The 144,179-nt window shown below is 38.5% G+C and overlaps 1 protein-coding gene and 1 long non-coding RNA gene across 7 annotated transcripts; one reads left to right on the top strand and one right to left on the bottom strand.

Moving 5' to 3' along the window:
- Window positions 1-40,149: 40,149 nt before the first annotated feature.
- WAPL (WAPL cohesin release factor) lies at window positions 40,150-129,676 on the bottom strand. Of its 6 annotated transcripts, XR_459882.3 has the most exons (21): window positions 129,116-129,247; window positions 128,665-128,740; window positions 126,379-126,899; window positions 103,947-104,990; window positions 97,939-98,057; window positions 71,029-71,124; window positions 69,701-69,853; window positions 69,230-69,366; window positions 66,416-66,527; window positions 59,921-60,148; window positions 54,408-54,519; window positions 53,975-54,072; window positions 53,055-53,131; window positions 51,939-52,114; window positions 51,250-51,365; window positions 50,807-50,968; window positions 46,703-46,910; window positions 45,627-45,715; window positions 42,878-42,973; window positions 42,376-42,582; window positions 40,150-40,295 (listed from the first exon to the last, which is right to left on the bottom strand). XR_459882.3 is itself a non-coding variant. In XM_007478038.3 (20 exons), exons 2-20 carry the CDS (start codon window positions 128,670-128,672, stop codon window positions 42,517-42,519), a joined length of 3,618 nt encoding a protein of 1,205 aa, XP_007478100.1. In that variant the 5' UTR covers window positions 128,673-128,735; window positions 129,116-129,676; the 3' UTR covers window positions 40,150-42,516. The 6 variants fall into 6 exon arrangements, 5 of the variants coding, with proteins under 5 accessions (XP_007478100.1, XP_016282253.1, XP_007478101.1 ...); XM_007478038.3 differs by having other exon boundaries at window positions 40,150-42,582; window positions 128,665-128,735; window positions 129,116-129,676; XM_016426767.2 differs by having other exon boundaries at window positions 40,150-42,582.
- Window positions 129,677-129,723: 47 nt separating this feature from the next.
- On the top strand, window positions 129,724-135,137 carry LOC103101889 (uncharacterized). The gene is made up of 2 exons (XR_008911917.1): window positions 129,724-130,606; window positions 134,697-135,137. It is a non-coding gene; the product is annotated as an uncharacterized LOC103101889 (long non-coding RNA).
- Window positions 135,138-144,179: the final 9,042 nt, after the last annotated feature.

Below are 144,179 nucleotides of genomic sequence, written 5' to 3'. Positions count from 1 at the left end.
GCCAGATTCAACATTACCTTCCAAATTAATAAATTTCTCTTTTTGAGTCTTGCATTCTTGCAAAAGGTACCCTTTCCTAACCCCAGGGGTTCACCTCTGCACCCCACAACAAACATCACAAGCCATTCTGTCCCAAAGTCCTATTGATCTATCTTCTCATCATTTGTTACCTGGGTCTCCTCTCCACTCACACATTAGCCACTCATCATCTCCCACCTAGACTATTGGCCTTGGATTCTGTTTGGTCTTCCTACTTCAGCTCAACGCATTAGTCCATACTCTTGTTGCCACCATGGTCTTCCAGGTAAGCACAAGTTTGAGCATATCATCCCCACACACACTCTCAATCCACTCAACTAATTCCAGTCATATCATATTAACTCCAGGATCAAATAGGAAATCCTCAGTCTGCCATTTAAAGGCCCCTTTAAAGGCCCCATCTTACCTTTCCAATTTTACACTTGACTCCCTTCTACACTGCCTCTAAAGAGGAACTCATCTCCATTCCAGCCATGCTTTTGCACTGGCTGACTGTCCCTCATGACTGGCATGCCCTCCCTCCCAACATCTGCTTCTTGGCCTCCCTGGTTTTCTTCCAGACAGTTCAAATCCCATCTTTGCAAAAGCCCTTTCCAGATCCCTACAATTTTTAGTACCTTCCCTCGGATTACCTTCCATTTATACTGTAATTATTGGAATATTGCATCATCCATTAAAATATGAGCTCCATAAGGAAGGGACCTAATTTTACCCTTTTGTTGTACCCCAGCCCTTAGTACAGTTCCTAGCATGTGGTAAGGGCTTTATAAATGCTTGTTGACTAACTACTCTCTGTAGATATTCTAATGGAGGCAGCTAAGTGGCTAAATGGAATCTGGAACACCTGAGTTCAAATTTGACCTCAGATACCTATTAGCTATGTGACACCGAACAAGTTACACCCTCTGTTTGTCTTAATCCATTGGAGACTGAAATGGCAAACCACTTCAGAATCTTTGCCAAGAAGACCCCATGGACGGTATTGACCTGCTATTATCCATGGGGTCGCAAAAATTGGACACATTGAGCAACAACAGATGTTCTAAATTTACCTCCCCCTCTCTCACTCTCTTTATGCCTCTAAAGCCCTTTCATCATCATTCCTCTTGTCTTTTATTGAAGTGTTTGAGGAAGAGATGGCCCTTCTCCCAATGGCCAACTCATCTAGTCATGGCCTTGGTCTCATTAATTCAATTTAATTCAAAAAACATTTATTAAGTACCTACTGAATGCACTATGTTTGGTACTGAAAATACAAAGACAAACATTAAAGAGCTTACATTCTCCTTGGAGGGATATAACAGCACACAGATGAGGAACTACAAAGTAAGGTCAAGAGGAAGAGATTACCAATATAACTCAGGAAAGGGTTTTCAGGTACCAGAAAGTGGTACCTGAACTGTCTTGGAAAAAGCTAGACATTCATTCTCTGAGGCTGAGCTGGGGAAACAAAAGTATGGTTGTGGGAGCAGCTGTCTGGAATGGAAAATGTAGAAAAGGGAGCCATATGGAATTCCTGGAAAGGTGGGTGGAAGTCAAATTGTAGAGGGTTTTAAATGCCAGGCCAAAGATTGTTTCTAGATACTTTGCTTACTTAAGGCAGCCTTATCCTTTTTTGGCAGTCAATTCACAGGGGTGATTCCTATTAAGCCAGTTAAAACCCCCAGGGAATACTGGAAGTTCACTCCACCCTAGGACTGCTCCTATAGGAAATACCCTCTGCCCCTGCAGCATCTCCCTGTCCTTGGCTGGTTCTACAACTAAAGGACCTCTGTGACCAGCTATATCTTCATTATTCTCTACTGGTTGTTAAACTTTTACTACACTTCTGCTTGGATTTAATGACAACTAAGTACTCTCCTACTAATTCTTTCTGTATCTTGGCAGAGATGTCAAAGAATTATGAAATTAATACAGCCAGGTGGGAAATGAAAAGACGTCTGTCCTGTCCCCTCTCCTTAAATGAAGAAGCTTGTGGTTCTACTCTCCAGTAAAAGGAGCAGAGAGTACTAATGAGGTGTGGTGCCAAAACTGATTGGATCTCCAAAGATTATGATATTTCCCAATAATGAGTTGGGTAGTGAAGTCAAAAAAGTCCAAAATGTTTGAAACCAGAATCCTAGAGAGTCAAGTAAAAAACTAGTTGGAATAATTCACAACTTTCACAATTGCATGATATAAAATAAGCCCACATAAATCATCGGCATTTCTATATATTACCATAGAAGTCCAACAGCAAGAAATAGAGAAATTCTACTTAAAATAACTGTAGACAATATAAAATACTTGGAATCTCCCTGCCAAGATAAACTCAAAAACTATATGAACACAATTACAAAACGCTTTTCATGCAAATAAAGTCACCTCTAAGCAATTGGAAAAATATTGATTGCTAGAGGGGAAGCTGAGTTAATATAATAAAAATGATGATTCTACCTAAATTTATTTACATATTCAAAGCCATGCCAATCAAACTATGAAAAATTCTTTTATAGAGCTAGAAAAAATAAAATTCATCTGGAAGAACAAAAAGTTTAAAATATCAGAGCAATCAATGAAAAAAAATGTGAAAGAAGGTGACAGCCATATTAGATCTCATACTGTTTTACAAATCTTCAATCATCAAAACAACCTGGTACTGACTAAGTAATAAAATGATAAATCAATAAAAGAGATTTTAATATTTTATATATAACATAATAAGAGATTTTAATATTTAATATTCAGTAGTAAATGATCAAGGTAATCTAGTCCTGATAAACACAAAAATCAAAATTTGGTAGGCAAGAACATTATTTGACAAAAACTATAAGGAAAACTGGAAAGCAATTTGGCAGAAATGGATAATTAAAAATCTGTTACCCTAAAAAAGAACTACATTTCCCAGGAGCCCACTGACTTCCTGTTCTTACTTACTTCCTGTAGAAAGGGGATATTACGCTGGGACTTGGAGGGTCCCACCCTCTTTTTGGTCCTGCCAGCTATCATGGATTTTGAGTGAGTGGGGATTTTGAAATGGACATGTGGTCTTTATTTTGTATCCCTCTCATTCCTTTATTTCTAATGATCATTAATAAATCACCTAAAGCATAACGTTTTATTATTAAGACTTAATTTTAATTTTTACAGAAACTAGGTCTAGACCACATCTCACACTGTTTGTACCAAGATAAGGTAAAAAGGGGTACATGATTTAAACATAAAGAATGAAATTGTAACCAAATGAGAAGAGCATGGAATAGTTTACCTGTAATATCTATAGTTAAGGGACAATTTATGATCAAATAAGAGATAGAAACCATTATAGAATATTAAATGGATCATTTTGATTACATCAACTTAAAAAGGTTTTGCACAAACAAAGCCAATGCAGCCAAGATTAGAAGGGAAGAAGAAAATGGAGGGGGGCCCTTAAGGGAGGGGGAGATTTTACAAGTTTCTCTGATAAAGGTCTCATTTCTCAAATATATTGAGAACACAGTCAAATGTATAAGAATATAAGTCAATCTTTCCCCAATGGAAAAATGGTCAAAGGATATGAACAGTCATTTTCAGACAAAGAAATCAAAGCTATCTATAGTCATAGGAAAAAAATGCTTTAAATCACTGTTGATGAGAGAAATGTAAATTAAAACAACTCTGAGGTGCCACCTCAAACCTTAAAGAATGGCTAACATAACAGAAAAGGCAAATAACAAATGTTGTAGGGAATGTGGGAAAATGTTGGCACTAATGCACCATTGATGTAGTGGTGAACTGATCAAATCATTCTGGAGAGCACTTTGGAATAAGCCCAAATGAGCTATAAAAACTGTGCATACCCTTTGATTCAGGAATAGCATTACTAGATCCATATCCCAAAGATATTTTTTAGACGGGTGGTAGAGGGTGGGAACCTATATGTACAAAAATATTTATAGCAGTTTTCTTTGTAATGGCAAGGAATTAGAAACTGAGAAGATGCTCATCAATTGGGGAATGACTGAACAAGTTATGGATTATACTTGTGATGGAATACTATTGTGCCATATGAAATAAACAGGATGCTTTCAGAAAAGCCTGAAAAAACTTACATGAACTGATACAAAGTAAAGTGAGCAGAACCAGGAGAACAGTGTACACAGTAACAGCAATATTGAAGATGACCAACTGTGAATGGCTTAGCTATTCTCAGCAATAGTTATACAAAGGACTTTTGACAAAATGTACTATTTACCTTCAGAGGAAAAAAACTGTTAAAATGTCAAAATGCAGATCAAAGCATATTTTAGGGGTTTTTTCTTCATTTTTCTTAGTGTTTTTTTTGGGGGGGGGACTCTGTGTTTTCTTTTGCAAATGGCGAATATGGATATATGTTTTGTATGATTGCAGATGTATAATCTTTATCAAAATGCCATCTCACATTAATGCATTACTGGTGGAGTTGTGAATTGATCCTACCATTCTGGAGGGCAATTTGGAACTATGCCCAAAGGTGCTAAAAGACTGTCTGCCCTTTGATCCAGCCATAGCACTGCTGGGTCTGTATCCCAAAGAGATCATAAGGAAAAAGACTTGTACAAGAATATTCATAGCTGCACTCTTTGTGGTGGCCCAAAATTGGAAAAAGAGGAGATGCCCTTCAATTGGGGAATGGCTGAACAAATTGTGGTATCTGTTGGTCAATTGACATCTCATTGAGAGAGGTGAGGGAGGAAGAAGGAGAAAGAATTTTGAACTCAAATTTTTAAAAATGTCAAAGATTTTTTACATGTAAATGGAAAAAAAATTTAAGATTTTTTTTTAAATGCATGGAACCATCCATTATCCCCTTTCAGCAGAATATAAACTCCTTGAGGCCCAATATAGAACCCTCCACATAGTAGATGCTTAGTAAATGTTGCTCAAAGCCACAAAGTTACTGCCATTCTTCAGGTTTCTGGTCCTGGCCCTCATTCACTCTCTTTGTTGTTATTTCCATAGTGTCTGACTCTTAGTGGCCCCATGGACCATAGCGTTCCAGGCTGTTCTATTCCCCCCCCCCCCCCACTCCCCCCATCAAACTCTGTCCAAGCTCATGTTTGTTGATTCCCTGACACTATCCATCTCATCCTCTACCATCCCTTTCTCTTTTTGGCCTTCAATTTTTCCCATATCAGGATCTTTTCCAAAAAAGTCCTATCTTCTCATTATGTAGTCAAAGTATTTAAGCTTCAGCTTCAGTATTTGATCTTTCAATGAACAGATTGAATTAATTTCTCTGAGGATTGACTGATTTGATCTCTGCTTTCCAAGTAACTCTCGAAAGCCTTCTCCAGTACAATTCCAAAGCATTGATTCTACAGTGCTCAGCTTTCCTTATAGTCCAACTCTCATAGCCATACATTGCTACTGGAAAAACCCATAGCTTTGACTACATGGACCTTTGTCACCAAGGTGAAATCTCTGCTTTTTACTAAGCTAATCAGATTTGCCATAGTATTCCTTCCAAGGGGCAAACTTTCTTTTAATTTCATGGCTGCAGTCAGCATCTATAATGGTCTTTGAGCCTAAGAATATATTATCTGAAACCGCTTCTATTTCTTCTCCTTCTATTTACCCAGAAGTGACGGGATCAGTTGTCAAGATTTCAAGTTTTTTTGTTGTTTCAAGTCTCTTTTTTTTAACCCTCCTTTTAACTCTCATCAAGAGGCTTCTTACCTGCCATCAGAGTGATATCATCTGCACATGTGACATTGTTGATATTTCTCCTACCAACCTTAATTCTGACATTTGATTTGTCCAGCCTAACATTCCCCATAATGTACTCTGCACAAAAGTGAAATGAATAAGACGACAATATATTGCCTCGTTGTGCTCCTTTCCCAATGTTAAACCAATCGATTGCCCCATGTTCAATTCTAACTGGTGCTTCTTGACCTTCATACAACTTCCTCAGGAGACAAGTAAGATGACGTGGTGCTCCCATCTCTTTGAGGACTTGCCACATTTTGTTGTGGTCCACACGTAGTCCATGAAGCAGAAGTAGATGGTTTTCTGGAACTCTCTTGCTTTCTCCATAATGCCATAAATGTTGACAGGTTGCTATGTAGGTTCTCTGCTTTTTTGAAAACCATCCTGCTCTTCTGGTAATTCTTGACCAGATTAATTTATGTACCCATTTTCTCTACCATGAAGAGAACATTGTTCAAACACCCAGGTTTGAACCTTATATTACAGCATCTTTGATGATGGTATTAGTAAGGAACAAGTGATTTTTGATGATGGAACACATCTTTGCTATTTCACAACTGACTGAAAGATATAGAAAATACAGATTCCATTATGATTATTGGGTGTTGATTTTGAAAAATAATTGTGGTTCACCTTACAGCCTCTCAGTAAGGCATCTCCCAGTTGAACATCAAAATTATTTAAGACTTTTCCATAAGATATAACAACAGAGATATATCCCTCTTCAATGTCCCTCTGATCATAAACATCTGGCAAGTACATTAAACAGGGAGATACATGCACGATGTCATCAAACCCATAACCAATAAAGATCTTCAAAGGAGACCAAGAAGAAAAGATGTCATTAGAGAAATGTATACTAGGGCAAGAGAGGCTTATAAAGTCATGAGGGGGAGGAATGGCACATGGGCAATCTGAGTGCTACAGAGATATTTTCAGGATGTCAGAAGAAAAGGAAAAAGGTTCCTAGCACCCTGGTTGGATCCCCTAGGATGAACTTATGGAAGAAGACTGGAAAGAGTCATTCAGTTTGACTGTGATCTGCCACAAACTGAGAGCAATAATCCAAATGATAAACTACTAAGTGCTTAAGGTTTGCAAAATGCTTTACAAATATTATCTCGTTTGTATCCCCACAACCCCACTATGAGATAGGTCTTATAATTATCCCCAAGTTTACAGATGAGGAAACTGAGTCAGGAGGCAAGTGACTTGACCAGGGTCACCCAAGCTAGTAGTAATGTTTGAGGCAGGATTTTAACTCATTTCTTCCTGACTCTGTATTCTAAAGGCTGCCAACTTAGATGCTCTAATCATCAAGATCATAAATTCATTAATGATAGAAGTATTTCAATTAATAAAATGACTAGATCATTTAAGAATGAATGGAGGTAAAAAAACGGTAATTTGACTAAGGAGAGCAGAAAGCTATTCATTGTGTTTTTACAAGTGTAAGTTCTTGTGAGTAGTCAGTATTCAGAAAAAATATTTTTTATTAATCAGCCTGATAATCTTTTTATGTGATGATTCCTTTTATGGATAACACATGACTACAATTTCATTTTTGTTATTAAAAATAAAATCAGAATGTATTCTTCAGGTGACTAAGTCAGTTGATCAGTTAAGTATCTATCTAAGACTCCTTGATGTTTTCAGGAGGTCTCAAATGATCATTTCAGATCACGTTTTCTAAAATAATGAAGCAAGGCTCAACTGAGGGACAGGCAGCATAACACTCAGCCCAGAAAGGGGAGGAAGACTTCAAATCCTAGATATGACATCTACTGCATAATGACAACCTTGTTTTATGAAATCCTCAAATGCTCCTTGCATCATCCGAGATAGGATTAGTAGGTTTGTCCCAAGACTGAACAATAAACCCTGAACTACCCATTGGGGTCTCTCTAGATAGGATGAGCAGATATGATCAAATCTTAAGTACCCTTTGGTGGGAAAATTTCTCACAGTGTACCTAGACTGCTTCCCAGGCATTCTGGCTATATCCTAGCCTCTCTGTAAGTCAATCAGATGGCCTTCCTTTCATGTACTCCCTAAAGTAAATATAAGACCCTGAGTTCTACATTCAGTAGAAATTCCCATTATTGGTGTCTTTCCTGCCTCAACTCTATGTAGTGGCAATGAGAACATTGCCTCCCTTGTCCTGATTAAAGACATTCTTTTGCAACTGCTTTGGTACTTTTTGGTGTTTTTTTGGGTTGACAGTGCCTAACCTTGAGCAAGTCACTATTTTGCTGGGCCTCCGTTTCCCCTCATCTTTTAATTATGATTGGACTAGGTGACCCCAAGGGTCTCTTCTACCTCTAAACTCCGTTCTCTTGTGGATTTTCCTGTTCCCCCTTAAGAGGATCTCTAATTTATCCTGTGGGGTGTATGGGGTGCTCAGGGAGGGGTAGTATCTCTGGTATGGAGGGCTTGTCGTGCCCTCCTAGGGCAGCTCTCCAGCCTCTGACCCCCACCTGACACCCAGCTCTCACTTGTGGCTCCCAGTAGCTGCTAGCATGTGGCAGCGGCCACACCCTGGGCAACAGCTTCGACAGGCCGGCTAAACCTTGTGAGGGTAGCCATCGGGTTGTCGTGGACCCCTGGTGAACTAAGGCTTTGCTCACCCAGCATGTGAAGACTGCTTCAGCTGAACAGATGGAAGAAACCAATAAGAAGGTTCAACGGCTGAGATGGCGACGCAGCAAAGCACTGTGGAGTGCTTAGGGCGTGTTGGAACACAAAGGACAACACGGCCATCCAATGCAGCTGAGGAAGTCTCCAGGTGTAACGACTTTTTGTGCCAATGGGTCCAGGCTTCCAAAGCCGAGAGAGTGGGACTGTCTCTGTGCATCAGCTTTTCCACTTAAATCTCCTTCACGCACAAGCATCTTTGTGCACACTCATCTATCCTAACCCCGTCCACCCTCTTCAAGACTTGCGGCGATGGGGGAGTGACGATGCAACAGGTGGAGGTGACCACTGGCAGTTGTAGTCAAGATCCTGCACGTAGGCGGCCCACGGACCAGTGGTCGCTCGACCCTGTGGGCAGCAGGGAGGTTCGGCAGCATCCTGGGTGACTGAGAAGGCCTCTCTAGGACAGCACTGCTCACCCTAATCAAGGGAGGGAACTAGAAAAGGTGTCCCAAACATTGCCTGCCCTACAAACACCCGGTCAGCACACCATGGCTGGCGGGTCATCCCCTTTAAGCGGTCGAAATCAAAGAAAAAATACAAAGAAACTCCTACTAGGAGCATGGAACATCAGGACATTACTTGATAGAGAGAATACCCCAAGACCTGAGAGAAGAACAGCTCTAATCGGTAAAGAACTGGCGCTATATAACATCGACTTCGCAGCCTTAAGCGAAACACGCTTACCAGAAGAGGGATCACTCAGCGAACCCACCACTGGATACACCTTCTTCTGGAAAGGCAGAGCCTCAAATGAAGACAGAATCCATGGTGTTGGCCTGGCCATCAAGACCAGTTTGCTCAAACAGCTGCCAGACTTGCCTGTGGGCATCAGCGAGAGGCTCATGAAGATCCGTTTGCCTCTCAGCAAAGACCAGTATGCCACAATCATCAGCGCATATGCCCCAACACTGACCAGCACAGAGGAGACCATCGAGCAGTTCTACTCTGACCTGAGTGCTGTCCTGCACTCAGTGCCCACAAATGACAAGTTGATACTACTGGGAGACTTCAACGCCCACGTTGGCCAGGACCATGAAAGATGGAAAGGAGTGCTCGGCAAACACTGTGTGGGCAAAATGAACAACAACGGCCTACTGCTACTCGGCAAATGCTCAGAGTTCGAAGTCACCATCACGAACGCTGTGTTCAGAATGGTGAACAAATATAAAACAACGTGGATGCACCCATGATCAAAACAGTGGCATCTCATTGACTACATCATTGTACGCCGGCGAGACAACCAGATGTAAAGATCACCAGAGCCATGAGAGGAGCTGAATGCTGGACAGACCACTGATTAATTAGAGTGACTCTTCAAATGCGCATTGAGCCTCGCCATCCAAAACACGCCCAGACAGTTTGCGCATTTTACAACATGAGTCGTCTTAGAGATCCATCTTATTTGCAAACATTCCAGTCCTGCCTGGACAACAAGCTGTCTGCCAAGGGACCACTCACTGGAAGCTCAACCTAGAAATGGAACCAGTTCAGAGACGCAGTGAAGGAAACATCAAAGGCAGTCCTAGGCCCCAAACAACACAACCACCAGGACTGGTTTGAGGAGAACAACACTGCTATTGAAGACCTATTGAGCAAGAAGAACAAAGCCTTTATGGAGTGGCAAAATAACCCAAACTCTGCTCCTAAAAAGGACAGATTCAAGTCTCTCCAAGCCACGGCGCAGTGTGAAATCAGGAAGATGCAAGACCGATGGTGGGAAAGAAAAGGGAGAAAAAAATCCAGCGGTTTGATGATATGAAAAACTACAAACAATTTTTCAGTGCCCTCAAGACTGTCTATGGGCCATTAAAACCCACTACCACTCTCTTGCTATCCTCTGACGGTGACACTCTCATAAAAGATAAAAAAGGCATCAGCAACAGGTGGAAAGAACACTTCAGTCAGCTTCTCAACCGACCCTCTTCAGTCAACCAAAGCACCCTTGACCAGATCCCCCAAAACCGCACCATTGAACAACTTGGCGTCCCTCCTTCAATAGAGGAAGTCCAAAAAGCTATTAAACAAATGATTGCAGGCAAGGCACCAGGTAAAGACGGGATCCCAACCGAGGTGTACAAGGCCTTAAATGGAAAGGCGCTCCAGGCATTCCACATGGTACTGACCAGCATATGGGAAGAGGAAGACATGTCCCCAGAACTCAGAGATGCCTCCATCGTAGCCCTATACAAGAACAAAGGCTCACGAGCAGCCTGTGACAACTACAGAGGCATCTCACTACTCTCCACTGCTGGAAAGATCCTTGCCCGTGTTATACTCAACAGACTCCTGTCATCTATTTCAGAGCAGAACCTGCCTGAATCACAATGTGGCTTCCGACCAGATTGCAGCACCATCGACATGGTCTTCACAGTGAGGGAAATGCAGGAAAAATGCCTTGAGCAGAACCTGAGTCTCTACATTGTCTTCATAGACCTGACAAAGGCGTTTGACACAGTGAACAGAGACGCATTGTGGGTGATCCTCAGCAAGTTCGGTTGCCCAGCAAAATTCGTCAAACTGATTCAGCTCTTTTCATGTCAACATGACAGGGGAAGTCCTATCTGGTAGAGCGACTTCCAATCGCTTCAATATCTCCAATGGCGTGAAACAAGGCTGTGTCCTCGCTCCGGTATATTCAACCTATTTTTCACCCAAGTATTAAGACATGCTGTGATGGATCTAGACCTGGGAATCTACATCAAATACCGGCTGGATGGCTCACTATTCAACCTTCGCCACCTGACTGCACAAACAAAGACAACAGAGAGACTCATCCTGGAAGCTCTCTTTGCAGATGACTGTGCTCTCATGGCCCACCAAGAAAATCATCTTCAAACCATTGTGGACAGGTTCTCTACCACAACAAAACTGTTTGGCCTGACTATCAGCCTCAGCAAAACAGAGGTGCTGTTCCAACCTGCCCCAGGGAGGCCAACGAACCAGCCGTGCATTACAATCGACGGCACGCAGCTTTCTAACGTCAACACCTTCAAGTACCTGGGCAGCACCATCGCCAACGACGGGTCCCTAGACCATGAGATCAATGCCAGGATCCAAAAGGCCAGCCAGGTACTCGGACAGCTGTGCTCCAAAGTCCTCCAACACAGCAGTGTAAGCACTGCGACGAAGCTCAAAGTGTACAATGCAGTGGTCCTCAGCTCGCTCCTGTACGGCTGTGAGACATGAACACTGTACCGGAAGCACATGAAACAGCTGGAGCAATTCCACCAAGGCTCCCTCCGGTCAATCATGAGGATCCGATGGCAGGACCGAATCACCAACCAGAAAGTCCTCGGCAGAGCCAACTCCACCAGCATCGAAGTCCTGGTCCTCAAAGCCCAGCTACGATGGTCTGGACACGTCATCCGCATGGACCCACAGCGAATACCAAGACAGGTATTCTATGGTGAACGGTCAGTGGGACTCAGGAAACAAGGCCGACCAAAGAGAAGATTCAAGGATCAGCTAAAGTCCAACTTGAAGTGGGCTGGCATCACACCAAAGCCACTAGAACTCGCTGCCTCTGACAGAAGCAGCTGGCGAGCCCACATTCACCATGCCGCCGCCACTTTTGAAGATGAGCGACGTTGACGTCTTGCCGCTGCGCGTGAAGCCGACACCAGGCCACAGCCGCACCTCCCGTAACAACTGGCGTCCCATGCCCCATGTGCCACAAACTCTGTGCCTCAGCCTTTGGACACCAAAGCCACATGAGGGTACACCGTAGATGAAACTGCACAAAGACAATAGTCATTCTCGATCACCGAGAGACTACCACTCTACTATACTAATTTATCCTGTATACCGCTTCTTGGCGGCTGACTTACAAGCCTCAGAACATCCTTCCTAGAAGAGATCTCTAATCACTCAAAGGAATTTAGCCTCTCCATCCACACCCAAGAGGGTGAAGAATATCTTGTTGGCATGTTGTTTCCCTCTTGAGCTTCTTGAGGACAGGGACTATATTTGTCTTTCTGTGTAGCCCCAGCCCTTAGCATCATGCGTGGCACACACAGTAGGGGCTTAATCAATGTTTCTTGACTTGACTTGGCAGGCAAGATGGAAAGACTTGATCTGTGATCTGAGTGCCAGGAAAGAGATTCCCTCCCCCAAAGGGTAGCCAGCGCAGAGTGGGCTTTTTTCAGAGACAATCTATCCCAAAGACCATCTGCTGAGCCCTTTAGAAGGAAGATGTGTGTTGGGACCTGTCCTGACAAAAATCATGTTTTTGTGTTTTGTTTTGTTTTTTCAAGGAAATTTTACTGACAAGTTTGTTAGACTCATGGGGTGGAGCCTCGAGTGGATCTAAGGGAAAGACCCCTAGGGCCCTGCCTCTGCTCTAGATGGGTAATTAAAGGGGTTTTTTGGTTCCCTAGTTGGCAGGGCTGGGGGCTAGCAGAGTTTAGCAAGTCAGCACCTACCCCACCCTCATTTATTATCACACCTGCATGGGGCAGATTCCAGAGGGCGGAGTAGGGGAACAAGGCAAAGTCTGATTTGGAAAGAAGCCCAGCCCTGCCTGGTTTGAGGAGTCCAGAGAGAGGGGGTGGGGTAGGGGATTTGGAGAGGGTACCCAGACCCTAACAGATCTCAGCCTCCCAGGACCAGAAAGGGTTTCCTTCCAGCCCCACTGGTTCTGGGATGGCACACCCAAATCTCATGCTGAGCCTGCTCCCTGCCCTGGGGTCAGGGAGGAAAGGCTAGGGCAGAATGAGTGATTTCATGAACCATAACAATATGAAGAATAAGAATAAAGCCTTAAGAACTTGTAATCCTTTATAATTCACTTTGAGGTTAATACTGTACCCTAGGTAGGTCGATTGAGTGAAAGGACAGTATTATCAGCCCCATTTTGGGAATGAAAAAATCTTAAAGCCTTAAAGGAGTTGTGACTTCTCCAAGGTTATTCATGTTAGCTTTTAAATCCCTTCACATCTTGGCCTAACCTACCTGTCCAACCTTATTACACACATCCCTCCCTTTCTCTCACCCTTCCCAGTCAACCTTACTTGACCCCTAACTCCTGGTCTTCTCCTTCCACTGATTGTCTCCCATTCCTGGAATCTGCTTCTCATCTTGCCTCTTAGAATTGCAAACAAATCTGCCATAAGAGAGTTTTCTTTATCTCTTAGTATCTGCCCTCCAAAAAAAAGCACTTGATTTTTTTGGTGGATATTTTACATATATTTATGTATGTATATGTTTCCTGGTTACCTTTGCTGGCCTATAATTTCAGGAAATCCCCAGCCATACTTCACTTTGCTCCCTGCTTTCCAGCTATCTTCACCATCTCTACATCCCCTCCTATAAGAGTATTGACACCTCCCTCCATTCTCCACCCATCCTGGAACCACAGGTTTCCCTTGTTCCATGAAAGGATGTATCTATCTGTCTCCTGCCCAATGAACCCATTTATCATCCCTCTAACTTTTCTGTCCCAACTGCCCCAACCTACATTAATCTCTCTCTCTTAGAATTTGACAGCGATATTGGATGATGATTATCTATGAAAACTTGGCTACTCTCAGCAATGCAACGATCTGGGACAATCCTGAAAGAATTTTGACAGGGAATGCTCTCCACCTCCAAAGAAAGAACTGTTGGGGTTCTTTCACATCAGTGTATTTATGGTTTTATTTTGGAGTTTTGGTGATGGATAAGTGTGCTTTTCCAACAGCGACCAATACGGAACTGTGTGTTGCATGACAATAAAAGATAAAATTTGAATAAAAAAAAGAATATGAGCTAATTGAGGGCAGAGACAATCTTTGGGAAGGAAAGTGAAGAGCAAGAGAAGAGAGAGAAGGGACCACCAAGTTGAGGCTGAGGTAGAGAAGGATGGAAAGAAGAACCCTTTGGATCAGGTGTTTAGGTCTCTCTCATCACTCCTTCCTCTTGTCACTGCTTGAGTAATTCTCATGCCATAGGGTCCTAACATATGAATTCTTGGGTCAAAAGTAGTTTTCTTGTATTATTTTAAATTGTTTTCCAAAATAGCTGCATAAGCCCTGTTAATTTCTCCCTGGCACTTCTTTGGCAAAGCCTCCCAAAGATATTGTAATTTCCCTGGTAGCCACCAGAGGCTCCTCTCATCCTACAAACATCTAGACACCTTTCACCACCAAAATGACTGTGGTAAAGGTGCTGTACAGGTGGGATTAATCCTGACTCAATGGGTCTGAAATCAGTAAAAGGGATTAAATGGAACATTACACCAAATGCTAAAATGTGAAATTTGTGGTCCACATCTAGTTCCTGAGCCCCTCCCAGGGTCAGGGGTTCTTTCCCTAAGGTCAGTGAGCTTGTTTATATTCACACACACATATAAAACTCTATTTTCAATACAACTGGTTGCCTTTGTAAGTATATGTATTTTTTTGGTCTACATTTAAAAACATTATTCTAAGAAGGGGATTCATAGACTTCACCAGATTGCTAAAGTGGGGGTCCATGACACAAAGAAAGTAAAATATTGGTGTCTTTTCTACTCTTCTCTCTCAGTTCACTACCCACCCCATTAGCAGACGCAGAGACTTAGTATGTTGTAATTACAATTTATTGTAGATAGAGTTAATCAGAGAGGAGCTAGACCAAGCACTCTTATATGAAGGCATATGTCTCTAGTCATCTCTTAATGTGTTATATATGCGTGTGCCAATTTCTTGTTTATCTTCTAACAGTTATCCTCCAAGATCTTTGGGTGAGTCTAGGGGAAACCCAGCCACATTTGTCAACAGTTCATGGAAAAGGAATAAGGAAAAGAGATGATGCTCCTTCATCTGAGGATCCTAGACTATAAACAAAGGAAAATGGGAGAGATTGTAAAGGAGAAACTGAGCCACATTTGTCAACAGTTCATGGAAAAGGAATAAGAGAAAGAGATGATGCTCCCTCATCTGAGGATCCTAGACTAGAAACAAAGGAAAATGGGAGAGATTGTGAAGGGGAAACTGAGCCACATTTGTCAACAGTTCATGGAAAAGGAATAAGGGAAAGAGATGATGCTCCCTCATGTGAAAATCCTAGACTAGAAACAAAGGAAAATGGGAGAGATCCTGAAGGGTGGCTTCTTAATTCATCTGCCCAGTGGAAGTCATACTAGCTAGCTTCCTTGGGAACTCTGGATCTTCCTTTCTTGTACTTCCTGGACTTCATCTCTTCTCCTAGATGAAAGAGCTCTTCAGTTTTGGCTAACTGGCCCCCATGCCTCATTGTCATGGAATCATGGCTTCTGGTCATGCTCTTCATGACTCACTATTTTTTTCAGTAACTGGCTTCTCCATTCTGTCTCCCCTATGGAAACCCCTAAAAGCCAGGTCAGTAAGAAAAAGACAGAAAGTAAACAGTGGATGTCAGAAGTATACGGATCACATTCCTTATCAAGTGACTGGATCATAAAGTTGGGAGATGAAAAATGAATTTCTGTGCCAGCACCATCAGCAATTGCATTTCTAGTCCCTTTGCTCCATAAATCTTCTCCCCATGTCCAAGGGAAAACAATAATTCAAAAAGATGAAAGGGAAATCAAGGATATAGGTTACAGATGATATATCAGAGTTGTTTTAGGTATCGGGGATCTGGGGCACTTTTAAAAAATAGCTGTGGATAACTCATATTTCTTATTTCAAGAACTATTTGTCCATATACCTTCATCACGTATCTATTCTTTAATTACTTATTTACCTAATGGCTCTTTGTTGTTGTTGTTTTTTTGGTTGTTGTTTTTAAGGTATATCACTTCCCTGGAGATGCTAAATGTCAGACTTTTTATCAGTTTTTTTTACACAATTTTTTCCCTTTACCTGTATCTTTTCTTCTCATTCTCACTGAATTTATTTTATTTCACAATAGTTTTCTATAATTTCAGGAGTTATTTTGTGTTCTGTAATAATCTATGTCACAGATAGTTGCAAATTCATTGCCATCCATAGTTGTGAGAGTTATAACCTTCCATTCTTAAATTTCTCTGAGATGGAGCATTAGGTGCTTGTCCTTTATACAAAGGAGGACCAAAATGACATCACTATGTAGGGGTCAATGGACAGTGTGTCCTGTTGTGGCTGATTAGGAGCTTGGAAGGCTCTGCCACAGGTTGGGCACAAATGGCGGCATGTGAACATTGTGATGGAGGTGTCTCTCAATTGACACATTTCACATTTCCTTTGAGCCACTACAATTCTGCTTTACTTATAGTCTTTTTTTCAGGCAGGTATGCCATGACGGACAGTTCTATGCCAGTGACTCCCATGACTCACAATCAATACTAAAGTTCTTCAGAGAGACCTTGACATAGTCCTTGTACCTCTTCTGAGGGTTAGCTAGAGAGCACAGTATATAGAATCAAGAAGACTCTGGGTCAAATCTGGCCTTAGATACTTACTGGCTGTGTGATCTTAGGCAACACACTCTGTCTCAGGTGCCTCATCTATAAAATTGGGGTAATAACAGCACCAATTCTTGGGATTGTTATAAGGATAAAATGAGATAATATTTGAAAAGTGCTCTGCAAATCTTAAAACATTATATAAATGCTAGCTATCATTCCATATTTATTGCCATCTGTAGTTTTGCAAAGTGTTGCATACATATTATTCTGTATCTCTCTGCATTTAACATTATGGCTTTATATTTTGCTTCCTTAACCATTTGACTTTATAGATTATGATGTAAAATGCTGACTTAAATTTATTTTCCATCAGTCTGCTGTGATTATCTTTTGAAATTTTATTTTATTTTGAAAAACCCTTTTCTGTCTTGGGGTTGAGAGTAGGTATTGGTTCCAAAGCACAAGAGAAGTAAGGGCTAGGCAAATGGTGTTAAGTGACTTGCTCAGGGTCACACAATTAGGAAGTATCATGTCTGAGGCCAGATTTAAAACCTAAGAACTCCCATCTTCAGGGCTGGCTCTCTATTCACTGAGCCAACTAGCTGCCCTTTTTGTTTGTTTGTTTGTTTGTTTGTTTTTTAATTTAAAAAAGTAAAACAAAAAATTTTGAGTGCCTTTTGTTTCTTATATTACAGATATTGTTTAGTAAAAGCAACCAATCCTGTTATTGACCCTGAAAGTAATTCCCATAGTTCCCCACCTTTCTATTGAGCAAAGGAAAATGTATTTCAACATCGCTCCTCTAAAGCCAATATTGGTCATTGCCTAATCTGAAGTTAGTTATTTTGGTGTTGTTTTCATTTGCATAGTTGGAATCATTGTTTATATTTTTCCCCAGCTCTATTTGCTTTATTCCATATCTGTGCACAGTTTTTTCTATATTTCTCTACATGCTTTATATTTATTTCTCTTTAGAACGATAACATTGTGCTAATATTCTTTGTGCCACAATTTGTCATTTGCTCAGCTATTCGCCAATTATTTGATGTTTTTTCTTTCTCCATCTTTTGCTACAACAAAAAGTACTACTCAGACTATTTTGTCCTATTTGGAACTTTTCTTTCAGTCTCTGACCTTGTTGGTGTAGAAGCCCACTAGTGAAAGGCTACCCAAAATTCAGTAACCTTTCTTGTGTAATTCTAAATTATTTTCCAGAAGGGATTTATCAGTTCACAGCTCTCCCCACAGAGCTTTAATAAAGCTGTCTTCACAAGCTCCTCCAACACTACCTATTTTTGTCTTTAATCATCTTTGACAACTTTATGAGTGTGAAGTGAAACCTCAGAGTTGTTTTAATATATTCTTCTCTTATCAGTGATTTTGCAAATGTTTTCAGATTTTGGTGGCTGGTTTGCAATTTTTCTTTTGAATTATTTATGTACATTGATAACCGTTGAGGAATGCCTCTTGGTGTTATTATGTATATGTGTCAACTCATTGAACATCTTGGGCATCATACTTTTGTCTGAGTTATTTAATGAAAATATTTTTTTCTCATTCAATTTCTCTTTTTCTTTTATTGGAATTGACTTTGTTTATACAAAAGATTTATATATATATATATATATATATATATATATATATATATTTTGTAGAGCCAATGGTCTATTTGTGCTTGTATGTGTGTGTTATGCATGCATGATTAGGAATTTCTGAAACCCAGAGCAAATTCAAGTAGGTCATTTTTATTCTTTTGGACCAGCCAAGAATAAAGAGTGTTGTCTCAATCACTCCTTTGCTTTTATTTCCACAAACTATATCTTGTTCATACAGTCTGTTGAATAGAGAATTCTTTCCCCAGAATTTTGTGTTTTAGAATTTATCAAAGATGAAATTGACTGGGTTCAGATCTGGCCTCAGACACTTCCCAGCTGGGTGACCCTGGGCAAGTCACTTGACCCCCATTGCCTAGCTCTTACCACTCTTCTGCCTTGTAACCAATACACAGTATTGATTCCAAGACAGAAGGCGAGGGTTTAAAAAAATTTCTTTTAATAAAAAAAGATAAAATTGAGATCTCCTTTAGTGTGTTACTTATTTAATCTATTTCTCTGATTTTTTTTTTACCAGGTACAAGATAGCTTAAATTATTATTGCTTTTTAACATTAGTTGGAAGCTGACAATGTCAAACCTCCTTCACTCCAATTTTTATTTTAATTTCCCCAAGTTTCTTGTCTTGTTCTTCTACATATGAATTTTGTTATTTTGTATAATTTTAGGAAGAATTGCCTGGCTAATTTCATTGTCAGAAAGTTAACTCTGTCGACTAATTTGGGTAGAATATTATTTTTACTTTATTGACATACCCTCGCCATGAATATTGGATATCTCTCTACTTAATCAGTCTTTATTTCTATGAAAATCATTTTATCATTTTCTTTACATAGGTTCTGTGTACATTGTTAGGCCAGTTACCAGATATTCAATAAGTTTTATTTGCTTTTAAAAAAAAATTCTTACTTCCTGACTTAGAATCAGTAGTAAATAGCTATTCTAAGGCAGAAGAGTGGGAAGGGCTAGGCAATGGGGGTTAAGTGACTTGCCCAGGGCCACACAGCTAGGACGTATCTGGGGCCAAATTTGTATCCAGGTTCGTCCAATTCCAGGCTTGGAGCTCTATGCACTGTGCTACTGAACTACCTCTTTTATTTACAGTTTGAAATGGTACTTCTCTGGGTAGATTCCTTCTAAGTGGTTTCCTTCTTTCTAATTTCCACCCTCTTTAACCTGATTTCCACACAGTCACCAAAGTAGGGTCAGACCATTTGAGTGTCTCCATGTAAGCTCTTTGATAAAATACAGATTGTTCAATTGACCATTTAAAGCCCTTCACTATTTAGCTCTAATTTGATCTATTGCTCATCACAGTGTTCACACCTAGTAGGTGCTCAATAAACCAGCATTGATTTTGGACAGGAACTCTTAATGGCTCACCACTGCTCTTCCTGTTGCCATCTCAGTCAATGAGCAGGAAAACTTTGGGAGTAATCTTCAGCCACCTTTTCACTCTTGTCTCATTGGATACTCGTAGACTCCAGGGAATGAAGGATTCATTTTGGTCTCCAGTTTTGGAATCAAGGATCTTACAACATGAATAAAAGAATAAAGGGATCTTGCTGGCAGAAATAGGGATTAGATCTCTGATTTCAGTAGCAGTGAGAGTTCCCAGGTAAGGCAATTCCTTTCTTCAATGCAAGATGGCACCTTCTTTGAAACATCATCTCCTTGAATTGCTTAGAGCACGAAGAGGTAAAATTACTTGCCTAGGACCACACAACCACTATCTAAGATGATGAGGGTGTTAAAACTGGGAAAATGAGTTCAAATTTTACTTCAGACATTTATTATTAGCTGTGCGACCTTGGGCAAGTCACATAACCTGCCTCAGTTTCCTCATATGTAAAATGAAGACTATAATAGCATCTCTCTTAAAGGATTCTTGTGAAGATAAATGAGACAATATTTGTAAAGTGCTTTGCAAACTTTAAAGGTCTCTGTAAATCCTAGTCATTATTTTTATCTCAGACTTGAAGAAAAAGTCATTTATAAGGTTTAGATGTGATTCATTTTCTTTCCCTCCCCTCTTCCCTTCCTCTTTCCAGAGCCAATAAGCCCTTCTACTGGGTTATACAAATTAAATGGAGACTCTTCAAAGCTAAGAGAGTTGCCCAAAGTCAAATGGTTCATAAGTATTTCAAGAGGGATTTGAACTCAGGTCTCCTGACTCCAAGTCCAATTTCTAGTCTGAACTAGGAGACAGAGTCAAGAAGACCTGGATTGCAATTCCAATTCCCTTGGAAACTTTATTGGTTATATGACCCTCAATATGTTTAAATTCTCTGAGTCTCAGTGTTACAGAAACGTGAGTTACTAATATTGTTGTTATTATTCCTTCCAGCCCCTGTTCTAAATGGGTTTATGAGTTACTGTGGGCAAAAACAACCACCACTTACTAGCCAAAACACAGATGACAAACCTCTCTGCCCTTAGCTAGGCTGATCCTTGAATATGGGATCCACAGTCCATCCTGGGGGCCCATTGGCTAAGCTTTTCAGTTAACCTCTGAAAACTCAGGATCACCTTGAGGCCACAATGAGGCATTTGAGGTTGCCAGGAAAAGTCAAGATAATATCTTGTCATTTTTCTCTCTAGTAACCCCCCACACCTCTGGGGCCCCTAATCCAGCCAGGGTCATTCTGCCTGAAATTAGTATACTATTTGGTTCTCCAATTGTTCTTTGCTGGGAAGAAGGCTTTGGATGGTGAAAGCACAGGACTGCAAACAGAATTTACATCCATTTCCCATGGAAAAGGCCTTCCAAATCTAATTACATTTTAGATTATAGGATTAATGTCTCTTTGATTCTCTGTATCCTACTTCAAGGAGTCACTGGAGAGAATCTAATCCAAATTGAATGAAGTGAATAGACTTTGTTTCTTCTGTAAATGTTAATTATTTATAACAGTGATGTCTGTCTTTTGGGGGGGTAGATTTGAAGGTTTTCACCACTTCTGTTCCTAGGGAAGGCAATTTTTTCTCTCTCTCTTCATGTGTCCTTGGATCACATAAAGAAATCCCTAATAGATTATTTTCCTTGTGACCTCAAGGTTGAGAAGAGGCAGCAGCATCTCTTTGACAAGCTAGGCAAGGCTGCGTCAGGGGCTCGGATCCTTTTGGAGATATTCCTATTGCCAGAGAAGGCTTCTTGGCTACCATTACCACCAGCAGAGGAAAATCTGAATTGATGCTAACAGGGAAAATAAACCATCATGCTTAAGCTCCACTGCTTTCTGTCAAAAAGAAGACCTCTTCAATTTGAATGAGGAGCTGTGTTACAGTTAAAAGAGTGGTTGCCATAAACTGTGACTGCGAAAATATGGTTTCAAGACTTTGAATTGCCAAAACTGTAAAGATAATTTTTAGTGTCTTGATTTTGTATCAAAAATAAGTGGTCGCCATGGGGAAAATTCCCAAATATGAAATACCCAAGTCAGCTGGGTTTTCTGGAGATTTTAATTAATACAAATTAAGGAATTAAGAAAAGGGAGAGAGAGAATAAGAGGAAATAATGGGGAAAAGGGCCTAAGCCATTGGCCTAGGCCTGAGCTTTAAGAGAGACCAGTCAGTCCTTAATCCACTCACCACAAGATTTGTCCCAAGCAAGATTCTAGTGTTCAGAGAGACCCCTCCAGTTTAGCTCAGGAAGCTGAACTAAGTTCAGCCACTGAGAGAGAGACCAGCCTCCAATTCAGCTTCAAAGCTGAATTACTTTTAGAGGCCTTTCTGACCTCCTTTTAAAGAGAATTTTCTCCTATGTCACCTCCCCTAAGTTTTCACATCTACCAATCACAGTAGACCTTTTCACAGGACTGACCATTCTTAATTCACACCTTGTTATCACCTTCTCTGGGTAGACTAAAACCTCATACCTCTTGCTAAGCTTGCTTGAACTTTTAGTGATTAATTTGACCTTCATAGGTACTTAGCACCTTTTTGTATTAGATCTAAAAGTAGACCCAGCTTAAGGGTTTTAACTTTACTTTAACTATGGGTTAAGTACTTTTCATTGTTCAGTAAGGAGTTTACAACTTTATATTCCCCTAAAGTATGCTTCAGTATGGGTGGAGTAATGTAAAGTTCTCATATACATTCCTGACTAAGTACCTCCATTGTTTAAAATGGGGGATAGTCTTAACCAAATGTTCCAAGGTAGAGTCTGAGAAGTTTTAAGATTCACAATCTGAGAAATTTTAAGATTCACAATTCCCCCTGATGATCATTGGGAGACTAGTCTCCCCATTGATCATTTAACATAATCATCTTGTAGTCCTAAATGCACTTCTAACTACAGATATATACAATATTCAATTTTCTAAGAGGAAATTAGAGTAGTGAGGGAGGAAATAGAAAAGAAAGAAAGCAAAACCAATGTTTTGCTAGGCGCATTGACAGAAAGCCAAATTAGGGGCAGTCCCTTTTGGCATAAAAGTTTACATTTACAATAAATATTCAATCAAACTTTAGTTCAATCAACCATACCCAAAGTTCATTCTTGATTTTCTTGATGTAGTGTGGATTTTCCAGCATCTTTCTGCAACAATTCATTCTCTGGATTTAGGAAGCTTCTTCCTTGAAGATCTTTTCTTGAACAAAAATAAAATTCTTGGATTTTTATAAAAATACAATCTCAAACAAAAAAATCAAAAATCTTGGATTTTAAATTAAAATACAGCTGGAAGATCATTCTAAGGAGAGTTGGGAACAGAAGTTCCCCAATGGAGAGGTGGCCATTCTGTGATCCATCTCCCTGTTGTTATAAATAAAAATTAGACTAGAACCTTATTGTTTAATTTAAAATTTATAAGTATTAGTAAAGGGAGAGAAAGAGAGAAAAGCATTTATTTATTTATTTATAATTATTTATTAGTGTTAGTTTTATGGTTGTACTGAATATTTAGTTGGTCATCAGGGATTTAATTTCTAAATCCCAAAAATGAATTACTAAAGTAAAATGGAATTTATGGTAGTTTATTTTTACAATAGAGGGAAGATATTAAAGAAGAGAGAAAAGAGGAGAGAGAGAGTGTCAAGAGAGAGAGAGCTCTGCCTTCCTCTGAGCCAGATAGAAATTCTAAGGCTCCAGCCAGGGGAAAGGAGTCCCAAGACAATGGGCCTTTCCCAGAGGCTCACGCCTCCAGAAAGGACAAGGAAGGAAGTCAGCCTTTCCACTCATCATGTTGTCAGTTCAATCTTATCAGCCTCAACTCCAGCAGGCTCCACTCCAAGTGTGTCTCTTTCAAACTCCAAGTGACTCTCTTCACTACAAGTGTTTTCACTCCAAGTTACTCCCTTCATGTCCAAATCTGAGTGTCTGTCCTCTGTGTGTCTCTGTTTCCACTTTTTTCCCCCCACAAAAGATACTATACTTTTCATGGAGGGAATCACTACAGTTGGGGAATAAAAAGAAGAGGAGAAGAAGAAAAATGTTTGATAGGCACATTGATGAAGAACTATTAGGGGACATTCCCCTTTTGGCATAAGAATCCACCATCAAGATAAATGGAGGACTCAATCCCCATTCAGTTCAGTTCATTATATCCAAAGGTTTACTCTGAACCTCATGATATAGTTTAATTTCTGCAAGCCTCGTTACAATATCTTCTCCAGAAGATCTGCTTTCCTGTCCAGGGTATTAGCAGTTATCTTTCCCTAAAATTTCTTTTAAAAAATCTTAGAGAGGGCAGCTGGGTAGCTCAGTGGATTGAGTCAGACCCAGAGATGGGAGGTCCTGGGCTCAAATCTGGTCTCAGACACTTCCCAGCTGTGTGACCCTGGTCACGTCACTTAATCCCCATTGCTTAGCCCTTACTACTCTTCTGCCTTGGAACCAATATGTATTGATTTCAAGACAGAAGGTAAGAGTTTAAAAAAAAATCTTAAAATTTGGACTTTTATTATTATTACACAATATCCCCCTCAGGAAGATAGTATTCACCAACAATAGATTTGACACAGATGCATGGCTAAGTTATAACGTAGGTTATTGATTGTTTAAAAAAAATTTTTTTAAACATTAAATACTATGTGTATCAATTCTCCCTAAAATAAGAAGAGAGAGAAAATTAAGTTTAAAAAATAGGTAAATCACATATGTATATAAGTATAAATTACAGTGATAGGAAGTTCTTGATTCATCATTAAGGTCCAATCAAGGTAGCTTATATCCTATAAGCTTGTAAGACAGGTGCAGTAATAATATTGAAATTACACAACATCAGCCACAACTACAGAAATTTGACATATTAAAGAAGAAAGAGGAGGAAGGGACAAAAGGCTGACAAAAAGGGAAATATGATCCCCCGGTCTGATTTCTACTTCAATTATAGAGATGACAAGGCAGAGCTAAAGCCAAACATGCATTTTAGTCTCATATCTTAAAGGCAGAAAACAGGGAAGTTCCACTGCAGGATTTGCTGAACAGCTCCTTCCCCACGTGCCCCTGAGATAGGTCTCCTCTGCCTTGGCATTGATATTGACCACACCACCAGGAGCTGTTGGTCTTCTCCATCCTGTCCTTCACACTGATCAGTGGCTCATTGACAGTCTCTTCTTCTAAAATTAGACAAAAATATCAGTAAAAGTCTCATATTTAACAACCAATGACAGGTTTTAATAGTCTAAAGCTCTTGGTCATGTTGTCAGGACTAATAAGCATTGTAAACTCAATGCTGATTCCATAAATTCAAGTTTTTAAAAAATTAAATTTAAATTACCAAGAAAGAAAGAAGGGGAAAAAACATAAAGAAAATCATATTGCACAACCCATTAAACAATGGGCCAGGCAAACATAGACATAATAGAAAGATTTATTACTCAAAAATGAAAACTATTGTCTCTCTAGTTTGGCCATGATCCACAGTTCTAGTATACATGATTTTTCTCTTAGTTGGTATGAGCTTTGTTACTGCAACTGAGGAAGATTCTAAAAAATACAATAATTCCAAGGAATTAAAATATATATATTTTTTTTGCTATAGAAGGTACGAAACCAGTTCCCTGTAGTCATGACAGTTTCTACCATTAGATGTCACATGGGTCTCTAAAGCAATTTCCTGAGTGTCATCCAAAATCCCGTGAAGCTCAAGGACATTTGTAATAGTTTCACCAGCTCTTTTTACACAGGAACAAGAACACTCATTTTTGAGTGATAAATCTTTTTGTTTTGCCTATGTTTGGCTAGCTCATTGTTTAATGGGGTTGTGCAATATGATTTTCTTTGTTGTTTCCCCCTTCTTTCTTTCTTCCTAATTTAAATTTAATTTTTTAAAAACTTGAATTTATGGAATCAGTTAATGATTGGTTAATGAGAGCACACCTCCCCACATGGCTGTAAGCAGGTCAAGAGCTAGCTGCTTTTGTATCACTGTCTTTGCCAATATTAGTCAATATTATTCTGTAGAAGGAGATAGCCTTAGAAGTTTGAGAAATGGCTTGAATCAATCGTTCAACCTCAGCAGAGATATTTCTAATAGAATCTATTACTGCCATCATTCTAAAATTGAGCAGAGCACCCCAGAAATACCGCTGTACTGCCAAGGAGAAGACTACTGAATTAGGTCTTGATCTCTTGTTCTTGGATGCCACCAAGTATCCAGATTCCTAGCCATGGATTTGTCCACCGACCAATAAAATGGTCCTGCACTAACTCGGGGGATGCCATAGGCCAAACCGCAAGTACCATACCATCCTTGGGGAAGAATCGAGTAAGCCAAAGAATTACCATCATAGAATTGCCCAGGGGTCACCAAGCCCCATCGGAAATCTACCTTCAGCTGGAATGAGGCAGTAACAGTTGAAAAAGACATGAATCTGTGTCCCATCATTTATATTATCTAGCCCTGCCTTAGCACAAATAAATGTCATGGTAGGCAACAGAATGGTGAGAATACACTTTACACTCGGACTCATAAATCATAAATCAATTTTTTTCTGCCCAAATTCTCTTTATTTTTTAAATTAAGCATCCAATAAGAAAACAAAGTATGTACCTACCAAAAAAAAATTCTCCTCTATCCCACAACATTTTTCCCTTTTTAAGGCAAGGACATCTAAATGAAAAATCTAAGTCCTAAGGCTTATTCCTCATTCATAATTGTTTCATCTTCAATTTGCTCTTTCAAACTGGGTCAACAGACCCTTCCCTCTCTTCACACACAAGTCCAGGGTAGGCACATGATCAGTCAGAGGTGGTAGGGCTCCCAAATGTCTGAAAATCACTTTAAAAATCACCTGTTAAGATCACCTGAGATTTTCAACTTTCAATTTCTCAAAAACCAGTGCTAGAGGTTGTGACCAGTTAGGTGGAGTCCATCTGCCATTATTTATGTGACAAATTTCAGTGGCAATTTCAAACTAAAGGAGCAAAAGGATTTTTTGGGTAACCTATGACCTTCCTGGGTGCAAGTTGTGGCAAAGTCTCATTCACAGGGACTGGAATTGTTGGCCATGACAAAAAAGAGTTCCAATGGAGCTGGCGATAGACCCAATAGCCATTAGGTCCAATGACTTTGCCTTGGAAAGAGCGCTCCCCTTGACTGTGGACTTCTAGGATAACATTATTTCCAGTCCAGGCATGGGAAAAGGGTACAAATGAAGAAATTGTAACAGGGCTTAGAGCTAACAATCAAAACATAGTAACCCAAGGTAACATTTTGTAACAGAATAACCTAGATAAGATTAATTTTTAAACTTAAAGCAAAACCAAATCCCCCCCCAAACCAAACAAGCAATAAAATGCAACGTGTGTGATAGTAACACGGTTACTCAGTGTCTGTAAGTGGAACCCATTTTACATGAGAACAATGAATCCAATGTGTGTGTATATGAAACCTGAGAGGAGGGCTGGTTTCATTCTTCCTATGTAACCCCAGTGCCCAGCTCAAGTGCCTGGCATTAAGTAAGTACTTAATAAATGTCTGATTGATTAAATGAAATGCCATCTATGAAGTACCCATAATGTGCCAGGCTCAAGATACAAATACCCAAAAAAAGTGGGTGTGAAGGAAATTTATCCTCCCCCCCTTTTTTCAGGTGACCTCATCTTCTGTCCATTACTTGACCAAAGGAGAGGATTGTGTGTGACAGAAATCATTGAGTGAATTGAGTCACGAGGATAGAATGGTAGCTGGGGAAAAACTGCAATAGGGTTAAGAGGTCACAAGACAGGGGTCCCCTGCACTGCCCTCCCTGGGCAGCCCAGGTGAAATAGAAAGCCACAGTTGGCTCCCAAGATGTGATGTGTGAGAGTTAGTGGGCAGAGAAAAGGTTTGATAAACTGAGGCAAGAGAGGATTTTGTGGACTTCCCTGTGAACATGGCTAGGGGGTCCTAATGGAGGCCACAGAATAACAAGCTAAGTGGAGAAATAAGGAAAGAAATGTATATATCTCTCTCCTTTCTATCTTTTCCCCCTGCTACTGCCTTCAATCATTTTACTTTCTAATAACAGAAGACATGCATACACACATTTACACACATGTATGTATAATTACACATATTTTGCATGTGTATGAATATATATGTGTGTGTGTGTGTAGACACGTAGAGTGGAGTGGTTGGTGGCCAGGGAGAAACTGGTCTCAGGAGCCATAAGAATGATGAGTGGAACTATAGGATAATCAGTTGGCATTTTGATTACTATTCCTGGGGTAAGAGATCTTTTTTTTAATTTGAAAATTGTTATTTAATGAATTAATTTAGAATATTTTCCCATGGTTCCATGATTCATGTTCTTTCCCTGCCCTCCTCCCACCGCTCTCCCATGGCCAATGAGCAGTTCCCTGGGTTTTACATGTGTCATTGATCAAGACCTATTGCCATAGTATTGATATTTGCACCAGGGTGATCACTTGAGTCTACATCCCCAATCATATCCCCATCGACCCACGTGACCAAGAAGTTGTTTTTCTTCTGTGTTTCTACTTTGGGGTAAGAAATCTGAAGAGGAATGGAAATATGCACAGGGTAGAGGAGATAGCAGATATTTAGGGCTGGCTAGATAGAATGCAGGTGGTGAGTTTGCTCTTGCCAGTCAGGATGGCTAATAGCTGTAAAGGTTAAAATTAATATTCAATACTCCAAGTATTATTTTAATACTGTTAATTAAAATCCACTTAGAGCTAAGAGGAATTAAAAAGAACTCCAGCAAGCACCCAAAAAACTCCCTCCTTCCCGCTAGTCCAAGACAGAGAGCATGCCCTATGGGCAGAAAACAGAAACTCCAGGGGTCAGCTGGGTAGCTCAGTGGATTGAGAGCCAGACCTAGAGATGGGAGGTCCTAGGTTCAAATATGGCCTCAGACACTTCCTAGCTATGTGACCCTGGGCAAGTCACTTGACCCCCATTACCTAGCCCTTACCACTCTTCTGCCTTGGAGCCAATACACAGTATAGATTCCAAGACAGAAGGTAAGGGTTTTATAAAAAAAAAAAGAAAGAAAAGAAAGAAGGAAAACAGAAACTCCAAACTCCATCCATGTAAGGAGACACATAGACACAGGAAAAGGAAAAGGGAGTTGTGGGAAATGTAGTCTCTAGGGTTCAAAATTCTAAATCAAGACATAGCCAAATTGAAGGTCCCAACCTGAGTGGATGATGGTTTTTGGAGGTCCAGGTCCAGATGGTGCTATTCAGATAGAGAGAAGGCAACAAGGAGAGGGAAGATGGCAAGATATCCAGGGTAGATGGATGGCACCAGGCAGTAACCTGTAACAACAGTGACAAAGAGCTATGCTTCTTTGACTTTGATGACTATCATCTTTTCACTGTAGAGTGTTAGGAGTTGCCCAAGGGGGAGATCTTATAGATGTCTATCCATGTAAAGAATCTGGTGTAAAAGGGAAGAATCTTCTGTCCCCAAAGAAGAGTTCCATGGCCTTTCATGGTCAATGGGAACAGCTTTGTAGCTGGTCTACAATACTATTAAGGGATTAGGTAGGTTAAAGATCAGAAGGAACTACGTTGGTTAGGATATGAACACTCCTTTCTAATCAGCGTCCATGTTGTTCCATCCCATCCTCTCCCTCTAGCATGGAAATTCTTTGAAAAAAAAGGACTTTTTCATTTTTGTCTTGTCATCTTCAGCACTTGTCACAGTGCCTGAATAGCAACAGCTTTTAAAAAGTACACAGAAGAAAACTGAATCAGCCTTCCAGGGAATTCATCAAACTGTTTAAACTGGTCCACTCCATTTTTATAGTTTCTTTTTTTTTTTAAATCAGAAAGTGAGCTGAAGCCAATCCACAGAAGAAATCAGATTTGACGGGATAAACTGCCAGCAGGGATTTGATAAATCAAAAACGTAAATAATATACTGCAGCAGAGACATTATTATTAAGCTGAATATATTTTTGCTAATGGAGTGGAGATATCTCAGACTCCAAATGGAAAATGTACAGACTTCTATTATGTCAAGAAGGCACAGTGTTTTCTCTTTGGTAGATTATTGTTTTGGAATAGGCAGCTCCAGGTGTGGTTCTCTTGAGAGGCAGTTAAGAATTCTATAAAAGCAGCTCAGCATACGAACATTTTTTCTTCTTTGCTAGAAGCTCTAGAAATTAGGTCCATGTTTCTTTTATAACCAATCTCTAAAGGCTTAGGTTTGGGTTTAAGAAAGAGATCCTGGCCTTTTTTTAAGGGCCTTCTGACCTGATTAGAAAAAGGCAGCATGTTAGTAGGACATAAAAGTCTCAAAGTAATATATCTTTAAAAATTTGTTTTCTATTTTAAAGATCAATTTCCCCCAGTAATTAATAATAGTTCCCCCCGCCTCCCATTAACATAAAGGAAGACTAGTTTTGGAGGGAAGGAAGGAAAGAAGGAAGGAAGGAAGGAAGGAAGGAAGGAAGGAAGGAAGGAAGGAAGGAAGGAAGGAAGGAAGGAAGGAAGGAAGGAAGGAAGGAAGGAAGGAAGGAAGGAAGGAAGGAAGGAAGGAAGGAAGGAAGGAAGGAAGGAAGGAAGGAAGGAAAGAAGTGAGGGAGGGAGGAAGGAAGTGAGGGAGGGAGGGAGGGAGGGAGGAAGGAAGGAAGGAAGGAAGGAAGGAAGGAAGGAAGGAAGGAAGGAAGGAAGGAAGGAAGGAAGGAAGGAAGGAAGGAAGGAAGGAAGGAAGGAAGGAAGGAAGGAAGGAAGGAAGGAAGGAAGGAAGGAAGGAAGGAAGAATTCAGGTTGCTGGGACATGTCACTTTGAATCTCTGGGCCTCAGTTTCCTCAATGATAACACAAATGAATTAGCGCAGATAACTACTAAGATTACCTCTGACAGTACTTTTCATCAGGAGGAGCAAAATTTCTCACCTTACCCTTGCATACGGTTTTGTATAAAAATCCTAGCTCTGGAGTTAGGGGACCTGCTGCAAATCTTGCCCATGACACTTTCTGTGTAATCTTGGAAAAGTTGCCCAAATTCTGTGGGCCTTAGTTTCTTCTTCTGTAAAATGAGGGAATGGATTGGACTGGAGAGTTTCTGGTGGTCCTTTCCAACTCTAGATTCATATATCTCTGGCCCTAAATTCATTATTTTATTTTCTATTATTTTTAACCCTTCCCTTTGTAAAGATTAAAATAAATATCTGCTACTCCAAGTATTATTTTAATACTATTTATTAAAAATAGTTTAAATAAACTTAGTGTAAAGGGAAAAGTAAATACCAGAGAAAAAGCCCAGCTGTGCCTAGCTCCACACAGCTCCAGCCAGTGAATGAAAGAGCTTCCAGGAGAGAGCTAGTGTGGAGGAAATCAAAACTGAATACCAAATTAACCAATCACACATGTACAGGAAAAGGAAAAGGGAACTGTAGGAAATGTAGTTCAGGGTACACATTCTAAATCAATACATTCCCCCTGTGCTCCTTTGGGAGACCAGTCTCCCCAATGGATCATGAAAACATAACTAATCTATGACTTGAATTAGAGGCATATACAAATATTAGAGTTTTTAAAAGGAAATTACAATAATTTGGGGATAAGAGGAAAATAAAAGAGAAAAGGAACAAAACCAAAAATAGATGCATTGACAAAAAGCCAATTGGGGGCAGTCCCCTTTGACACAAGAGTATACAGTCAAAACAAAAGCATTCAATCCTCCCAAAGTTCAAATTCAACATATCTCAAAGTTCAATCTGGATCTTCTGGTGCAGCATGTGTTCTCTGCAGGCATCTTCATGGTGCCTTCTAGATTCTGGGAGGTAGTGTCTTGTTCTAAATTAGGCTCAAATTCAAGTCAAAGTTCACAACAATAACATAGCCCCCCTGAGGAAAATAATAATATGTCTTCCTCCCCACCAGGAGGATATAAGGATACACGTAGGAATTACACAGTAATACATGGTCAAGAATATAAAAAGAAATCTGGCCTCAGCCACTTCCTAGCTGTGTGACCCTGGGCAAGTCACTTGACCCCCATTGCCTAGCCCTTACCACTCTTCTGCCTTGGAGCCAATACACAGTATTGACTCCAAGAAGGAAGGTAAGGGTTTAAAAAAAAAGAATATAAAAAGAAAACTTGAAAAAATTCTGGGAAGAAGGAAAAAAATTTCACAAATCACAACAGGTTCTTGTAGCAATCTATGTCCCATAAGCATGCAACAACAATCATTCACTAACCCAATCTAACAGTCTGGACTATAGTAAATTGTCACATCATGAGAGAAAATAGAAAGAGAGACTGGATCTTGAGACAAATGGGAAATAGAATTCCCCGGTTCAACCCTTTTCTTTGCTTTTTTAGGATAATGGAGCCAGAACAATCGATGTTACATGCTTGATATTGGGTGTGGTATAAGAAAGTCCTGCATTTAATACATGTTAAATAGCCACAACCTCGAGTCTCACACATGATCAAATCATTGTGCTTTTTGTGCATAATGTTATCAATCCATCTAGGATTGGCTTGGTTTCTTTTACCTTTTTGTGCTCTTTGGCACTTTGCAAGTCAAGTTCTGTGCTCCTTTGTGATCCATTTCTCCTTTGATTAGACATAGTCAATGAGCAAATGTCTCAGAATATTTAAATAACTAGTGGCAAGTTGCCATAGTCCAAAGCTTTTTTGGGTATGCTTTTATATGCTAGGTAAATGAACATTTTAGGTTATGATATTGCAAAAAGAAAAATAGTTAAAAAAAACTTCTTAATACTAGTGACGTGTTTCAAGGCAAAAAATGAGAAAAGAAGGGAAAAATCAAATTATGTATGACACATGTAGGAAGGAAAAGATATTAAAATTATGTATATTTCACAATTACAAAGGTAAAGTATAGGGGTTAGTTTTTAAAAATTAGAGTCATTTCCTTTATGACTTAACTGTGATCCGCAGTGTGAGTGCAAATGAGGTAGACAAAACAATGTGAGTGCAAATGAGGTAGACAAAGCAATAGTACATTCAAGATAATACAAAAACAATTAGAAAAGGCACAAAATGTTACAAAAGGCACATCAGGTCAATATAGGTCACTAATACAGATTTTCTTTTTTCAGGTAGTATATATGTTGCTCTACAAGACAATTTGTACAAATACAAGGACAACCAAATAAAGTGTAACAAAATAGTACAAATCTATCAATAAAGAAGTCTAATCACAATCAATAGTCAAATACAATCAGTGCAAACAATTATTAACCATCAACAGAAGGTATGCATTTTACATGGCTACAATGAATCCATGTATTCCCTCTCTCCAATTTCTATGGCTGTAGGTATAGTTAGTAGGACCTGGAATAGTCCATCTTAAGCAGGTTCAGTTGATCCAGTACATTTGAAATTCTTTATGTACACACTATCACCTGGGTTTAAATCATGAAGTGAGAAAAATCTATGGGACCTGCTTGAACAGCAGCTCCAGAGTCATGGAGTTCTCACAATTTTGTTTATAATTGTCTGATATATGTAGCAATGGTTGTATCTCCTCCTAACAATGAAGTATAGGCAGGGGTAAATGGTTGTGCCTGAATAGGTGGATGCCCAAATAGTATCTCAAATGGTGAGATGTGTAAATCACCTCTGAGTCTGCTTCGGAGATAAAATAGGGCCAGAGGTAGAATTTCAGGCCACTTTAAATGAATCTCCGTGCACAAAATGCCAATTATGTATGGTTTTAAGTTCTTTATTCATTTGTTCAACTTGGCTGGAGCTCTGGGGATAATATGGTATATGAAATTTAGGAGTTATCCCCAAACATGAATAAATTTGAGATAATACTGAATCAGTAAAATGAGTTCCATTATCCAAATCAACACATGCTGGCAGGCCAAAACGAGGAATAATTTCTTTCTAAAGGACTTTGGCAACAAAAACCACTGTGGCATGAGAACACTTCAGGCCACATGGTGAGTTGATTGACTATGACCAGACTAAATGTATACTGTCCAGCTTTTGGCATAGAGATGAAGTCAATTTGTAGGTGCTCAAATGGTGTGTAAACTAGAGAACGTACACAAAAGGTTTTTCCTTGAAAGGTGTGTTGATTAAAGGTCTGGCAGGTATGACAAGCTGTACATACTTTGGAGGCAATTGTAGTTATTCCAGGTGCTATCCATACTCTTTAACAGAGTCTACAATGCCTTGGGTGCTAAAACGGCCATGTTTATGAATGGAGTGACAAATCCATTATAGAAAACTGTAGGGAGTAATGGTTTGCCATCTAATGATACCCATACTCCATTTATCTGTTTTGCTTTAAATTTCTGCTTCCATTTTTCCGCTTCCTTGTCATTATAAGAAAGGGACAAAGTAATTGTTAGTGGCATAATTAATTCAGGGTCTTCTAAGACTGCTAGTTTTGCTGCCATATCTGCTTGGTTATTTCCCCTGGAGACAGGGTCAGTGCCACTTGTATGTGCAGAGCAGTGAACAACTCTGGAAGTCTGGGGAGCTGGGTGGTAGAAAGAAGTTCAGTAATAAGGTTTGCATTGCCAATACATTTTCCAGCTGATGTTAGGAATCCCCTTTGAAGCTATAACATGCCAACAGCATGACATATGCCAAAGGCGTAGCGGGAGTCTGTGTAAATTGTGACTCTTTTATTCTTTGCAATGATACAGGCATATTTCAAAGCTGTTAGTTCTGCACCTTGTTAGCTTACATTTGAGCTTAAGGAAGCTTACCACAGAGTATCAAATTTGGTAACTACTGCAGCGCCTGTATAGCACACACCATCCCTCATAAATGAAGAACCATCTGTAAATAATATTAAATCCAAATTATCCAAAGGGGTGTCCAGTGAATCATTACGAGGTCAACAGTAGACACTAAAGATATACAATTGTGTAAAGATTCTCCAGAAATTGGTAAATCGGGGAGCAATGTTGCAGGATTAAGAACTCCACAGTTTTAGTGATATGTTCATTAGGGTTATCTCATACCTAATAATCCTATGGTCTGTAAATGCCTGTGTCCTATGTCTTAATAACAACGCCTTGACCTTGTTTGGGCACAATATAGTCAAAGGGCATCCCAATACTAGATCAGCAGATTTGGTTACCAACAAAGCTGTGGCAGCTACTACTCTAAGGCATGTTGGTGCTCTGACAGCTACCGGGTCAAGCTGGGCTGAATAATAGGCTACCGGGCATTGAGTAGGTCCCAAAAGTTGAGTTAGAACACCTGAAGCTACCCCTTTCTGTTAGAGACATACAAGGTAAATGGTTTATCATAATTTGGGATGACGAGAGCAGGGGCAGACAGTATAGTTTGTTTTAAACTTGAAAGAACTATTAGGTATTTTGTTTCCAATTTAAGTGGTTCAAGGACCAAGTTTTTCATGAGTGCTATAAGCGGCTTAGTGATTTGATGCACTGCTGACAAAATAATCCTGTTGCTCCAACAATATTCCTCAAATGCTCTTTAGTGGTAGGAGCACTTAATTTTTTAATATTTTCAATATACTTGGGAGAAATTAAATGAGACTCAGGAGTTAAAATGGAGCCTAAATATTGTACCTTGTGGAGACACCACTGAACTTTGTCTTTGAAGATCTTGTGGCCTCTCTTATGTAGCTCTAAGAGGAGGTGCTTGCTATCCTCTTGGCATGCATGCTTCAGCGTTGGGCGAGTTCAAGAACAAATCATCCAGATACTGAATTAAATGGCTAATTTAAATTTTATGGCACCTATATCAGCAGTTACAAATTGTGTGAACAAGGTAAGGCTGTCCATGAAACCCTGAGGTAATAAGCCCATGTCCCTGGGAGCCCTTCCAGGTGAAAGCAAAGATATGCCTGAAATTCTCATGTATAGATATAGAAAAGAAAGCTGAGCACAAGTCTACTACTGTGAAGTATGTTATGGGCCACAGATAGAAATCCAGAGAAGGAGCCCAGGTCTGGGGTTGCTGCCAGGAAAAAGGCTGTGCTCTGGGGAAAGGGTCCTCCACAGGGCTCATGCCACACCGAGATGGAGAGGGATGTTTCCAGAGAAAAGGTCTCTAGATTCAGCCATAAAGCCAATTGGGGAGAAAATGTCCCATTGGTGTTAGGCTCTCCCAGCTTGGGTGACCTGGAATCTCTGGTCTGAGCCTCCTGGGAGTGACAGGGAAGCTGGGGGCCTCGTTAAAGCAAGCCTGGAAGCCCTCCCCCCCTCCCCGAGTTCAAATGGGACCTGGCCATTTCGAACGAGGTGACTGGGGCAAGGCACTTAACTGTAAAAGGAGGGCACTGCATAAACCTAAAAATACTACCTAATAGTAGCTTGGAGGGGGGGGGAGGGGTAGAGCATTCAATCTACCTTCTAAACCCGTGACAGAGAAGGGACCCACCTATAGTGGCCATGAAGTGCCTCACCGGGAGCTTCCGCACCACAAAAAAAGTATTTACAAGGGTTTGCTATTATCAAGTGTAATTAAATCAGAGCAGAAACTTTCGGCATGTTGACATTTGCTATAGGTGAATAATGGAGTCTGGAGAGATGCCTCAGTTTTCTGCACTAGAAAATGGGTATAATACTAGCACCTCCCACTTCCCAGACTGGTTAAGGATCAAATGAGACACTATAAATGGTAGGGTTCATTACCATGATTTTCAGAGCCCCCCCCCCCCCTTGCTTTTCCACCTCAGGGTAACTTGCTTTTCCAAAGCCAGAGCTCAAATCGTTTGATTGGTTCTCTGCCTGCCCTCCCCCCATCTGGAATGTGATGGCCATTTCTCCACAGCCTCTTCTAGAACTAGCACAAGCCGAGAGAGCGGTGGGAATGGACGGCCTTCCTCTGCTCCAATACAGGACAGGAGAGCTTCACTCATTCCAATGGGTGTTATTTAGCAGCTGCTTGGAAGGGATGTTGATAAAACTTCAAGGTGTCCATTAAACGTCAGTAGGAAGATTAGCCAGAACAGTTTCCTTCCTTGCAAGCAAATATGTTAGATGAATTCAAGTAGTCAGGACACAAGTTAACCAGAAACACAAGACTGACTCCCAGTGCCCATCCTGGACCTCTTTTTGCAATCCAGCCCAGCCCCCTCACTATTTATTTAGCCTGGGCCAAGGTCACCTGAGCTTAAGCATCCTCACCTGGGATCTCTGGCACCAACCCCAGCCCTCGCTCATTCACAAGGAGAATGACGATGGGAATTTGCCTTTCCCAAGCCCCTCTCTGGCACATCCTTATGTTCTGCTGGCTCCTTAAAATGGTCCACTTTCCCATTAAATTCTAGTGGTCTCCTGGATTCACCCCCCCCCCAACTACGTCCTTTATTCAGGAATCACCTTTCTAAAGCCAATGAGAGGCTGTAGCCATCACCCAATCCAATAGGGCATTTATGGAGCCAGTGCTATAGTCTAGAAATACTAAGAGGAAAACTAAAAAGCTCCTCCTGCCTTCAATAAGATCGGTATTGTCCAGGGCCGTGCACTACACCAGAGGAAGAAAGGCTTCCCATGGGGGGTAGATTTTGAAGGTGGGAATTCCAAGAAGCAAAGGTGAGGTCGTTGAGACAGATGGAGTGCTGAGTCAGGAAATGGCAAGTAGGTTATGGGGCTGGAACAGTCAGCTTCGTGCAGGAAAACTGGAAAGGTAGGCTGGATTCAAGAGGGTTTTTTATCAATCTGGGAGTGCTCTCTGTCACTAGGAGAAAGGCTTCTTTCTCTTGGTCCCTTTCCCTCCCTCCCTCCTCAAACCAGTTTATTTTTAATATACTTGTACACGAATCCAAGGACCCCCTTACTGGAATCAATCCCTTGGGAACAAGGACTTAGCACACAGCAGGCACTTCATAAATGCTTTATGAATAAGAATCAATCAGATTTGGCTGATTGGATGATCTAACCAAAAAACATCAGAGGAGAAAGTGGTCTTCGTTGGTGGCTAAAGTGTCCTCTATAAATGTTCTTCAGGTGTTGTTGAAAGTCGGGGCAAGGTGAAAGGAGGTGAGGCTAGAGCAGAAAAAACTTCAGTTCTGGACTCAAGTGGTGAAACCCTTGTGACTGAGAAGCATGAGGTTGGCAACTTGCCCCAGGCTACCTACGCAGCTAGTGACCCCCCCCCCCCTTGTTAACCTGAGGCTCCTTAACTTATGGTAACACCATGGATGCCTTGGGTTGTCAGTTTGGTGAAGCCTAGGAAACATTCTCAGGATTAAAAAACAAAAACAAACAAAAAAACCCACCACATCAAAAACAAAGGATTTTGTGTAATGTAAATGAAATGTAACCAAACTTATTTTGTAAAACAAGTTTATGGGGCAGCTCAGAGGATACAGGGCTAGATATGAGAGATGGGAGGTGCTGGGTTCAAATTTGACTTCAACGACACTTCCTAGTTCAGCAAGTCACTCAACCCTAGTCCTTACTGCTCTTCTTCCTTGGAACCAAGACACAGTATTGGTTCCAAGGCAGAAGTTAAGGGTTTAAAAAAACACTCGAGCACCTTTTTGCTCCCACATTATGCTATCTCAAATTATTTTTAAAATAACAATTACAAATGTGGGGTGTTTTATTTGGAGACTATCTTCTGCTAATTTCTGCTAGGAGGAAGCATGGTGAAAGGATAGAGCTGGCTGTAGCCGGCTCCTGTCTCCTTTTCTAGAAGTCGCTTTGCATTAGTTCTTCATTTACTTTGGGGCCATCACTATAGGACCAGCCCACACCTTCCTATCATACAAGGCATCAATGACACCCTGGCTGGTTCACTTCATGTGGCAGTCTGCTTCCACTCAGGTCTCTGAGGCAGTGGAAGGGCACTTTATGCTGCTATAGAGCAACATTGATAAAACGTTAGTATTTCATTTTACTGAATCACCATTCTACTTCTCTGATCATTACTTAGCCAGTCACAAAGCCAGAGGCCCTCTAAATGCCTTTCTCTTAGAAACTTTCTGAAAACCCATTTCACTCAGTAGGGTGCTCTTCTTCTATTTTGTAGAAAACTGAAGTTTAGGCCATGTCTGCCTACCCCCAAATCTAGTCCCATCCACTGCCGCGCTCCTTTAAGCAAGTGTAGTACACACAATATACTCCCTCTGCCACCCCTAGCTGGATCACTGGAATGGTCTTTCCGACCACCTTCCCATTTCTACTTTGTCTCTCCTTTAATCCCTTTGTAATGGTTCTAGCAAAATATAATCCAAATGAATAGATCTGAACCAAGCCTTTCCCCTCTTTGATGTTTACCATTTTAAATATTGTACTATTTATTCCATAATGCTCCCAGTGTTTTAACTCTTTTATGTACTCTATATTTTAACTTGTAGTTGTTCATTTCATTTAAGCCAAGTTGATTTCATCTTTGTGTTCCTCCTAACATTCAGCACAATTTGGTGCATAAACTTAGCAGATAAATATCTCTTATTATATCTAGGCTGCTCCCAGGTATTGGAGCCTCAGGCTACACCCTCTTTTCCAAGTTGTTCCTGCTAGTCTATACTACTTAAGATAACTATATAACCCAAAGTTCTTTAGTTCAGTGGAAATTTCCATTTTTGCTCTTTTCCCAGAGAGAACATTCCTAGACCTAAGCTCTGTGTGGAGTCCAATGAGCATTGGTTCCCATGTCCTGATTTTAGACATATTGCATCACTACTATTATTTTTTTTCATGCTGACCAAGGCAATTTGGAATTACACTATGAAACAAACTAAAATGTTCATCTTTTGTGATAGAAAAGAACTAAATATCCACTGATGGGGAAGACTAAATTGTGGTTCATTTGTGGAATAAGGGATGATGAACAACAAGAACTCAGAAGTACAGGAAGACAAAATTGCCCATAAAAACTACAAAATAAACTTGAATTTAACTACTAGAAACCAGAAGAGAAGGTGGTTTTAAAGATGATGGTTACTCAGTTTTTCTTTGCTTTATAGGTTATTATCCATTTGGTCAAGAAACTTGGGGTATTTACTTATCTCTGACTAAAACGGAATCAGACTAAGTCTGATGTACAAGTTACTAAGCCTCTCTCTCTGAATCTTCAAGATGGATTTAATGACACATTAGCCACCTAAGCAGACCTGAGAAAAGCATTTTGAAATGTCCAAGAGCTATATAAATTAAGAACTGTATAAACCTAAGTGATGAGAATAGCATATTATGAGGAAAAACTACTAGAGAAAGGCTTGCTGCCAGTTGTGACAAGATAAGAGTAACTAAACAGCACAGAGCCACCTGTAAGATTCAACAAACCTTGAATGCCATTACAAATATCTATCACTGTTTACAACCACCAAACACATTTTAGAAAGAATTTTCTCTAAAATACATTAATTTTTGTGGATAGCCTACATTTACATAAATGAAATGTCAAACCTTAAATACTATGAATTGACATTAAAGACTACATTATATAGATATTTATATATTGAAAGTAGCAATTTTATTTGAGTTAAAATTATTTACAAAAACCCAAAGACATACTTCATGAAACTGGTACAAACTATTTTTTTCCTGCCGTTGGCTTTTGCTCCAAAGATCACAGCTGAGAAATACTGTATAAAATAAAAATAGGATTGGATTCAGAAAAGTACTCTACTGTTCTAATTTCCAATTGATAGTATTTACAGAAATATTTACAATGGAAAAAAAGTTACTTTAAAACTTTAGTTAATTTGCAAGTCAGCCTCAAGGACCCTTGAATGCAGAGTTCTCTGAGGGTTTCAAACACACAAACGCACTGCAGTTCAAAGGTGACCACTTTGCCCTACTCCCCCATTCAATTCTGCATCTCTATCAGTGCTTGACAATTGGTTATTATAAAAAAAAAAACTGTTAAACACTGAGGTAAATCAATTCCCATTCAAAACGATTACCAGTGTAACAGAGAAATAGAGTTAGCCCTGATTTTCTTCATTATTTCTAACTTTTTCATTATTCCTTACCATCTGCCACTAGTCATTTTAGCCTACAACTGTTTTCTGAAATCCAAAGATCAATGAAAAAACATTATTCTAAAATTAATCAAACAAAAGAGACAGAGTATATCTAGCTGATTTATCTGTGAACATCATTTGCTCATATACATATTTTAAACCAATTTGCTCTCAATTTTTTAGATCCAGGGCAATTTTTTCAAAGTTACACTGGCATATGTTCTTAGATGAGAAAAGGGAGGAAAAAGAAGAAACAAGCAAAACAGGATTTGCCTTTAATCAGTTACTTCCTTATAGAATCCCCAACAATCTGCATTATCAAAAATAGGAAGACATAGAAGGCAGCCACTGTAGTAAAAATAATTACAGCTGGCACTGATACAAGAGCAGAGATTTGTAACTTTATACAAGGAAATAACAAAGTCTAAATGGTAAAAGATTAGACTTTTAGTTATTTTCCCCAATACACACCGAACTCTTTTTTTTTTATGGCTTCAAGTTTTATAAATCCAATGAAGAAACATGATATAATTACCTATAAAGGTATTTAACAAATGTTGATGAAATAGATCTCTGGAAAGCCTGCAAATATTTGAGACCAGCTTAATTTAAAAGAAAAAAGTTACCAAGTTTTAATGGTCTGAATAATAATAAAAGGAAGAAATCACTGCCATGTTCCAAACTGAAATATGTAAAATGCATTTTCTGAGAGTTTGTGTTCGATGAAAGTATTCAAACATCATGCTTTGCTATGAATTAGACTTTGGACAAAAGATCTTCTCTAAATCAGCAATTTAAGGCTTTATGTTTATGCATTTGATTTTGCCATTCTATAGAAGAATATACTAATAGAAATGTTATCTGGAAACATGAATTCCACATTGGTGTTTTAGCTTCTTTATATCTACTGTACTGCGCATTATAAAATATATCTAGAGTCCGCCCTTGAAACAGAACAGTGTTTCAAAGATTTTTACCTATAATTAAGTGTAAACTACCCTGGGATTGATATTTCATTTTATCCTTAACAGGGCACAACATTTAGAGTTACTGCGTTTTCATATAATATTCCCTTTCAAACTGTTGGATTGCTTATCTTGCATGCCGTCTAGAACTATGACATTTCATGGTATGTAATTTTCTATGGTTTAGGATGGTGTTAGAAATGAAAAATAGTCCAACAACTTGAACCTGGTCAAGAGTAAAAAAATAAACTATCCAATTCTTGCCTCTTTGGATTCCAACAAATTTTTAAATATAGACAGTAGTTAAAAATCACAAAATTACATAAAAGCTTTATTTTATGATTTTGGATTCATTCAACAAAAAAGCAAAAGCAAATGAGACTTAAGAAAGGAGCTATGCTGCTGTCCAGAATGTACTTTGAACACCTGTCTGATACCTCAGTAGAAAAGCTGCTTTTGCACCTGGCTGGCATGACAACAGTGGCTCAACATACACAGCAGTTGCATTATCAGCAGCAAATTTTCTCCCCTTTATACTTGCCAGAAACAAAGCAAGAAAATGAGGGGAGCAAGGGTAAAGCCTGCCAAAACATGGACATTTAAATACTGCACTACATCATTAATAGCCTGAATTTTTTCTATTTTCATAAGAACCTTTTCCCCTCATTTTTGATAGTTGCAGATTGATGTAGTAACTGTCATTTAGCAAATGCAGAATGCATGATTTAAGAGACCAGGTAGTAGCTTTAAAATCCGAACACGAATGACACAGATGAATGCTCTTAGTATATCTTCAAGGACTTCTTTCATGACTTCTTCCTTTGTCTAAAGGTGGCTCCAGCATTAGTTGAGTGCTCACAGCGGAAATGAAGTATCTAGCAGTGTTCCAAGTATTCAATCACCCTAGAGATAGATTTCTGGCCTGTGGTTCCAACAGCACACTATGGGTGAGAAAGTAATAGAAACCAAAGAATTTTAAAAAGTAATTATTCAAAGTTAGTTACTTCACATTTACTCTGCTGAGAACTGTAAAATAGGTAGTTTAACCTCAAAATAAGAGCCTGGTAAGAAAAAGATGAATGGAGGGGCAGAAATTCTATACTCCTATACGATAATACTTTGTATTTCTCCCAACTCCCCACTAGTCCTCAGTGTTTAGTCTGCACTGACATTAAAAGTCTGTAAGGTGCTAAAAAAGGGAGATGAAAAAAATATTTTTAAATATAGGCTACTTACGGTAAGATTCATGAAACTGAGAAATTTTTTGAGCATTTCAGTCATTATTGAAAAATCCCCTTCAGGTAAGTACTCCCTCACAGTAGTCACATTGATCTGAGGAAACATTTCAATTTGACAAATATTTACAAGTATCTGTACATATAAAATAAAGTTACATTCTGTGTAGGTTTTTATTCATAGAACTGCATATACTTCTAAAAGAGTCTTCCTATTTATCAGCTTAAGATCTTTTGGGAGATGGAAAATAGTACCGAAAGTCAGATGCTATGCTGACAGCTAAGAAAAGGAGAAAAAGCAACTAGCACACATGATTGTGGGTTCATCCGAATCCAGACTGGGGAGGGGGGGAGGGGGGGGGGGGGGCGCACGCGCCCCGCACACGCACACACACCCGCACCGCCACATGTGCAACACTCCAGACAAAACTACTACTAAAAAAGAGGAAAAAAAATCTTTTCAGAAGTAACCAGTTAGGGTTCTTATCACAGCCACTTTACCCAAAACGGACAATGTCAAAACTGAGTTATGAAAGTTTAGGGACATAGAAAATCTCTTTTCTTCCCTTGCCAGCATTGCCCTTGAAAATCTAACTTGTTTTTTTTTCCCCCCTAGAATTAAGATAATGTCTTAAAAAAAAAAATCAAAGGTGCAGCTTGGTAGGCCTGGAGTCAAGAGGACCTGGATTCATATCTAACTTCAGACTCTTCCTAGCTATGTGAGACAGGGCACATCACTTAACTCCAAGTAGCTAGCCATTGTATTATTATTTCTGTATTAGTTGTTATTTAAAAAGAAACTTGATTTCCTTTCTATTTTGTAGTTTTCCTTAGTCCTTATAGTACAGTGTCTGCCACATGCTATAGTTGTTACAGATTCTTTGGGACCCAATTTGGGGTTTTCTTGGCAAAGATCCTAAAATAGTTTGCAATTCCTTTCTCCAGCTCATCAAAAAAAAAAAAAAAACCACACACACACCCTCTTACCTTCTGCCTTAGTACCAATATAAAGTATTGGCTCTAAGGCATTAAAAGTGGTATGGTCTAGGCTTTCTAACATGCCCCCACACAGTTCATTTTACAGATTAGGAAACTTGGGCAAAAAGAGGTTAAGTGACTTGCCCAAAGTAATGCAGTCATTAAGTGTTTGAGGCCGGATTTGAACAAAGGTCTTCTGGACTACAGGTCCAGTGCTCCTTTGACTATGCCACACAGTGGTATTGATTCATTGGCAACCCCCCCCCCCCCCCCCACAAAAAGGGCTCAGCCAACATATGCCATGCAATTCTTCTGTTCATCTCTTATTTAAGTTAACATTGCTTCTATAGTTTTCTCCTTAAGAACCCCCAAATCAAATCAATGACTTCATAATTCACTGAAGATAGGTGTACTTCATTAAATACTGAGTGGCTAATCACCCAGAAATGCTTAAGAAACTTATGATCTTTCAAAGATGGTATTTCCATATAAAGTAATTCAATAATATTAGACAACAACAATATTAGTTACCAAGATATAGGCATAAAGTTAAGAGTTTTAGGTAATAATTTACAAAGGTAGAAGTGCGAGACCTTAGAAAGTCAAGAAGGAAAAAAAAATCAAAGGAAAGGAAGAATAATATTTGGAAGACTGGTTTTAGCAGGATGATTCATGCTTAGAAGAGAGCCCCAAATACTAAGCAGAACAACTTTGAAATGAGTTCTGTTAGCAACAAGGGAGCACAGAAAGTTACTAAGCCTGAAGGAGGTCATAATTTCACACTGTTATCCAAGAAGAGATGAGAGCTCAGACAAACAAAAGAGAGACCAGAAATGTGCTACAGTATGACACGAGGTGAAAAGACTCTGGCCTAGTGGGGTCGACAACACACACACACACACACACACATATATATATATATATATATATATATATATAAAGAGAGAGAGAGAGAGAGAGAGAGAGAGAGAGAGAGAGAGAGAAATAGAGAGAGAGAGAGAGAGAAATAGAGAGAAATAGAGAGAGAGATAGAGATAGAGATATAGATATATGCACATGCAAGGAAAAGAATGGATACAAAATAAAAGACTATGATTGATTTGATGATTCAACAGTTTTTAAGAAATGGAGTTCAATAAACACAATGCTTAAAAATTTCCAGCATGGTCAATTAGAAAGATCAGACTCTTGAAAGCAGTATTTTTTTTCTGAAATCATGGAAGAGAATATTACCATTTCCCCTGTAAACTCTTCTTTCTGCTTTTCAAGCATAGCCTTCCCAATATTTTTAAATTCTATCTTTCCCATACTTGGGGATACCTTCAACTAATTCTAAGCCACATTCCAACTATTACTGTATGTGGATAGTCAGCTGAACACACAGTCAGGAAAACCCAGGCTTGATTCCAACTTCTTATTAGCTGTCTAGGCCAAAGGGGACATGGGCAGAAAGCTAGCTTCAGAGTGAGAAAGACCCAGGTTCAAGTCCCATACCACACCCATACTGTAGGTTTTCCTGAGTTGTGTTGATGATAAAATATTTTTAATATTTTTAATTAAAAATTTATACTTATGGGAGAAAGTGTGCTTAGACTACAAAAAATAAGGACTCAAAATTATTCTGATTAAAATACAAAAATTACACAACAAAATTGTCTCTTGCCTTTTCTTTGTCACAATGAAATGGCAAAAAATAAAAAGGAACTGAAACAGTCATATGAAATGCATTAAGTGTCATTACAAAAAAATAAATATATAACTATGTAACTTACTGGACTCTCCTGGCAGAGACAGCCAAGAAGCAGTGCGGTATATGAGGCCACGATGCAGTCTTCCATATGCTTGCCAGCATGCTGAAGGGCTGAAAAAAAGTATTTTAAAGATATTTGGCAAAATAAGAAAATCTCATGTTAAAAAAAAAAAACTTCTTTTACTCTTATGGTATCTAGGTATCTTTCCCCTCCCTCACAATTATTTGAAAAGTTTTATATGTGTAAGTGTCAAAAGAAAGAAGCACAGTAACTTCAAAAAAGGAAAACTCTGTAAATGGATGATTTCGAATAGGGCCAGTAATTTAGGCCAGAAATTATTTCCACATTTTGTCACTTTTTATTTCACTACCATTTGAATAGATAATACAGTTGGAGATCATATTTTTAGAACTAGGAGGAAACTTTAGAGGTTATCTGCTAATAACATTAGCACCCAAGGATCCACTTTTGTCTACCAACAGGAGAAAGACTGGTACTTAACCTTAGTTGTGCTCTGAAAGCCAGTCTGAACTGCTAACAGATACAACAGAAGCAAACAGGATAAGGTATTTATGAAAGGGCACTTAACCCTAACTAAGGGTGGTTGCTCTCTTGCAATTGATATAACATGTTGGTCAGTGGCAGAGCTTGGATTAGAGAACTCAGACCTCAGGATTAACAAAATTTCTACTTAATAAGATGCTTTGCTCTTTTCCATAAGTATTAAGAGTGTTTTTAAAAAAAATTGATGAAACAAGCATTTCAGACCGGTACAAAGAATTAACTCCAACTTGATTAAAGAATTCAGTTATAAGGAGTCAACTCAAAGAACACTACAGATTAGGATCTCAGCTCAGTTACTTACTAGGTCTATAGGTAAATCACCTTAATCTTGGACTCCCCCCCCCAGGTCTAAAAAAAGTAAGCTATCTTCTGTCGTGTTGTATGCCACCAAATTGTTATAATATAAATATGCAGCTAGATCTGAAAATGCAGTATAAACTGTAAAGTTCCATGGTAAATATATGGGAATATTGAGTTGAATAGATGGTATCTGCCTATTTTTCATTCACACCTCTCAAAAACAACAAACAGACCTTTATTGAGGTCAAGTTCTTCATCATCCTCTTCCTTCTTATCTTTTTCTTCAGTACCATCTGGTTTTTCAGCAGAAACCCACTGTATCTCTCCACTTGTTTCTTGCCATTCTCCGCTCTTATCATGCTGAGCAGTGGGAGCTTCCTTAATAAGTTCATCTGTTTGGCTTTCAGCCAATTGGGCTGCTCGCTCACGTTCGAGGAATAACTAATTAAAAGTTTAGAAACAGTAAAAATCAGTTCATACTTAATAGCTTCTATGTATACATGCATTTAAGGGATTTCCTATTTTTAAAAATAAAAAGTTATTACATGAAATTACTAATTGGTGAAAAGGATGATACTGATTAAGAGACTTTCCTTTGCCTTCGTGCTACATAAGATCAGGGGGAAAAAAACAAAACAAAACCCCTAACTCATAAATAGTATAAAACATACATACTTGGTATATAGCCTACCATACTGCAACAATACTTATCTATTCTCAACGTTTCTTTTTTTACTTATTTTTAAAAAATGGATTTTTGTTGTTGCAAATCTGAAAGGTAACAATAACTTTCATGAGAGTTTTAAGATCATTTAGAATTTTGAAGAGAAGGCATGATAGGCATTAAGAAAAGCCTAGACCTGGTGAAATAAATGGGATAGGAAAAAAGGCAATTTGGTGAATTATTTAAAAATGGCAAGCTACTATGAAAGACAACATGGCTTCTAGATGGGGAAATCATTCATGACTAAGTTACTATGACTTTTTTGAGGAAATATACATGCAAACAAGGAAAAACCAGCAAATATCATTTATTTAGGTGTTCCCCATACCAAAAACTAGTTTACACAAATACAGTGATTATCAGTGGGACTGAAATAATTTTTATTTTTTAATGACAGGAAAGGGGGAGGACAAGTAGGGGATAATAGAGAAGCATCAGATTAACTTGGGGATCAATCTCATTTACATTTTTATTAACAGCCTGGAAAAAGGAAGTTTGGTGAAAAAGACAATATTAAAACTCATCTAGGGTTAGATGTCAAATCAAAAGGGATAAATTAAGTTGCAGGAAGATCTTAGAAAAATTTGTAACCATGCAGAAAAAGTCAAATTTCCAACTGAGCAAGAATAAAGTAATGGGGAACAGGGGTTGGCAATTGTTAATGGTTGATTTCTGAGCTACCAGCTATCACTTAGGAAAGGGATCTAGAAGTGGTTGCAGATTTTTCTACAGTAGTTCAAATATTTTGATGCTAAAATAACTAAAAAGGGGGGTAGGGGGAGAGAAGGGAATTATAAAACAGAAGTGCCAGAAATAAGGAGAGACGGTATTGCACTACAGTGCACAAAAATGATTTCATATTGCATGCAGTTCCGATAATCAAATCTTAAAAGAAAGAAATTAATACTAGAAACGTTAAAATCAACTAAACTAACCAAAGGATGGGACTAGCTTCCATGTGAGAAGGGACTAAGGAAATCACAACTCCTCAAACTGGAAAGACAAACAGTCTATATATATAAATCCAGGAAGAGTTTGTAGAGTGAGAAAAAGGACATTTAAACCCAATCCTGGAAAAACAGAAGTAAAAAAAAAAGTTGATAATTTTGATGCAGAAAAAGCCTTATTTTAGGACATATTAAAAGGAATACTACTCAATTTCCTTTATAGGACAGCAAGGTTTTTTTTGTTTTTTTGTTTTTTTTAAGAGAGCACAAAGGTTGGATAAGAAGTCTGAAAACAAATGGATTTAGATTAAATCATAGACAGAGCAAAAGAGGTCAAATATAGAACAGGGAGATTTGGGGAATAGCTCCCTCAACTAGAGGACACTATAAATATAGGGTAACTAACTGCTTCCAAATAAGTCCCTTGGTTTTTATGACAAATGAATGACTGAGATAGAGATGTTAAGATTGACCTCAAATATCTGTCACTAACTTATTCTCACTTGGTAACATTTTAAATTAATGTCAAAATAACAACAAAATACAGTAATATCTGACATTTATTAGTATGGCCTTATATACTGCTAAGTGCTTTTACATCCATTATTGCTCTTAATCCTCACAATTCTGTGAGGTAGGTAAGGGCAGGAATTATGACCATCTGACAGATGAGAAAACCGAGGCTCAGAGTGGTTAAATGACTTGCCCAAGGTCACACAGCTAGTAAGTGGCAGAGCTGGCACTTGAACCCAGGTCTTCTGACTCCTAGTCCAGTGCTCTTTCCATACCATGCTGCAACTTGTGAGCCTCATTCAGGGGATCACCTGGGAAGAAATGCCTTGTGGGTATTAAGTCCTGCTGTGTAAATAACACAGTTGTTAAACAACACTCTTTGCAATGTAGTTTTTTTAAGTCATAAAATGCTTCTATATTTATTGTAAATTTCCTAGTTGCAGTTTAAAAATTCAGTTTAAGACTCCAGCCTTAAAAAGGAGAATATTATTAAAATACAGAACCAAAAGTTCTGAATGAAATTAAGTCAAGGCATTTGGATATAATCACGTTATTACTGAACCATACAGGTCCAGACCACAAATGGCATCTCCTAAGGAGTGGCAGAAGACCACCAGGATATTCAAAACAAATAACGTCAATTTCTGATGAGGTCCAGATCTGACTACCAAGATCTGAATGTAACAATTTTAAAGCTGAAATCTCAATTGTTATTTGAATTTAGAACAGATTTGAGCCCTGCAGGGGTCAAAAAAAAAAGAAGAAAAGAAAAAGAAAGAAAAGAAAAAGAAAAAGACTAGTTAACTTTCAATTATTCTTTGTAAAGGAATGACCTGGTATGACCTTTTGACCACTCTGGAAGTCACTCTGCATTATGATATTAACTTTGCCTGGAAAGATCCAATTTAAACCCACTGTCAGGAGGACAAAGTCTAGATTTTTGGATTTTGCTTACTGCTGTAAGAGTGCTCAGGATGGGGAAAATCTAGGAGACTTAGAATGTAGAAGTTAGAGAGAAAAAAGGTGGGTTGATTGGGGATAACTTTAAGAGACAAGACCTAAATGAAAAAACTACTTAAGGCAAAGGAAAGAGGAGGACCTAAGAATAAAGATTACTTCCTGATAGTAGTAGCACCAGGAATAATTGAGACCTCATTAAAGCTTTTATTTTATCCAGCAGTGGCTTATAAGTAAAATCCTAAAGAGATCTAAGGAAAAGGTTATGCACTAATTCTAAGGAAAAAAACTTATCTTCTCTCAGGTTAAAAAGCAACCACCTCAGTTAAGCCACACTTAGCTAAGGAATAGATTTTGTAGAGAGGAGATCAAGGTATTCTAGTCTGTCAAAGACTATCAGAGTACAAAGCACACAAGATATTTAATAATTGTTTACTGTCTTAGGGGGAACCATTCAGTCATTACAGATCATCCATTTTGAAAATGTAAAAACAAAACAATAAAAATGTTGCTTTTTATGTAGAAAGGAAATTAAGACAATCCAACATTATTAGGAAATGGGCGTGCTTATAATTGCAGTGAAAGTAAAATTTGCTTGCTAACTCCTGCCTTGTAACCAAAAGAAAATACACATATAAATTAATGCGTACACCCAATACCCATTGAATTTAGAATGATAAAGGACTCAAATTCAAACCCCCACACACACGCATTTTATAGATGAGGATTACAGACAACCAGAGGACATATGTCTTTCTCAAGGTCACAAAGCTAGTGAGTAAGCAGGACCCATGTCATTAGGATTTATAGAGGCGATTCTTTCCATAACATATACCTATCAATAACCTACAACAGCCTACACAAAGAATGAAACTCTTCAATAAAAACTCTTCAAAACTGTACCAAAATTGACATTTTTAGCTCAATCCAAAGACTTTGTATATTTTAGCCCAAATAGTTATTCCATTTGTCAGAACAGGTCAATTACCAATAAATAAATTTAAACAAACACACACACACACACAGAGCATTTAAAAGCAAAAAATACAAAATGAACATATACTTCAACTCCATAAAGTGTCTAAATGTATAACGGATGATGGAATTATGGTCTAAGATAGAAAATTCTTTAAAATTTTATTTAACTGTAACAGAAGTGAATAAGATCACTTTTGTAGTCCGAGGTTGTCACTTACCTGCACTAAAGCCTGTACTGCATGAATCTGTCCATCTATCCTTAAACTATCATCTCCTTCTCCAGCACAGAAGGAGTCAAAAGAGCTTGATGTTTCCATATTGACTAGACAGTGTCGATTCCGAGCACTATATTCTACTAAATTTATTAGTAGACCCAAGCCCTACAAAAATAAAAAGATTTTTTAACAAAGAGAAATAACTCAAGTCTAGTATTTTTTTATCGTTAACAAATAATATGCCCTAAAAAAATATGCCCTTCAGAACCTCACAAGTTCTTTGTTTTTAGGGTAAAAAAAGTTATTGAAGCACATTCAAATTCTGACAAAGAATATCATATCACTATTGCCTTTCACTAATAGAAGGCTTCCAAGGAGAAGGTTTTTTTCACCTGTTATTTGCAAATGTTCATTTTTCTCCATGTTTTTATGTGATTTTATCTTACCAGCACTCGGATATCAAATCTTTGTTCTTGAGGTAGGAACTTTGGAACCTGAAGCACACAATTCATTGCTGTGCCAATCAAACCATCTTGTTCACCTGTTTTGGTGCTGCCCCATTCTGAAATTAATTTCACAAGCACAAGTTTTTAGCAATCCATTCCTTTATACAAACAATACATCGATATTTTTTAAATTAATATTAAAGGGGACAGCTGGGTGGCTCAGTGAATTGAGAGCCAAGCCTAGAGACGGATGGTCCTGGGTTCAAATCTGGCCTCAAATACTTCCTAGCTATGTGACCCTGGGCAAGTCACTTAACCCCCATTGCCTAGCCCTCTCCACCCTTCTGCCTAAGAACCAATACACAATATTGATTCTAAAATGGAAGGTAAGAGATTTTAAAAAGTAATTAACATTAAAAATTAGGAAGTAAGGTCACGTAATACTATATATACTCAAAACACTGAACACGAGACAGAAACTATCTATGCTAATTCCTGCTTCATCTTTTGGGCTGATTCTTTAAACCCCTAATTCCCAGAAATGACTAATAATTAACCACAACACATTATTTCATAATAGGTGACATCCCAATGCAAATGAAGTTAAATAGCATTAAAATAATTTGTTTTTATGTAAAAATGCCACAATGTATATTATAATTAGGAAATCTCCAGAAAAGATTACTTACCATTATCATTAGTTAAATTCAGTAACACACCAATGATGGCCCTCATGCAGTCTTGTACTGCTTTACCCACATGGTTAGTTACATTCTGGTGGGGGAGAGGCTTACTATCAGGTAAACATATACTATTTTCTGCACGGTTGTATCGTTGTATCAATTCTTCACAATGCTGCAAAGCTCTGAAAAGAAAAACATTACAAGTCATTTCACTTTAATTCTCTAATATTATGAATTTCTTTCTAACACAAATCTCTCTTCTATGTGGTCAACTTTGGGGTTTAGAGAACTTCGTAGACTGCCCTCACGAGAATCAAAGTGGTACAGACAGGGCTCTTCTTTACACAGCTCATGTATACCTAACTCCTAGTTTTCAAGAATTACTTCTTCAACTATATCACTCTATCTTCCATAAAAGTTCTCTTACTGCCTTAATAGATTCAACATTCAACAATCAATACAAAGGATCCCACACAACCCCAACAAAAGAGTGAAAACACTTTTTAAGATAGCTTTCCTTTTCATTTTGTTTAGCCACTGTATTGATAATATATATCATTCATCTGCAAGCACTTTTCAGACAGTGAGAATGTTATCAAGCATGTGCACCTGCAGTTAGACATCCTGTGAGACACAGAACTGGACAGGAAGACAGAATGGATATAATCTGTTCTGCTCTATTCTGAGAAAGACATCTATAACCTTTATTTCCAAGCATGTTAAGATTATTTCTCAACAACATTAGGATGGCCTCAAATCCATGTTTAAAACTGATTACTGAGGATGGCGTTCCTGGGCACTGGGGAGGGTGAAGGGAACCTGATTGAGAGATCATACTCTTCTACAATTTGGTCTGGAATGTTGGATTCACAGTTCAACTTCGCCTACAAAGCACAACTAAACTAGTCTCTTGGACACAAGCATGGCATTTGGTCTAAATTCTATTCCCATAGTAATAACAAACTGGAACTCAAGAGCAGTCAGAGGAACTTGTACTGTACCAGTGCATTTGCTGAGTTTGATCACAAGAGAATAAATTATTGAAACAATGAACAAACATCCTTTATTCTTTCATCCAACAATGTCTCACTTACACTGTCTTCTGTTTACTTTAGTACTTACTTTGCTGACGAAACAATGAGCTGTGAATCTTTGTATGCTATTAAGTAGCTTTGATTCTCTGGGTTATGCACTGTTACCTAAAAAGAGAAAAAGTCATTATTTAATTAACTAGACTTTGCTGTATATTTGAGGATGGACAAAAAGAGTTTGTTGACATCTACTTTCCCTGACAATAAATTCCAATCTATAGTGAAGGTAAACTAAGTTTAAAATGCCTAAATATAGTTAACAAAAAATTCAGTTTAATTCTCATAAAGCCCAGTTACTAATTAAATTTGAGAGCACCTATGATGTATGGGATGCCACATTAAACTTGTTGGAAACTAATCAAGTAAAATAATCAGGAGAAAAACCACTTTGGGAAGTGTTCTTCAATAGACATTCAATCATTCCACCCCAATTTCAAGTTGTCAGAGAAAAATATGATACAACTCAACATATATGGCCAAAAGAATCTGTGAATTCATCAGATTTAATCTGTTTTTGGAAACGAGGAAAGTGTGAGACCCAGAGTGAGCAAATAACCTGCCTGGGCCCCAAAAAGGTAGTAAAAAAAGAGCTTACATCCTGATTCAATTCTAGTGTTCTTCCTATTAGCTCATATGAAGGAACTCAATTATTTGGGAAGGAAACGGACTTAAATAGGAGTAATTGACTAGAGATGATCAAGGGACAGAGTGCTACTTTATACTCAGGTGCTTTGATCCTAAATCTAATCTTTTTTACTGCAATGAATGTTATACATAAATCATATCTGTTGGTTAAAAAGAAAATGTATACAGCCTTACAATTTTGTAATATAACAGCAAAATCTATTGTTAAATATTAATTTAATATACTGCTAATTAGTTATTTGGAAACAAAAATAAAATATTTGAGGCAAAAAAGTTTTTATCCTGAAATAATCTACTTATACTCACACTTTCTAAAACTCGTAAACATCTCTCTGCTCCCCATAATGAAGCTACTAGTTTCTCTTCATCTTCATCACTACTTAAATGATCCACACATTCTTTTACTATGAAGAAAAAAAAAACCGTCATGAAAACATACTTTAAAAATTTATACATTTAAGGTATATTCATTGAAACAAAAAAGACTGATGTTTCTCTAACATTATTATCCCAGGGATTTTCTGTATGGTCAACTTATATCTACTGTCCTTGTCATGTCAGAAATTTAAACTACCCTGTAATAAGATTTTAAGCAATAATTTTTTTAAACAAATTTCATGTTTAACAACATATAAAATCCATTCAATTTAGTTGTTCAACATCAAATAATTCTTTACAGAGACACTTTTGTAGCTCTGAATAAAAATTTCAAATGTTAAGGAAAATTTGTTTGTCATACCTTTATCTACAATATGGTCGAGACCACCCAAAAGGCGCAATTCTTCTTTAAACCAGTCTCCTGCTCGTTTTGATGTAAGGGACAATAATGTCTCCATTGCTAAATGCCCTGTCTGAAAATCAGAATTTACTATTAATGCAGACTATTTAAGAAAAACTCATATTAAACTGTTATTTATCTAGACCAATATAATTTCAATATAACATTTGTATGGAATAATAATAAAATATTAATAGTGTTAAAGGAATGAATGATATACAAAGAAAAGGTTTAATGAAGAAAACAGCCCTGTCTGTATGAACATCTTATCTATTCCTTCCTCCTATTAAATTATGTGTATCTGTGACTGAAAAGTTGCTATCACTGCTGAATATCAAAATTCTATCCTCCCAGAGATGGGATAAAGGCAGAGAATTGCCTGAACTCTCCTAAATTCCAAGGAACATGAAAATACCACCTCAAAATGAATTCTGAAGCAGCAGAACCTACCAAAGAATGAGAAAAAACAACTTTCTAGCCTTGGACAACTTGGAGGTTGCTAGAAAAGGTCTGTTTGACTATTTGAATACAGTCAAATGCAGGCTGCTCCTGGGCAAGCCAGCAGCAGACCTTGGAGCCTACAAACAGTAAGGGGGAGTTGGATAACTATCAGAAGGTGATCACAGGGAACCCTTTTATTGGCACTGAGAGACTTTGTTATATTATTGCTTCTATGCAAACCATACCTCTCTGGGAGCAAAGCCCAACTTCAACATAAAGTTAAAGCAAAGAATGGGCTAAAAACAACAACAACAACAACAACAAGCAAGCAGCAACAAAAAATAATATCACCATAGAAAAATCAAAAAAGAAACAAACCAAATTCAAGAAAAAGATGACCATTATGTGCAAAATCTTGAAGAAAAATGTGAATTGGTCTCATGCACTGCACAGCTGGCTCCCACACCCTTCCCTTGACACAATTTCTTGGAAGAACTCAGAAAGGATTTTAAAGGTCAAATAAGAGGGGGAAAATTAGAAGAAAAATGATGGCAATGCAAGAGAAATCACTTAAAAAAAAGAAAAAAGAAAGAAAACACTTAAAAATATAAAATACGCTAGAGAAGAAAATGGCAAACCATTTTAGTATCTTTTGCCCAGAAAATTCCAAATGGAAGAGTTGGAGGAAAGAACTAAAAACAAGTGGAGCTAATAACCCCATGGAGACATAAAAAAAAGCATTAAAACAAAATATGAAGAATGAAAAAAATAGAAAATGTGAAATATCTCATTGGAAAAACTGACCTGGAAAACAGAACCAGGAGAGATAATTTGAGAATTACTGAACTACCTAAAAGCCATAAGATTAAAAAAAAAAAAGGCCTAGACATCATCCTTCAAGAACTCAAGGAAAAATGCTCTGATATGCTATATTCCCTGGTCAAGCAGCCAGAAAAACAATTCAAATACTGAGTCACAATGACACAAGTCTTTCATTAAAGGATCAAAAGTCTTGAAAAGGGATATTCCAGAGGGCAAAGCAACTAGGATTACAACCAAGAATCACAGACCCAGGAAAATAGTACAATCCTTCAGGGGAAAAAAGGAGATACTTAAATACAATAGAGGACTTCCAAATATTCCTGATGAAAAATCAGAGCTGAATAGAAAGTCTGACCTTCAAATACCAAGACTCAAAAGGAGAAAAAGGTAAAAAAGAAAGAGAAATTATAAGGGAGTCTATAAGGTTAAACTGTTTATATTTCTACATATAAATATATAACTTCTAAAAATTTTATCATTGTTAGAACAATTAGAGTAATTATACCTAAGCAGGGGTGTGAGTTAATTATGATGGGCTAATATTCAAAAAATAAAATGAGAAAGGGTTGTACTGGGAGAAGGAGGAATGAAAGAATTTCTACAGTGGAGGAAAAGTGGGATAGGGGTGGTAGGCAATGCCTGAACCTTACTTTGACCGGAATTGGCTCAAAGAAGGAATAACATACTGTGTAAAGGAAGTTATTGAGGGGCCCTTGATTATGAGGACAGAATCTAAGCTCTGGTGACCCACGGGATCAGCAGGGAACCCAGCAATTAAGGTAGGGGGACAATGGAACAGGGCAAATATCCCCTGGGTGGCTTAAGGGAGGAAGGACAAAAGTTGGCCCCTGAGGGTTTGTATCAAAGTATGTGGGCTTGGGAAAAGTTAAGATAAACCCAAAGCTTTCCCTCTCTCTCACCTCTCCTCATTTTATTAATAAATACTTAAAACTCTGGCAAGACAATATTTTAATCATGAAAATATGCACTTAGTGGGGTATAAAACTAACCCTATGGGGAAGTAGAAGGGGGCAGGGAGAAAAGGAAGTTGGGATAGTGGATAGAGAGAAGTGGTAGCCAGAAGCAAAACACTTTTGAAGAGGGACAAGGTGAAAAGAGAGAGAAAAGGATAAATGAACAAAAAAAGCAGGATGGATGGAAATACAGTTAGTAATTATAATTGTGAATGGGATGAACTCTCATAAAACAGAGTGGATAGCAGGGTGTATTACATGATTTAGACACAAAGGGTAAAACTATAAGCAAAATTAGAGGAGTATGGAATAGTATACCTGGCAGATCTATAAATAATGGAAGAATTTATGACTAAACAAAAGAGAAAGAGCATTAGGAGCCACAAAATCATTACTATAACTACACTAAAGTAAAAATGGTTTTGCACAAACAAAACCAATGAACTAAAGATTAGAAGGAAAGCAGAATAAGGCAAGTAGATAGAGCCATGCCTAGAGGATAGAAGTCCTGGGTTAAAATTTAGACCCTTTCTAGCTGTGTGAACCTAACTTATGATTTGCATTTGAAACAATATTCAGTATTGAATCGAAGACAAGTTTAAAGGTTGTTTGTTTTTTTTTAAAGGCAAATAACTGGGAAAATAATGGTTAACGGATAGGAATGTTTTTAGAAAAAGAAACAAAAATTATTTAAGTCAAATGAAAAATTGTCCTAAATCACTGTTGATTATAGAGAAATGCAAATCAAAATAACTCTGGGGTATATCTCACACCTACTGGATTTTCCAACATGACAGAAGAAGAAAATGTTGGTGGGAATACAGGAAAATGGGGACACTTACAGGTTAATGATAGAATTGTGAACCAATCTAATCATTCTAGAGCGATCTGGAACTATGCTCAAAGGACTGAGCAACTGTGCACACCCTATGATGTATCAATATTACTACTGGGGGGGCAGCTGGGTAGCTCAGTGGATTGAGAGTCAAGCCTAGAGATGGGAGTTCCTAGGTTCAAATCTGACCTCAGACATGTCTCAGCTGTGTGACGTTGGGCAAGTCACTTGACTCCCATTGCCTAGTCCTTACTACTCTTCTGCAGTATTGACTCCAAGACAGAAGGTAAGGGTTTAAAAAAAAAAAAGTACTACTAGGGGGGAGGGAGGGAGAAAGGGAGGGGGAGAGGGAGAGAGAGAGAGAGAGAAGGGACGGGGGTTGAAGGTGGACTTACATATGTATAATATAGCGGCTCTTTTGGTGGTGGCAAAAAATTGGAAAGGGAAGGGATTTCCAACAATTAGGGAATGGCTGAATGAAGTGAGCAGAACCAGGAGAACATCATACATAGCAAAAGGAATAATATTTGATGATCAATTGTGAATAACTATGCTATTTTCAGCAATACAATGACCTAAGAGAAATTCAAAGAACTTATGATGAAAAATGCTATCTACTTCCAGAGAAAGAACTAATAAAAGTCTGAATACCAATCAAAGCATACTTTGAATAATATGGAAATGGGTTTTGTGTGATAATACATGTAAAACCCAGACTGAATTGCTTGCCAGCATCAGGAGGGGGGAGGGAAGAAGGGAGAGAGACAATTTGGATTATATAACTTTAGAAAACTCATGTGAAAATTTGTTATTAAAATTATTTTTTAATTTTTAAAAAAGATTGAGGTTGTCTGTCAAAATAGAAAAAGTTGTGATATACAAGGTTTAATTGTTGGCCTATGGATCATGGGATCAAATGGACAAAATCAATTTTTCAAACAACCACCAGAGGGAGTGTGAAAAGTTTCATTCATATTTGAATATTTGTTTTAACAATGGGGAACAGAAAACATTACATTTTTTCCTGCATTTACCTTTTAACAAGAAAGAGTTTAAAGATATTCAAGATGAATTACATCATTTTACAAACTGAGGCACAGAGAATTTGAGTGGTTTGCCAAAGTTCAAAAAGTTGGAGACCCGGTGCTAAAACTCCTATTTTCTTCAGACCACTGGCTTAAAAAAATTTAAATATTATTTTGTTAATCTGTAAATAGCTTCACATTACAAGATGTTTAATTCTTGGTGGAAATTATTTATTTATAGATCTCTGTCTAGTAAGAGGAAAGGAGGGAACAAGGAATCTCAAGATATATTTCTCCTTATTGGGGTCTTAAAACAGTATGGTTGTCTAGCTTTGGGGGTACAGTGTAAGGAAAATACTTGTTTCAGCTTGGCCTGAGCTGAATTGTCCTTTGGGATTTCTCCTATCTTCTAATTTCTGTGTGTGTACCATAAAGTCCACACACATACCTTATAGCTACAACTTAAAAATATATCACAAGAATTTTTAATTACATGATCATGAGTATAAAATTTTAAACATAGTATTTAGAGAAATCAATAAACTGAATTTTTATGATAGCTCATTAGATAACTTGAAACAAAACAAAAGAAATACTTAGAAAATTTCTTCTATTCCTAAAATCATATCTATTATAAAAATACTTTGACCATTTCTTTCAAAGCATAGCTTCAACCAAATTAAGTATAACGAGACTAGAGATGAGGGGTATAATCTAGTACATAGTAGCTATGTACTCATTTTATGTTGTGAGTAAATTACTAATACAGTACTGTGAATTTCTTTTAGTTTGCTTACTTTCTATAGGTAGTGGCTGGGTGCTACAGTGAATAGACTTATGCCTAAATAGAGGCAAGACAGCCCATGCTCAAATACAGCCTCAGAAACTTTAATAACTTTATGCCTGATGATTATATATTTTAAAACTCACTTGGAGTTAAAATAACTTGCCAATGGTTGCAACAACTAGTAATACAGCTTCTGTTCACAAGAGCACTAGACTTGCTTTCATTATCTACTTCAAAAATATTCTTGTAAAGGAAATCCTAATTAAATGCATTATTAAAGGGTGGAGTAAGAACAAAAGCATGCTAACAATTTGAGTAAAGCAGCTTATCTAACACATTCATTTGATGGTATGGACAAACCAAAATTCAGTGAGGAAAAACAACTTGCCAAGAATCACAAAAAAATCTAGCAGAAGCTAAAATACAACATATATATCGACTCCTAAGATCTGTGCTCTTTCTAATTATTTTTACTTTTAACATAAATTTAATGAGGAAAAAGTTTGACTTGATACTTACCATTAGTAAGAACAACATAAAATGTCCCTAGGTATGTCAATTTATAAAATATAGTTTTAAGAAAGACTCACTGTAATGTTTTCCAAATCAAGGTGTTTGTTGTGTACAGTTTCACAGAGTCGCCGGATTTTTTCTTTAATTTTGTTCATGTCCTTTTCATTCAGTAGCTTCGATGATGAAGCATCTTGTTCCAGCTCCAGAAGTCGGATCATAAGGTCTAGACTAGCTCTATCAAGATCCATGTTCAAACGGTCTCTACTTAATATATACATAAGAGCTGCTGTACAAAGGGACAAATTCTTTAAAAAAAAAAAAAGAATGTTTTAAGTAACATGCCAATTTTGAGCAAATTAGGCAAAAATTCTAAGTATAGCATATCAATATTTGGAAAAATACATAAAAGTCTGAACTGATTTAATATGTATGAAGAAATTTTAGTTCATAATTAACCAGAATTTTATAATGTCACACATTGGAATCTTTGAAATTTTTATTGCAATTATCTCAAAATCCTTCAGGATACAAAAGATTAAATGATTTTTTAAAATTTCCTTCACTGAAGTGTGGAAATTAAGTTAAATGTTTTGCTTCACCGTTTGTTATGGGTTAAAGATTTGGAAGAAAATGCAAATAAATATATCAGCTAAATATTATCATTTGGAAAAAAACAAACTACATTTTTATCTTTATTAAAAGACTTTTTCACCCTGGGAAGGTGGTTAACAACCCCCACGACCGCCTTCTCTCTCTGAAAAATAATGGCTGTTTCTATCCATATAAAATTTAAGATCAAATACAACTTAATATGGCTAGCTAGCATATACCTGCAGCCTCTAACTCCTCTCTCCTTTCCCAAAGAATTCAATTCTGGCCTTTTCTCTTGCCCTTATACCTAGGGAGCTTAAAAAATCTCCATAAATCTTCACTCAGACTCTAAGATCCCAATTCCTCAGTTTCCTTAAAATCCTACTGCCTCAGAAACAAACAGAATGGACATACACTGGATCTTACCATAATCTAAAATTTAAAACCCTGAAATTCCTTTACCTGACCATAACTGCTACCATTCCATCTCTCCCTATGGCTTCTTCCTTTCTAAATGAATTCTTCATTCTTATCCAAAGGGCCAATTTTTCCTCCATGGCAGTATTTTCTTATGACACTAACCCTACTCTGACTTTACTTCCCTCCAATTCTTGACCTCTTTTTACAAATCTTCTACTCTTAACTGCTGAGCATATCTTGCTAAAACTTACCACTTGGATTATTTCCATCACTAGACTCCTTCCCTCCTACTCAAATGTTGTTATAGGAGTAGAATATAAGTCATACAACACAATCTGACTGATTCTGGTACATTTAAAAATCATCACATCCAACTTCAACCAGGCTGGCCTTCATTGCAGCAAGGTAATTCTTTTATTCTTCCTAATTAATCTTTCAACCAAGGAACTGCTAAATAGATCCACTGCAAATTGGTTTGTCTCAAGTATGTCCTCATTGTGGCAAGGCAGTCCTTTGATATTTACCTAATCAATTCACTAACATTTACTAGAGGGCTCTTCCCAAACGTTTCATCCTTTCTCAAACCTCCTTGGATCTTCCTTTTCCACCCACTCTGTCTCATTTCAATTTGCCATGAGCTCCTTTCTCATCTTCTCACATCATTCATGAAACCTCTTTCATACCAGTCTTACATAAAGAAGTGGCCCTTCTCCTTGCCAAGGTAAATTGTGTCTGACTTTGTCCTCCCATTTAAGGTTTCCTTTTCATAAAAAACAACAACAAAACAACAACAACAACAACAACAACACCTTACTTTGAATTGATAAGTTCCAAGGCAGAAAAGCAGTAAGGGCTAAATAATTGGGGTTAGTTAAGTGGCTTGCCCAGCATCATAAAGCTAGGATGCATCTGAGGTCATATTTGAACCCAGGACAAGGCCTGGTCTTCAGGCCAGGCTCTCTATCCACTGAGTCACCTAGCTGTTTTCTGGGCAAAGATACTGTAATGATTTGTCAATTCCTTCTCCAACTCATCTGACAGAGGAGGCAAAAAGGGCTAAGTGACTTGCCTAGGGTCACACAGAAGTATCAGGGGCCAAATTTGAATTACAAATGATTCTAAGATCTAATCTCTCTACTGACCTCTAGACTTATCAAACAAGATACCCCAGGCTTAAATTTAGCATATCCAAAACGGATTTCATTCCCCTTCCATACTTTCCTATTGCTGTCCAAGACATTCTGGCTCCCAACCCAAGAATCCTGACTCCTCATTCTCTCTTATCTCACATCCAAACACTCACCACATTAGTTCTACCTTTGAAATTTCTCTTGTACATGTCCAAACCGGCCCCTCTTCCACACTTCTCTATTTCTGTCAAAAAAAAAACCACAACCATTCTTGCAATCTTCTAAGTTCATAGACATGGCATTATCCTAGAATCCACCTCCACATCTCTCTTCCTACCCCTTTCTCTTTATCACACAACTCCCACCTTAGTTCAGGTCTTCATTACATCCTGCCTAGATTTATTGCAGCTGTCTCTTAATTGGTTACAATGCCTCAAGTTTCTCCATCTTCTACCAAAAAACTTTTCCTTAAAAGCGTATCAGGTCAGAAAGCATGTCACTTCTTTACAATACCAACTGCATTAGCTTAAAATACAAACTCCTATAATCTTTCACCAACCCCTCTTTCCAGCCTTTTTTCTGTTCCTCAGTTATTACATTCTAACTCTCAGCTCCCCATGCCTATCCCATTCATTCTATTTCTATCTCTGATGCTGAATGCAATAACTGATACACAGGAGGCATTTAATACTTACTAATTACTTGAAATAAATGTTTGGGTTTTCTTTATACACTATCAAAATCTATGATTTTACTAAGATGAAGCATATCTTAAAAATCAATGATCTTATCTATTTGACATATTCTAACACTAAGGCTAACCGACCCACTTACCCTACACATTAATGACTAGATTCTATATTTAGGACCTTATCTAATCCCAACTGCCAATTTTAACTTTAAGTGTCATATACTGATAGAGATAGAAAATCACTGCACTAAAGTTCAAGGCAGTCTAAGGATGAATAGTTTAAAGAGATAAACAGAGGAGAGTTAAAGCTAGCTAGTATAAGCACAGTAAATCATTTTCAGTCTTAACTAGTCATGAAATAGCTCAGGTTCTTAATGTCAATCTGACCTCAAAAAAAAAAAAAGTTAACTTTAGAGGATTTTTAACTGGCTTAGTATTAATTTTCTGTTGTTGTTGGCAGGGAGAAGTACAAAAAATGAAGCCACTTGTGTCAGCTAAATGAGTTTGAAAAGATGTATCATATGAGAGAATATATTAGGTCTTGCAAATTCCTAAACTATTTAATGGTATAGATTCTCAGATCTTCAACCTGCCCAAGTGTCTCACATTAGCTTAAAAAATTCAACAAAATGTCTGGATTGTATGCATGGCTCTGTTCTGTGGACTTTGGAGCATACAATACAGGATCTACCCACAAGAATCTAGAATGTAGGCCCACATTTTTATGATGTTTTTGTGGTACATAACTAAAGCAACAGAATCTGAATCAAAGGCAGCACTCTTTGTATTAGCAAAGAACTGGAAATAGAGTATTAGTCCATTGATTCTGGAAGGACTTGACCAGTATATCATATGAATGTAATGGAATATTACTATTATCTGTAAGAAATAATCAGAAGAAACATGGGAAAACTCAAACGAATTGATTTAAAGTAACCAGAACAAGGGGGAAATATATATATATAATAATGACATTATAAATGGGAAAAACACCACCACCATCAGAACAATCTAACTAAATGTTATGAAATTTTAATTAGCAAGCTTGGATCCAAAGAATAAATATAAAAAGGGTGTCTATGGAACATGTCATTAATGTTAAACTTGTTGGTTTTACTAAGTACTTTTCCTCCCTTCTTTGTTATAAAGGATGACTCTCTGGGAAGGGTGGTTTGAGAAGGATACAGTAAGAAATGTGTATAATATTTTTAATAATCATCTAACATTTTGTATAAAACAAAACTTTTTTGTTTGTTATGGCTTAGATTTGTGATTCTGTCGATATAGAGAATTTCACAGAGATCAAGAAACTCTTTCCACTGAGGCAGCATAGCAACTCATCTATAACTACAGAAGTATCTGTTATGGTACTAAGGTTACAAAATTTACTAGCCCCTCTAGAAATCATGGCTCATATCATCTCAAAAGAAGATATTACATTTGAAATAACTAAGTCAGAAGATGAAAATATTTAAAATATTCTACTGTTGTACTTTCTTTCTTCACCTTTGAAAGCAAGAGCTTCTTCTCTGGGATGTTAAGATTTCCTAGTTGCCATAAGCAAAAGAATTTATCACTAAATGGCCAATCTTTGTGGGAATGCAGCTCTCTGGGCTTATTCATTCTGCTATTAGACACATAAGTGCAAGTGCTTGATCTGCTGGCAAAGCTTTCAAAAACCTTGATGCCATGATAATTTGCTACAATTTTTAGAAAATTACTGGCAACCTCTCTCCAAATTTTGTCTATTTAAAATAAAATTCATTAAAGATATAAACCTATGCCTGCACAAATTAGCAAGTAATCATTTTCTTGTAAAAGTATTCAAATCACTAGTCCAGAAATTGTAGAAAATTTTTACTTAATTGAAATTTACCTATACACTTCAATAAAAAATTACACCTTGAAATTACTCACTTGGAATAATGCTTTCCCCCTCTCACCCCCACCCCCAGATTAAAAGTTATTTGTCTAATAGCTGATGTGATTTCTTTCTAGGTTACTTACATTGGAGAATTTGGACATGGAAGAGACTACAAAGATCACAGTTGAGAAAATTGAGGTCAGGGAGAAGCAATTCGCCTTAGGATAGAAATTGAGATAATGGAAGATCTGGGATTTCAACATAGGACCTGTAACTCCAAATCTCAAATTCTTTTCATATATTAACAATGCTACTTATTAAAATCGTAGCATCTATTTTAAGTTACACTTTTCTTTTCCCCCCTGCCCCTTCCATAGATCAATTAGACTTAAAAACAATGTCTTATATAACTAGAATAATGTTTTAAAAGGAGTCATTAATACTTGTATTTTACAGATGAGAATGAGGGCAAGGGAGGGGAAAAGATTGTTTTCTGAGATCCATTAGTTATCTAGTGGAAGGATGAAGACCTAAACTTAGATCTTCAAAGCTCCAAACTTAGTGCTCTTTCTACTACACCAAAGGTTTAGTACAGCTCCAGAGTAGTCGCCAAACAGACTAAAATGTAATTGGGGAATAATTATCAAAATGAATATAATGTTAATATGTTGTTTTGAGTTTAATATCACTGCCCTACCTCATGTCTTTCATAAGTGAATAAACTTCTAAAGAAAAAATGTATATACAGTGTTTTAAGATTTGCTAAGTACCTTATGCATTATTTCATTTTAAAGATTAGGTTACCTCATTTTACCAATTAGGTTACATGACTTGAACATGGTCATACAGCTAATGCAGAGATTAGATTGAAACTCAAATTTCTCTGATTTCAAGCTTTTTTCTCTAAGTACTCACTATGCCACATCTATTTCCTAATTTTGTTTTAGAGATATAGCAGTCTAGTAAGGTATGCCTCATAGTCTCTTGATCTTGTCTGAATTGTCTTGGGTCTTTAATCAAATTATCCATAAGTACTTATAGTATAGCTTCTTATATAAAGTAACCATCTCAGAAAAATTATTTAGTATGACAACAATTATCCATGGAATGAACAAGACAATAAAACTCAATTAACTGAAACCAAATGTCTATTTTTTAGCTATTCTACGTTGTTAGGCAAGAAGCCAGTAACCAAGCTGAAAAATAGGGGCTTACCACAAAAACAAGCTTCTAAGCTATGTCCTAGGGATCAACAGTCTTATTTTTTGCAACTAAAATACTATAGAGCAAAAGCTATAGGGTAATAATTGTGATGCACCTGCAAGATTCTATGTCAAAGATTAATTAAAAATTAATTGCTTATAAACTATTATTATATGGCAGTAAAGCATCCCAGTATACTCTAGAAAGCTGCCAACAATAAAATCTAAAACAAAAATGGATTCTCTAGTTAAAATAAAATTAAGAAGAAAATTTTAACATGGTTAACACAAATTTAACCATGCCTATACTGTCAATTCCACATCACAATTAAATACAAGAATAGGAGGCTTTGTATATAATATGGCATATGAAAAGGTGGCCAGGAGCAATCCATTATTGCTCATACTCACACCTGTATCTCTGTCTGAGCAAAGTATCACCTTTCCTATTTGCATTCAGCAATTCTTTCCCCCATAGCTAGGCACAAAAAATGCGTATGGCACACATTTGGTCCCTAGGACTATTTTCCAGACTAACAGATAAATATAATTACCAAGAAAAATGTTTATATATGAGAAGCCACATAGGAAGAAAATTTGAAACAGAAAAACTTAAAAACAAATGTTAGAAACAAGCAAATTTAAAGATACCAGATCTTAGAAAATTAAAATACCTGGTGGTGCTGTGAATCATCCAGTGTTTTAAAAACCATGGCTACCATCCCATGTGCTCTCAGGTGCATTCGGAAACCGGGCATGGCGCATTTAGTCGCCAAGCTAATAACACTGTAAGAAAATAAGCTATATAAAGTAAATATTACAAACACTTGATTCCATTAAATATAGATTTTTAATGTTCTGAATGCACAAAACATAAGTTATCAAACATATTTACTGAGTAGCTATTATTTGTAAATCACTAAAATGGATCATTTATATAAATGGATACAGGAAATGCATTCCTTTGGTACAAAAAATGGCTATTCAGTACTAGTGACCCAGTCCCACAAATATCTTGGTTTTCATGACACTCCATTTATATGGTTTTCCTAATTACTTAAGTCTATCTCTTTTGCTGGCTGCCCATCCTATCTGTGAATATCATATATGTACTCTTAAAAGTCTTGACATCAACCTTTTTTGGTTTCATAAATTTAGAGCTGTAAGAGACCCCAGAAGTTATCTAATGCCCTCATTTTACTGAAGCTGGGGATTTAAAGCAGGTACTTGACCCAAGATCTCTCATTCAAAATCTGGCAATATTTTTTCACTACACCACATTGCTTCTATACAGATGAATACCAAATATATTCTGGATCTTTCATTCCACTTCCAAAAGGTCCCTTAAAAAGTCCATTTTGCAACTCTAATTTTATGATTCTCCAATTTCTAGCTTCTAAGTCTATGATCCAATTATCATTTGTTTTCAAGTCCTATGCAACTCAACTTATCTTTGTAGTTTTCAACTGTATTATATAACACATTGCAGTCAAATTAGCCTATTGTCCAATTTTCTTATCCTGAGTAGCTCAAACTGGGGTGTGTCCCTGTTTTTAACCTCCCCCCCTCATGGGCAGAGTAAGTGTCTTTGAATTATTAATATAGGAAGCTGAATACCGTTACTGTTTACTGAATAGAATTCTTTTTTTAAAGCACTATGTGCATATACTTCATTATTCCTAACGTATATTGCCATGTTAAAGTTACTTATATTAGGTGAAGTGGTTCAGTGTTTTAAGAGTCAGGCCTAGAGATGGGAGGGTCCTGGGTTCACATCTGGCCTCAGTTACTTCCTAGCTGTGTGAGTAAGTCCTGGTAAGTCCCCCACAGCCTTGGACCCAATACCCAGTATCGATTCTAAAATGGAAGGTAAGGGTTTAAAATAAAATAAAAAAACTTGTTTCCAGGTAGAAGAAAAACATATCTAATAATAAAATGTGTTGAGAAAGGATATGTCTTAGTTCTTCCCCAAAACTTAGGAATTTCAATTATGAATTAAATGAGAGACATTTGGTCCACATGTGTAAAATTTAGCAGGAAAGACTAATTATAGAAACTTAGTGGATTGCATTCTACTACTGACCACAGTGCTCCTATAGTGCAATTGTGGCCTTCTATTAATCATGTCAAAGATTCTCCTCTAACATTAATCAAAAATCAAGCTAGACACTTAATGCTGGGTTTCCTTTCATCAGCAGTTTCAGGATCTAATAGAAAGTGTTCTTTGTGCATGTTTCCAGCTAGACCATGGAACTAAGGTGAACTGCTAGAGTAGAGCTATGAGCTTACAAAGACGGATGGGCTGCCTTTAAGTCTCTGCCATCGGTGAGTTAAAGGCAAGACTACAGAGGCAGGAGAATATAGTCCTATACAAGTAAAACCTGACCAACAATTCTCTTGACATCACCCAACGAATAATCATTCATCCTGTTTCAGTAATTCCAATGAGAGGAAATCAACTCCCTCCAAAGGATAGTACCATTTCACTTTTTAAGACCATTCTAACTATTAGCAAGTTTTATACTTACAAGTCTAAACAGGAGTTTGTATATTTTTAATTCATTGCTACTTAGGAAAGTCAGAAATTTCTCATTAACTGCCTGCCCTACCACCACCAAAGTGTTAAAAAAATTCCAACACCCATTATATTAAAAAAATAACGAAAATGTCTTAATAGGTTTTAGATTCTAAAATATTTGGACTATATTCCAATGCAGATTATAAAGCTGTCCTCCCCCCCCCCCCCCCCACCACCACCACCACAATGAAGACTATTCCATCTAATCTGATGAGTTATTTATCAACCACAATGGCAATTTCATTCAAATTTGATAAAAATCAATTAAATTATGTCTGATTATACTTGACATTTATATAACACATTTGGGTTTATAAAGTACTTTTTATACAGCATCTCATATCGTCCTGTGACTACTATAAAGGTAACATAGGATTATTCTTATTAACAGATGAAGAAACTGAGGCTTGGGTTTAAAATATTTGCTCATGGTCCCACATCTAATTGATGTTAGAGAAGATTTAAAGAGTTATCTGTTGGTTCATTAATTTAACCTAATTTAGCAGAATACTTGTTATTATCAAGCATACTTTGTGAATAAAGATCCAGATTACCAACCATCTGTTAGTGTTTTATTGCTAAAACTCCAGAATAGAATTCTAAAGTTTGAAAGTTTTAGGAGAAAATTTAGCATCCTCTCCCTATCTCCAGGTGTGATCAAGATTACATAGTTTTAATCAGTGGCAGAGATAAACTGGGCACTACATTTTATCTAACCTCTCACCCTTATAAACAAAGTAGACAGAAACCTGTATCTCTAAAATTGGGGGGGGGGGGGGAGGGGGGGATGAGATGGTACATTATAAAGATCTAACAAAGCAGGGAGGTTGGGGGATCATCTAACAGGATATGCCACCTAAATCTACATAATGAGATACAGAAACAACTAAGATGAAGAGAAAACTCTTACCTAAGGCAACGTGTGTTTAGAGGCTGTGTGCTCTTTAAGCCACTTAACAAATACTCAATATCATCAGTGAACTCCTGATTTTCACCAAATTCCACTACATCGTTGAAGTGCTTCACATGCTGAACAACAGTATATAACTGAAAGAAAATAATTTCAATGGTGTTGGTTTCTTTTGCAACTAGAAAACAGGGATTTTTTTTAACAGTATAAAACTAGGTTTTTGATTAAAAAAATTGTATAATGTATTACTTTTAGAGTTCTTTATAAATTGGTTCATAATACAACTTTGAAAGCAAAAAACAAATGTATTATAAAATACTGAAGGATGAAGGACAAGTTTTATTTTTGTTACATGTTTTATGAATGTTTCTATTCAGGGTACCAAATAAGTATCTGTGATAAAGATAAGGCCAATGAATATCTATATCCAAAAATCCCTCATCTAAAATAAAATCATACACATCTGCTTACTTCTTTGTCTTCTTTCCTACATTTCAATGCAGTTACTATTTCTTGGTAGGGTTGAGTAGGTATCGTCACAGTTTTTATTACTTTGGGTGGTGGTGCAGGAGCCTTAAAAACTCCATCATCTCTCTGAATTGCCTCCTTTGAAGAAAGCCTCACCTATTAATAAAAAGGTATTGAATTAGCTGTTCTAAGCATGTACATACATATAGAGTAACACCACACTTATCCGGAACTTAAGTTATCCGGCAATCTCACCCATCTGAAACACAGAAGAGAAACAGGAAGCAAAAAAGGCCTCTAAGCAGCTAAAACAAATATTATGAAGTCCATGCACTAAGTAAAGCTCATGCACTTTACTAATGAACGGCCCTTAAACTCAGCACCTATTTAGTCTTATATTACACAGAATTTTAATTACTTTGGTTATCTGGTTTCCAAGCCCAAAACAAATTAGAAGCACCAAATAGAAGGGATAAAAAGGAGTTGCTACAGAAAGACACATCAATTGTATCAAGAAATGAAAGCTGAGAGCAAGTGAATAAGAAAAAAATCTATTAAAAAAAAATTCGGCCACAAATGGCAACTATAAAGAAAAATGCTTATTTCAAGAGTTCCAAATAGATAGAATTTTACTATTAATTATAGAACATAAATATGTTGATAGGGAATATCTGAATTATTCTTTCTGAAAAACCATCAGGATAGTCCTTTACAAATAGGTTTCAACTTCTAAAAAAAGTTTGAAATTAGGCCACTATTACTGAAATAGAGGAAGCCTAATTTAATATTTGGAAGACAGCATTGCAATAAATAAATAACTCCAAGGGGGAGGGGGGGAGAAAGAATGTGTGATTTAATTATTGATTCTGTGGTAGTCATTTCATATCTGAAAGATTTTGTCTTCCACATCACTCATTGCATCACAAACAAAAGCTGTCCAATTTGGAGACATTTAGTATTTTTTATTTTCCCATAACACCCTAAACCCAATATTCCCAAAATATCCACAGAATATAATGGAATCAATGGGGGGATAGGGGGTGAAACATAAACATGTACATTAATTTCAAATGAATGGTTAATTCATTAGAAACTTCAAAATATAAACATCATTTACAATGGCACTAAAAAATTTAAAAAGTATTCATTAATTCATGTATGTTTCCTGTGATTACTTCTATATTTTTTAGATTTATTGAAGTATTACCCTATATAGTTTTCTAAATTTCTTTTAAAATTTGATTCCTTCTCTTTAATTTCTCATTCAATATTCATATGGTCTGAGGTAACCATACCATGATTAAAGATGAACAAAGATTAAGGCTACTTACTGCGACACTTTGAGTTTTCAATACTGGTGGGGCTGGAAGTTCCTCCGATTCTGGATGGTTCCAATGTCTAGCATTATATACAGCTTTTGTAGGTGACTAAAAACAAAGCAAGAAGAAATAATCATGTTTCCATGTTAGTGTTTGTAAGTGAACTTCACAATTCAATAATTATTTGAGGGGTTCCTAAGGGAAATAAAAAGATAAGTAAAAAAATTGTCCTTGCCTTCAATGAACTTAGAATTTAGTAAAGGGCCAATTTTTAAAAAACACACAGTTATGCACTGGTTTGGATTAAGGGTGAGTACTTTAAAAAGGAAGGAATGTGAGAAGGCTGGAAAGGAGGTATTTCATCAATAAAATGACAGAACAGAGTTGTGTATACAGGAAAGATTGAATTTGGATGAGAAGCTAGAGGTAGACAAAACAGTTTGGTGGGTATTCTAATAACTGAAGAAGTAGAATGAACACTGGTCTACTATTCAGAAGACTTGGTTCTCCAAACTTTTAGTTTTCATATTATAAGATAAGAAAAGAAATTGCAAATATAGATAATGTGATAGTACTGGGAGAAGAAAATAAATGATATCACTAGCAACTGAAGTAAAATCACAGTAACTCAAGGTTAAAAGGGACCTCAGAGACTAAGATCAACCTGTATCTGTGAAAATGCCCCTTACCAAGTAGACAATTAACCTTGCATCTTTTCTTCATAGAATTCCAATGAAGGGGAATTCAACTTGTCTTAAGATGGTATATTCCAATTTTAGATAATTCCAGTCATTTAGAAGGTCCTATCCACATTACATGTGTGTGTATATATATACACACATATATATATACATACACACACATACATACACCTAATGTGGAGATACACACACACACACACACACACACACACACACACACACATACACACACACACACACACACACCTAATGTGGATAGGACCTTTTGTATTCTCTACAACTTCTACCCAACTGTCCTTTCAGGTCAAATAACATAAGTCATTAACCCATTTTGCACATAAGGGTTCTAAGTATACTTTAAGATAGTAAATATTAAAAATACAGACACAAAAAGTGGTAGCAGACCCAACACAGGGCAAATTTTGGAGACTTAAGCAGCAGATGGTCAGGATCGCTCAGGGATAGACAAGTCTTTGGTTAGACGTCCATGGGTGAAAAGATAATGAAGGCAGGCAGATTAGGGAGCCAAATAAAACTGTAGGTTAAATTGAACAAAGAGTAGATTAGGATGGGAAGAGACTTGAACCAGGAAGACCCACCAGCAGGCTATTGTGGGTGATCAAGGTATGAGGTAATGGAGCTCTGCATTAGAGTGATGGCATATCACAGAGAAGGAGACACCCAAAAGATGCTGCACAGGTAAATTCAAAAGATAGAGAGATAGCAGAGGTTTAGAGTAAAGATAATGAGGGTTGTTTTTTTTTTTTAATATCTAGTTCAAGATGTCTGAAAGCTCCCCCCCACCCCACCCCCAAGCCTGGAAAGGCAGCTGGAGATGCAAAATCAGAGGTCAGCAAAGAAATTGAAGCAGGAAGAATATTTTTGAAAATTATCAGCTTAAAGATAGCAATAAAATTCAGGGGAGATGATGAGATAGCCAAATGAAATAATAGAGAAGAGGACCCACAACAGTTAGAGGATGTGATATGGATGAGGATCCAGCAAGAGAGAGAGCAAGGGTCAGACAGATAAGAGAGAGCAGTGTCCTGAAATTTTAGAGAAGAGGAGAGAATGATGAAGGTAAGTAGGCTCAGATGAAATGAGGGTAGTTTATAGGAAGTTGAGAGTGATCTTATTGAGTGAATTCAGTATCCAAAGTGTGACCATGTTAATAAGTGGCTGACAAGGAAAAGTAAGTTATATCATTAACATGGATGATGCAAGTCATTAAGGATCATGTATCTACTTGAGAGGCAGCATGGTCTAACGGAAACAATCCGAAACATCAGGAGATGCAGATTTTTGTTTCTTCTATGTCTCAAATGAAATCTCTTAACCAGTTCCCACCATTTTCATCAATTAATTGAAAAAAAAAAACTGTAGTAGAATATACCTTATATTATCTAAAGTAACTCTAAAGTTCTATAATGACTTCTTATAAGTGGCACTATAGAAAAATTCTCAGGATGAATTGGCTTCAGTTACTTGAAAAGTTACAGTGTTAAATAATTTGTAAACAGGAACATTCCCTTCTAAAACCAAGTTATTTTCTCTTCTGGCATCAAACCTAAGTACAAAACATGTACTTGTAACAAGGAGGAACACTTGTGAATATACTGAATAAACTATTAAAGTTCCAAAATATCAGGCATGAGTCAAAAAAGGCATATATTTTATTAGACTATACTTGGAATCTATATTTCTATCTTGATAAGACTATCTATATTAATATATATTATTCTATATAAATACATGGGCAAGGGAATGGCTGAAAAGGAGTAACATTTGATGACAAGATGTGATCAAATGTTTGAAGGGCTTTCTTGTAAGTAAAGAATTACATTTATTCTGATTGACTCTAGAAGCAATAGGAGGAAAAATGGGTAGAAATTCCATGAAGTCAATTTAATGGCAGAAAAATTTCTCAACATTAAAGTTGTATAAAAGTAGAATTGCCTATCTTGAGGGGCAGTAGGTCTTTGAAGTCATCCAAGCAGAGCCTGGAATTCCTTTCTTTCAGTTATAGATGGGAATAGATGGAACCTCAAGCCCTTTCCAAATGTTATGATATATAAACACATATACTACAAACATATACACGTAGGCAGAGAGACTAAATAACACTATCAACAAACACTATCTTTAGTCACTAAGTCCATGCAACTTATAATACAGTCATCTTTAGCAATATAACTTAGATATGATATAACAAGGACAGAGATGTGAGATGAATGACAATACAATACGGTTATTTTAAACTGGCTAAACGACCAGACCCAAAGATCACTGTCAATCTTGGAGCAAGGTCTTCAGTGAATTATCATGAGTTTCAGCTTCATTCCTATTCACGTCAATATTTACATTAATATTTATGATCAATACAAAGACAGATAGAATACGAAATAACAAGGAAGAAAAAAAAAGCTAATGCATTGAATAACACCATTTTAAGTGATGACAAACCTTCCTTCTCTTGGTGTCCATTTCCTCATCTCCAAAATGGCTAACCAGATATCTTCTGAGTGTTTTTCAAACTTTTAATTTATAAATCCTTACCTTCTGTCAAGCAAGAGCTGAAGAGCAGTAAGGGCTAGGTATTGGGGGTTGTCAACTTGCCCAAGGTCAGAGTGTCTCTGATGCAATATTTGAATCCAGGATCCCTCCAGTCTCTAGGCCTGACTGTCAATCCAGTGAGCTACCTGGCAGTCTTATATTTGTATTTAAAAAAATCAACTCCAAAAGCTCAACATAGAAAGGGGAATAGAGGGCGGAGAGTATGGCTAGCCAATAATTAATGGAAATGAGATTATAGTACAAACTTAATGAATCATCAAAAAAAGCTAAAGTTGATATCAACTACACTATGTCAGGACCACACTACTGATATTAACATAAATTGCAAAACAAAAGTAAGGGTTTAAAATAATAATAATAGTAGTAGTAGTAGTAGTAGTAGTAGTAGTAGTAGTTGTAGTAGTAGTACTAGTAGTAGTAGCAGCAGCAGCAGCAGCGGCAGCGGCAGCGGTAGCAGTGACTAAGAGAAAAATGATACCACTGCACTCTTGCTTAGGTCAGACCATACATGGAATATTAAAAGACAAACTATAAAGAGCATTTGTTTTACAAGCTAAAGATTGGGCATGAAACCTAATTCCAATCATTACTACCTATTTAACAACAGAGAGTCAGTTTTGTCATTATTTGCTCATCTATAAAATGAGGGGGGGTTGGACTAAATTATTTCTAGGCTCCCTCTTCTAACACTAAATGTTATGACCCTGTATCTGGAATGGAAAAATTGATGAAAAGATTGAAAGCCATATCAGCCAAAGGCCAGTGAAAGAAATTGTAAATCTTGAAATTTCTCAAGACTTGTGAATGTTAAAAATTTCTCCATTGGGGAATTTTCCATTGGAACAAATTCCCTACGGGAAATATTCCCCATTTTGATGTGAGAACTTACCAGGATCAGAAATGGGAGGACCTCTACTCCACCCGTACTTAAGACTATTTTAGGGGAGAAAACTCCTTGCTAAACAATGAAAGTACTTGGACCCATGCTTATAATAAAGCAAGGAGTTCTTTGAGCCATGCCTGTTTTTTAGAATTGATACAATGGGATGCTAGGTACCTAAAAGGGTCCTGCAAATTTTCTCTTAATGAGATTAGTCAACTAAGCTGTGTTTTCTCTGGTTCAGACTTACTGAGGGGATTAGTCGACTTAGCAGGAATTCAGATGGGCTGTCCTTTTAGAAAACATCTACGGTGATTGGTAGATGGAAGAACTTAGGGGAGGTAACATGGGAAAAAACCCCTATATAAGAAAAGGTATCTCTTGAGCAAGAGAGGCTTGGAGATCCTTAGATCCTTGGATGCTTGGAGATAGATCCTTTTGGAGGAGGCCCTTTGAAGATCTCTTGAGAAGTCCTTTGGGAGGCTGACTCTGGCTGGGACTCCCTCTGGGGAGACTCTGTTCCACAGACATCCTTGGTTAAGACAAATCTTGTGGTGAGTGATAAAAAACTGACTGATTCTATCTCTCATAAGACTCAGGTCTAGGCCATGTTGGCTTAAAGCCCTTCATACTTATACCTTTTCTCTCTTTCTTTGATTACTCATTGTATTATTAATTAGTGGTAGTCTCTCAGTGACTATTATCTTTGTGCAGTTTCATCTATGGTGTACCCTCATGTGGCTTTGAAGTCCAAAGACTGAGGCGCAGAGTTTGTGGCACAAGGGGCATGGGACACCAGTTGTTACGGGAGGTACGGCTGTGGCCTGGTGTCGGCTTTCACGCGCAGCAGCAAGACGTCGACGTCGTTCATCTTCAAAAGTGGCGGCGGCATGGTGAATGTGGGTTCGCCAGCTGCTTCTGTCAGAGGCAGCAAGTTCTAGTTGCTTTGGTGTGATGCCAGCCCACTTCAAGTTTGACTTTAGCTGATCCTTGAATCTTTTCTTTGGTTGACCTTGTTTCCCGAGTCCAGCTGACAGTTCACCACAGAATACCTGACTTGGTATTCGCTGTGGGTTCTTGCGGATGACGTGTCCAGACCATCATCGTAGCTGAGTTTTGAGGACCATTACATTGCTGGTGGAGTTGGCTCTGTCGAGGATTTCCTGATTGGTGATTCGGTCCTGCCATCGATCCTCATGATTGACCGGAGGGAGCCTTGGTGGAATTGCTCCAGCTGTTTAATGTGCTTCCGATACAGTGTTCATATCTCACAACCGTACAGGAGCGAGCTGAGGACCACTGCGCTATACACTTTGAGCTTTGTCGCAGTGCTTACACCTCTGTGTTGGAGGACTTTGCAGCGCAGCTGCCCAAGTGCCTGGCTGGCCTTTTGGATCCTGGCATTAATCTCGTGGTCTAGGGACCCGTCGTTGGCGATGGTACTTGAAAGTGTTGACGTTAGAAAGCTGCGTGCCGTCGATTATAATGCACAGCTGGTTCATTGGCCTCCCTGGTGCAGGTTGGAACAGCACCTCAGGCCAAACAGTTTTGTTTCGGTGGAGAACCTGTCCACAATGGTTTGGAGATAATTTTCTTGGTGGGCCATGAGAGCACAGTCATCTGCAAAGAGAGCTTCCAGGATGAGTCTCTCTGTTGTCTTTGTTTTTGCAGTCAGGAGGCGAAGGTCAAATAGTGAGCCATCCAGCCGGTATTTGATGTAGACTCCCAGGTCTAGATCCATCACAACATGTCGTAATACTTGGGTGAAAAATAGGTTGAATAGTACCAGAGCGATGACACAGCCTTGTTTCACACCATTGGAGATGTTGAAGTGATTGGAAGTCTCTCCACCAGATAGGACTTCCCCTGTCATGTCGACATGAAAAGAGCTGGATCAGTTTGACGAATTTTGCTGGGCAACCAAGTTGCTGAGGATCACCCACAATGCGTCTCTGTTCACTCTGTCAAATGCCTTTGTCAGGTCTATGAAGACAATGTAGAGACTCAGGTTCTGCTCAAGGCATTTTTCCTGCATTTGCCTTACCGTGAAGACCATGTCGATGGTGCTGCAATCTGGTCGGAAGTCACATTGTGATTCAGGCAGGTTCTGCTCTGAAACAGATGACAGGAGTCTGTTGAGTATAACACGGGCAAGGATCTTTCCAGCAGTGGAGAGTAGTGAGATGCCTCTGTAGTTGTCACAGGCTGCTCATGAGCCTTTGTTCTTGTATAGGGCTACGATGGAGGCATCTCTGAGTTCTGGGGGCATGTCTTCCTCTTCCCATATGCTGGTCAGCACTATACGGAATGCCTGGAGCGCCTTTCCATTTAAGGCCTTGTACACCTTGGTTGGGATCCCGTCTTTACCTGGTGCCTTGCCTGCACTCATTTAATGGCTTTTGGGACTTCCTCTATTGAAGGAGGGACGCCAAGTTGCTCAATGGTGCGGTTTTGGGGGATCTGGTCAAGGGCGCTTTGGTCGACTGAAGAGGGTCGGTTGAGAAGCTGACTGAAGTGTTCTTTCCACCTGTTGTTGATGCCTTTTTTATCTTTTATGAGAGTGTCACCGTCAGAGGATAGCAAGAGAGTGGTAGTGGGTTTTAATGGCCCATAGACAGTCTTGAGGGCACTGAAAAATTGTTTGTAGTTTTTCATATCATCAAACCGCTGGATTTTTTCTGCCTTTTCTTTCCCACCATCGGTCTTGCATCTTCCTGATCTCACACTGCGCCGTGGCTTGGAGAGACTTGAATCTGTCCTTTTTAGGAGCAGAGTTTGGGTTATTTTGCCACTCCATAAAGGCTTTGTTCTTCTTGATCAATAGGTCTTCTTCAATAGCAGTGTTGTTCTCCTCAAACCAGTCCTGGTGGTTGTGTTGTTTGGGGCCTAGGACTGCCTTTGATGTTTCCTTCACTGTGTCTCTGAACTGGTTCCATTTCTCGGTTGAGCTTCCAGTGAGTAGTCCCTTGGCAGACAGCTTGTTGTCCAGGTAGGACTGGAATGTTTGCAAATAAGATGGATCTCTAAGATCCCTCCCATTGTAAAAAATGTACAAACTGTCTGGGCCCATTTTGGATGGCGCATTTGAAGAGTCGCTCTAACCAATCTGGTGGTCTGTCCAGCATTCAGCTCCTCTCATGGCTCTGGTGATCTTTACATCCTGGATGTCTCGCCGGCGTACAATGATGTAGTCAATGAGATGCCACTGTTTTGATCGTGGGTGCATCCACATTGTTTTATATTTGTTCACCATTCTGAACACAGTGTTCGTGATGGTGACTTCGAACTCTGAGCATTTGCCGAGTAGCAGTAGGCCGTTGTTGTTCATTTTGCCCACGCCATGTTTGCCGAGCACTCCTTTCCATCTTTCATGGTCCTGGCCAACACGGGCGCTGAAGTCTCCCAGTAGTATTAGCTTGTCATTTGTGGGCACTGAGTGCAGGATGGCACTCAGGTCAGAGTAGAACTGCTTGATGGTCTCCTCTGTGCTGGTCAGTGTAGGGGATATGCGCTGATGATTGTGGCATACCAGTCTTTGCTGAGAGGCAAACAGATCTTCATGAGCCTCTCGCTGATGCCCACAGGCAAGTCTGGCAGCTGTTTGAGCAAACTGGTCTTGATGGCCAGGCCAACACCGTGGATTCTGTCTTCATTTGAGGCTCTGCCTTTCCAAAAGAAGGTGCATCCAGTGGTGGTTTAACTGAGTGATCCCCCTTCTGGTAAGCGAGTTTCGCTTAAGGCTGCGATGTCGATGTTATATCACACCAGTTCTTTACCGATTAGAGCTGTTCTCTCAGGTCTTGGGATATTCTCTCTATCAAGTAATTATTAATTAAATTCTGTATAAAACCCAGTTGACTTGGGCATATTCATAATTTGGGAATATATTCCCTGGCGACCACCTCATATTTGATTTAAAACCAAGACACTGTAGTGAAACATATTTTCAGCGGTCAAATTTACTCACCCTCTCTTATATCTATCACAATTTATATCTTCCACCATTTTAACTCACTACAGTTTACAACATCAACCATTTTTAATTATAGCAGTTTATGGCATCCACTCTTTTAACTGCCACAGTTTATGGCAGACAACTATTTTAAATATTACAAAATTGGAGATGGTTAGCTTAAGAGAAGAGGGTGAGGCTGATAACTATCTTAAAAATCTGAGGGATTATCATGTGAAAGCAGAATTATAAAAGACTTACCAATCAAAGTGGAAGTAGAAAACATTTATCAGAGATATCATAGAGGAGATTTCAAGGGTAAGGATTAGCCTAATGATTTTTCTTCTAATTCTAAAACTAAATGATTATAAGAGTCTTAATCTTTTACTCTAAGCAATACTCTGGAAAGCTAACTGCTGAGTATCAAGCTCTCTCACAGAATGTAAAAATAAGAAAAAGCTAAGAGGTAGCTAGGGAAAATAGTTTACAAAGCTATGCATCATGCTCTTGAAATATTTTTGTCTAGTTCAGCTTTTCAACCCTGATGTTCTCAGTTACTATTTAAGAAATAAAACCTATATCCTTTGTTTTTTTCATATAAGAGATCAACTAATAAACAACATGTTAATTTCCAAATAACCAGACAATGTAAATACAGATCAGTTCAAGAAAACATTATGGGAAATCCATCAAATGAGCACAGTGTTAATTCCCAACCTAGCTGGGAGTGAAATCTCCAAACACCAAATTAGAAATACTGAGCGACTGTTTGTGGAGGAAATACAGATTCTTGAGACTATTTGATCACATTTACTCAAACAGTCTCATGGACATATTTTTCCTGGATGTACATTGTTAATTCATTAACATTGAACTCAAGACCAATAACAATAACACTTCACAACAAGAAGGCAGACCATCACTTTTTTTAACCTCAATTGGGACAGTGCACATTGAGTGACTCAGTTTTTCTATTACTCTTCCCATATCCTCAAATAACCACAAAAGCACTGAGAGAGAGAGAGAGATCCTCAAATAACCACAAAAGCACTGAGAGAGAGAGAGAGAGAGAGAGAGAGAGAGTGTATGCAAGTAGGCTAGATTCCCAAATACGGAATCTGTAGATAATGAAAAATGACTGTATATAGTAAAAGTCATTTCATGACAAAAAAGCACTTGACAGGAGTTGATGTAGATGTAAAAAAGCATAATGGAATTTCATAGAAAAGGATGCAATTTGGTTTTCATGTTTAATTGCCAATGGGTGCAGGACATTGTTGAACCATAACCATATTTAGTTTAATTGACAATAACTATTATGCCAGAGGGGATTTCTCATTATTTCATAGCATTTTAAAATAACTTCCAGTACTTAGCCCAATAAATCTTCATTTAGTCTTCTCTTAAAGAGCTAAAGTAAATGAAAACCATTTCCTCCACTAGAGGCCTCAATAGATGCTCCGCAGGATCCACATGGCACCTAAATTTGCCTTTTTACTGCCTTCGTACATTCTTCTTCATTCTACACAATGGAGTCAAACAGAACAAAGCTAACCCTTCTTTCCATATCTAAGTTCTTCAAATACAGTGACTTTGTATACAGATTAAACCATCCTAGTTCCTTCAACTCTTTCTACTTTGGAATTAACTTGAAACACTTTTGCCACTTAACATTCCTTCCTGAAACTTAGAGCCCAACAACTGTCCTGAAAAGGAGGAAAAGGGCATCCGATGGGACTACAAAATGCACTTTGGCACTTGTTTCCCTGACTTCCACGTTAGGCCACTGATAGTGAGCTTGAAGTTCACTACAGTCACCAAATGTCCTTAAGATATACTTAACTCATCTGGTGAGGGAAAAGCATGGAGCATAATGGATCTGGGACTGGACTTTTGACAGTATGGGAGATGTGGATTCAAAAGGTGGCTCTGACACTTACTGGCTGTATAACCCTGGGCAAGTCATTTAAACTATCTCAACCGGGGTGTCCTCAGTCCCCTATAAAATGGAGGTAATAGCTGGATCAACCTTACAGAGAAGGCTGTTTTGGGGATCAAATTAAAAATAATAATGGATATGAAACACTTCCCAAATCTTAAATATATAAATGTGAACTATTATTATGGAGTACATTTTTAAATCAAATCCAAGATTTTGCATTGATCTAGATTAAATTTTGCATTATTTCATTCAGTTCAAAATTCAAGACTAGTTGTCCTGTCATCCAGTGTGGGAGCTATCTCTTCCAGTTTTATGAAGTAGGCAACTCGTGCCTTTATTCAAGTCAGCAGCAAAAAGCTAACAGTAAAAGGCACACTACTAGAGACTTTCTTCCAGGCTGACAAAGAACAAATAAATGACTATTTGGAATTCAACCAGTTTTGAATATCACTATACCATCATTCAGGTAAAATTTTTCCTTATCAAAAGAAAAACATAAAATTCTACATCAAAAGCTTTGCTAAAACCTAGGTAAACACTTTGTGTGTACAATTCCTCTAATGCACAATTTTGTAAGCCTACCAAAGAACATTAAAATTTTTCTTTTATGATCTGCTCCTAAAGAAGCCAGACTGGCTCTTTGTGATCACAATAGCTGCCTTTTCTAGATATTCACTAATTGTGTTATTATTATATGACTTACAGTTTTGCCAGGATCAAAGCCAAGCTTATTGGTCTTTATAGTTTACACTTAATTCTTTTCCTCTGTGTGAAAATCAATCACCAAGGTTTCACTAAGCACCTATTATATGCCAGAAAATTTACAAATAAACAATTCCTACTCAGAAAGAGCTTACTTCCTGAGAACAATTTCAAATTTAAGACTATACAAACTATAAAGGGAACAAATAAATATTAAGTAGATTAAAAAAATTAGTTTGAGGAGTAGGAAAGTTAGCATTCCATTGAGAAAATGTCAGGACCAACCATGTTCACTTTCTTCCCCACTGCACTGGTAACTCTCCAGGCTTTTACACTTTGTCACCTTTCTGTCATGTTCTTTTCAATCACCTTTTCCAGTCCCCAACTAAAATGTAAGCACCTTAAAGGTACTGCATTTTTATGCCAGGAGCACAGTACAAGGTCGGGCACATAGTGATTGGTTAATAAATTATCTATTTCTGGATAGACTTCACATTCCAGTAACCATATAGGAAAACCACATGGCCTGTTCATTTACTTCTGATTGCCCTTCCACTAGAACCACAGACTCTACCCTTGGAATAGCTTGAGATCCTTGGCCTGCTCAGTGGATTGAGAGCCAGGCCTAGAGAGATGGGAGGTCCTTAGTTCAAATCTGGCCTCAGACACTTCCCAGCTGTGTGACCCTGGGCAAGTCACTTGACCCCCATTGTCTAGCCCTTACCACTCTTCTGCCTTGGAGCCAATACACAGTATATTGACTCCAAGTCAGAAGGTAAGGGTTTAAAAAAAAAAAGAATCATAACTCCATGTCACTTCTCAGCCAACATCTCCAAACTGCCCCCTTCGTATGCCCTAAGGCTCCCCTTTTTATGTACAGTCTTCCTCCATTAGAACATAAGTTGCACGTGGGCAGGGAGTATCCTGCGGTCTAGCACAGAGTACCTGGCATACAATAAGTGTTCAATAAATGCTTTCATTCTTTGATTCTTGAAGATGGTGACAATGTAAGTTTGATGGAAGAGGGACTCCTCATAGCTCTGTGAGAAGAGCAGAAACCGGAGACAGGAAGCTAATGTTGCTGTAGAAGTAAAAGCAGTAAGATTTGACACCTGACTAGAGGTGAGGGAGAGTGAGGATTCAAGAATAATGAAGAGGTTATGAACCTGAAGACCAGCATTCTTCCAAGAGAAACTGGCAACTATGGAAAAAGGACAGGGTTAAGGAAAGAGAACTGTTTTGGACATATCACATATGATATGTATCTGAGGTATCAAGTACAAAATGTCCAAGAAGCAACTGATGAGCAAGAGCTCAGGGAGAGGTTGGGGTTCAGGATAGAGCTCTTTACCGAAAGCAGAATTTTGGATTTTCTAAACAGTAGTCAAAATCTTTCTCTCATGTTTGCTGGATAAAATAAGTTAGATAGGTGGTATTTCTTATAATAAAAAGTATTTACTTAGAAAACAGCATAATATGTAGTAATATATGTAGTAATCCTATCTTCCCAAGGTTCCAAAACAGATATTTCCAAATTGCCACCTACAGCTTAACTCAATGGTATAAAAGCAACAAAACCAAGATATACTAACTGACATGAGATATACTGAAAATATCCAACCCAAAAAGAAAACAGCAGTTAATTTCATTCATTAGCACTATGCAGACCTGTTAATAACTCTGAAAAGACAGAGACTACATGTTTCTTGGCATAGTGCTCTGTATATTTAAAGAAAAGGTGCTTTAATGACACAACTAAAGGAACTAGTGAAATAGATAACTAAACTACATCTTCTTCCAAGTTAAGTTTGTTCTATAATTTGTAATGTTAACAAAACAATGGCGGATTTTTAAAAATCTAGATATGCTAATTAGAAACTCAGTAAGAACACTTGAGAAATTCAATAAACACTTCTTGAAAGAATGAAAAATAACCTATATTATACATATGGCTATAGGTAGAATAATGGGAAGTCAAAAGAAACACAGCTGGAAGAGGAAAAAAGTTAATTACCCCAACCTAGATTGGCCTATTTGAGAACTAGAAGTCAAGCCAAATAAAGCTGAAAGCTGACATCCATAGAAGTAAATATAAGGCAAGGAGCAAGAAATGAATGTAGTTGGAAGTTGATGGAAACTAGCCAATTCTCAATGCCAGGTAAGGATATGGCATTAGCTTGGGATATTTAAAAGGTTTCGATGGAGAGTCTGCTAAGAAATCAATGAGTTATTTCTAAAGTTAAGGATTTCCTATTTTTATTGATAGGAAGTCTTTTTTAGTCTTCAGGGCCAACTGACTCACAATCTATCTTGGACAGATGGACGGACACACACAGCAACTATTTTTATACTTTTCTGAGCTTTAGTTTCTTCATCTATAAAGCAAGGATAATAACCCATCTCATGGATGTCTTTAATATTGAGATAATGTATGGAATATGCTAGGATAAGTATTAGAAATGGATTGAGAGTCTTGTGGAAATAAAAACCAATTCAATTTAATTAGTAGAGTAAGAATTGAGAAAAAAATTTAACAGTTAAAATTGTTAAACAAGGAATATCAAGCTTTATACAAAAAATATAACATTAATATAGGCATATTAACTATGCTTTAATTTCCATATCATGACTACTTAAGGATAGATGTAATAAAGTAGAAAAGGAAAAAAGAGAAATCCTTCACTTAACCTTCCCACCCACCAAAAAAGTTATATAAAAATAGAAAAAATAGCTACTTTTACAAAATACCTTCAGAATCATCAGGAATAGAATCTAGTTGATAATTCAAAATCTAGGACTCTTCCTACTACAATAATTTACCTCTCATTCTATAATTACTGAAGAAATTTAATGGCCTTTTGGGGTCTGCATATCCCATTGATTCACCAATGATATAACTTCATGTTGCCAACCAATCTCTTTTAGTCTCATGAAGTCTTTCTACCCTCCCCACCTCTTAAGAATGAGAGAAAAGGAGATCCAAAAGCAAGAAATGACACATTCAAAGTCTGAGACTCTGTATTGAGCTCCGGTATAAAAGCTGGTGAAACCAGGGGGGGAAACAAAAAGGGGACAAGGGAACAGTAAGAAGCTGAGAAGTCAAGAGTTGTTCATATCATTATGCTAACGTACCAGGTATTTATTATCTCTAATAAAGTGGGGAAAATTATATTACAGTTTGGTAGACCATGACAAGATAGTACACCAAGTAGGTGGCACAACTGGATTAAATAAACCTGGAAAGAGGAAAGGTCACTGAAGCTTAAAAGAATTGTAGAGAATCAGCAATGGGGATCAAGGTATAAGCTCCTTGAGAAAAAGAGATCTGTGCTATATTTATCTTTGGATCTTTCAGAGTAACACAGTATGCTTTATATAAATGACACTGAATGTTTCCTTAAGTGGATCGAGAGATTCAGATTTTTTTCTTCTGTATTTCTACACTGCAAAATACTAACCGTTTTCAGCTTCTTGAATATTCAAACACGATAAAATAAACTTAATGCTAAAACTAAATATGGAAAAATTTGGTTATTTTTGTTCCCTAAATGTTTGGATTCCAGATAACCAGAAAAACATTTTATATGGCATTACAAAGACATGATTTCAAGCAAGACACATTCTATGATTTAATGGCACACAAACTGGCCAATTGCCAGGCTTATAATAAAGTTCACTAATTGTTTACAACTTGATCAGCTGGTGGTATAATAATTAACATTTCTCCCACTAATCTATAGTATTGTGGGATTTTAGAAGTTTGCATAAAATATTTGAAAATTCTAACTCTTTAAAAATCAACTCTCCACTTAAATTTAAAAGGGTCATAATACTTTAACTACTTGGTTTAAATTATGCCATGTATTATAATGTAAAATTACTTTGTTCTTATTTTAGATCTTAAAGGTACAGTACTTCATTAGTCAGAGGTAACAAGTGAAATCCAGAGATTAGGTATTAACCCAGACCCAATAGTCCAGGTCTCTAGATCCCTATCATTCAAACGCTTTTCCCATTACACATTGCTGCTCTCAGAAAATCATGAATTCTTGGGAGTTAGAAAGAACTTCAGAAGCCATACAGAGTTCAACCTATATTTGAGTTTCCTTTCTACTTCAGGTTCAGGTATTCTTCAATCAAATTTGTCTCAAGGACCTTTCATAAAGGAAAAACTCTTCAACACAATTCACTCTCTTAAAATTGTGAAGTTTCCTAAAGTTCAAAAGCTATTCTCCTTGGCAATGGAAAAAATTAAAAGTTAACCTCTGCCTAATCTTTGTTAGCCACCCCACCTACCTCAAGAGTCCTATCCTGTATCTCACTGATCCCCATCCTGTCTTTCCCCAATATAGACAAAACTTCCTCCCTAGCCTCAGTTCTATTCCAAACTTGAGCATTCCTGACATTCATAAATTTCTCAGGAGGAATGGTTTGAAGATCCTTCTTTGGCTTGTTTGTCCACCTTTATCAGTCAACAAAGTTTTATTAAGTGCCCACTCTGTGCTAGTCTCTGGACTAAGCACTAGGGATATAAAGAAAGCTCTCTAGGAGCCCACAACCTAATTGGGGAGATAACATATAACTCTCTAGAAGATAAAATTGATAATAATTGAGAGAGGACACTAGAATTAAGAGGGTTTGGGAAAGGCACCCTTATGGAGGCGGGATTTTGACTGGGACTTGGGAGTCAAGAGATATAGAATATATAGAATAATATATAGAATAGCAAGGTGGCCAGTATATATGAATTCCAGAGTATATAGGAGGGAGAGATTATGATCTTGAAGCCACTGGAGTTGATCTGGACTGTGGCTTAAGTCACAAGGTCAGAACTGCACTTTGAGAATGAATTGAAGAGAGGAGAGACTTGGGGCAGGATGACCAACCAGCAGGCTTTGTAGTATCTTTGGACAGAGGCTAATAGGGCAGGATGTTAATTTTAAGTGCTTCTTAGTCTTTCCTAAAATCTAAAAGTTGCAATGGCCTATTGTCCAAACAGGGAACAGCATAGTGAGATTTATCCCATCACATCCTGCTGTTCTTAGGAAATGCTTCATTTGACATGTGAGCAGTAATTCAGCCTCTGCTAGAAAACAGTCAAGTAAATTGGAACCTCATTACATTCTGAGCATAGCATTCTATTTTCTAACAACTCTAATTTTTAGAAGTGTTCCTACTGAGTAATAAATTAACCTCTTCTTATAATTTTTACTCAGTCTTAGGTGCACATTCCATTTCAGCTAGTTCAGACAAAATGTCTCATCTTCCAGTAAGAATCTACTAGTACTCACTAAGAGCTTGCTATACCACATGGTGGAGACAGTGGAAAACAGAAGCTGTCCTTCCCTTTCAGGAGCTTAGTCTGAGGTAAGAGAGGGATAAAATTAAAGTTGGCACATTCAGATACATATACAATAGATGGAAAGTAATTGGTGACCACAATGAATTAGGGAAAGAAAGTAAAGGGGGAAAGGATTATAATGCCAACTGTACTCTAGTTGTCCTAGTTGAGCTTTTGGCCTTTACATCCTGGTTTACATTATAAAGGAATTCTTTAGTTGGTGATAACATCACTAACTTCAGTTTTCTACTTTCCAATTCCATGATTCTTTCTATAGGAAATACCAAAATGAAAAAATAAGCATCATGGCCCTATGATACTTTTACCCACGGTCCCAACAGTTCTGAAAGGGAAAAAAAGCTGAAGTCAGCTGCAATTCTCAGTTTGTTGTTACCACAGCTTTTTTACTATTTGGTATCAAATGGAGAACAGCATAGAAAAATCTTAAGTGAACAACAGAAATTAATTGATTCACCCCGTTTTTATAATCAACTTATTTTATTAGCTATAATGTTGTATACACTAAATCTCTACTATATCAGGTTTCATATTCGCGGGCATATGGTGGCATTTATTTATCATCTAGATGACTAGATACTGGGCATGTAATAAAAGCAATTTGAGGATCAGATTCTGGCAGCCTTTCTCAGAATATATAAGCCCTGCAAAAGAAGGACTGATAATTTCTTAAGTCTTGGCTTTTGTCTTCTGACTTGTCCCTATATTTATTATGACCAGCAATTCAGATTTCTGGCAAGAGACTACAACTGAGAAAGGAAGCATTCTTTTCATGTCTACCAAACAGAGGATATGACACAGTAGGGGTATGTAGAGTCACTTGTCAAGAGAACTAGAAGAAATCAAATTCAGAATTATTTCTGAAGTCAGAGACAGGTAATCAGTTAATAATAGCTGGCATTTATACAGTTCTTTAAGATTTGGTAGGCTCTTTACATTATCAACATTATAAAAAATGCTTCTACAGCATTTTCTCCACTGGAAAGACATTGCCATGTCTTTGGTGACACAAATTCTCCAAAGAAGCAGGGAGGTTCACAGCCTGGCCAACTGACTTTCACAACAACTGCCACCTACTTTGGTAAAGGAAGAATCTAAACCAATGAACATCACTGATCCCTAAAGTATTGTAAGACAAACAACTTAGAATATGTTAAAGGATAAAAAAAAAATACAACATTTAATCTTAATTTAAGATTATCATGTAAGGAACAGGTAGGTATCTCAGTGGATAGAGCCAGGCCTGAAGTTGGGAGGATTTGGGTTCAAATCTGGTATCAGACATTTTCTAGCTTTATGACTTTGGGCAAGTCACTTAACCCCCCCCCACTCATAGCTCTTACCATTCTTCTGCCCTAGAACTAATATCTGACTTATCAATTCTAAGATGTAAGATATGGGTTTTAAAAGAAAAAAAAAGTATCATATAGCGAGCACAAGAATATAAATGGCAAAAGAAAACTATCCTATTAGTAATATAGGACTATTTACAAAAAAATGAATAGACTGATTTGGGGCATGAAAGAAGCAAACTGGTCACTTGTAGTTTATTAGTGAGATGAATTGGGCCCCTCACTGGGTGACCTCAACAGAGAAACATAAAAAATCAAAAACTTAATAAAAATGTCCTCAAGAGAGAGATTATCTTAAGTTTTGCTGATTACGTTTATTTTTAGAACTATATTATTGTGAATTTATATATAGCTTAGTATAATTTTCATTCGAGTTATGAAAACAATACTTCCACTACTTGTTACTCTACTCTTTTTTTTTTTTAACCCTTACCTTCCTTCTTGGAATCAATACTATGTATTGGTTCCAAGGCAGAAGAGTGGTAAGGGTAGGCAATGGGGGTTAAGTGACTTGCCCCGGGTCACATTGCTAGGAAGTGGTTGAGTCCAGGTCTCTAGGCCTGGCTCTCAATCCACTGAGCCACCCAACTGCCCCCTTGTTACTCTACTCTTATAGGACGTAAAACTCATATTTAATAAGAAGCTACATGCTACAACTCGTCTTTGGCGAGTTTCATTTCAGTGACTTTCATCAAAGATGCATAGTAGCACCTCTCCTCTATATGCATAAATATATGGTGCTAAGAATAGGCAATCACCAATTACTATACATAGTACATTAATATGCACTTTTAATTTGACTCCTTGAAGAAACACAAAATCTCGGCTACCTTCATAATTATAAACCTTCTCAAATTATATTTGATGAAGTAATTCAACATGAAATCTCTGCACCAACTAAGATTCATTTTAAAGAAACACACACTTAACCACTATTTTAAAAGTATAGAACCATAGCTTCAGAATGACCTACCAAATGCAAATGTCATTAAAGGGTACTTACTTCTTACTTGAATAGGATTTTTAGAGCATTTAAATAAAATCACATTTAACATTACTTCAGAAGTTTGAAGAACATTGAAAAAATATTGACCTAATCACTTCCCAAATAAATAACTAAATTTATAATTCTTTACTTTAAAATGTTTTGATACTAAAGAATTATTATTAGAACACCTTCACAGTCCTAAAAGTTGAATTTAAGTTGTTTACTAGAATTATGAAACATTTCTTACTGAATGTCAAATAAAACTCTTAACAGGATACTGGGATGCAAGAACTTGGAAAATTATAAGGAGGCATTTTAAAATATGGCAAGAAACAAAATAAATTGAGAAGAACATTATAGTTTGGCTATATCCTCTTCCTCTATTCTATAATATTATACATAATAGAACCAAATTATTTCCATTATACCTTGCGAACACTTAAAGAATTATTTTGGGGGTAAAGTTTGCTATCAAAGATCTCACATTTACATAGTATTTAAAGGCTTATTATAAAATGCCTGTCTCAAAACAATTCTAGTGGTTAGGTGTTATTAGCACTACTTTTCAGAGAAAAATTGAGAATCGTGCTTTTTTTTTTTAATCTATACCTTCCATCTTAGAATACTATGTATTGTATTGGTTTTAAGGCAGAAGAGTAGAAAACAGGAAGCAATGAGAGTTAAGTGACTCACCCAAGGTCACACAGATAGAATGTATAAGAGGCCAGATTTTAACCTAGCCACCTGGTTACCCTCTGCTTATGCCATTTTTAAATGAAAGGACATAAATATAGCATTTGGTCTCTACCCCAAAATTTGCTACGTGATTAAAACACACACACACACACACACTCACTCTCTCTCTCTCTCTCTCTCTAGGTTCAAGGTCAGGACCAGACTAATGGTCACTAAATACTAAGTTCACTAACAGGAAAGAAACAGGGCTCTAATATAGTGTCAGACTTGAATCACTTCTACTTTTATTTCACTATTCATAGAACTAGAGATTCAAAGTCCAGTCATTCTCTGAATACCTGGAGACCACAACTGTTTTTGCATTCTTGACATAAACCAAGACCTAAATCATAGTATGGTAGGATAGCTACCACACTAAATCATAAAGAATCAAAGCTAGAAGTAATCAATTGATTTGATTGATACTACATAGAGCAGTATGTCTCTACATACAGAGAAATTTTACTACCTACCCTTTTAGCAAGAGAATAATCAAACACATTAAAGATTATTTTAATCATTAAAATAATATACATTGAAGAAACAAACTGTCAAGCCAGTAAAACTAATCAACCCTTATATGGAAACACCATAAAAAAAAAAAAACACAAACTGGAAAAAATGTTCACTGTCAAGTTCCTCAAGTACTATATGGTACAGAACCAATTATTTGCATTTTATATTTAAGCATTAGAAAACACCAAATTCTTAATAATATTTTAATTCTAAAGATATTGAATTTATGAATGTCTCCCAATCTGAAGACTCCTTATTAAAAAATCATGAAACACTGAAAAATAATACTTCCATTTCCCAGAGCTTTTTAATGAAATTATATTAAGTTTCAACTCCTGATAATCAAAGTGTTAAAATTTAAGGTTTTTTGATAACTTTGGTACAGATACCAAATGATAGTAAAAGTCCCATTATTAAGCTTTTAGCGGTAGACTTCCAAAATATTAAAAGAAATACAAATATAAAGGCAGAAACATTAGAATTTTAGATGGAAGAGACCTAAGAAGACAGTAAAATGATCATCCTCACTTTCCATATGAGCACATCCAGAAAAGTAAAAATGATTTGTTCTAAGATATGGGTAGCTCTTTTAGAAGTTAAACTGAGACTAAAGTTCATTTTCCTCACTTCTAGCTTTTAAGGGCTATTATGCCATGTTGCCTCTAACATTCAAACAAATGAGAAAAAGTATTCTAGAGTATTTTACTATATTTTTCTGAAATGTTGCCTGTAAAGCCAAATTCTTAGCTGATATTTATTATAGAATCATTCATCCTATTAAAAAAAAAAAAGCTTAGTGGATAGTAGAATACAGGGTAGAAATGGAAAGCAGAAGGTAAGGTAAATAAGAACAGCAAAACAAAGGTGAATATATGACAGAGAAAAAGATGTCCTACTTTGGATACCTACTTTCTTGGCAAATGTCACATCAGTTTCAGGACCCATTACACCAATTACAGAAATTGCTCATTCACAAGAGTAGGAGGGAGGGGGGAGTGAGGCTTCATGCCTGCTTAAGAAGCCTAAAAGCTTTCTGGTCATCCTTCAGTTTTTAAACTAATGGAGTATTTAAACTAAAAGACCAAATAAACTGGGATAGAAAGTTAATATGTTTAAAGAAATACAAAATCGCAAAGCAAGGTCTCACAAACTAAGTAGCTAAGTTAAACTACGCTCAGTTCCCTATTAATTAGATCGAATGATTTACCCAAAAGCTCAGAGACCTGTAGGTCTAGACTCCAACAGAAGTGACCCAGTTCATCTTCCATGCATTTCAAAGTTATCATTTTGAGATTCAATACATCCTATAAAAAAAAAGTTCTGTGCTTATCTCACTTATTTTCTAACTTGGAGGTCTTTGGTGGAAGATGCCATATTTTAACAGGGAAATCCCTAGTCATAGAGCTTCCCTTATCAATTAGATAAAAAGATTGGCAGATACAGTATAGTGAAAATAACAATATATGTACAATTTGAAACATGAAATGCCCTAGAAATAAATTTATTTCTATGGTAAAGAAGAAGAAATTAGCAATAAATGAAAATGCATTAATTCCACAGGAAACAAGATTCAACTAATAGTTTTATCTACTCTAATCAAATAAAGCTTTCTTTCCCCTATATATTTTAAAAATGATAAATGAAGTACAATTCTTAAACTTGCTGTGATCATAACGAATTAGAAATGCACAAACTACTAGGATGAGAAAGGCAAATCGTCTTATGGATTGAGGTTACCTTGAAAAAGTATTAATAAATCAGTAAACTTTAAAATAATAAGTATATACCCACCCTTTCAGTCCAGGCCATTCAGATCTCAATCAAGAAGACATTTAGCTTCTGCAAACCCAGCCCTGACCACAACCAACAGTATTAGCCATTCTATTAATCATACTGAATCTCTTTCTTTGTCCTCCTAATCTTCAAGTTTTTCAGCCCTATTTGCTTCCTTTCGGTCTCTTTCTAAGTCCTGACCTAAACCCCTCCAAAGATAAGACACTCTCCCATTTTTATGCCTAAATAAATCCTTCCATTTGTGTCCTTTATGTCAAATACCCTTTCAGAATTTTCCCACTCACTCTTATTTTCACTCCCTCATGTTCACAATCCCTTCCAAAAGAGGAATACATTTATTTTGCTGTGATTATTCTCATTCTGAACTACCATCTCCAGTTTTGCCCAACTATAATAGAAATTAAAAAAAAAAAACCTAAAACAAAAAGAATCAACAATCATGGCTTATGTTCAGATTAGGTATTAATATGTAGATATTATATATTATAGATCTTAATAATCTTCACTAACGGTAATTTACAATGCTGTTCTCTAATCCATTCAGCAATGATAAAATTTTAAAAGTGATATTCCATTATAATGCAATATTTCAAGTGAATAAATCCATTCAGTGCATTAAAAACACATCATAGATTTTAATTTTAGTACACAGCAAAACGAAACTGATTTAGAAAAGCCAATACAGTAACATGGTTTATTCACTAAACATTGGATATTTTGCTTAGACTATTTTTTAGTTAAATCAACATGCCATTCAATACATTCTTACTAAAGCTATTTTACATGTATAATTTATTTTATGTAATTTACTCCCAATTTATTAATTTTACATAATCTACAACCATAAGAAAAAATATATATATAGAAAAATATATATATACATACACACATACAAACTAAATCACCTTATAATTGAAAAAGCATGGTATATTTTGTTTTCTCAAAACTTCAATATGCTATACACCGTGTGTACTTTATTTCTACCAACAATCATCTTATTGCTACGTATTCGGAACCAGGACAAAAGAATCCTGTTACATATTGTGAAGGAAGAAACAACTAATCTGACTGGGTACTGGATAACATGTGTAGATAATGGGCCAGATAATATAATAGGAACCACAATTCCCACTCTCACCATACCTCTTCTCAAAAAAGAGTAACAAACTTTTTAAATGAGTATTAGAACTTAAGGCTATTAGCAGGGAATAGACTGGTTTAATACATTTCTGTTCTACAGTTAATGACTGCCTAACTATTTTAAGAAATAGAACATGAAAAACAAATGGAATGAAGGCATTATGGAACTATAGGCACTATATTTCAACATCATTAGAGACTAATATGTGTGGGTTTTGAGGGTAATGGGTGGGACAATATGGTTATTTTCATAAAGCAAATTGAAATTAATGTTATCTGGGAGAGCATGTCCCTGGATGTTTCCAATATTTTATTTTTTTGAGTGGAAAAAACTCAGAATTTTCCAAAACCTTTAAGTTATAATATTTTATCACAGAGAAAACTTTTTTTTACCTTTCCAAGGATCCAAAGATTTCCCAAACAACTAATATATTTCATGAAGCACTATAGAACAGCAAACTACCCTCTGAGGAGAACTCAATCTTCATCTCAAATTTAGTAACTCTGAAAAAATGTCAGGGCAGAAAGCCAACAAAATTATCATCCAAACAGGTGATAATTATCACCTGAACAGCAGTCTGGCAGAAACTGGGTTTAGACAAACACCTCACACTATATACTAAGATTAGAGTCCAAATGAGATACATGACCTAAATATAAAGTCACACCATAAACAATTTAAAGGAGTAAAGAAAAAAATTTTCAAAAATGAGTAGGGAGAAAAGTTCATGACTGAGGAAGTAATTTACAAATGGTGAGTTTTTATTATATAAAATTTTATGTTTCTGTACAAATTTAAAGTAATAAAATTATAAAGGTAACTGAAAAAATGTTTACAAGTCTTTTTTGTTAAAGGTCTCATATCTAGGTTATAAAGAACTGATTCAAATCTAAAAGATAACGGTCAAAGTATATATGAGAAGAAGTTTTCAAAGGAAGAAACCTAATATATCAACAATTCTATCAAATAGATGCTCCAAATCACTAAAAATGAGACAAATACAAATTAAAGCAAATTTGAGATTTCATCTTATTCATACTAAAAGGAAAATGACATACTGTAGAGGCTGTAGGACAAGTGCACTGCTGGTAAAGCTATAAATTAGTCCAGCACTTCTGGAAAGCAATTTGTAACCATGTTTTCCCCAAAGTCACCAAACTGTATATACCCTTAGGCTCAGATATACCACTAATAGACTCATATTCCAAAAATCAAAGAACAAAAGAATATGTACAAAATCTTCATAGTAGCTATTTTTCATAGGCCCTAACTGAAAATTGAGGAGGTATCTTCTTATTCTGTAATGGATAAAGAAATTGTGGCTTACAGAATATTACTTTGCTATCTTTATAAACTGATACAGAATGCAGAGTAGAATTGCAACAATTCATAAAATAACATTATAGTGAAAAACCTCTAGTCCAAAAGAACAAAGATGAAACACTCCACCTCCTGTGAGCAAAATGATCAATTTGAAATATTTAGGTAACAGAATATTATTCTGCTCTAAGAAATTATGATGGAAATGGTTTCAGAAAAGCCCTGGGAAGAAAAATCTTAAATGAAATGATGCAGAGTGAAGTAAGCAAAAATAGGCTATTATTACATCTGATGACAATACCATAAAGACAAACTAAGAAAGATCTCTGATCAATTTATTAATCAACCATAACTACAGAGAATTCATGATGAAACTTGTTACTTATCTACTAATGGAGAGGTGAAGGGCTCTTAAGTACAAAATGAGATGTTTTATAAGTGGCAAATCTAGAAATTTATTTTGATTGACTATACTTGTTTTAATAGAAGATTTGATTTTCTTCTAGTTGGATGTGATGAAAGAAAGAAGATTGATTTTTGCCGATTCAAAAAAAATTTTAATAAAGGAGAACAAATTTAAAAACTAAAGCTATATATATGGAAAATTATCTTGCTTTTTACATAAAATTATTTTGGCAGTTTCTTACATAAAAAAGATGTGCAAACATATTTATTTAATGATAAGTGTCTTATGACTACTATATTAGATGTGATCCTTATGGATAAAACAATAAGCCTTCCAGTTAAGGAATAAGGCTATATCTCTAATCCAGATTAATGTAGGTCACATCAAAACAGTGGGTAAGATTTCAGAGGTTATTTCTTATAACCTACTCAAACATCTCACTCATTTATGCTCCTCTGTAGTATCATGAAGTATTCTGACCAAAATCCCTAAATGCACCTTATTCAATTCCTCTTTTTTATAAATAAGAGGCAGCCCATCATATTGGATAACCTAGGGTTGTTACTTAATCATTTAGAGCTCAAGGCAACTCTTTATGATTCTAAATGGCAGAGAAAGTGACAATATACTTTGGCAGAGGGAGTTCCTTCCCCTGAAATCCTCTAAAACCAAGTCCTACTCCTTATTTATACATGAAAAACAAACTCATTTAGGAACAAATTCTTCTCAACAGCAAAACAAAACACATATTCCATCTTGTGTTCTATAGAAGTATTAATTTTCAGTTCTGATAGTTCTTTTATTGCATATTTACTCACTTATTTTTTCATTTTCTTGTGTTTTTCCAGTAATTATATGAATATTTTCTTTCATCATTCCATAAATCAACTACATTTGAGCTTTTTTGTCTTCTTCATTCTTTAACCTACTATATGCCATGGAGTAAAATGCACTAATAATCCATATCCTTTCTGCCAGAAGGCTTCTTGTTTGATTCAGGTTTCTAAAGGCCTTGATATTGTCATCACACAACTGATACTACCCTTTCATGGGACCTACAAAAAAGACCTCTTAGGGTTTTCATGAAAACTTACAAAAAAAATTTTTTTAGGAGAGACATCATAGAACATCAGAAAGAACACTCAATTAGTAGAACAGTGTTGTAGTTACTCATGCTTTCTGGTTCTGCCTTTACCACTAACCATAAGTTTAACTTCATCAAATTCTTCCTTTATTAAAATGTGGGAGCTGAATATAACAAGAGTGGAACTATTTTTTCTTCTTGTGAAGAAAAATGAAAACCATGAAACCATACACAGAAATGATGCATGTACTATGCATGCGTCATGTAGATGTGAATAAACAACAATAAAAAGTTTGACAGTATGCACAATGTTTTACAATTTCCCACACTTACAGTCATGACAATTTAAAGATATTGTACCAGGGGCAGCTGGGTAGTTCAGTAGATTGAGAGTCAGGCCTTGAGACCGGAGGTTCTAGGTTCAAATCTGGCCTCAGACACTTCCCAGCTGTGTGACCCCGGGCAAGTCACTTAACCCCATTGCCTAGCCCTTACCACTCTTCTGCTTTGGAATACACAGCATTGATTCCAAGATGGAAGGTATGGGTTTAAAAAAATAATAATGATAAAATAAATAAAAATAAAGATGTTGTACCATTAATATTTTGTATTTAATATTTTAAAAGTTCTATTTAGATGTCCAGTTTATTTTGGTCTAAGCCTAAACTCATGATTCTTCACTCAAAACTATTTTTAAACTGCTTTCTAAACCATTTAAACAATTACCCCCACTCCCTCAATATATTAAATGGAAAGCATTGTAGGATCATAGATTTGAAGTTATAAAAAGACCTTAAAGATGATCTAGTCCAGTGATGGCAAACCTTTTAGAGACTAAGTGCCCAGACTGCAAACCTCATGCAGCATTTGAGTCTCCTGCCTTACTGCAGGCAAGGGAGGGAAAAAGCATCCCATTTGGCTGCTGGGCAGAGGGGTGGGTGATATGAGAAATGTCAGGTGTGTGTGGAGAGGGGGCAGGGAGCAGCCCCCTCTGGCACATGTGCCATAGGTTCACCAACACAGATCTAGTCCAATAAACTAATCTGAAATGTGTCAGCATGTAATTAATCAATGAGACTCTTTCCATGGGCTAAATGAACAGTTCGTGTACTATAAGCACTAAACAAGTTATGTTTGAGGAGGTACTCAGACAACACACTTGGAAGCTAGTATAATGATCCAGGAATAAAGACCAAAAACATTCTTCTTTCAATAAGCTGACTTGTGGAAGGGGAGATTGGGGGGGGGGGGGGGGGGGTGTCATAATTTCTAAGTTCTAGAAGTTGAAAAGTCTGAATATTTAAGTAAAAAAGTTCTTCTATTTTTTAAATTGTCATTTCAAGAACTACATGCAAAAGTAACATTTTATTTTGTACCATAAACTTCTTAGAGAGCCAAACTTTTTCTTTAAAGAGCAAAAGCAGAAATTAGGGAGGACATTTTCAAAGAACAAACAAAATTGTCAATAGTACTTACTCGTTTAGGGCCACTAAAAATCTTCCTAGTGTTTTCCTTCGATTTATCTCCTGGTTTATTTGTAGTCTTCTTTATATTTCCAGGCACACCAGGTGAATCCTCTGAAAAGTCCAAAAAATCTGCAATGGTAATTCATTACCAGCAAATTCTACAGTTTAATTATATACTAAATAAAATTATTGTGAAGACATATAAAGACACAGAAAGAAATGTATGGAAGAGGCTTTTATTATACATATAGATGAAAGGTATCATATTTCTTTTTAGTCATTGTGGGGGGAGGCGGGAGGAAACCCATCTATAGACCTAATCCTTTCTTTGTAAGAAGAAAAACAACTAGGCAAATACAAGAGATACAGTGGCCATGTCTGACAAAGTAAGTTAACATCCTGACCTAGCAGTCTTCCACTTCTCTGCAGAGCCCAAAAAGGGCCCATCCCAAAAGAAAACACAAGGCTTTCTCATTTTAAATCTCTCTCTATAAAAAGCATTGCATGGTGGAAAGAATTGTGAACTTAAAAGCCAAGAAGGTCTGAGTTCCAAATATAGTTCATGCCATCCTTTCCCCACCACCTTGCAACTTATAAGACAACTCCCAAACACTAAACTTTATAAATTACAGACTAGAGGATTTGTTCTATCTGCATTAAAGGGATTATATTTACGCCCAGTGACTCTATATTACTTACACACTTTTATACTGAGTGGGGCAGGGGGACCCACAGAAGACTGGGGTATCTGGATCTGTGATTACATTATTCTGTCCTAGTGAGATATGCTAAGCACTAATAAATGACAGACCTCTAGATCTTCCCGAGTCTAGGGTGGGCTTTCTAACCACCATAATGGGGACATGCCAATGTGGAGGGAGGGGAAGAAGAGGGAGAGTGTGTTTTAATAAACATTTATGGATGGCAGAAAAATTAAACTAGTAATTTACTCAACCTTAAACCTGAGAAATCTGGCCATGTGTTGTTATGGTCAGTTTGAAAGGTTCCATAAAGCCACTTAAAACCTAATATTAAGACTTCCAGGGGGCAGCTGGGTGGCTCAGTGGATTGAGAGCCAGACCTAGAGACTGGTCCTAGGTTCAAATCTGGCCTCAGATACACACAGCTGTGTAGCCCTGGGCAAGTCACTTAACCCCTTGCCTAGCCCTGACCACTCTTCTGCCATGGAGCCAATACACAGTATTAACTCCAAGATGGAAGGTAAGGGTTAAAAAAAAAATAAAAAAAGACTTCCAAAAGTCACCAAAAAAAGGATAAGAAATAAAAGAACCAGTAAGGTACAGTGGAAAGAGCATAGGTTCTGGAGTCAGAGGAAGTAGACTAAATCTACATCTTAACTACTACTATCTACCTATTAACTACTGTCTATTATCCTCCACTGAACTCTGCTTTGTCTACAAAACTTAGGAGTTGGACTAGATAATTTTTAAGTACTTCTAACTCTAGATCTACAGGCATATGAATTTTGACAAAATGCACATTTTACTTTGAAGGACACGAGATTTCAGTTTGGCTATTCCTTTAATCTGTAATTCACAATCTTAATTACTACAAAAAAAGCTAAATGTGTGCAGTCCTAATTTTGAATAATTTAGTATAATTTTTATTGAAGAATGTTTAAATAATAAAACAACATGGCAGATTATCAATTAAGTTCATTCTCCCTGATTCAAGTCATCTCATTCCTGTCCATCTTCTATGTGGCTGTCAAAAAGATATTCCTGAAGCATATTTCTTCTCATCAATGTTATCCACTTTTCCACCACCCCCAGTCAATAAACTAAGTGGCTGTCCATCACCTTTAGGAACCAATTATATAATCCTATAGCTTTTAAACCCTTCTTAATCCAGTTCCTTCCTACCTTAACAGCCCTCTAGTATTCTACCATCCAGTAAGACTGGGCTCCTTGCTGTTCTTCCTACAGATACTCCATTCCTGACTCTGGCTAGTCCCCCTACACCCATGCATACAACTCTCTCCTTCTTGGCTTTCTTCATATCCCAGCCAAAACTACACCTTCTACAAAAAGTCTTTCCAAAAACTTTCTCTTAATAGGTCATTCTCTTAATTCAAGAAAATGTAGTCAAAAACAAACCCTCTAGCCCATAAGTCTTTCCAATTTATTATGACACACCAGAGCTTGCTCTACTTCTACTTAAACAGTTGTAAAGATCCAGCAGTGATTTCCATGATAAACTGAGAGAGAATCTATTTGCCCCTGATAATCACCTGACCTAGATGAACAGGTCCTCCAGTCCAGAAAGAATGAGTAGATGTGACTTCTGAGTCACAGTTAGTGATATATGAAAGGTTGTGGGAAAAGGAATGGTACTGTTGGAATAGAGATGAGCAAATGTTTCAGTTTTCTAAAAAAGGGAGAGAAGAATCTTCTGTTAAAGCATGAGCGAAATAGACTAGATTATTAAAAAGAGACAGTTGGTGAATTTCTACATAGGGAAGTGGTAATAACAAAGAGCCAGCAAGGATTTATCAAGAATAGGTCACACCAGAATTATTTCATTTCCGTTTCTGACAGGAATTTCTATGGATATAGTTTACCTAGATTTAATTTTTTTTAAGTATTTTTCCATGGTTACATAATTCATGTTCTTCCCTTCTCCCCCCCCCCCCCCCCCCGCAGCTGACAAGCAATTCCACTGGGTTATAGATATATTTCCATATCATTTATTTTTATAATAACCTTTTAAAAACAAAACCCCCACATCCAATACCCACATACACAAGTGAAAAATCAAATGTTTTCCTCCTGAGTTTCTACTCCCAGTTCTTTCTCTCAATGTTTTCAATGTTTTACCTAGATTTTAGCAAAATGTTAAAATTGGGAGGGGGGGGGGGAGAAGATGCCCTTACTGATGGAATACTATTGTGCTCAAATGAATAATGAACTGGAGGAATTCCATACAAACTGGAACAACCTCCAGGAATTGATGCAGAGTGAAAGGAGCAGAATCAGGAGACCATTATACACAGAAACTGATAACACTGTGGTACAATGGTACAATCAAATGTAATGAATAGACTTCTCTATACTAGCAGCAATGCAATGATCCAGGACAATTCTGAGGGACTTATGAGAAAGAAGGCTATCCACATTCAAAGAACTGTGGGAATAGAAACACAGAAGAAAAACTGCTTGGTCACATGGCACAATGGGGATATGATTGGGATAGATTCTAAATGATCAGCCTAGTGCAAATATCAATAATATGGAAATAGGTCTTTTATCAATGACACATGTAAAACCCAGTGGAATTGAGTGTCAGCTTTGGGAGGGGGCAGAAGGAGGGGAAGGAACGAACATGAATCTTGTAACCATGGAATAACATTCTAAATTAACTAATTAAATAGAATTTTCCAAAATAAAAAATAAAAATAAAAAATACCCATACCTTCTGTCTTAGTATTTCCTGTCAGAAAGGGAAATTTTTAACCCAGGTCCACCTGACTGCAGGTCTGGCTCTTTTATCCACTATGCTATGTAGCTGCCATTTTAGCAAAACTTATGATAAATGTATTAAAATTATGAGGCTGACAGTAGCTTAATAACTTTATTAAATTAAAGTAATAAGAACAGGAAAGAGAAGAAAAGGTAGGAAAGAAGTAGAGAGATACTTAGCTTTCTAATCTATTTGCCACCATAATGGGTTCCTTCTGCTCCCCAGGATTGAGCCCCCAGAGACCACCTAGTCTCCACTTATACGCTCTTTCCTCCACCCACTAACTCTCACACATCACATCTCAGGAATTAACGACAGTTTCTTAATTTTCCTGGGCCACCCAGGGGGTAGTGCCTATAGAATCAGCTTCCTTTCTCATTGGTTCCTTGGTTCTTTAACTTCCTTTCTCTGAGGGCTTATCTATAACTGAATTTACTCAGTGGTCTTTAACCTCCAAGTCACTGATATATAACACTAAAAAAACAACAATGGAGAAAATTGTTTCTGACAAGTATCTCATACTATTCTTGCAGAGAATGTGGAAAGGTGAGGATTAAACAATATAATCAGCTTGATAGCTAGTAGAATCAAATAGTAATTTTTGATGATTCAACATCAATATAGCAGGTCCCCAGTGGTCTATCCTAGTGATCCGTGCTTGGCCATGTGTTATTTTACTACAATCACCTGAAACAAGATATAGATGGCAAGTCTCCTGGCAGATGGCAAAGTTTGAAGGAATGGTCAACACTGTGGACTGAGTGGATCCAAAAACATCTTTGTAGTAGGGTACTGAGATGAAGTTAATAAGATGAAATGCAGTAGGCATAAAAGCAGTTTTATTCTGAGGCACAAAATGTCACTCCCACAAGTATAAGACAGAAGAAGCATGGTCAGACAATAGTTGTCTTGAAAAAAGATCTGAAGTTTATATTGGATCTGTCAATGTTGTGATATGGCAGCCAAAAAAGTTCGTGAAATCTTGGGCTGCATTAAGAAGCATCACTTGCCCTAGTTAGATCTCCTCTAGAATGTCATGTTCAGTTTTGAACACAATTTGAAGTAGGACTCAAATTGTAGGGTCTAGGAGAGCAACCAGAATGTTAAGAGTCTTTGAGGCCATGTCACACAAAAATGAACTAAAGAAAATGGGGATAATTAGCCTAAGAAGCCTGAGTGGGGCAAGTAATAGCTGTTTTTAAGTAACTAAAGGGATTAGATTTGTGTTGGCCATACAGCCTAACAACAGTCAACAAAAAGAAAATGGGTAGAACATTCATTGGGTTTAATACAGTGTACTTTTGGATACGGATTGAACAAAATAGCTACAGTCCATTCCAGATTTCAAATTCTGAGATGTAATAACATCTGTGAAAATTCTCTCAAGTCATTGGGGTCAATGTCCTAAAATCATATTTTCCTATGTTCTACACAACCAAAATGAATCTTCAGTATGAAGTATGACCAAATAGCTGAATAAGATCATTGGATTTTTTTTTTAAATCAATCTAGATTGGTTTGAGTGTTTTAGTTAAGAAAGGGAAGAGATGGAGAGAATGTTTGTTTCCTTCACCTAAAACCAACTGCTTAATAACTCAGAAGAAAGAATTTAGATAGCTCTCTCTATTCAATATCATTAATACCAGCTGCTACTTGAAGCTTTAGGCAGCTAGGTGGTACAGTAGAAGGCATGTCAGAGCTGGAGTCATGAAGATCTGAGTATCCAGCTTCAGTTACTAGCTGTGCAATCAGAGGCAAGCCACTTAACTATTTGACTCAGTTCCTCATCTGTAAAATGGGGACAAATTGGAGAAGGAAATGGCAAACCACTCAATATCTTTGACAAGAAAACAGGGTCATGTAGTCAGACACAACTAAACATCTAAACAGCAAGCTGAATGAATCTCATTCATGAAATTCCCTATTCACTAAAATTTAAATCTAAAGATACAAGGTAAAGACTGACATACAGATTTAAATTTTTCTTCACTTATAATTTCTATAGAATGAAAAACAAACAAAAAACCTGAAAAAAACTTTTCCAACTACTGGTTTCGCCCCAATTTTGAATTGACCATTAAAATGCTTCATTAGTTTTAGTTGTGAAAATTTCATACTTATAGTCATCAATGGGATTCTGATCTGACTGAACTGAACAAGATACTTTTATTAAGCTATAAGAAGCAAGGCAAAATGGACAAAGAGTCAGCCAAGAGTAAAGAAGATCTGGGTTTATGCCCCGTTTGACTTGCAATCTTTGGAGAGCCCTGGGTAAGACCTCTCTTCAGGCAACTATATCAGCATTCAGAAGAATGCCTTTGTGGGGAGGTCATAGGTTCAGACCAAATATAAAAAATAATTAAAATCCATATCCAGACAGGAAAAACTGTTTTAAGGAAAAGAGTACAAATTGACAATAGCCACATGAAGTAGCCAAATACAACATTCCATGTGAACCTCACTACCACTATGTAAGATGAGTCTGCAAAAAATTTTAATGTCTTTTAGTATTAGTATTCATTTAAAGAAATCACTTACCTGGATTAGCATTAGATTGATTATCCTGGGAATAATTATCATTGCTTTCTGTTGGAGGCTGAAAGGATACTGATGGTACTGATTTAGTTCTTTTTTTGCTTGCTTTTCTTTCTACTTGCCAGTCATCCTCATCCTCATCCTCACTTTCACTAAGGTCATCAAATCCAAAATATTTAATTTTGTAATTAGAACTTCCAGAACCCCCTTCATCAACCTTTGCCTCATCATTGTCTTCAAACCCAAAAAATTCAAGTTTGACATCCTTTTTGGATTTGGTATTGCTAGGTCGATGTCTAGTGGTAGTCTTGGTGGTAGCCATATCTGTCTTCTTTCTTAGGCGGCCAGCTTCACCCAAGTCCGTAGGAGCTGCAGCAGTGAATTCATCCATGCTCCGCTCCATTGTATCCTGTATGGTGACATTACAAACTGATAGGCAAGACGGATGCAGAACAGTGTAGTCTCTAGTCCGTCCTACTGTCCCTCTGAAACTGGTCCCACAACTTACACCAACTTTTCGAACTGGATTTAGGCCATCTTGATTTGATTCATTATTTGCTTTGGCTAAAGATTGACTGGTGCCATCCATTAGCTTATCAAAATGTGATGCCCCTTGTGATGATTTTGCTTTACCGGACCTACAGTACGTCCTGCAGTTGCTTGGCCTGAGAACACTTTGCAGAAGATCTTCATTAATGGCTTCTTGTAGATTTCCCATTTCATCTTTATCTGTAAACTCCTCCTTACTCTTTATCTCCAAATGATGATCACTACCCAAACTTAAAATATAATCTCCTGCTCTGTTATCTGCAACATCATCCCATTCATATAAACCAGTTCGTAGGGATACCTTGGTCTGGGACATTTCTGATGGAGAGTCTGACCTTTTTCCAATTTGGGAATTCCAAGTATCATATGAATCCTTGGCTTCAACTTTATATCCAGAAATGGCTGTGGTTTCAAGGTTGGATTGTTTATTACCACCTTCAGTATGCTTGTAAATAAAGTGACTGTTCTTTTCATTGTCGTTAAAATTCTGCATTTTATCTACAAAAGCAGAAAAAAATTAATGAAATATTAGCAAGACTATCAAATAATTATGAAATGAAGAGAAATTCTTAAGATACACCCAGAGATTTAACATTACATCAAAAAGCTCAACTCTTTCTCTTAATATTTAAATCACCTTTACTTTCAATCATAATGGAAGCACTTTGCTAGGTGCTGGAGATACAAAGAATAAAGCAATTCCTATTTATGATGTAAACTAATGGCCTTAAATCTATATTTGATTAATTAACAATCAGTACAAATGTTAACATAATTTTAAAAATATTTAGCAAAACTTAAACAGTGTTACTTATTTGATTTTCATTGTGGCTGATAAAACTTCTACCACTACAACATTTGGAGAACAGAATGCCTGGGATTAAAATTACCCCACATAAAGTTTAACGTCACCTTCCCCTTATATAGTAACTTAATATTACTATTACTTTCTACAAACCGGTCCTGTGTACATTACACTGATCTCACATCCCAATTTGTACATTTCTAGGAATTCACTTAATATCTGTGCATTGTTTTATCTGCTCTGGTAAATTTTCATAAGTTCTTTTTAAAAAGAATCTCCAAAATTAAAGATAAATGATTAAAACAAATGCAAATCACATTCCTCTCCACTCTTGATAAAATAAATGGGCACATGGGCAAGAATAAAGAAAATGCACACAACTCTCCCCCTTCCTTCAATATGGAATCTCCATGGGGGAAGAGGGAGATTATATGGTGCAAGGCAGGCAGTGACTATGTGTTTGGAATAAAGAGAATAGATAAATAAAGGATAGATACAAGCAGAGAGTTCACAGAAGAATTGCAGTCTATTAACAAATACAAAGCTTATACACTAATACTATTGGTAGAGTTGTGAACCATTCAACTGTGACTGCAAAATAATTTTGAATTACCAGGGAAGGTCTCTATGAAGAGAGATAAGGAGAGAGAGTATTCAGAAATGAAGCGACCACCAAAGCAAAGGCACAGGGACAGAAGAGATAGGAAAAGAGAAAATTGGCCAATTGGAGTATATGAAAGAGAATTTTCCAATGAAGTTACAAAAATGCAAAACTAGCTGGCTCAGGAGATAGAGTGCCAGGCCTAGCTAGAGCTGGGAGGTCATGAGGTTCAAGTCTGACCTCAAGACACATCCTAGTTATATGACCTTGGGCAAGTCACTTAACCCTCCATGCCCGTCCCTCACCACTTTTCTGCCTTAGAATGAATATAGAATAAGGACTAAAAAAAAAAAAAGGCAAATTGCGCCTAGACTTCACTGGCTTTTAAACTGAAACAGGAGCATGATCAGATCTACTCCATGAAAAATAAGATTGTTCCAAGACACCCCCTTTGAAGAATGTCCAAAAGCAACTGGTGATGCAGAAAGCCTAAGGAAAAGCCTGGCATGGACATGCCTCTAGGAATCATTTGTATATTGGTGATAATAAAACATGGTGGAGCCAATGAGGTCATCAGGAGAGCAGTGAAGAGACAAGAGCACCCAGGACAGAACCCACACTTTGGAAGCATGATCTAGGAAAATGTTTTGTTATGAAAAACCAGAGATTACCCAGAGAACAGTCAGCAGAGTCAAATGCAGTACACAGGTCAAGACAGACTAAGATTCAGAAAAGACTGTTGGAAATGGCAATTTTGAAGAGAGTAGTTTCAGTTGAGTGACAGTGAAATCTGAAGTAGGACTATCAAGTGTTCAGAAATGAGAAGTGGTCATAGATGTCCTGAGTAGTGATAGCTTTATATAAGAGTTCAGCTGATGTTGATGAGTTTTCACCTCATACCCTTCAAGTTGGCAATATGGCAAGTTAATGTTGGTGGGATTCTGGAAAGATGGGTTGGTGGAGTTTAAATATAGTATAGGCACTTCAGAAAGCAATTTAGAATTTATGTACATATATAAATTCTATAATTCTATAAATATTCTATAAATAGTTTAAGTCTTCTTTCAGATGTGCCTCAATTTTTCAGCTAGAGACCAGACTATCTCAGGTTATAGTCCTAAAAGATTTATCCTTAATATTTCTAAGTTCAAAAAATTAAGTTTCAGGGGGCAGCTGGATGGCTCAGTGGATTGAGAGTCAGGCCAAAGAGACAGGAGGTCCTAGGTTTAAATCTGGCTTCAAAGACACTTCCCAGCTGTGTGACCCTGGGCAAGTAACTTAACCCCCATTGCCTAGCCCTTACCACTCTTCTGGCCTTGGAGCCAATACACAGTATTGACTCCAAGAGGAAGGTATAGATTAAAAATAATAGTAATAATTAAAAAATAAAGTTTCAAGGAAATAATATTTCTTAGTTGGGGGGGGGGGAGGGAGAGAAGAGAGATCACACTTCTGGCTTTTAGAGGCTAGAAGTCAAGCACTATGTTCCAATAAAATCAAAATGTGAGAGTGCTAATTGAAGTTGTCTTTTGAAGTGCTAAGATACATACATATATGCATTATCATATGTATATCTATACACATATACACTCAAGTTCTGTGGGGGCGAACCTATAGCACTCATGCAATGGAGGACACATGCACCATGCTCACCTATCAGAATTCGTTACTAGAAAGGGAGAGGGACTCGGCCAAGCTGCTCCCTTCTCCCTCTCCATTGAACCTGAGGACAGTTTTTTTTCATTTCACCTTTGCCCAGCAGCCCAAAGGAAGTGCTTCCTCCTTCCCCTGTCTGGGGTAAGAGTGGGGGAGTGGGCAGCACTCCTGGGCATAGTACTAGGTCTCTGGGGGCGGGGCATGGCATATTGTCTCTAAAAGTTCACCATCACTGCTCAAAGTCATACAATTAGTAGAACTGTAATTCAACTGAAAACAGTTATTTCACTTTTACCTCTTTCCCCTCTCCACTTCTACAAACGTCAATACTTCAAGAATCTTTTCTTCAAACCTTCAAGAGTAAGCTCACAGAATCAAAGAATCCCAGAATTAAAAGGTACCTTAAAAGGTCACAGAGCTCCCTCTCTTAACATACCTTAAAAGTAGTTCTCCACATAAGACTACTAAAAAAGGAATCCCCAATACTTATATTGAACCTAAATTTGTATTTATGCCATTTCTATATCCCACTGCTGGCTGATATCAAGCAGGGTAAAAAAATCTTATTCTTTCTTTCCCCAAGACAGACTTTTTGCTTGAAGAGACTAATCTTATTACTTTTAAGTCTTCTCTTATTCGAGCTAAACATCCTAAATTCCTTTAACTAGTTCCTATATATGTCATGGTCTTGAGGTCTTTGATGAACTTGATTCCTGTCCTCTGGGCATTCCCAAGTTCACTAATGCCTTTCACAAAATATAAAACCTGGGTCTAAACAACATCAAAGATGTGATCTGATTGGGGCAAAGTAGAACAAGAATCACACCTCTCTCATTCAGGCTGTTATGGTTCTCCTCTTAAGGCTTTTCTGCCTTATCACCCTATCTTTTTTCAGACAACTGCTCTAGACTCTTCCACTTTGACTTGTGAACCTCAAATGTTAATCTTAATGGGTTTGCTCCATCATCTTTGGCCTGTTGAGATCATTTTGATTCCTAGATGATTCTGTTACACAGTAAACTACTCCTTTCTGTTACTCTGTAAGAATGTCATCTCATTCATCCATGTCACTGATAATAGTATTGATCAGAACAAGTACAAGGGCATACACACAAGAGGCCTTTCTTTTAAGCCAAAGCTGGATTATTAATGACTATCTCCTAGCTCTGGGTGCTTTACCTCTTCCAAATCTTCCTAAATGAACTATCATCTAGCCCCAAACTCTCATCTTGTTTACAAAAGACAGTATGGCTTTGTCAAATAGTTTGTCAAAAGCTAGGCAAACTAGTTGATTCCTTTAACTACAGTAAGTAAATCCTGACATGTTCACTAAGAATCCTTTTAATATATTTTCTAAAATTTTGTAAATCCAGCTGACTTTTCAATCACTCCTCTCCTCAATCAATTCATTTTGACACATGAATGCCAAAATCTTTTTAGGATAAGAGTCTGATCATGTAACTCAAAAATCTTTAGTGGCTTTGGCCATTAGGGTTAAAACACAAATTTCTCACTTAGTCCATCATCATTACAACTTCTCCTTTCAAGGAAAATAATACTTCTTAAGTAAAGAAAAATTATCTGAAAAGGACTTAAGTTAAAATTTGAGAAAGGAGAGATTCTTTGCTAAAAATAAAAACATCAAGTCATGCACAAAAGAATTTTATATTTGGTAAAGACTTGGAATCTTTTTCACATTTGGTTTAAGACTATTAAATGTCAAGGAAAGGGGGCTCAAATTCCAATTTATGTCATCAAAACTGACTGTCATGGGGGCAGCTGGGTGGCTCAGTGGATTGAGAGTCAGGCCCAGAGATCCTGGGTTCAAATTTGATCTCAGACATTTCCTAGTTGTGTGACCCTGGGCAAGTCACTTAACAACTCCCATTGCCTAGTCCTTACCAATACATAGTATCGATTCTAAGACGGGAGGTAAGGGTTTTGTTTAAAAAAAAAAAAAAGAATTGGTTTATCAGTGAACATTTTGAAATGAGAACAAATTAGTACTAAAAAACTTTATCCAAAAATTGAAGACTTTTAAGTGTTCTTGCCATCGTACTTAATTTCAATTATAGATCAATGTAAAAATTCCCTTTAAATTCTTCTGTCTTTAATCAAAGGCACGCCACCATTCCTAACGTTTTAGGGTTACCAACAAAATTTAAAAGGATATTAAATGTTTTAAGTTAAAAATAGACATTCTTTCAGAGATTAAGTAAATTCTCATTTGACAGAATTTTTTAAAATACAGAATGAAATATATATACAAAAATATTTAAGGCAGTTCTTTTTGGGGTGACAGAACTGTAAACTGAGAAAATGACCATCAAATCCAGAATGGTGTCATGATTTATGGGATATGTCTGTAATGTACTACCAAATTGAGATGGGACTGTTTTTGGAAAAAACTTGTATAAACTGGTACAAAGTGAAGCAAGGGGAACTTACAGAAAATAATTTATACAATAACAGTCATCTAACACAGATAATCAACTCTGAAATTCTAGGAAACTCTAATTACTATACTGACTAATCATAATTTCAAAGGATTCACGATGAAGCATGCTGTCTACCTCTAAATGGAGTGTATAGATTTAAAAGCGAAATATTTAACTTTTTGAGAAATAGCTAATGTGTTAACTTGTTTAACATTGACTATGCATATTTATAATGGGCTTTATTCTTGTCTTCTCAAAAGGTAAGGGAAATGGAAGGAGAAATAAGAAATTCATAATTGAAAATAAAATTGAATTAAAATACAAATTGTCAGGCCACTAATTCATTTAACTAAAATAAAAAAACTTGGGAATTTAAAAAAATTCAAGTTGAAGAACATGCAAAAGCTAAAGAGGGGACAGCTAGGTGACTCAGGTCACCTTTTTAAGAGCCAGGCTTAGAGATAGGAGGTCCTGGTTTCAAATCTGGCCTCAGACACATCCTAGCTGTGTGACCCTGGACAAGTCACTTGCCCCCTCCCATTGCCTAGATTGGAAGGTAAGGGTTTTTAAAAAGTAAGGCTTCTTGAAACTAGTAAAGTTCTACAAGATTTTATAGATAATTATTAAAAAATGAAGAGGGGGAAAAAATCAATTTTAAAGAGATACTGAGGATCACCAACATATTTTTTTTTGTCTGATTTAACTTGATGAGTAGAGACCTTGGAGAGCTTTAAAGTTGTGACACTTTCTCCAGAGCCCCCAAGACGACTTGGTTATCAACAGGCTTACATAGTTATCAACTATGATGATGCCTTTCCTAGTCAAAAATTCTCAATTGTTTCTTAACAGTTTAAGGACTGATTATTGTTACTTTTCTTCTGTACTCTCAATCAATAATATGTATTAGAAGTCTACCTCAGTTGATACTGTGCGCTTAAAATGATGAAAAACACAATACCTGTCCTCAGAAAGATTACAATTTAGAGGACATATAGGAATGCTACAAGAAAAAAATCCTAAGAACAAAGGTTCCAAAAAAGGTTTCAAGGAGGGGACAACATCATCTAAGTCTTAAAAGAAAAGTATTTCAAAGGCAGATATGCCAAGCTAACATAGCAGACCTTATCAGGAATCTATACACATCAATTTAAAAAATAATTTCAAAATCATAGCCACTAGTTATCAAGATTAAATTATATAAATGTTTCAGCATTGAAAAGGTAAAATTTATCAAGAGATTTACATCGAAGAACCAGAAAGATTAGGTGATACAATCCTCCCATTCTATAGATGAGGAAAAAGACCAAGATGGGTGCAAAGACTTATAGACCCAAGAGCATAGAGAAGTAGGATTTGAATCCATACAAGATTTAAAAGCCAGTGTTGTAAACACTATCCCATACTACTACTACTGGCAAGAAAACTTAAATTATGCACAGTATGCTATTCCCTGGGTTGGATACTTTACAAAGAACATGTGCTCCTTACAGATTGAAGTCTGACCTAAAACACTACCTCACCAAAAAGATCATCTCATAAAAACTAGTGAAATTCTGAAACTTTAAATTGCGACTAGACATGGTTATGCTGATATGACTAGCTACTGGGGAGGAGGAGAGGCTGAGGTTGGTGGATAACTTCATTGAAGTAGTCCTAAGCTACTAAATACTAAATACCCCATGAATAAGATGACTCCCTGAGAACAGAGGGTCCTCAGACTTCCCAAGCAGGGGTAAAGCAGCCAGGGTCAGAAAAACATAATAGTCAAAGATTCTACATGATGTTCAGGGCCAGGGTGCACTTCCAGCCTAGAAAAGAAAGGGAGATCCAGCCACCCCCAAAATTCAACTGTGCTCTACAAAAACTAAGAAAGAATATGTTTTGCTGTCCTATGTTGTCAGGTCAGTCATCAGTTATGTTTGATTCTACATGACTTCATTTGAGGTTTTCTTACCAAAAAGTAATGGAGTGGTTTGCCATTTTCTTTTCCAGCTCATTTTACAAATGAGGAAATCAAAGCAAACAGGGTTGAGTGATTTGTCCATGAACACATGGCTTTTAAATGTTTTTGAGGCCCTTTTTGAACTCTTCTTTTCCTAACTCCAGGCCCAGCACTCTATCTACACTACCTAATTGAGCAGCTAGAAAAAGTGAAGGAAACTTAGTCCTGTAGAGTATGATACCTATTGCTCCAAAATTTTCCAAAACCAAAGGAAAATATGTCCTATTCTAGCACTTACATTACCTTTATGCACTGCCAATTCCTATTTTAGATTAGGTTTACATGCTACTTTTTAATATCAAAATTACTTTAAATGGGAGTTTCAATCATTTTCTGGGGTTTTCTAAATAAAAGGAGAAAAAAATCCTTTTGAAAACTCAATTATATGCCAATGTCTTAAATACAAAACATAATAAGCATTTATGTAACACTTTAAGATTTATAAATACTATACACAGAATTGGAAGAACCTCTGAAACAATCTACTCCAATCCCCTCATTTGACAAATAAGGAAATATGTTGCCGTAACACCAAATTTTGTCAAGAAACTTCAAGTTTCAGCTTTCTCTTGTTTTCGACAAATTTAAATAGAACTTTAGTAACAAAAACATTTAACTAGAAGACATCATTAATAATAATGATAAAGAACTTTAGAACCTTTCTTTTGAGTAACAGTAAAAGAAATCAAAATACCCAATTCAGTTCAATGAATTCATTTCATGAAAAGCAGGAACAACAGCGTGCTGTATTAGGAGTCAAATGCTCTAGTGATCCATCACTGCTTAGGGCAATGTGCTTACTGCAAGTATTCATTACATTCACACAAATCTCCTTTTGATAAGTTTTCAAATGATTTTTGCATTTTTGATGTTAAAGAACCAAGCATACTTGTTCCCCACAAGATTATGTACTAACATTGAATATCGACAAAAGCAAAACTAGCGAACAATTTGACTAATGTGGTTTGGTTTCTTTTAAAGGGGGTTGGGTGGAAAGCATGACAGCTAAGAAACCTAAAGTGAAAAACAATGATTTGGAGTTAAGAGTTTGGGATAGAATCCTTCTTGGACCTAAGTTCTCTCATTTCCAAAATGTGTGCATGTGGTGGGAAAGGTGGGGCTTACCAACCTAGTGAAAAATGAATTCAGAAATATAATACCATTATATAAACTGTTAGACAAATGCTGAATATACTCTCAAATGTTTCTACAAATTATAAAGTTTAATATGTATTAGGAATTTTTAAAAATGGACTTATCTCATCTAAAATTTAATGAACAACAATACAGGAAGGAAAGTATTCTGTATTCCCTTAAGAGGTTCTCATACCTAACAGTTTAATAGTATTGATGCTGACAGGACAGCTTTGTCTAAGAAGTAGATGACTATGATTGAATAAGGTGAAGGAAAATGCACCCTTTTGGTGGTCACAGGTGACTGGAAGATAAGGACAGATGTTGTGTATGGGGCACAGGGTTAAACTTGAAGTGAGACCACTCAAGCTCAAGTCCTGCCTTTGACACTACCCAGATGTTTGACCCTGGACAAGCCACTTGACCTCTATCATCTGTAACAATAGCATGTAATCTACAAAGTAAATCTTTAGAGGATCAAAAAGATAACACAAATAAAGTGTTTAGAAAACTAATGAGATTCATAAATGTTAAATTACCATTCTAGCTCTAAAAAATTTACAATTTCCAAATTCCAAAATTTCGTTTGCTCTTCTTCCACCTCTCTACTACCTCATCTGGGAATTGTACTATACTACATATACACAAAGCATACTGGAGAATAACATAATCTGCAATATAAATGTTGATTTGTCATTAACTATCCAATGACATTAATTCAAAAGCTGTTATCAATAGTTTGCCAAGTGAATTTTAGTACAAATACAGACATATAATACAGACAAAATGTACTCTAAAATATAAAACTTTTAAGAATCCCAACATACTTTGGGTAGAAATATTATAATTACAAACATATTTCATTTAATTAAGTAAAACTGAATCCTTCCTTCCTCACTATTTCATGTACCACATTCACCTCGTCATTTTTCCAATTAAAAAAATGCCATCTAGTCCAGTGATAGCAAACCTTTTAGAGACTGAATACCCAAAATGCAGCCCCTCTTGCCACATGTGAGCCCCTGGCCTTACCTCAGATAGGGGAGGGAGGAAGCACTCCCATTGGGCTGAACAGGTGATATGAGAAATGTTCTCAGGCAGGAATGGAGGGGGAAGGAAGCAGCCCCCTGCAGTACACTCTGGCACATGTGCCTAGGTTCACCAACATGGACCTAGACTGAGTTGCCTACAAAGCAGGCCAGGAAAATGTTCTCTGGAAACCATCTAGTTATGTTGATTTATATGTCCCCCTAAGGCAAATTATCAATTAATGCATCATATATCTCTCTCAAATCTTTTTCCCCTCCCAAAATCTGATCATTCATTTAGAATACCCCTTGCTCCACTGGACCAATAAGTGTCACTACCACCATTTAAAAAATCATTTAAGTTCAATGTTACATACATTTCCCTGGATAAACAACTTCACTGTATCCAAAGATCTAGGAACCAATGGTGGTTAGTTCAGAATTTTGCATTATATGGAATATACAAAATGACTTTTTTAAGGGAGTCTTTAGATGTTTTGTATTAAGTATTTCTAGAATGTGGTGAACAATATCCAATTATAAAAGCAGATCAAATTATAGGACAAAAATCTATGTCCCTTTTTAAAAGTTCCTGCTTATGATTTTTTCTTCATTTTTAAAATTTAGATTCATGTGTGCCCCCTCATATGACAAGCAATTCTACTGGGTTATACATGTATAATTATTCAAAACCTATGTCTATGTTATTCATATTTGTAATAAGTGATCTGCTTATAATTTGAATATATCTGAAGTCGAGCATAATATTGCAGATAACTAGGTGACACAGTGGATGACACAGTGAATAGTGCCAACCCTATAGTCAGGAAGACTTACTTATCTAGCCTCAGATACTAGCTGTATGACCCTGGGTGAGTCATTTCACCTTGTTTGCCTCAGTTTCCTTATCTGGAAAATAAACTGGAGGAAATGACAAATCATTCCAGTATCTCTGCCAAGAAAAGTCCAAATAGGGTCATAAAGAGTTGGACATGACTGAAAAACAACACAATACTGTGAGAGCAATGGACTAAGAGGAATGAGGGCAATCAAGTTCTAGTTCTAGCTTTGCTAAGGAACTACCTACCTGTGTAGCAAAGTACAAGTCACAACCTACACAAAAAAGTCACAACACAAGGTCAATTTCCTTATTGCTAACATATGAACACCACCACTTGCTCTATTTAGTCAGGATTTTTTTTTTAAATCTTTGTGAGAAAATATGTGAAAGCACTTGGAAAACGAAGTGCCACCCAGTAACGAAAGTATAGAATACTCTTAAAAACTATATAAACTGGGGGGCAGCTGGGTAGCTCAGTGGATTGAGAACCAGGTCTAGAGACGGGAGGTCCTAGGTTCAAATCCGGACTCAGCCACTTCCCAGCTGTGTGACCCTGGGCAAGTCACTTGACCCCCATTGCCTAGCCCTTACCACTCTTCTGCCTTGGAGCCAATACACAGCATTGACTCCAAGACGGAAGGTAAGGGTTTAAAAAAAAAAAAAAGCTATATAAACTGCCTCACAGGTATCACTCCTCTATAGTAGCTACAAGTACTTATTCAATGTTATTTTTTGAGCACCAGCTAAATAGAAAGCACTATAGGAGCTACAAAAGCATGGCTCTTGTCCTGAAGGAGCTAACAGTTTAAAAGTGGAGCTAAGACATACATATGTATATATGCGTATAGTATAGAGGAGGACTTGCAGACCAATAATAAGCTATGATGAGATATAGCACACATCTACAGTAGATATGTTGCTGGATTTAGTTCGAGGAAGGATTATCAGTAAGATCAAGGCTGAATGTAGCCTCAGAACCAACCAGTTTTATAATCCTAGACACATCATTCAGTTTTTCTGAAGCAAAATTGTAGGATAAGAGTGAAAAGGTACGAAATCTTGAGCTATGAGAAAGCAGTGTGTATTAGAAGAAAGAGAGTCTGTTCTTGGGAGAAGAGTTGAGTTATTTATTCCAAAGTCCAAGTGAGAGAAAGACCACAGAAATGGAGAAGAGATATGCAAGAGGGAATGCAAGAGTAGAAATGTCACAAGTTGTTTGAATAGAGTCAAGAAAAAGCCAAAGACCATAACTGAGGAATTTGAACAGCAAAAAGAGGTGGAAAAATGATTAGAAAAGAACTATTCAAAAGAGGTAAGACATGAAACAAAAAGTCAAGAAGAAACTCTTATCATGGTGGTCAAGGGATAAATATGGTGCTAAGATCATTGGTGACCTCTGAAAGCAATTTCAACAGTGCTAAGGAAAGATGTTCAATAACAAGGATCTGAATAATGCCTGGGTAATAACCACTATTTGGTGACCTTGGATTTTCAAAAAATTAGCCACAGAAATACAAGGTTGACTAAATTCAGAGGGGTTAATAGATTGGCCAGAGGAAGAATTTTCAGCCTCAGCAGCACCCAAGACTGTGTAAGTTTGAGTTTGTGTGTATTGCGAGGGTACCATATGCATTGACTTAAGTTATGCCTAAAATGACTATATTACAGATCTTTGAATCACTTCAATTACAGCCTACAAAAATTTCCAAAGAGTTTCAAATTTGAAAATGTTTGAAAGCAAAAATTGTTTTAATTGTCATAGAGTAAAGAAAATTGCTTACTACAAGTAACGTTTATTAAAATGGATCATGTGTTATTTCTGGCTGGGGAAAAAAAGGTAAATTTGTGTAATAAAAAGCATCTCTTTTGTAGAACTAAAATGTCTTGCCCATTCAACAACTGTCATAAAACCCTATTTTAAACTGGCATCTTCTGTCTTAGTATCAATTCTAAGACAGAACAGGAGCAAGAATTGTGATTTGCCCAGGATCACACAGCTAGGAAGTGTCTGATGCCACATTTGAACCCTCCAAAACCAGGCCTAGCACCCAGCTGCTACAAACCTACTTATTTTTAACTTTTTCTGTCTGGCTTGAGAGGGTAGTTGAAGTCACAAAAAAGGAAATTAAGAATGAATTTCCTAACCTGCCTAACAAAAAATGAGGGGAAGTGAAGAATTCTGATTTAGAGACACTAGTGCTATAGTGGCTTTCTCTCTTATCTCTATCTCTGAACATAATGCCAATTCTGTTCCTGGCTAAGATGTAGGATATGGGGGATGCTAATATAATCAAATTAGTACTTGTTTTTTTCTGAAGGTTGCTGATAATACCATCATTTTTAAAAAAATATTATTTTAACTATTTCACTGTTTGACTCCTTTTACAAAGGAAAAATGTGGCATTTTGGAAAATCTTATGTTTTACTTCCCCCACCCTCATGACAAACTCTCAATTAAAGTTGTGAATTCCTGTTTTTGCTTTGTTTTTAACGTTTTTCATTCAGAACAGGATGCCATGATAGTATCTAAATGGCAAAATTAACTTTTTTGGGGTGCATTTAGCAAAGCTACTGTAATAAAAATAAAACCTTTCTTGGCAAATAAAAACTTCCTAGGAATCAGAGCTTTGGCAAGGTAGAAGGGGTCGAATTAGGAGGAAGAAGGTTCTTACTGAAGACCAAGAAAAGGATAGAATGATATTTTGTAGAAGTGACAATTATTCGGGTCGTTGGACTAACTGGTTCCTGCCTGTGGTCCCTTCCAACTATGAAATTCTCTAATAATTAAACTATTTTTCAAGTTTTCTTTTTCAATTGAATGCTTTGTATAATCTTGTATAAACTCAAAGCATACTGAAGTCTTATGCATAGAAGTTTAATTTTAATTCTTCAAGCACTTGATATCTTACTATAGAAGGAATTGAAGGAATACAAATACTCCCAACTTCAAAAGATCCTCAACCTTTTTATCATTAGATAAGATAATCTCTTAAGCTTTCTTCTAGCTCTAAATCTATGACACAATATATATTAGTATTCCCTTCTCCCATTAAAATCACAAAGCAGCCACAATTTATCCCTAATATCCTGGATAATGTGTCCATATTCTCTTATAGATATTGTACCTGAAGTACTAGATACCTTCCTTTCTGTAGGACTTTTTACAGTTCATGAGTACTCTATCAGCTCAGCATTCAGGCTATTCCTCAGCTCACAACATGACTAGCCCACTTTCTTTTTCAGATCTCCTCAACAATATACTTTGCTCCACTACTTGCTTCTAGGTTGGTGGAAATATGCTGTTTATATATGCCTATTATGTGCCTCTAAGAAAATAAAATGCTGAAGCTCCAAGGGAAAACAAGTTCATTACAGAAAAACTGGAGAAAATTTGAGAATATCCTCCTCATTCAAAGTATCCATTCATACAGAAAATCAATTCATATGAATCTAAATCTTATGGAAAGAAAAAAAAATTTGAAGTGCTCATAATTTTAAAAAAGATTACATATAGTAAGCCCTGATTAATATGGAATCTATTAAGTTTTGTTAATTTTCTCCTAAGCTAGGAAAGAATTTAATTTTTACCTAAGCCAAGTAAAGTGTAAATATTATTACTGGAGGAAACAGGAGCATAATTTTGAAAACTTCATTACAAATGAGCCTTACTATATTTACATAGATTAAACTAAGTAGTACATCTGAACTATTCTAAATAAAACTTTTCTATAGGTAAAATGACTCCTCCAACTCACAAAGGTAATAAGTAGCAGAATCCAGAGCTCTTTTGTGTAGAACCATGCTGTCTCTATTTTTTTAATTCAATTTTATTTTCAGTTCCAAATTTTTCCCATCCCCTATCCACTAAGAAGGAAAGAAAAATGAAACCTTGTGCAAATAAAGTTATGCAAAATAAACTTTTGCATTAGTCGCGTCCCAAAAAGTTTTTAAGATTTAGAAGAAAATATGCTTTACTACAACCCAAATCCATCTTTCTTGAGATGAGTGTTTCATCATGAATCCTTTGGAACTGTGGCTGGTCAATGTGGTAATTAAAGTTAAGTTTCTAAGTAATTTCCTTATAGAGACCAGCAACTGACTGTACATTCTTATTTTGTGAGATCTTTTGTTTTTGACTTCTGAAAGAGGGCTCCTAGGTAAGAGGATGAAAACACCAGTCTTGCTACTCAAAAAGCTCATAATTTAAGGGAAATATTGGGGTAGGCAGGGAAGAAGACCAGAAGGAATATGATAAAGGCCAGGAGGAAGATTCAGACATTGTTATAAAAAATAAATTTAAGAGATTACTTTCAGCTGAAAAAAAACTAAAAAAAAAAAACATTTGAAATAAACCAACCATGAAAAAGAAGTTTCAACAAAAAGGTGTGGAAGGAAAGAGTAAATAAGCTACCAGTGTAAATATCTAGAGGTAGGAAGGTAGAGAATGATACCAGGGAATAAAAGCTGATAATACAACTTGGTTGGAATAGAGAACAAGATAGTGACAAAGGTTTGAAAAATATGCTGAAAACAGTTTGTGGAGTCTCAAACTTCAGGATAATGAGCTTGTACTTTTATCTTTGCATTAGTAGCACTTATGCAGTTGTGGGAAGGGTAGACTAGAAGAAGAGATTAATCATCTAGGGGAGGAGAGGGCGGCCATCACCATCCTCCCAATACCATGTGTTCATAACCATGGCATTATCTTCATCTGCTCAACTCTCCTTCACCCTGTCAATCAGCTGACAAATACTGCCATTTTCCTACATTTATAGCACCATCTTGAATCCAAGCTCCTTTTCTGTCTTCCACTCAGTGATAACAAGTTACTGTTTTAGTTTAGACCCTCATCATCATCATCTCTCATCTGGACTAACACAATAGCCTCCTCCTTCCTAACCAGCCTCCCAGTCCCAAGTCTCTTCTTACTCCAGTCTATGCATTACTTCTAGTCAATTCCCTTGCACACAAGCTTGACCATTTCATTCCCCTACAAACCAATTCCAGTGACTTCCTATTGCCTGTAGGATGAAATACAAACTCCTCGCTGTAGCTTCCAAAGTCCCATACCACCTGGCCTCTGTTTACCCTGAACTCTAGGATCCATACAAATTGGTCCCCTCTCTGCTTCTCAAAGATAAAGGTGCCATCTCTTGTCTGGGTGTCTTTGAATTGCCTCAACCACTCTCTCTACCTTTACCTGAGTCCCTTCTCTTACTTTAAGATGCAGCTCAAGCACCATCTTTTCTTTAATCTCCCCAATTACTGGTGCCTTCTCTCCCAAATTACCTTGTATATTTATTTCCTACCTTGATATTTATGCTGCACATATTTTCATAGGTACTTGTCTCTCCTATTATAATTTAAGCCGCTTGCAAGTATGGCTATATTAAATTTGTGTTGTTGTGGCACATCAGAGTAGAGATAATAACATATAATATTTTAAAATTTTACAAAGAACTTTTATAATCTCATTTGAGGTTCACAATACATGCTTTCAACTTCATTTTACAAATGAGGATACTAAAACTCAGGCTAAGTGACTACAACCACACAATAGTGTGTCAGAATTTGAAATGAGATCAATCTGACTCCAAGATCACCACCTTACCCACAATGACACACTGTCTAGTGGAGAAATGAAATTCAGGACTGGAGCTCAGAAGAATTCAGACTTGAAATATTAAAATGATGCCATGGACCTGGATCAGATGATGAAGGAAGAAAAAGTAGAGAGGGAAAATAGAACAGAGACACCTTTTGGTGGGATGCCTGCACTGGTAGGATGAGAGAAAGAGGAGGATTTTTCAGACCAGCACAAGAGCAGCAGTATCTAGGAAGTTAGAAGAGAATTAAAAGAGAACTGTAGATAGTATTAAATGTCCCAGAAAAATCACAGGCATCTGAGGAAGTCACTTGTGAGCTCAGAGGTAGGAGTTTCAGTAGAATAAAATATATGAAAACCAAGTTGTAGGGGTTAGGATGATAGCTGAAGAGATTGGGGTGGGAGTTGGGGTTTAAAGGTAGGTAGTCAAGTAGGCAGAGGGATGAAGGATAGATTAATTTTTGGGGTAGAAGGGAGATGACATGATCAAGGACACAAATTGAGAGGTTAACCTTGGCAAGGAGGAAGATTACCTCATTCCCTCTAAGGCCAGAGGAAATAAAGAGGCGGGCTGAAGGAGATCAGAGAAGTTTTAATGTTTATCTAAGGGAAGAAGAAATTGACAGATAATCTCCACTATTCTGGAAAAAAAGAGACACTGAGAGCAGAAGGATAAGAGGTAAAGCTGAAGATTTGAATACATGGAGGAAAGTTTGAAACAACTCCCAATAGAAAATGTGGTAAGTCACAAAGACTATGAAGGATTGGAATAAAGTTAGTGTAACTCTGAAATGGACCAAGTCAACTTAATTTTGTGTACTCCTCTGGCAACACTAGTGGCTTGGAGGGAGGAGCAGAGAAATGGGATGCAGAAAGTGACTCAAAGGTTGGAACAAAAGTACAGGGTAACAGGAGGATAGAGAGATTTCACCTTACTGAAACAGCCGACTATAGGATCAAGGTTGTGAAGGGAAGTAAGATGAAGGCAAAAGAGAGGAGCTGAGGAACCAGAGGTTACAATAGATTCCAAAACAATTACAGAATCTCATAGGCAGTGTGGTTTAGAGATGATGATGAAGTCTAAATGACTACCACACCCTTAGAAGGGCAAGGTAAAGATGGGAACTGGAGAATGATTGGGGTTGAGATGAAATAAAAGTTGCAATCCAGGGGCTAAAGTCATTGAAGAAAGTTGGGAAGATGAATCAAAATTATGAATGACATTAAGTCAGTTTTAAATTCATGTTCTTACAAAGCAGAAAGATTGCTGCTTGATAGATGAGACACAGTAAGAAAAGATTATTAAATTGACAGTAGGATTGGAGAGAGGGACAAGAAGGTGCCTCCTCTTCCTCTTGGACCTATGAGTTATAAAAATTTCAGTAAATACTGAAGAAGGTGGAGCACTAAAAAGAGCACCAAGTTTCAGTTAGTTCTAGGAGTCATAATGAATATGAGATGAAAAATTCAAGGATGAAAGAATGTGTAAAAAATAAAGCAGCGATTCTGAAAGGGGCAGAAAAAGATTAGGGGCAAAAGGTAGATATAAAAATACTAAAAGAAAAATAGTAAAAGAGATAGCTGTGGTTCTAAAAATGGGTTCAGTGGGGAGCTATGAATAGAATATAAAAGGAATCATCATGCCAATATTCTAATTAGAATCTTGGGGCTAATTATATATCCAAAATTTTCTGCCTCTTGGTACTCACACACAATAGCTAGCAAACTGCAGTATATTTCAAAGGGGTTTAGAACTTGACAATGACTCAAGAAAACATGCAAAAGCACAATGAAAAATATAAAATATAAATGAACAATGTAATATTACTGTTTTTAAGAATTTATCTACTTAAATCAATATTCTCTCAAAATTATTCTTAAAGCAAAATATACATCAAAATCTAATAAGGTTTAACTTCTGCAGAAGCAGTTTGATTTTTTAAAAGCAGTTATTCAACATTTGGGCTAAGCTATGTGAGTAAGCTCCTTAGGACTACAAGCAATCTTACAATTCTTTGGTATCCCCCAAAATTCTGGGCAAGTTCTAGATGTATAGTAGATGGTCGATTTCCCTTTCATGTATTTTGCTGCATAACTCCAAGAGTGATTTTTCGATTTCCCTTTCATGTATTTTGCTGCATAACTCCAAGAGTGATTTTTCTTTACTTGGAAAAATCTTTCAGAGGAAACATTATCTAGTTTACAGTAGGGTGAGTCTATTCACGTTATTTATCTTTTGCTTTTCTAAATGACCATATTTATACTTAAAATTACTATCATTTTGTCAAACAAAATGTAAACAATATTATTACAGCAGGCTTTTTAAAAGCACCTGTTACAAAGGTTAATATTTCTATTAAAATTAAAATGAAGACTTTAATAGATCTAGGATAATGCATTAAGTCACTTATCCAAGTTATACAAGTTAATTTTGTTTGACTGTCAGGATAAAATTCTGATTGGCAGCAGAACAAATTCAGTTTAGCTACATAAAAATGCCAAAAAATTAATTTTTGGTTAACAAATTTGGCAAAATGTATTCAATAGAAAAACTTGTGCTTCAAAAATTGTCAAGTTGAAAGAAAAGGCAAGCAGACTCACAAAATACAAAGAGTACATATGATTAGAACAAGAGTCAGAGTTCTACCACTAACCTGAAGGGCTTCAACATAACCTTGGTCAAGTCACTGAACTTTTGTTTTCTTATAAGTACAATGGAAGAGGAGAAAAGACGGTAGATTGTTTTCATTTAACTAATTACCATTAAGTAAATATCTAAAAAAATATGTAAAATTTTAAGTCAGTGCAAAAATTACATCTTGTCTATGTATTTGCCCATTCCACCAATAAATGTGATGATATGCTATCTCCTTTCCTTTACATTCAGAGAACTTGAAATTGAACTTGAAATATCTAATAGATACTGGCACATAAAAAATGCTTGTTGACCAAGTCTCTAGCCATATACTTACTCCTTTATAAAAGAGTGACTGAATTCAGTAAAATACTTTCCCAGCAGGGGCAGTAGTCACTAGTAATAAGCCTGAATGAACCTTTTCCAATGATTTAATTGGTCTGAATGGAGAAAACCCAATAGAGAAATGTTAAAACTGCTCTGCAAAGAACTTGTTACTGCCCCTGCTGTTCCTTGAACAAGTAAATTTCTAATACCCTGAAGTCTTACTCTGGTATCTCCTCACGGCATGGAAATGACCTGAAGTTCTTAAAGCTTTTGCCACTCTTATGGTTGGATCAGTCAAGGATCAATCATTAGCTTAGTTGAAATAAATTCATCAGTTTGGTTCAATAAATGTTAATGCCCTTACTGTGTCCAAGGGACTGCACCAGGCACTGGAAATAAAGGCAAAAAGAAAGGACTGCTCTCTACTTGCAAGGAGCTTATATTCCACCAAAAATGATATCAATGCAAGTACACAAGCTAATTACAGGGTGGAGATAACACTAACTAGAAGGGAAGGAGAACCAGCACTGAGCCTCAGAAATGTTACACAGGGACAGCCTGTTCAAAAGGCACAAAGATGGGGGACAAAATGTTCAGGAAACATAACACAGACTGGATGACAGGGAGGGTAGAGCCAGACCATGTAACACTAAAAGCCAGGCTGAGCAGTTGGTAGTTTATTCTAGAGATAGTCAGCAGTCAGTCACCAAAGATTTCTAAGTAGGGTAGTGTCAGACCTGCATCTTTAGATAATTATTTTGTGTGAAGGATAATTTCAGAGAGGAAGGACTAGAAGTAGGCCAAGCAAGCAAGAGATTTTTACAATAGGCCAGACCAGATGTAAGTGAGGGAGGGCCTGAACTTGGGGGAAGGGTGGGCAGCACATGCAACAGTATGAGTAGAAAGACAGGACTGAGGAGTAATAAGAAAAAGAGAGGGCAACTAGGTGAATACAGGGAGTAAGAGGTAAGAGCCAAGAGCACTTCTGGGATTTCAAACCTAAGTTATTAGGAAGAGGGGGTAGTGCCCTCAAGAGGCCTAGGGAAATTTGAATCAGGAGTGTGTTGGGGGAGAAAGGAGAGAATATGAGCAGTTTTGGACAAGTTGTCTTCAAAATGCCAAATGGAGATATCTAGGAGCCAGCTGGCCATGTAGGGTTGAAGTTCAGGAAATTCGGTTGGATGTCTATGTTTGGGAGTAATTCGCTTAGAGATAACTGAACACAATAAAAATCAAATCACCAAAGACCATGTAGGATGGAGAAAAAAAAACCCAGGAGAAAGCCTTGGGGAACAAAGGGACACATTCACTCAACTATCCAGCAAGGAGGCAGAAAAGAATGGTGTCACAGGCACCAAGACATTTAAGAATATCAAGAATGGAGGAAGAATCATTCAAAAGCTTGCCCAAAGGCAAGGGAAATTCTGATAAAAGAAAAGACCAACAAATTCTGGCAATTCAGAGATCCTAGGAAACCTCAGAGAAAGTTAATTTGTAAAATGCTAAGAAGTAGAAGGCAAGGAAGTAATGGCAAAAGGCATAGATCATTCCATTTAGGAGACTGGCATCAAAAGGGAGGATGAAAATTTGAGGGGTTTGCCAGGTCATACAAAGGTTAAGGGTGAGATCTCAGTATGTTTCTAGGTAAGGACTTAATGTTTTCTGAATTAATTGGATTGACCTGGAAACCTAATCATCATTGATGATCAGAACTCAAAAGGCACTTTGTTTATATTTCCCTTATACACTTATTATCATACATCTGTGTATATATCACACATCCCTTTCCCAGATTGCATCTTTTCTGGCACCTAGCAATGCTCAGCTCGGTACACATTCAGCGCTTACATGAACATAATTCTTGTGTCTTCTTGACATGGCAACCACTGGAGCTCCCTCCAAATCTCCTTGCTACATTCTCATTTGAATCTTTTAAGCTACTATATAGGAGTTGTCTACCTTCCGTAATCTGTGCCTAGTCTCCTGTATTTTACCTCCCACCCCAAGGCCAGAATAGTACTCTTTCAGCTATATTTTGGGTTAATTCCTGGGCTGCTGTAAATCACAAAACCTCTCTACTTCAGTTTCCCTGGGAAAAAAAAGGGGGGGGGGTAGGGTAGGTGAAATGAATGTTTAGGTCTTTTCCAGCTATAAAATTCTATTTATAGGCGGACCTGGGAACTAAACTACCCCATTGATTCTGGAAGGAAGCATCTTTCAAGATCCAAAATAACCAACTTAAAAGTGAACTTTGGGATTATATCCTTGCATAAACTTGACAGTACCTGTCTTGACTATTGATCTCAGTCCTAAATCAAATCTCACCAGGAATTAGGGTAAAATACTAATTAATTATGCTCAAGAAAATTACTAAAATACAATTTAAGACTAATATTTGTTTCCTGGACACATCACTGCAAGTTAAACATTTTAAACTTGGGCCAATACTACAATTTAATATTCATGCTACCTTAAATAATAACCATCTAACTCTACCAAATACTAAATTTGACAAATAAGGTATTTTATAATGGATTAATATTCAAAATGAAGAGATCTGAGCTATACACAAAATGCTTTTCAACAGCAGTACTCTCCTGTATAAAAATAAAGCTTTTCTTAAAAGCAAATTATGATCAGTTTTGAAATTTATTTACAAAATTGAGTTAAGCTTTTATATTTCCCTTTTCCAAAGTCAATGTCAACTAAAGCAAGTCTATAGTTTAAGTTACATAAAAGTAAATAACATGCATACTTTAGAAGGAACTATGACAATTATAACAAATGTTTACAAAGTATGAAATAAAAACTCACCTTTAGTTATTAGTTTTGCACTACTTTTGTTTTCACCATCCTCAAAGGTTCGGTTTGTGCTCTTTTCTTTTAAACCAAGGAAAGTACTCTCACAAGGTAAGCACTTGCTGGACACAATAATGTCTTCGCTGATTGGTTGACTAATACAGCTGTTTGCTTCAAGTACAGAGGTGAAGTCACTCAGATGAGCAACTTCACCAGGCTCCAACTGGGAGGAACTCTTAGCTTGGGCCACATTCTTTGAAGAAACTGGTAAAGACTCTTCATCACTATCAAATCCAAAAGGATCTTCTGAATTTTCATCTTCCACTTTAGGCTTCTTGGGAATTTCTGGGATATCTGGATTTAAATTTGGCCTCTTTTGGCCTAATTTAGCCATAAAGGTAGTTTCTCCCCATTTTGTACTAAGGGTGGTCCGTTTGTTGGAAAAAACTTCATCAAATTTTGAGCTGCCATTTCCCCCTTTCCTGCTATATGTTTTCCCAAATCTGGATGTCATTTTGACACCTGTTTCATATTCTCTGTGGGAAACCAAGAAAATATAACCAATATTATAATTTTAAAATTTGTAAAATAAGTTGCCAACCAGATATGATATAGACTTACAATTCACATCACAAAATATTAGAACTCATTAAAGCTCCAAATTAAACCAAGTCATGTAAAATACCCATTTACAACACTTTCTGCGCATAAGTATATTAAGTTTAATGATTAAAAAGCTTAATTAGACACTCATCTTTTGAAAAATTTTGGTGTGAAAAGCTCAATTCCTAACTACTGGGCTGTATTAAGCCAAGAAAAACATAAACAAAATGCAATTAAGGGGTATTTACCTTTTAGACACTTCAATGTTGGGTCATATCATGTTTCTGGTTTCCTAAATTTTCACTTTTAGTGTCAAAAATGGGCATGTTAAATCTAATGTATACTTCTGTCCTAACTTCAAAAATGTTGAGTCTCATGCTAATTTAGTCTGACTTTGAAGATACTATTTTTGTATTTGATAAACTAGTGCACACTAGGTTCTTTAACATTAGCTCCAGGAATATGATACAATATGACAAACTTAAGATGTTGCCCCCCTCTTTTTAACTTTTGTCCATGAACTTCAAGGATTCAGTGATTCATTCAAATTTATCAAACCAATAAGGATGGCATTACTAAAGGAGAAGACATGATTGTATAAATACCTATCTCAATATAAAATATCCAGAAAGTTAAACTACATTGAAAGATCAATTCCATTCAAAAATATTTAAGTGCCTACTAGAGTTCCAGGTACTGTGCTATACTAGCAAAGGTTTCTATTTTCAAAGACCTCACATTCAATTGGGTTGAAAATGGGGGAAGGAGGAATAACTTGCATCCATTAATTTGCCTACTTCCTTCTCTCCCAAAAGTAGAAATTATTCATCTTTTCAGAACACCTTCAAACTGTATAACACGTATTTTCACCAATATCCCCCTTTCAGTTAACTGTTGAAAACTTTTCAAAAAATTTTAAAATGCCCACTATACAAATCTAGTTGCATTTACAATAAACTCTCAGAGGGGTATACAACTTCACTGTAATGGAATTATGAGCTTCAAGTGGACTTTAGGTCACGTTCCTGGAAAGCTTTCCCTTACACCAAATTACCCCTATGTAATTTTGGGGGACACTCACCCAACATTCTGAAGAATCATTATTCAACTCATCTTTTGGGATATTAAGCTATTTTTCCTCATGAGATATACAACTCAATAACGAATTTAGAACATTTCCTATCACCTTGGGGAGTAGAACTAGGAAAAATCAGAGAATCTTGGGTTTTTCTTTCACAGGTGTTATAAAACAAAATATTTTATTTACATAACTGTATTAAGTTTCGTCTAAAAACAGGAGAAATTAGTTACTTCACTTAATTGTCACATATATCACAGCGGGATATGTATACATCTGAGGCATTTCCCAAAAAGTGGATTGGGAATTCCTTGGATTTGGGTTTTAATCTTCATACGGTTCTGGGCCTCAGTTTCTCCTCCGTAAAATGAGAACTGATCGAACCAACCTCTCAAACCATGACCTTAAAAAGTTAACACCACATAATTTGCCCAAAGCTTACTTTCTCAATGGAAAAATCTCCCCTTTGCAGTGGAGGACCAGGTCAAAACTGGAAAAACTCCCTTAGAGCTTCCGGGATGCCGCACACGAGTGGAGCCCGCAGTTAGCGAACCGGGCCCAGCCGCGCCGCTCGGGGTCCGGGGCGCGGGCGCACAACTTATACTCACGGTCTCACGTACATGTGCATAGGCGCGTGGGTCTTAACCTCTCACTCGGGGCTTCGGAGACATTTGCAACTCCTCCAAACAACCTGTCCTGGCCGGAAAGAAAAGGGGACTTGGGTGATCTGGAGTCCGGGGGACTCTTCCTGCCCCGCCCCGCCGCCACGGTGCGGGCTCACGGCGCCCACACTTTCTGTCCCACACCCAGCTCCGGGGCTTCCTCTCCCCCCTTCCCCAGTCCAGTTCTCCGGGCACAAATGGGTGCACTTGACCGAGAGGCGTCCCGGACCTGGCAGCCGCCCGAAAAGGGCCCGGGGTGGGGGCTGGGGGAGAAAGGAGGGCAAGGACCGAGAAGGCACTTCTCTCCGCCCGCCAGCCCGTTCCCCCAACTTCCTCCGGGTGCCCCGGGTCCCCTCCCGGGTCCCCCGTCTCGGGCGGGGCCTAGCGGCAGTCGCGAAACCTCACTTACCCTGGGCGCCGGGCGGGCGGGGTGGGGACTCCGGGCTTCGGCCGCCACCGCCGCCGCCGCCGCCTCGCTTTCCCGGCGGCCCCCGGGCGGCGCGAGCCGGGCAGCCGCTGGGGCCCCCGCGCGCGCTAGGCGGGGGGGAGGGGGGCGGACGGTTGGCGCGCGCGAGGTGGGAGACGGTTGACGCGCGAGGAAGAGGGAGCCGAGGAGGGGGAGGGGAAGAAGAGTTCCGCTGCCGCTGTCGTCCGCTCCGGGCCCAGAGGAGCCTGCGGGGAAGGGAGGAGCGGGAGAAGGGGAAGGGGGGAGCGCCGGCGGCGGCTGCCCCGCAACTTCCCCCGCTGCCGCCGCCGCCGGCCCGGGCCTAGGCCGTCCCGTTCGCGCCTCCGGCGCTGGCTAGCTCCGCGAGTTGGGCCGCCGCCGCCGCCGCCGCCGTCCCCGCCTGCGCCGCCTCCTAGCCCGGTGAGTGGTCAGGGCTGGAGTTTGAGCAGGGCCCTGAACCATCTCAACGCCATTTGCGCTCCCCGGCCGGCCGCCCCCCTTCCTCCCCCAGCCGCCAGCTCCGTCACGGCGCTTCCCACAGGCCCCGCGCGGCCCTAGTCGCCGCAACCAATCGCGGCGCCGTTCGTGCCAACTGCCGCGCACGCGCGGGACGCCGCACGCGCGGGGACCCGCCATGGCGCCGGCCGCGAGGGTCGACGGGAGGTGTAGTTCCCTGCCGGACTCCCAGGGCGGGGGCGTGAGTGAGCAGCTGGCGTTAGGAAGAAGAGAGTAGGAGGAAGGGCCAAGGATCTGCCGAAAGCCTGGACCTGAGCTGCCACTGCTGCCGCCCTCGAAAACTTCCGGCCCTGGGTGGGGTGTGCAGGTGCTTGAGTCTCGGCGCACGTCTGGGTGTCCGTGACTTGCAGCAGCCCGGGGACCTGGAGGCGCCCGCCGAGGCCCCCGGCTTAGTAGCGAGCTCTGACCAGTCTCGGGGTGCACTGGGGGCGGCCCCAACCCCGGAAACCTTGACGGGCGTGGGATAGTGGAGTGCGCCCTTTTGCCGGCATAGTCTGGCCAGAGCTCCCACGGGGCACCCAGAGAGGCTCAGGGACCCGGGATTCGGGGTGCCCAAGGCGATGGAAAGGAAAGGGGAAGACCCCCTCCCACTCCCGGTATCTCTGTGTGTCTGTGTCTCCTTCCAGTCTCTTTCTGTCCTTCTGTCTGACCGTCTCTCCGTCTTTTTCTGTCTCTGTCTCTCCTTGTCTTTTTCTCTGTCCCTCACTTGATCCACATAATCAGCGACATGCAGCCCTCATGAAGATATCAACGAAAATATTTTAAGATACTTTTTATGGAAACAAGTAAGCAAGCACCTTTTTTTTCTTTCTCACTTTAATTTTAATTTTAAAGAATTATAAAATCCTTCTTATCTGAACATTGCTTAGTGCTCCAAATGAGTCATCCTGGAAATTGACAGCTTCTAGCAACTGAGGTCACCTATCTGTAGGGGATCAGGTAACTAGATCTGTTTTCTTGTTTCTTCTCTCTCCTCTCCCTCTCCCTCTCCACTCCCTCTCTCCCTCTCTCCCTCTCTCCCTCCCCCTCCCTCTCTCCCCTCCCCCTCCTCCCTCCCTCTCTCTCTCTCTCTCTCTCTCTCCTCTCTCTCTCTCTCTCTCTCTCTCTCTCTCTCTCTCTCTCTCTCTCTCTCTCTCTCTCCTCTCCCCCTCTCCCCCTCTCCCCCTCTCCCCCTCTCCCCCTCTCCCCCCCCTCCTCCTTCCTCCCTCCCTAGTCTGTCTGTCTCTCCCCAAACCACCCCTATTGTGAAAAAGTTTCTTTCTTACTTTTTGGTGTGGTAAACCTTAAAAACCCTTATCAATAGAAAACCAGATATATTTGACCCAATTATATAATTACTGTGAATTACCCTAGTCTGGTCATAAGGAGACCTGGTTTCTAATTCTGCCTTTGCCTGTAGACATCTGGGTGACCTTGACTTACATTCCTTTAATAATCTGGGCCTCAGTTTGCTCATTTGTAACATAAAGGGATTGAGCTGTATAATAATTTCCATTCAGCTATTTAGCCGAGTCTTTTGAAAAATTATCAACATAATATTTTTTCCTACTTAAAGTTTAATAAATATCTCAAAATCATACCCATGATTTCTGTATCTATAATGTGACTTACTCTTCAGGAAATGGGAGGTTAATGGAGCTTTAGGAAATTACTTGAGAAATTAATAAAGCATGTTACTATTTTTTTTTCTAAACTCTAACCTTTTGTCTTAGTAACTCATTTCTAAGTCAGAAGGGCAAAGGCTAGACAAACAGTGTTAAGTGACTTGTCAAGGTGACACAGCTAGGAAGTATCTGAGAATACATTTGAATCCAGCTCCTAACACATGCCTGGTGTTCTATCTGCCATGCCACCTATCTGCTTCATTTACCATTTTTCTTAAAGACCTCCCATGCATATACCTAGAATTATGAATAGAATGTGTTTATGAAGTACTTAAAGTAACTTTATCTTAAATCATAAAGAATACTTTAAATACTATATTACTGGTATATTTGTGAAGATCTATAATGAGTCCTTGGAAAACAGCTCTAATTCCAGCCAGGGTGCTGCTTAGCAGTTGAATGATTAAAGCACTACACATTGGTGAGTTATTGTAAATATAGATAACCTATACCCCAACTTTGTACCTATACATTAAAACTTTTATGCACACTATACTTTTTTTTTCTTTTTAAAAGCCAACTTTTACTGCAGCTGGCTTGAATGGTAGTTAGGTCAGAATTCTGACTTGTTTTATTTGAACCAGTTTTGCTTTTAAAAGTCTATGTGGGACCTTTTATAATTTTCTTTGAAGACAACTTGTTGGGGTACAGGCAATACTTGCTATAATTACTTAGATGATACAGTGGTGGGTGCTAATTAAGGGGTAATTATCATCAGAAGCCAAAGCTAAGATCAAAAAACCAGAGGAGCAAGGAGATAATTGCAAGATTTTATCCCAAAGGTATCTTAAGCTAGCTGTTAACCCTCTCTATTCAAAGTATGTGCATTCTTTGTGAGCTAGGCCCAGTGGCTGGATAAAATGTTTCTGTAGCTATTGAAAATCGAAGACTTTTCAAAAATACTCCAGAGAGGGAGGATCAAATGTGATAGACTTTGCTACTAGCAGTAATGCAATGATCCAGGACAATTCTGAGGGATTTATGAGAAAGAATGCTGTGCACATCCAGAGGAAGATCTGTGGGAGTAGAAACACAGAAGAAAACATATGATTTTTATTTGTTTATGTGGGTATATGATTTGGGGTTTGGGTTTTGTAAGATTACTCTTATAAAAATGAGTAATATAGAAACAGGTTTTGAGTGCTAATACATGTATAATTCAGTGGAACTGCTTGTGAACTCCGGGAGGGAGGGGAGAGGGAAGAAGGGAGGAAGACAACACGAATCATGTAACCATGGAAAAAAAAAACCAAACCCTTACCTTCCTTCTTGGAGTCAATACAGTGTATTGGCAGAAGAGTAGTAAGGGCTAGGCAATGGGGGTCAAGTGACTTGCCCAAGGTCACACAGCTGGGAAGTGTCTGAGGTCAAATTTGAACCTAGGACCTCCCATCTCTAGGCATGACTCTCAATCCACTGAGCTACCCAGCTGCCCCCAAAAATATATTTTTTAATAAAATTATATTTAAAAAATTTTAACACCCCAGGGATCCTTTTTTTAAGTGTCTTTTGTTTTCTTCCCATTTTGAAGATAACCAACTAAAGAAATGTCACCTGAGATGAGCTTGTCCACATATACAGTAGAGCTCTCCTGTAAGTGAATGTCTCTTTGACCCAAATTTGAGTAACAGTCACACTCCTGTCTGCATCCAGGTCACCTAGAACACAGGAACTGCAATTCAATCTTGGGGATTTCTTTAAAACACACACACGCACGCACGCACACGCACTCACTCTCTCTCTCTCTCTCTCTCTCTCTCTCTCTCTCTCTCTCTCTCTCTCTCTCTCTCTCTCTCTCTCTCTCTCTCCTTGGCTAAAACTTTGTGCCCTAGTGGTCAAGCTATGGCCAGGCCAGGAATGCCTACCACCACCTGGGCCTACCCTTATTCCCTGCTGACAGCCTTTGACTTCCTTTGGTTATTTTCCATTTTCTTTGTTTCTCATGCAGCTCCATCTGCATTTGAAGGAAGCAAGCTTCTGAAGCTGGTGTTCAGAACTGTGTGGTACCTCTTTATTTCCCGTCTGGGCCCTACCTTCCCCCCCCCCCCAGGAGAATCTACTATTGGTTTCTTGGGAGTAGGGAAAATCTCTTTAAGGGGCACAACCAGTACTTGTGGAAATTTACTTTCTATTCATCATGACGCCAGAAATAAGCAAACAAAAGCTTTGCTTTCCACCTATCACAAATGGCTATTCTGCAAGACTAACCCTACCTGTCTTCAGAGGAGAGTTGGCACCTCCCACCCCCAACTAGACTGAGAAGAAGGAAAGTCCCAAGTGAATTTACAATTACATTTTGATTATAGGTTTCAGAAAATACCCCTGAGGAAAATAATGGCTGTGGTGTGTATTGCCTTCACCTAGCAGATGGTTACAAATTGGAGTTCCTGAGAAATAATCCATTTTTTTATTTGTATGATTTTTTTTAAAGGAAATGTCTTGAAAGTCATCTAAGAGGAGGTGAAGGGAACACACATGATCCTTTTTAAAACAGGATGTTTGTAAACCTCTGATCACTTTAAAGCACTATATAAATGTTAACTTTTGTTATTATTTTAATATTTTCTGAAGAGGAAAAGGCCATTTTTGGATTGCTTTATTCGTGTCTGTGTGTGTGTGTGTGTGTGTGTGAGAGTGTTTAGCCCAGTGCCTTGTGGATAGGTGCATAATACATGCTTGTTATTGGGTGGATCTTTTTCTTGCTCTAGAGAATTTCTGTTAACTTTCCACTTTCAGAAGGTGGAAATCCCTAGAAAATACCATAATGACCTTATTTTTCAGGAAAATGAGTAAATACCCCAAAGACCTCCTTTTGGGAGTATGTTGCTGTCTAGTCAGTCCTAAGTGCAAAGGAAGGAAAAGCAGAATGTGGTTGGGGAGTCATTCTAACAATGTGGAATGTGGAGAAAGGCTGCCATCTTTGTAGGCTGGCCAGCGTCAGAGTCAGAGCGAGCCCAATGGACTAGGCTTCAAAACTTCCTCATCTGCCCTGAGCATTCTGTTTCCTTTCAGGGCCAGGCACTTCCCAAGTCCAGTGGCTGTTAACACCAAAATTATCTCGGGTCTCCTCTTCCTATTTCTGCTACCAGGCCTTGGTTACTTACTACCCTTTACTTGAAAATTGCAGTAGCTCCCAGGCCTTCCTCCACCTTTGCCCTTCTTCAATCCGCCCTTCCTTCTGTTCCCAGACTTATCCATATAAATATGTCCGATTAGGAAGACTCTTTACCTTCCAAAGGAAATTTAAAGTTCTGTGTCCCAATAGAATCATCACGGGATTTAGGCCCAGTAGAAAATACCTCTGAGAAAATAATGGCTGTGCTGTGTGCTTTCTTTTTGTTTCTCTTTCTTACCCTCTGCCTTAGGATTCATGCTATGGATTGGAGGAGCAGTACGGGCTAGGCCAAGGGGGTGAAGTGACTTGCCCAGGGTCACACAGCTGGGAAGTATCTGAGACCAGATTGGAACCTAGGACCTTTGTCTCCAGGCCTGGCTTTCCATCCACTGAGCCCCACAGCAGAGTTCTTAAAGAACATCTAGTTCAAGCCTCTCCTTTTACAGAGGAAACTGGAGTTTGAAGCCTCTTGACTTCCCCACCCCCAGGGCCGGCCTCCTGTCCAGGATAAGCTGGTCCATGTGGAGCAGGAGGGACCTCCCCACTCACCAAGGAGGCCATCACAGGGGGCGGGGAGCATCCGAGCCAGGGAGCAATGTGAGCACTTACTTAACCTGTTCACTGCTCATTAGAGAATCAGCAAAGGATTGTGTTTGGGGGAATAAAGGCGGACGATTCCACACGCCAAAAAGATTGGGAATGTTGTTTTTTGCTAATCCCACAATTACAAACTATTTATCCTTTCATCTTTCTAAAGCCGCAAAATCTGCTGCTGCCCTAAAAAAGCTACTTGTTTCCCTTTACCCTTGCCAATAAGAAGAGATCCAGGGCTTGTCTTACTGGAGGAAAAGCTCAGCCTCATCCTGCCTTGTGGCCCCGTGTTTTCCCAGCTCTCCTTTAGTGTCTGCAGCTTCCTCGCCCTGGGAGGCCTTTCCCACCTGCCTTCTCCATCTCTGGAATTGCCCCCACCCAACCCATGCAGATGGCACCTCATCGCCAAGCCTTTGTCCATTCCTCGGGATGCGGGATGCCCCCAGAAGGTGCCGGGGACCCCGGCTGCAGCCTATCCTCTCCTCATCCCTTGGTGAGCTTCTGGAGGGCCGAGCCTGGCTTTCCTCGTGCCTTGGCCTATGGCAGCACCCCAAGGTGCTCGTTAGCCCCGAAAGCCTTGGTGAGCCCCCAGGGAGTAAGGACTCCCCCTGTACCTTCTAGGACTCAGACTTTATCATGGTCTTATCAGGCTCCTCAGGGCAGAGGCCTGGTGGGTGCCGGAAATGGGTCATGGCTTTGCCTTTGTCTAATAAGTATGGGAACCCCGAGGGAGCTTTCATTCCTTCACTGGAGATCCTTCAGGAAGAGTACCCCGAAGAAGAGCCCCCCCCCCCCCCCCCCCCCCCCCCCCCCCCCCCCCGCCAGGGTAGTGAGGGGGAAGGAAGTGAGAGGAAACATGGTGGCCCTTCGTGGGGGAGAGGAGAGGAGGTGACCCCACGGGGGAGCCAGGCCCAGAGAAGGGAAGAGAAGCCAGGGGAGCAGGGAGCCGGGCCAGGAGGCCGCCTCATGCTACTAGCTGGGGGAAGGGACGTGGCCTCATAGGACAGCCCCGCTGGGGGAGGGGAGGAGAGGGGACTCCCTTGGGGAGCTGCTGGGCAGTCTCTTGGTGTGGGAGCTCCCTGCCAGGAGGATCAGGTTACTGTGCTCATTGGCTTTACCAAGGACGGACTCTTGGGAAGCCTGGGCTGCGCTCTCTGGGCCCTGAGTGTCTGCCTCCCTCTGCAGGCCTTTGGAGACTCGCTGGAGGAGGGTCGGGCTGTGCAAACACGAGCCGATGCCTTGGCGAGGTTGCCAGGCACCTGCGAGGGCCCCTCTGCTCCCGCGAATCCAAATGTGATCTGGAGCATCGGAGGGCGGCTGGAGATCCCCGGCCTTGAGGGCAGCAGATGGGGAAGGCTGGATGGGAGCTCCCTGCCAGGCTCCAAGGCTCAGCTGGGAGTCTGGATCCGGGTTCCAATCCCACTTCAGATTCTTCCTAGCTCGGGCCTCTCTGGGGCTCTGCTTCCTCTTCAGACAGTGAGCGCCCCCTCCCCCCCCAGCCCTCTGCCTCCACTCCTTTGGGTCACTCCCTCCCAGTGAGCCCGAGGGGATGGCTCTCCTCGGGCCGGGCCCTGGGGTCCCCTCCGCAGTCCCTTTTGCACCCCGGAGTTTGTGTGCCGACAAGGCTACGTATTCAGAGTGTCCGGGTCCTGCGGAGAGGAGACCCGGCCAAGCTTTCTGGCTTGGAATTGAAGGGGGGGGGGGGGGCTCCATGGCGCTGAACTGCCCTTAGGGAAGGAATGAGGGGAGGCCCCGAGGCCGAGAGGGAAGGAACTTGGGGACCCGGGAAGGGGGGGGCCTTCTCCCTCAGCAGCTTCCTTCCCTCCCTGCTCTCCAGCATGGCGCTCCCTCGGTGCGCTTCGGGGCTCTCTTGTCTTGCTTGGCAGCCTCTTCCAGCTCCCCAAGTCAGCACCCGCCTGAGAGGCCTCCCGCTTCATTATGGATGAGCCTCAGCCGGGAGGCCTGAAAGACGAGCTGTCTGTCTCCCATCAGCTTTTCCCAGCTCCCGGCCAACCTCTTGGAACAGGAACACCCACGAACCCCACCCCCCACCCCAAGGAAGGACTGGCTGGATCTGGGCGACAAACCCACTTGTTACTACGGGGTGATCCGGACAGCCGGAACCCCCAAACATGGGACAGCATAGCCTGCGGTCAGGCCTGCCTGAGAGGGAGGCGGGAACTCTCCCAGCCTCAGGGATGTGGCGCCCATCCTCTGCTTGCTACTTTGGGAAGATCTCTTTCCTCCAGCCCAGGAAGTGGTGGTCCAGTGGAGAGCTGGAACCGGAAGACCCGCCTCCTCCGCTCTGCCTCCGTCTCCTCACCTGCCAAATGGGGATCCTCATTGGGAGGACCCAGCGGGAGGTGTGTGCTTAGGTCACCCTGGCCCAGGCTCCTGGTTCTCTCAAGGATTCCTGCCTCACTCTCCGCCGCCGGGTGACCTACGCACCGAGACTGTCTACCGGGTTTTCTTGGGAAAGAATCAGGAATGACCTGCCATTTCCTTCTGCAGCAGATTAAGGCAAATAAGTCGAGTGACTCGCCCAGGGGCACACAGCGAGAGGCCTTGCGGCTTCCGGACTAGTTTTAGTGCCTTGATTACCCACCTAGTGAGGGCGGGCGCTCTGGAAAGGCTCCTCCATCCTCCATCTAGCCCAGGAGAGTGTCAGCTCCCGCTGGTGCTCCTCGCAGCTCCTGAGGGATCCATGATGGGGCAGGCCCACAGGAGAGGCCGGAGGGGGAGAGGCCCTGCCTGGCCACCTCTCTGTCTCCCATCGATGCTCCATAGCAGCCAAGCTTCTCAGAGCCCAGTTCCTGTTCGGGGATCTCTGCGCATGGGACTGTTTAATGTGAAAACGAGCCCTGGACTGGGAAGCTCTTCTGGGCTGCAGAGCGGGACAAGGAGGTCTCCAGAGGCGGGGGACGGGGAGCGCCCCACCCCCCAGGAGACGCCCCTGAGCCCGGCTGTGCTGATGGAGAAGCTCCGGAGCGGAGCACCTGGCGGCTTTCTTCAGGGCTGAGGGGACCCTGCAGGAGCGAGTTGACCGTCCCAGCCTCCTGGAAGGTCAGGGATGGGAACAGCCAAGAGAACGTCCTCTGGCCTCACAGGATCCTCCCCATCCCCCTCCCCACCCCCACGTGGCACAGATGTCGAGGGACTTGTCCAGTCACCCAGATTGGAACTCAGGTCTTCCCCCTTCCCTCCCTCACTCTATTCACAGAACCACGGAGCTGCCCTTCCTCGTCTTATTTACATGGAACCCAGGCAGGGCAGCATGGGCAAGGCCAGGCTCCCCTTCCCCCCCACCCCCACCCCTGGGTCCTTCTGTCTGGAGGCTGGTTGAAAAGTTAGGCTCCCCATACGCTGTCCCCCGTGCCAAGGACGGCCAACTTGTGCCCTCGTTTGCGCTTCTTCCCAGCCGCTCGGAGGCCATCCAGCATTCTGAGGGCTCCGGGCAAAGGTTCATTCTGCAGTCCCGGGACCAGGGGCTGCTTTACGGAACTGGGCTGAGGAGCTCTGGGGCCTCGGGGCGGCCACAGCATTCTCGGGGCAGCCGCCGGCTTCAGTGACTGCGCTCCCGGCCCGCCAGGACCTCCTTTTAGAAGGCTGCTGCCCACCAGAAAGTGTCTGTCCAGGCAGGCCCTGCGGGAGCTGGAAGAGTGTATCTGGTCAAGAAGCGCCCTGAGATGGGGAAAACTGACCCCGCAAAGCCCAGGAAGGAGGGGCAGCTTTGTTTGCTGAAGGGCAGGAAAGGGGCGCAGCTGCTAGGGGACCCCTGTTGTCCATGGAATATCCTTTTTAGTTAGTCTTCCAAGACAGGGAGATATCAGACCACAAAACCCCTCTTCAGAACGCCTGAGGCCAGCGATGGAAGGGGGAGAAAGCCTGTGCCATAGGTGGACACCACAGGGTGTGTCCCTTAGCCCACTTTTTGCTTTCTGCCTGGAATGAGTGAATGAATGGGTGAGTGAATGAATGAGTGAACGAATGAATGGGTGAGTGAATGAATGAATGAAGGACTCTTTACTTATTAAAGTTCTTACTATGTGGCGGGCAGGAGCTGAATCATTGCTTCTTGGGGACCATGCAGGTATGGCGGAGGAAGCCCCAGGGCACCATTTTCCAAGATGACTGGGTTAGTTCCCACCTGCCAGGGGTCCCCAGAGGGGCCTTTGAGAGAGTGAAGGACAGGGGAGGAGCAGCTGCCCAAAGGTGGGAGGAGAAGCTCTGGACTGACAGCCAAGATCCCCGAGTTCAACTTCTAGCTCAGACACCCTAAGAATAAAAGCTTCCTGCCAAGTACTTTACAGGATGTTCTTATCTCATTTGATCCTGTTGACTTGAAAGAAACACAGAACTATTAAATAGTCAGAAAAAGCACTCTTTAATCAAAGCAAGGGGTTCAGTGGGATAGAAGGCCTCTTCACAGAGCTGCCCGCTGACACCCACACAGAGTCCAAGGGTTGAACTCTGGCTGCTCTGGACACTGACCCCTGGGAGAGCCAACCAAGCTAGATGGGCAGCTCCAAGGAACAAAGGATTTGGGGAACCTCTATGCCAGTTGGGGGGTCCAGGGGTTGGGAAAGATGACTGACATCGCTATAGCTACAAGGAAATGGGAGGGTTCAAACTATAACTGACAGAATACAATCAAGCTTGGGGAAAGAATCCTATTAAACTGTGAGCTTCCTAAGAGAGGGAACTATTTTTTTTGTTTGTTTTGTGGCCCTCGTGCTTGACACATTGACCAGCTCACTGTAAATGCTTAATAATTGACTGATTGATTTTTCTTTAAAAGAAAATGGCAATCCCCATAACCCTGTGAGCTAGTATGATCATCCACAGAGGTTTGTCAACATGGAATCTAGAAAGCCCAAGAGTGTAGCCTAGAAAGAGTTAATGATCCTCAGTTTACTTAGCTTAAAGGCTTGACCTTGTCCCTTGAGAGTTCCTCCCTGGGGGAAAGTCCTCCTTCCCAGGTCTCAGACTAACAATAGACTTTAAGGTAGTTTGGGTGGGCGTAGCTAATCCCATCAGATGTTAAGTGTCTCTTTTGTCTCAATGGTTTCTCCCCTTGGGCCAAAGTCCTTTACCAAGATGGCCCAGGGCTGGGTCTTTCCCTTTTGTGTCCCTGGGTGTATGGGGTGCTCAGGGAGGGGTAGTATCTCTGGTATGTAGGGCTTGTCGTGCCCTCCTAGGGCAGCTCTCCAGCCTCTGACCCTCACCTGACACCCAGCTCTCACTTGTGGCTCCCAGTAGCTGCTAGCATGCAGCAGCGGCCACACCCCAGGCAATGGCTAAACCTTGTGAGGGTAGCCATCGGGTCGTCCTCGTCGACCCCTGCCTGGTGAACCAGGGCTTTGCTCATCCAGCATGTGAAGACTGCTTCGGTGGAACAAATGGAAGAAACCAACAAGAAGGTTCAACGGCTGAGAGGGCGACGCAGCAAAGCACTGTGGAGTGCTTAGGGTGTGTTGGAACACAAAGGACAACATGGCCATCCAATGCAGCTGAGGAAGTCTCCAAGTGTAACGACTTTTCGTGCCACTGGACCCAGGCTTCCAACGCCAAGAGAGTGGGACTGTCTCTGTGCATAGACTCTTCCACTTAAATCTTCATGCACAGGTGTCTTTGTGTAGAAAAACACACAAAGACAATAGTCATCCTAGGTTGGAGAGACAACCAACAACAAAGCATCAGCCCCTCACTGGTATTCCTGTCTGGAACTCCTCATTTTCCTTTATTACCATTGTAAAGCCAATCAACTGTCCCTCTCAACCTCAGTCCCCAAGCTTCACCTAGAAAAGTATTTAAGCTTCCCAACTTTAATAGCTCCACTCCTTGGAGTTGTTTGGCTCTCCCAGGGGTCAGTATCCCTTTTCCTTGATTAAAGAGTGATTTTTCTGACTATTTAATAGTTCTGTTTTTCTAAGTCAACAGGTTCAATGACCTGTCCAGGGGCACCCAGCTCATAAATGACTGAGGTGAGATGTGAACTCAGATCTTCCTGATTTCTATTCACTCAAGGACCTGGTTAGCTCTGTTGGGTCCTCAGTTTCTTCATTTATAAAATGGGTTTAATGATATTTTTCCCCTTCCAGGGTTTGATAATGATAGGCACTGGGAACTTCATGAGAAGAATAAGAATTGTTATTAAGTGTTTTTGTCTCATTTGAAGACTGGGGCAAAGTCTTGCTATTTTGGTATCCCTCAAACCCTCACTTGGCATACGGCCTGGTAAATAAGAGGGAGTCAAACACCATGACTGATCAAATTGAACTAATAATTTTTCAAATAATCCTACTGCATCAGCAAGATTTCTGGACGTATCCTTAAAGGACATGGGTTCAAATTCCAGTATGGCAACCACTGTGCATGGAACCTCAGAAAAATCACTGCAGTTCAACGAATCTTAGTTTCTTCATCTTGAAAATGAAGAATTTGTTTCTAGGATATGAACTTTTTTTTTAAACTCTTACCTTCATTCTTAGAATCAATTCTAAGTATCCAAGGCAGACTTATCAAGTTCCAAGGCAGAAGAGTGGTAAGGGCTAGGCAATTTGACATGGGCACTGTACCCCAGAAACCCAGGCGAACCCTTACCAGGGAAACTCCCTTGCCTTTACATCCTTGTGACTCTTAACCTAGAAACACCCAATGACCTCCCCCCCTTGAGATGGCTATCTACCCTGGAACATCCTCCAGACTTAAGATGGACAAAGAGATGAATCTTTATGCCTCCAGGCAGACCCCAGTCAGATGACCACCCACTCCACCAAATGCCTGAGGGCTTACCACTCTAAATCATGTCCCCACCAGGGCATAGAATCTGTTGTAAAAAGGTATAAAAACCTCAGAACTGATGTCATTGGGGGAAACAGCCTTTCCTTTCATGCTGTCCTCCCAAGGAACTGCTCCCCATCTTGCTGTTCCACCTTGCTATCCTCCTGGCCATTTTCCACATTACTTTCTAAATTAGTAAATCTCTTATTTTTAAGCTAAGTTTTGGAGTCTTGCATTAAAGGTATCCTTCCCAAACCCCAAGGGTATCCAGTGCCCATAACGAATTGAGGTGAAATGACTTGCCTACAGCCACATAGCTGGGAAGTATCTAAGACCAGATGCAAATTGTGTGAAGTAGAAATTTAAGGGGACCTTGAGAATTTCAAGGTACACCCTCTTTAACCACTCTTCAAGGAAACGGGAAGCCATTCATTTAAATGGAATGTATGTAATAAGAGAAAAGGGGGGCACTGCCCCATGTCATTGGCCTAAGACAAATGCTCCCCAAAAATTATGAAGAGAGATGTGCAGCCATGTCTTGGGTCCCCAAGACAGACTTGACTGGCTTTGTGCCAAAATACTACAGAGTCAAGACTCACTGGGGCTCTGGGGACAGTATCTCTGGGAGGAATAACACAAAAGATGATTCTCTGAAGAACAATAGAACTTGGGGAACTTGTATACTATTTGGGGAACTAAGGATAGGAAAATATGATTGATTGGCTTCACTATGGCCACAGGGAAGTGAGAAGTCCAAGATGGGATTATTGGGGAGAGGCTGACGCTTTACAATGGGGGGTAGCTGGGTAGCTCAATGGATAGAGAGCCAGGCCTAGAGATTGGAGGTCCTAGGTTCAAATGTGACCACGGACATTTGCCAGCTGGGTGACCCCGGGCAAGTCATTACCCTTCTTCAGCCTTGGAACCAATACACTGTATTGGGTTTTTAAAAAACCAAACAATAGATACAAAAGGAAAGGGGACAGTGTTCCTGGGAAATTTACTGCCAAAGATGATTTTCCAAAGAATAATAGAACTTGGGGGTCTCACATGCCTTTTGGGGAATATAGGACAGTAAACATGCTGACTGGTTACAAGCAGGCTTGGGAGAGAGGCTGGGCTATCTGGTAGTGGCCCAATTTACAATGGATACAAAAGGATGGTTCAGGATGGTGCCAGAAGCCTCTGATACTATGGGAGAAACTTCTAAGACAAAAAAGGGACTTAAGATTTGATTATATCTACTGGTCCCACCTAAACTTATTTATATAAACTTTTAAGGTCTATTATTTAGTCTGGGACTTCCCTTTAGGCAATTTCCTAAGGGACTGGGGCAAACCTGGGGCTCCCCAAAATAAAGTTGACACTATTAATAACAGGAGAATAACACACTAATTTCTCACTCCATACAGAACTCGGGACCTTCTGTCTCCAGGCCTGGCTCTCTGTCCACTGAGCCGCCTAGTTGCTCAGGAAATAAACTTTCTAAGACCAGTTGTAGGCATGTGTCCCAGGGAGAACTAGATAAATGTAGCTTTCCCCTTCCACTCCCTGTGTCTCCCCCGCCAATAATCTATTCAGGGTAGACCTGGGGATTCATCTAATACAAAGACATTGTTCTGTTTTCCACCATTTTTGTCTTTCCAGCCATTAACTGAAATGTGGGCTTGCTTGGACCAATACCTTCCAAGATCTCAGAGCTGACAAAACTGGGCAGGAGGGTGATGTCTACAATCAGGGAAAGGGGAACAACTGGCCAATTCTTGTGTCAGAGTTCTGTTTAGACTTCTTTAAGAGAGGATAGTCATTTGTGATTTCAACAAGACTCAGATCTTAGCTGGGAAAAGCACCAAGCTTTGAGTCCAGGGGCCCAGCTGGAGTCCCAGCTCTTCCACTGAGTAGCTTAGTGGCCTTCTGGACCTCTGAAAGGAGGAGTGGACTAGATGATCTCTCTGGGTCCCTTCCGGCTCTCCAAGCCTTTGTTTCTGTAGTGTTGGCTAAGTACCAGAAAAGGCAATAAGTGTAAGATGGGTAAAAATGCCTGTAGTTTACAGACAAATTCTAGTCATTGGAACAATAAAGACTGAAGAACTTGGGTCAGTTCAGTTCTCTGAACCTTCATTCAACAAATATTTATTAACCACTAAATGGGAGCTGATTGAAAGACTATAATAATAGTGTAAATGGGCCCCTAATTGAGGAATTTACCAAGCAGGCTTCCTTTGTGTAGTCTTTGGCCCAACAATTCCTTGCATTGGTTTAGGAATGTGCATAATTAAGTATTCATTTAGTGCTCTTGTTTGGTTACAAAAAAATAAGGTTTTCAACCTTGGAAGAAATGATACAAATTAAAGACAGC

This window comes from Monodelphis domestica, chromosome 1 (assembly GCF_027887165.1).
Source record: "Monodelphis domestica isolate mMonDom1 chromosome 1, mMonDom1.pri, whole genome shotgun sequence".
NCBI classification, from domain to species: Eukaryota; Metazoa; Chordata; class Mammalia; order Didelphimorphia; family Didelphidae; genus Monodelphis; species Monodelphis domestica.
This window is presented reverse-complemented; position numbering and strand designations above follow the sequence as displayed.

Bases quoted from the DNA above. Each gene is read 5' to 3' on its own strand.
- WAPL (XM_007478038.3), bottom strand. The intron at 71,125-97,938 runs GTAAGTACTATT...CTTTGTTTTTAG, and splicing joins TTTTTAGTGGCCCTAAACGA to TCACCTACAAAAGCTGTATA. The intron at 54,073-54,407 runs GTATGACAAACA...TTTTCTTCATAG, and splicing joins CGACCATATTGTAGATAAAG to TAAAAGAATGTGTGGATCAT.